This window comes from Telopea speciosissima, chromosome 6, assembly GCF_018873765.1.
Source record: "Telopea speciosissima isolate NSW1024214 ecotype Mountain lineage chromosome 6, Tspe_v1, whole genome shotgun sequence".
NCBI classification, from domain to species: domain Eukaryota; kingdom Viridiplantae; phylum Streptophyta; class Magnoliopsida; order Proteales; family Proteaceae; genus Telopea; species Telopea speciosissima.
The window spans coordinates 64,732,387-64,874,709 of NC_057921.1; the positions used below are offsets into that span (position 1 = coordinate 64,732,387).

The following is a 142,323-nucleotide window of genomic DNA, read 5'->3' on the forward strand; positions in this document are numbered from 1 at the left end:
CCTTTCTGATTATCCTTATTCTTGGACCTTAGTGCTTCTTGCAAATTGCAATGCCCTGTAAATCCATAAGCTACATTTGCTAGAATCTAGCGCATTATTTGAATTGAAGGAGAAACTAATTCTTTGACCCATATTCCTACTTTGTGTCTCAAGAAAGCTTCATCTAATGCAGGTCCAGTCCAAAAATTTGCTCTGTTTCAATATCTATGGGGTGTGAGCTTTTAATCTTCGGGTATTATTTGTAATGGGTTGCATTATAAGACCCAAAAGTGGGGGTCTCAACTCTCAAGGGCTGTACAAAAATAGATATTTAATTAGTTGTGGAGTCCATTAGATAATGTAGTTTGGCTTTATTTTAGTCATTAAAGAGTTCTATTATGGTTAGTTTTGTGGGGCCCAATTTATCTAGAAGACTTAGGCTTCAACAATTACAATTAATTAAGTATTTTAGAGTAACTTGTTAGTTAAGTTAGTCTAGCTACCTAGGAGTTTTAGATTTAAGAGGCTTTCTTTTGTTTTCTGATAAATATGTAACCACCCCCATGATAATGGTTAAATAGAATAGAATACAGAATTAGAGGGCGGCCCTTGGTGCAACGGTAAGGTTGTTCCATTGCAATCTAGTGGTCACGGGTTCAGAGTCTGGAAACTACAGTCTATGCACGCAGCGGGGTAAGGCTGCGTACATTAGGACCCTCCCCGGGAGCCTTGTGCACTGGGTATGCCCTTTAGAATAGAATGCAGGATTAAGATTTGAATTGTGTAGCCAAGAAGGCTTCTTCTTTCTCTCTCTCTTGTCCCCTATCCTTCTCTTCTCTCTCTTCATTCTCTTCAGGTACTGTTCACAGTCCCATAACAGCCTTTATATCCTCTCTCTTTCTTTCCCCAACGCAGGCTACTGAAACCAGCAAATCAGTAAGTGGTGGAGGGCCGGTAGGGAAGAAGGGAATAGTTGCAGGGGAAGGGGAAAGAGATTGCACAATCACACACTCTCAAAGAGAAAAACTCAAACTTGTATTCAATTCATGCACTTCCATGGATCAACCTGACTTCTTTGAGAACCCAGACCAAGATGAACCGATCTCAACCTTGTTCTAGTTTAGTAGGATATTTAGGATTTAATTTATTTGGGAAAGATATGTAATCTTTTATTTTCGGTAGCTATTAGACATATAAGGAAATTTCCAATTTGAGTTTTATTTAGTTTCTATTTTTAGTCTTAAGTTTTAGGAAGTAATTAGGAGTCTTTATTTTCTAGGTTTTATAAATAGATGTGTAACCAACGATTGAAGTAGATTGAATAGAATGGAATAGTTGAGTTATGGTTTGAGTAGCCTATGGGCTGTGTGCGAGTGTACTCTTCTTCCCCTCCTTGTGCGTTCCTCTCTACCCTGCAACTTCTTTCCTACCGGCCCTCAACCAATTTGGTATCAGAGCCGAAGGATCCATCTCCTTCCCCATCAATTTCTTTCATTCCCTTCCCTATTATCTCTTCCCTATCATTGTTCTGCGGTACAGTGAAGAAAAAAAAAATCAATTCCCACTACATCCGCCAGCCCTCCATCCCCCCCCCCACCTTCTTCACGCATCTGTTCAATTACCACAAAAAAAAAATCTCCTTCGTTTCCAGCGACAACCCCTACCCTTCAATTCCACTGTGAAACCCTAACCCCACCGCAACCCTCTCCTCACCCCGATTTCAAAAAAAAAAAAAAACCCCTGCATTATCATCCCATCCCTTCAATCCCTAGCGGCACCCTCCCCACTGTCTTCTTCCATCCCCCTCCTGTGAATCTATCGAATGACCCCTCCTTCCAGGATTCAACCAAGTGAAAAAGAGAGAGAGAGAGAGAGAGCACATAAAAAGAGATAGCGAGAAGCATCAAACAAAAAAATAAAAAGAAGAGTGAAAGCATATCTGATTTCGAACTTGCCTTCTGTCCACCGCCGCTGTGAAGTCACCTGTCGAACTCCCCAATCGCTGTCCAAGTTGAAGACAACGTCCTGATCGATCTCGCATTCAAACCCCATTCCATTCACTGCACTGACGAAGTCTGGTCTGACTCAAACTCCTTGTCGAAGTCCTTCCGCCATTTTTTTTCCGCAGCAGTCGCATGAGGAAGAACCCTTCTACGCAGCCAAAACCCTTTGGTTCTCCCTGTCCATGTCAAACACGGTAACCCACAGGCCTTAGTCACGAGTCTCCTTTTGTGTAGTTACTTTATTTTCTTAATTTCCTAAACTATCCTCCCCTTTTAGTCTAATTCTGGCGCACCCATTATTTTCAATTTGTTCCAAGCTAGCTCTTAGCCTTTAATTTTTGTTACTCTCCATATCCCTTCTTTAGGTTGCCTTAGTAACCCTTCTAGATTTCTTTAATTACAATTCTGCCATCGTCTTATTTGCTTCTGTTTATTTACCTATAAACCCACTGCATCATGGAAGTTGATCAACACGATTTACTCCTTAGCGATGGGTTTTGTAAATTGCAAACAAAACTTTCTAATTTGATGACAGGTTTTCGGGAGCTTGCCAATATTAGCAACTTCTATGATAAGATGTCAAACATGATACAATAGTCAGAAGGCGGATCCAATGTGGAAGAAAATGTGGACAACGAAAGAGACGATCAAACTGAAGTACACCGTCCGATCAGGATTGAAGTTGAAGAATTGATCGACAGTCCGATTTCAGTTGTGAAACCCCACGATCAGATTTCCATTGAAGAGATGTCGTTTGCTATCGACCGTCAGAAGACCGTGACGGTTGATCATGAGATGCGCTGGATCATCACCCCATCAAAGCCGATGTTTGTGGATGCTGATCGAGTGGTGCTGATTCTCTCGTTTTGCAAAACTTGTGGGCGAGTTTTTCTCAACACTAGGGGAATTGATGCAGGTGCACTCCCATGGATCGACCTGATCCTGTTTGAGAACCCATACCAAGATTAACCGGGTCCCAACCTTGTTCTAGTTCAGTAGGATATTTAGGATTTATTTTATTTGGGAAAGATATGTAATCTTTTATTTCGGTAGCTATTAGACATGTAGGGAAATTTTCAATTTGAGTTTTATTTAGTTTCTATTTTTAGTCTAAGTTTTAGGAAGTAATTAGGATTCTTTATTTTCTAGGTTTTATAAATAGATGTGTAACTAACGATTGAAGCAGATTGAATAGAATGGAATAGTTGACTTATGGTTTGAGTAGCCTATGGGCTGTGTGCAAGTGCACTCCTCTCCCTCCCATCTTCTTGTGCATTTATCTCTCCCCTGCAACTTCTTTCCTATTGGCCCTCCACCAGTAAGCTTTTTTCAATCCTGGTTTATTAGGAAATAGTTTAGATCTAGGCATGTGAAGCTGCTGATCTGATCTCTGATTCCTTGACTGGAATCTAAGATTGGCTGGCTGCATCATCATACCTTTAATTTCCATAATTCTTGGTTAGTTGGGGATGTTTTATATGTGGAGGCCTTTGGACATGGATACTTGGGATCCTGGTTTTATCTTCTTTCTTCCCTATCATCTTTTGCTTTTGTTCTGTAGGTACTCTTAAATTGACTTCCCATTCTTGAGTATCATATCATCTGCTGTCAGATAGATTGTATCATCCCTCATGAGTATCAGAAGTTGTAAACTGCAGTAATGTTCAAGCTGATTTGTGCTGGAGTTTGTAGCTCTGAATATTGAAATCATATTATAAATTTTTTTTGTGATAGTGGAGCTGTTTCTTTAGCATTTCAGCTGTTGTTGGCTTGTTATTTTTGTGACACTAGCGGTACATTCTGTTGTTCATGTTATATTGGATTTAAAGGGCATGAATGTAGTTCCATCAGTCTAAGATTCTAGCTGTCTCAATTGGAATTTGAAAAGTTGGTTGGGATATTTGTAGTATGTACATATGTGTAAAGTTTTTCTAGAAACTTATAGCCAGCAGTAATTTCAAATAAATTAGGTGATTTTAGCAGTTGAATAGTTATCAGAAAGTTTCTTGTGACTAGGTTGTTTAAGATCATATTGATATGACTACCCAAAAAAGGGTAAATGTCCACATGCTAATAAAAAATTTTGAACTTTAAGATAGAGATTTCCATGGTTGAGATTTAAGAGTTTAGAGAACAAAGACTACCTCGAAAACAAATTTAATGTTTTTAAATTTGTTTCTTGGTGATTGAGGAATTTGAATGAAGAAGATGATGCATCAAGAATGGCTGCAGGGTCCTTGCTGTGGTAGAGAGAGAGCTTTGGCAACTAAAAGCAAGAATAACCCCATTATGAGTAGTGTAGAGGAAAGAAAGATGTCCTGTTTTCTGTGTGTATGTAATTATGCCTTCCACTGGATCTCAGTACACTGCATGTTCTGAGATTTGTAAGATTCTATTCTCGTGTGTTCTGTCAAAGTAGGAGCTCTAATTTAGCTTAATGGAGACGTACCTTATTCATATATATTGTGCCTCTTGGTTGTTAACAACTTTGGATGTAGTATTTTTGTTATTCAACACCGAACATATCCCACCCTGGATGTATACTATTAGTGTGCCCATACATGTGCTTGGGTTTTTGTTTTGTTGGTTGGCATGGTATCCTTTTGTGAGCAATCAATGCTTGAATTTACTGACTATTATTTTTGGTATTTTTCCTTTTTTAATGCAGTATTTTGGCTACTATTTGTTCTCAACCTTTCAACCTTATTGTCTTTCAGATGAAAGTAGCACAGAGAGGCTGAGTTCCCTTCTTAAACAACCTGTTTTCACATTTTAGTGTTGCTGTTGGATCTTACTCTTCCCTGGCATTTGTTGGAAGAGCACGAGGTTTCATTTGTGATAATTTGGAGCTCACCCCTATTTCCCATACTATGGTTGACCTCATCTCTTTTAACAGCAGTAACGAGAATATATTGATCCAGAAAACCAGCTGTGTTGATCGTACATACCTGGATTGCATCCGATCCAGTTGCTTGATTTATAAATTGCCATGTTTGTTTTCATGAAACTAGAAGTATCCTAGTTTGGTGACTAATTCGGTAACCCAGCCACAATTGCCAGGATACTAGGAAATTGGCCATGGTGAATGTTGGTGATGTTAACTTCTCAACTATCAAAGAAGAAGCACAAGAAAGAAAACTTAGAAAACTTAGTTTTTCACTTGTAATATATAGTGAATCAGTGGTGTTACATGTAGATCCTGTACTCTTTTAATACTACCAACTGGTAGCTAATCTGTGATTGGTTCTTGCCTTCTTGGAAGGTTAATCAGTTGTAACTTATGTCATGCATCATTAGAATTAATATTGTAAACACATTGAATTGCAGTTCCCAATTTGTGCAATGTGTACAGGTGATATGATCCGGAATATGTACCAGAGTTTCTTGGAAAAAATTCCAAGAAAAAGATGTCTAACAAGTAACTGATGTGGTACACTCCATTCAGTGAACTGCACACTAGGTGTTTGGATGATATGTAATTTGAATATTACTCTTTCCAGAATCTGTGGATGGTATAGAGCATCCTGTTGGGCTTTGATGCAGGTCATCTCTTCCCTGGATATAGGCAGTTTCTGGTCGATTGGTTTGCACAGCCCCCTAATGTTATGATCATATATGGTTTACAAGGGAATCAATTATAAGTCACTGGAACCAGGTTTCTGTGATTTGTAGACAACTGCGCCGGAGTGTGGAAGTAATTTAACCACGCCAAAATGGAACAATATATCAAGCAGTGGTCGGGCACTTAAGGGTATGTTTTTGCCTACATTTGCCTTAAAAGAGCGTTCCACAATAATATTTGCAGGCTTCTAGCTCCACTCACCAGAAAAACATTCCTTTTTCGGTTGCCTCACAATAATCTTGACAGCATAAATTGCTTAGCATGAAACTTCATTCTGCGAATGCCGGCTTGCCCACCGAAGCCCTAGATGAGACTGACCAGTAGAGGGTGGATCATAGCCGTGTATGGTAGCATCGCTGAAGGCAGAGTCACCCCATTCATTGTGGCCGCAAGCATCCCTCTGTGTTCTCTTTTAGGATTATGAAAGGGAACGCATGAAGAGGGAATAAAGCAGTGTAAAGGAACTGATACCTGGGTATCAGCTTGAACAAGATATGATGTTTCCCCCTAGTTTTTTGTAGCCAGCACTGGTTCAATGAAATCCTAGCATTCACTCGTTAAGAGAAGTTAACCAGGTTTAATTTGCTATGTTCTTAACTCTTGTCATGGCTCAAGAAAGATAAACCATGGGTCCTTAAACCTAGCAGATTGATTGGATTTGGTTTGCTTTATTAACTCATGTTTTGTGAATTGATTTTTGGCAACATCAAGATTCCAGCATACATCACGGTAGGTTTTGTAAACTACTTCTAATGTTGTACACTATGAATCAAACCCGAAAATAAGCCAAGTGAAAATCCCAACAAAAATGTGTATCTGAAATTAGGGAAGAACTGAGAATGCTGCTCGGTCATGTGCTTCCTTCACAAGCACAGGGCCAATGAGAGGGCATACAGAAAAATCCAATAAAAACAGTGGGGAGTGTCAACCTGGAAAAAGGGACGTACACACCACCACTTATATTGACATCATACCCACCATGCCAATAAGAAGGAAGGGATAGAAGAGACGGAGGAAAGAGACCTTAAGGGTCAGTACACACTGACAGTATGTACTTACTTTTCCCTTAAAGTTCTCTTAAAACTTTTACATTTCAGCTTACATAAGAAAATTATCTATCTCCAATTCCCTATAGCTTGGCAGTGCAACAGTGTTAGTGTAAATGTCTGACACGTAGCAACTTGGATATCTAACGGTTCAAGCTCATTGACTACGTTGAACCCAGTACTTAGTAGGTAAAAAAAAAAATGGACGGAGTACTCTCTGGCATTGGGAAGTAAAAGAGTACAAATCAATTAAGAAAACTTTCTTTTTTAATTCATTTCAGGATTTTGTACCCACGTGGTTATTAAAATTGTTTACAGGTCCATGTTACATATATGACTTCTAAGTGAGATGGGATGTCATAGCAAACACCAACAGCTATTGTTATTAGAACAAGCCCATTCAACCTTCACAAGCTCCTTTGAGGGGGATGATCAAGGTGCTCACTGCAATAACTTGATGGCACGACAGAGAGCTCTAATCGCCCTGTCCATTCCTCACCGGGCTTCAAGGTGATCGGTTTCTCAATTACTGCACCATCAACACAAAGCATTTGTTTGTACTCCTCATCTCCAAAATCTACCATGGCTTTGGACTTCTTCTCCCATGGATTCCAAACCACTGCATAATGTAAACCAAATATTTAACAAGGAAAACAATAAAGAAGAGTTGAGAGAAAAAGAAAATTATTTCATTGAAGCTAGTAAATGAAATGAAACAAACAGATGTTAAAATAGGTAGCAAATAAAGAGAATTAGGCTGGAAAGGAGCAGAGTGTATGGTGTGGATCATCCGGCTTGCTCTTTTCTTTTCTTTATTGAAAATCAGGTAATGCAGTATGGGAAAGAAGCATGACTGAATTATTATGATCACAGGTTTGACAATATATATGGATATTTAGAGAAAAGCCAAGCTAGAGCTGCAAGTGGAGTATGACTTTCTGGCATGCAAGTAAATGATCCACTGGTTAGCAGTAGGTATGCCATGGCCCAGGATCTTTTGGGTTTCAATTTCCAACCCCCTTCCCTCCCACCCAAAAAAAAAAAAAAAAAAAAAAGATGAACAAATAAGTACAGAAACAAAAAACCCGAATGTTCAGTACGTGTTACATACAAAGTTCAGACTGCACTAGAGCAGTCCTGAGGGATAACAGTGTCAAAAGGTTTACAGCCACTGAGAGTCAACTTTCCCATATTAGTGCAACAATGTACATTTTTTGACTCAGGAGTCAAGAGGGAAAAACCAATTGTCTGGAATCCAAGTTGCTTTTTGCCTGATCCTAAAAGGTCCTGCTTTCTAAATTTCACTCCAAACAAAAAAAAAAAAAAAATTCTTACCTACGTCTGGAAGTCCTTCCTTCCTTATAACAAATGTCTGCTTCTTTTCATGGTCGAGGACTGCTATTAAATTAGGAGAACTGAGATAAACCCGATCCACCTGCATATAGGAAAACTCTAATGAACTTGAATTCCTTGGTTCAACACAAAAAGAAGTACCTAAATAATGGCACTATTTTAAAGCATAGATGATGAATGAACTTGTAGCTTATTGAAATTATTAAAAGAAATCATGGTTTTTTGATAAATTATAAATTTCTTGACAAATAAATGACAGTAAAAAGAAACATTGTTTGAATTAGAGCAAGTAATGACTTACATATTGAAAAGTTTGACAAGAAAGATGATAGGGAGTGAGGAAATTTATTTCTTTTCACAAATCTTAAGCTCCTGATTTTTCCTAATTCCCCTCCGAAGGAAGAGTTAGATTCATCCATTACTCCCAAGCCTAGGCAAAACATTTAGGTTGGTTACTGTGAGACTGAAAGAAGTTACCTCAGATTCGAAGGTGATTGCATCTCCTTGTTCTGTAAAGCGTTCTCTTTGGCAAAGGTTGTCCAGATAGTCCAGTGTTTCCAAACCTTCTATCCTCACCTCACTGTGAAGATAACTCATATGAATATCTCAAAAACAAATAGAACCTAAATGTAACCACCAACTAATACAATGGTTCAGTCACAGGTTAATGATGTCTGTTCATGATGAGAGAGTGTGAGACAAAGAAACCTGTTGTTCCCATCCTGTTTAGTTGAGATACAACAGAGCACATAAGGAAAGTTCATCCATTTATAAATTCTTAAAAGCTAATAAGTTTAGAATTCATATCCCTCCTAATAATTAGCATTTTATTTGATTATTTTCTATTTTACTTTTATCCTTAGAAAGAATTATCAGAAAAGTCCTCGTTTCTGCCTACAAGTTTGTTAACTTACCAGGTTGATATACAGATGGTTCATTCTTCGGTGACATCACAAGAACAATTATGGTATCTATATTTGTAATTTAACCTGATTGTTGTAACTTCTAAGTTTTCTTCTTCTATCTTTTGGAAGTTCAGGATCTACAAAATAACTTTTCATCAGACAGCTTGGCCAGGTGCAATTTTCACCAGTCCGACAGCTTAGGCCTCTACAATATCAGAACAAAAGATCCAGAAAGCTACGCCCGTTACAGCATGAAACAATTAATATCAGTATAAGATGACACCAATGCACAAGAAATATGAATTTGGATTTTGAAACTTTTTTTTTTATGATAAAAAACCAAAATATATTACAAATCGAAAGAGGAATATACAAAAGTATTGTTTGATTGTTGAGCCATTTTGGCTAGGTTAGAAGTGACCACCGAACAAAAAGGATCCTTCTTTAAACCTAAAGTTCATATCCTGGCCTATAAGATTAATGTCCAAAAGAAGTTTAAGTAATGGCCAGGGCCAAGGATTAGTGGATGGAGATGGAAGAAGATCGGCAATCCGTTGATTTGAGCACCATACTTCTTTCATTTTTGGATTTTGAAACTTGAATCTCAAATATGAGGCTGAAAGAGCAAATGAAGTCTAATAAAAAGAGAATGAATGGTACCTGATGTCAGAAACGGAGAAGTATGTGTGATAAGCAAATGGGAAGCTGAATGGCTTTCCATCGATGTTCCTAATTCGTGATATCATGGTGAGATCTCCATCCACTGTGAGAGACACCCTAAGGCGAAACTCGAAGCTGAAAATCCCAGGGTAACTCCTCTCGTTAGTGACTTTTCATTGTTTTGACAACAAAACGAGGGGGGGGGGGGGGGGGGATAAAACCCCAAACTGCAGTGAACATGCAACATTAAGTGGAAAACAACTAAGAGATCTTTAGCCCAAGAACTTTCAAAATCAGATGACAATAACAGGATCATCTACATTGCCGACTTTTTTGGGGGGTTGGTGGGGGTAGCACTGATTATATTCTTCCATTATCTGATAAACCAATTTCGGCACAGGGGATTCTGGAGATTTTGAAGGAAAGCATAAGGTCTTAGAAAATTACTGATTCTCACTTCAGCAGAGTGAAACAAAATTTGCACATAATTCCACTGAAAGCTGACCAAAATTCAACTAATTGATTATAATAATAAAACAGAACAGTCCAATATTTTTCAAAATTTCCAAACATTTTTAAATTTCAATAAATACCAATAAGTTATATAATAATAATAATAATTATTATTATTTAGAGCCACAAGGTGGTAGTAGTTATTCCATAATATCTAGGTTCATACCTGTGAGGCCAGAATTTCAGATCTTCTTCAGATGGTTTGAGTAGCAAGTCAACTAAAGATTTGCCCTTGGAATCACTGGGGCGCAGAGGTGGAGGATTATCATCAATAGTCCAAATTTTGTTTCTTGCAAATCCCTGCTGCTCTAATGATCCACAGTTTCCAAACTTCAAAATATTGAACTACAGCCTGTTAGTGAGAGCTGATCACTGTTGATAATATGCCTTAATATCCGCAATAATGGTTTGAAATACCTGTGGGAAACAAATAGGGATGCCCCCTCGCATTGCTTTTGGTGGCTTAAAAATGGCCTGCAGTAAATAAAAGAACAAGAAACAAATGGGTATCATTTCTTATGAGATGATGCATATCAACAATCCTTATAAGCAATACTCTATGAGGTTAATTGATCCAGATCCATCCAGTCAAGGGATCATCTCTTTAAGTTCCTATAATTTGAAAGTTAAGGCTAAAGAACCTATTGGGTAGGATTTGAATTGGCCTGTAAAAATTGGACAGCAAAACTGTTGGAGTGGAGAAGAGTAAAAACAAAATCCACATACCTTACTACTAGTGAACAGGAGCTCCTCCCCACGATCATTCCTCCATGAAACAACCTGCCCTCCAAGCAAACTAACCTGGATTGCTGACAGATAATTCATCAAGAAGAAAACCAGAATATGCTATTTCAGCCAAAAATAAATAAACACTTTTACTACTCATGGTACAAGCGAAAATCTACAATAAGTGAATCTAAGTGCTTGCAGTAATAAGAAAGAAAGCAACTTTCTCAACAAAAATTCACAATCCCAACCACTGAAGAAGACAAGGAAATCGTGGGAAAGAGTCTAACCCGAGCATAAGCTCCTCTTGGGGAACGGAGGACAACCTGATCGATTCCATTCCAGTCCTTTGTAACTTCAACCGCATCTCTCTGGTTCCAAACTGCTGCAGAATGACCCATCTCCAAAACACAGAGAGAGAGAGAGAGAGAGAGAGAGAGAGAGAGGAAAAAGAACAAGAGAAGCTCTAACGATTAACGAAATTCCTTGTCTTAGAACTTGGAAGAGGTTCAAGCAGAAGACTTTGAGCGGTAAAGACCGGAGCTATCAATAAAAAGGAAGCTTTGTTCACATTGACAGTTGAAAACATGAACTTCATCCAAAATCTTCCTGTGATAAACCCCTATCATCCCGTGAATCAAAACTAAAAAGCCCACCTACCAGTTCAACTCATATAGCATTCTACACCCGTTATTTGTAATAGCAGGGAGGGGAAAGGGAACAAATCCAAGACCCAACGAAAGATTGAAAATGGAAATTTGTGAACCACCGGCATAGCCAGTAGTTTCACAGGAACCTCACCCGAAATATCAACTAAGTATCTCTCTTTTCTCAAATTTAAATCACGGGAACACAACCCAATGCAGGAATCCCTGAAATCCGAGACACCTTACCGTAAAAAGAAGATAACTCGGTACCCCATAAGAGAAGCAACATCCACAACTACACCACCCCAGGAATTGAAGAAGGGGGGATGGATGACAGAGCACAATCCAAAACACCACTAAAGTAATTCGTCTGAGAAAACCCAGTTCCACCGGTACCCAGAAGCCCTAGATCTCTAAAAATAAGGAGGAAAAGAAAAACAGAGAAAAGAAGGGAAGAAGACTGGAAGTAACTGAATTCTTGAACTAAATTGCCTATCATATATTCAAACACAATTTCCCTCTAAACCCAATTTCTGAAAAGTGGGAACAGTTCGATGTTCTCAAAGAAAGAAAACCAAGAAGGATAAGATGGGGGGAGGGGAGGGGAGGGGAAGGCAACACTTAGCATCATGGTCAGTCAGAGCTCAGCTACATCCTTTAAACTGTTACAGAGAAAAGAATATTAATACCCAAAGGGCTGAGGGGAAAGAAAGAAACGATAACGCAAACATAAATGAGGTGAGCAATGAAGCAATCAGGCAAGGCCTGAGGTCTCTGGTACAAGATTTGATTACAAAATAAACAAAAATGGGGTTTCCCTTGTTTTAATGTCACATTGGGATGCATGCATGCATGCATGCAGGCTGCACAGAGATCTTACATGGAGATACGTGAAGTACGTTTGGAGTTGTACTAACGGTCAAAACTCCGAACTGCTCAGATAATAATGTAATGTATGAGACTATGAGGCATGAGCCCATCCATGTTGGGTGGGGTAAGGAAAAACTGATAATATGATGGGACAGAAAACTACTTTTCATGATTTAGAGTATTACAATGTTACCCGGTCGTCGTGTGTAATGCGTGGCAACCATGCCTACACACTTATCGACTTACCCCCCCCCCCCCATGTAAAAGTGGAATTTTTAAGGCACCCAAGGTGCTTTTTGTGTCTAGGCATGGTTACATGCCAAGGTAATAATCTTTTTCCCTATGATTTAATAACAACATAATTAATAATATCAAAAGTAGAATAATAAATCCTTATACATTTATCATAAGGGAAAAACAATGATACCTAGCCACGTGGCTCTTGCGTTCAAACATAGGAACACATGAAGAAAGTACCACCTTATCCTCATAAAATATGTTGATGCCCTCGTATGTGCTCTCATTGGCCCCCATACTGATGCAAACACTACACAACTAGACATCAAGCTCTTGCCTTTGTCGTAATTATAAACAGAGAAGCATTATTTCTATTTTTGTGTGGTGACTAGCGAGGGACTCTAGGGCATTGTTCGAAGAAATGGAATCTGAACTTTTATGAATTCTGATTTTGTTGAATCGATGAAAAGAATTGAGAGAATTCCAACAAAATCAACTTAAACCGTAGAAAAGTTCGATTTTTTAAAATATGCATCAACAAGAATAAGGAGTCGAATCCGGTTAATTTTAGTCTGATTCAACTAGAATGTCGATCTAATTTTGATTCTTATAAACCTGTGCTATGTGAGGTTGATAATTATAAATTTCAATTTTTCTTGCACAAAAAAACTATGCAGACGGGGTAAATTATAAAGCTCCAAAAGACGAAAGGAAAAGTACAATTTGAATAAGATCATCTAGGGAAAAGTTCTTCCACATGCCCAAATAAAGATTGCAAAGAACGCATTTAGAAATATCATGGATTGCAAACATTCTCCTCACTCACAAGGAAGGAGAAAAAACAACTTCAAAATCAAGGAGGAAACACATAGTATCCATCATAATAGTAGAAGCTTCAATAGGGGGAATAAGAGTCTAACAGACACTTGATAGTTAGAGTGAATACCTGTTAGGGTTTTAAAACATAGAATGGTATCAAATTGTTGTGTTCAAGAACCTTAGAATCGGTCCTCAGATCCGTACCGAATCAGTCAAGGCCGATTCACCTGTCCAATTCTCGATTCTTAAAACCTTGATACCCGTGAAAGACCATCATCAATTGCCATTTTCAATTGAAACCATTTTCTAACTAGAATATCAATTGCCCCCACCCCACACCACCCCCTTCCCAGACAGGGGAGGGTCTGTATAAACCTGCAAAACCTGCTGGGCCTGGGGCCTGCGTGGCTCGTGGTGGGCCATGATAATATCGCTCGTGGCGCATGTTAGAGACTTAGGGTGTACTTGTAGTCTTGCCACGTACCTACCATTCCTATTTTCGACTCTTATGCTTACTAAGCCTAAATTGCGCCTACCTAGTTTGAAATTTGAAACTTGAAACCAGAGACTGTTGATGTGGGTGAACTGTGAAAACCATGGTTTTGAGGTATTGCTATCGCTAGCCACCGATCTCGATATTTTATCACCCCGTATTAGTGAAATGGAACAGAAAATCTGTTCGTTATGAGTAAAGAATTTGGAGTACACATGACATGACATGTTGTTATGTGTCTCTGTAGAATGCGGATCAGAATTAGGGTTTAAAAGAATGGAAATGGGGTGCATTAAGCAGATAATATTCAGGAAGCAGGACAGATGATGGATGGATGGATGGATCGATCATCAAATTTTTAATTTCTTCCTTATCCGAATTCAGTAGAAAACAAAGAGCAGCTCAATTGGATTGGATTTCATAAAAAGCAAAAGGTTTGGGCCGTGGAAAATGTGGCCGCCGTCCACCTCTCACTCTGAAGCGTCAGAACCAGAGAGATTTGAGTCCAGGCCGTCCGTTTTCCGTTGAATTTGAAAAGAGGTGTGTGTGGATAACCTGTGTAACTCTCACTTTCCGCCTTTCTCTCTCGCACGCAAAAATAGAATTTGCCGCTCGGGATTACTTGCTCTTCTGGTCGTGCTTATGAATCATGAAATGTTGAATTCAAGAAAAAAGAGAGGACAGTTCTCGATTCTTCCCCTTGAGTCACATTGGTGAATAGCTGCAAAAGCAAAAGTAGTAATTGTTGGCAGCCTCAGGGTCACGCCCCCATGGCCCCCAATCCCATGAGTCCATGGTTTTAGTAGGTATCGGTATGGGCGAATGGGCGAATGGGCCAATATCAATACCGATCCGGATCGGTCTGTATTGGTCTGGATCGATCATGTTTTCTTTAAAATTTTTTTTTTTTTTTTTTAAAACATTTTTGCCTTTGTCTGTACCAATCCACCGATGTGGGATCGGCCAAGAATCGATATCAATCTCCACCAATATTGATACGAATTGGCCGATCCGATTCCAATTCCTCAAACCATGCATGAGTCACGTTGATGTGGTACTGTGGTGTAGCAAGGGTTGTAAACTCCGAATTTGGATCAGAACCTGCCAAAAAACCACAAAATCAACTTAGGTGTTAAAACCCAGTGATCCAGTCCCAAAAACCCTAGAATCGATCGTTCCAGAATTGCTGGAATCAAGATTTATTAGGGCTGATTCCAATTCAAATCGGCTGGTTGATTCCGTATTTTGAATCACATATTATTCATGATTGATCTTTAATGAAAATTAACTCATGCAGCTAGATCCCCAAATTTATTAAATCCAAAGGCTTTAAAAAAATCATAGATTTTTCCAAAAATAATTTCTATTTCCGATTTCAATTTCTAAGGTTGTCCAAAGTTTTAAAAATCGGAATTGAAATTGTCAATTTGAGTTAGAGTTTGTTGAGCCCAATCTCGATTCCTTAGATCCGAATCAACTGATCAAAGAAGGGTGTCTAGGGTTCATGCTGATTCCAGCTGTATCAGAATCGGAATTCATTGAGACCAATCCCGTTGCTGATTTTCTTACTTGAACCTTAGTTTTGACCCATTTCCATCAATTCAGATCCGATTCAAATTGGACTGAGTGTAGGTTATTCTATATCCGTTGGAAGGGATTATCATGGGACATTTGCTTAAGGCTTAAAATATGGGGTTTATAATCTACTGTTTATCTTGGGAAGATTCTACTCTACTTAAATGATAAAACAATGATTCATTCAGTGTTTACAATTCCGAGATCAGGAATCAGGTCAGTACCAGTTGATTCTGATCCAGATCGAATTGGTTTTGGTCTGGCCCAACTCCAGAATCGGCCAGAATTGAGATTGGCCGGCGGCTGGGGGATATCCCATCCCCAGGAAATGAATAAAAAGACAAAAACTTAAGAACAAAGGAAAGTAAACCATCTATAAATTTCTTATATGTCCAACAGTCTTGTTCTGCCGCATTACATTTTCCAAGCAAATAGAGGAAGATATACAGTACATATGCATAACACGACTGGGACACACTTCTTAAATCAATCTAAAACCTCTTCAATGTACAGTACCAATGGGGACATCCCCAGCATCATCAGGAATCTAATAGACCACAAATTAGTAATTCCTTTTGCCAAGACTCAATTTTCAAGTTTCTTAGCCATGGAGGGCTTCATACTCCACTACTACCTTCGGAATCATGTGTGCACTCACCGCTACGCAATTCATTAATTCATTGCCTGTTAGCCGCTGTCTCTGTCCAAAACTACTTCAGCTACTGTTAGGAGTGATTATAAAAGTTTGAATTCTCATCAAAATTACAGAACTGGGTGGAATTTAATCATAAAAAGGATAGCAGAAACATGGCTAGTTGGTTTCTTTGATCATTCGAAACAAAATAAGCTCAGCCAGCAGCTATGGCATCAGCTCTGGGACTTGATTCTAGGAGTTGATGAAACTTGGTGCTGGAATTGGAGTTTTCATGGGGCTCACTGTCTCTCTGTTCACTTCTAACAGAGCCCAAATTGTTTACCCTGGATAACAAGTTCACAGTACTATCAGGTGGGGCCGTTTCAGATTCCATATTGTTGGGAGCCATATCTTCTGCCACTTCCAGATGGGCATCTTTTAATTTCTCCTGTATAATGAAACCAAGCAAGGTTAAGTTCCATACAAATGCTGCGCGAAGCAAAATTGTGCAGAGGTTGTGTTTAAATCTCTGTAGCCTGGCAGAAAATGGTATCACTAGATCTTCTGAAGTTACCACATCTTGAATCTGGTAAGTGAATCTTTGATCGACGAATATTTACTACATGATATCCATATGAGGAAAATTGGAAGAGGGAAGGTACCATTAACGCAGCATTCTCAAGCCTCAGCTTCTGTGAATTCTCTGTTAGTTGGTTTAATTCTGACCTGAGGGCAATATTCTCTGCACTTAGGGTCTCAACTGTCACGGCTAGCTCTTCAGTCTCAGCCTTGAACCCAAAATAATTTGTCAAATTTAGTTGCCAACTAATACAGACACCATAAGGGTTCAAATAGATCAAAAGGAATAGGATCAAAGGGAGGGTATGCCAGTACCTGCTTTCTCAGCCTTGACCTCCTAGCAGATTCTCTATTAGACTGTTTCCTCCTTTCCCGTTTCAGCTCCCGTTCATCCTAGAAAAGTAAAGACCCAAAAGCAGAAAATATGAATACACCAGCACATCTAGGAAAAATGTTATGTATGTTACAGAAATTTCAATTTGGCATCCACTCCTTCAATACAAACTCAACTTACGTTATTAGATTAATTTAAATAGGTCCAAAATTGTTAATTAGCAATCTCCACTCACTAGAAAAAATTGAATTTAATGAATCAAGTCAATAACAATTGACCCACAAAAGGGCTCCTAAAAAGGTCTCTCTGACACACAAATACATTCATTCAGAATAACCTGCTTGACTGGCAAGTTGAACCAGTCCATACAGCAGAGCAGGGACCAAGATCTTTGCTTCATTTATCTTGTGGAAAGTGATCTGCCCATGGGACCAGATAGGACAACTACTCCTGATGGGAGCAGACTTCATGTCCAGGTTTTGAATCACTGCAAAGATTTGGATTAACAATTGAAAAAACAAAGAAACATCTAAGTCATACCTGAATCCACAGTTCGGATGGTAAACCATCACGAGCAGGCACCACCACACCTGGTGAAGGAGGAACAGTACCAGAGTTGGGTTTCACATTCCCATTGGGGGAGGCAGTAAGCTCCAACCCTGAAATCATTGAAGCCAAAGGATCAGTTCCAACAGATATTCCTTGAACACTAACAGGAGCCATGGCAGCTCCCATAGTACTACCAGGAGTAACATTTGCCTCTCCAACTGGAGCAGGGTCAAATTTCCCATCCTTGCCAGCTTACATAAAGATGGAAAAAATAAACCCCCTCAGAATTTAATGCAGTTAATTACAAAATGAAAGATAATACACCCAAAAAAGGAGGAAAGGGAAGTCTGCCATAATATCAAACAGCTAACCTCTAACAAGGCAACCCCCTTTCCAGACCACCATAAAGTGCAGTAGCATGAAATTTTGGCCATGGATTGGCTTAGAACTTGAAGCAGAGGTTTCAACTCAAAACTCACTCTTTCCAAAGCATACAAAAGCATTTTGTTTTCTGATGATGTAGTAGAGAGGGTTTAAATCCCAAGCTAAAAATATGATGGATATTCTAAAAATTCAAAAACTTTCAGAATAATCCAGATTACTTAAAAAAATACATGGAGTTTTAGTCTCAGTTAAAATAGGAGGCCTCCACAAATAAAAGGGGAAAGTGAGCAATAACTTTTGTCCAGTAGTGACAACTTTGTGATTTGACAGAAGATATAGACTCATGCAGCCAACCACAAGTACTTGTTAGAGTTAACTTGAAATAGATACAGCTAGAAATAATTACAATGAGACATTGTCGGGCCCACAGGTTCATGATATAATAACAATAATACAAGTAGAATGACATGTAAAAGCCATAGGTTCACTGATCAAATCTGGCTGCACCTCAGTTGTACTTCTGACTGTCTTGGCTCATCAGCCAAAAGGCAGGGTCTATAGGTCCTCTAACTATATGGACATGTTGAAATCAATATCTAGTCGTAAGTTAATTTTCAGTCCAATTTGTCAATGCCATGTGCTTAGAAATGATGCTCTAAAAAACTTTGTCAAAAAGTTAACAATGTTTGAAGAACGTGGACTCGTAGAAAAAAAAAGAGGGGGGGGGGGAGTCCCATACATGGTGGACCATATGGTTGACATAGGAAACTATACAGTGGACAATCTAGAAGATTGCCTATCTATTCAAAGATCAGAATAACCAAATGTTCAGTCCACTGGCAGAAATGGACGACAGAGCTGGAAAGCCTTAGGGCTGTACCTCAGTCAGTAATATTTTTCCAGGAAAACAGACAGACAGACAAGTTACCCTTTTGTACAGTATGGTACCTAGGCCATTAAGGTACATGATCCCAACAAGACTACTGTTTGGTAAGGAGAATTTTCATACCTGTGGATGGTGTGCTCTCACAATTTCTTTTCCTATGTGATTTGTCCCCCTAACAGAAGGTGAAGACCAATATTAACATTTCAATTTCTACGATTCAGAAACAAGTTATAGAAGGTACAAAGTAATTTAATGGGTGTTTAGGAAGCCATACTCCTGTATTCCCATCACTTCCATCACTGGAACCTTCTGTACCACTTTCCCCACTATACAGGCATCCAAAAATTAAAGAGTTAGTCTGGTCAGGAAGCAAGGGAGTGGAGAAGCAGCATTAGGTTGAATTTTGACCTAGGAGATCTACTAGGTCAAACATACCAAGTACTGTAGTAATCCAAATCCTCACCAAGTGTAAGGCACAGGGTAGAGGATAAAAAAGTTGTTATATTCACCAGAGAGTAAGAATATCTCAATTCCAAAAGCATATAGATGAATTTTGACCTTGGAGATCTACTAGGTCAAACCCACTAATGCTGCATTAATCCACACTGACACCAATTGCACAGAGCAGAGGATACATAAGTTATTGCATTCCCAAGAGACCAAGAGACCAAGAATATTCCAATTCCTAGAAATAAAGAGCAGCTGAGTGACAAACCTTTGTGACATTCTGTGGATTGCACCACCAAGGGCATTCTCGGCATTGTCATTCCCTATTGAGACTGCCAACCCATCAAATCCTTTCAATTTCTTCATCAAGCCTCGCTCTTTACTGGTTGAAGACTTAGCAGGTGGTTCTACACCGAAAGGAGTTGCAACCTGAATCACACTTGAGATAATTAGATCCAACACACCATCATGTAAGCCATGTTAAACATACAAGACATTCTCATTGTCCTCCATTCATAACGCAAATATTCAGAAAACTGTTCTTCAAAATTAAAATATCATAGTGAGATAGACTAGAGGAGTTTAAAAAAAAAAACAAAGAATTACCATGACTTCACTTACAACAGGTGATGGTGGAATCCCATGCCCATGTGATCCCTGACACAAGAAGTGCTCATGTGCATGAGTTCTTTCAGTCTAATCACATTTTTTAATTATTATATATGTGCATGTGCAAAAGAATATGCGTGTGTGTGTGTGTGTGTGTGTGTGTGAACGCGTGTGATAAATCGATTGCCACCATAGATGTCAACCACTGCTGCCAGATCTGGTCAAGACTAATGGTTCGGCAGTACTAATTGATGCACATGTACATGGTATACAGGATGGACACCATGTTTATTGGCATTTTTATACAGATGTCCACGGGTAAACACATTGTTTTCTTCCAATTCTTCCAATTTATTCAAGAAAGGGATCTCAATTCCCAGTCCACATTCTACATGTCAGCATGAGCAGCTACAACCACCTCACTTTTCCTTATTTTAGGAAGGTGACCAAAGGCTGATATTGCAAATCAAGACAGCAAAGTAAAAAAATAAAACCATCTCTCATCCTAAGTTCAAAATAAGTATAGACTTACATATGGAACTGCAGGATGCGCATAGACACCTCCATGCGAGTAGATTGCATAGGGCACCCCATAAGGCGGCATTAGAGGCTGAGAAAATTGAGATGCCAAGTTGAGAAAAACCCCAAGGTAGATATTCACCCTCCCACCCCCCCCCCCCAACACACACACACAAAAAACCCAAGGTACCATTCCAGTTTGTCACATTGCTCCACAAATTTAAATCAAAATGCAACATATAATAGCTGACAAAGGAGATGAAACAGTTAATTAATTAGGTGACCCACAACCCTAGTTAGTACCTGAGGAGGACCCCACATGTATGGGGGAGGAGCATGACCAGTTGTAACTGCAGAGTTAAAATATGGTGGTGGTAGTGTTACTCCAGGCCCATAATATGCCTGAAAATATAACAAACCAGCTTAACAGTTGATACTTTCATGATAATCTAGTAAGTAAACTTTTTATTTAACTACTTAATCTAGAAAGGGAAAAAAAAAATTTCCCTTCTATTTAACTACTTTATTTTTGGTTACTTATTTAACTAAAAGGTTGAAACTACTGTAATTCAGAATGACAAAGAAGAAGCATGTAAACAACCACTAACCTGGATATTTGCCCATTCAGGACAAGGATGAACATTAGTCTGCTCCTGTCAATGCAAAGGGATTGACTGATATTTAGATATCATTATCAGGTGTTAAACCAAAAAGAGGTGCAAAAATTGTATCTAAATATGTAAATGTTCAAATACTCCAAAATACAATTTAGTCCAATGTCATTAGGCGTTACCTAAAGGATATTATCTTTGTGATATGAGAGTAAAGGCATTTTATTGATTATAGAGGGCTGAATCCAAAATAAACACAAGGTATTTCACATTTTCAAAGTAAGGTCTCTCATTGCAATGACAGAGAGTCCTTTTCTCTCTCTCTCTCTCTCTCTCTCTCTCTCTCTGTTACTTTTATATGCAATTTCTTGCCATTCAAGGTCATTTCAATATACAAAGCCATAAAGATTTATATCAGGAATATTAGGAGTAACTATATATATTCTACTGCATGGTCAATAATATAAGAAGAAAATGGATTATCCTACGACTTTTTGAGCTCACCTGTGCAGGTGAAGATGCTTTTTCAGACTTTGAAGGTGTGTCGGCTTCGTTGTTTCCCATGGTTGAATTTCAAGGCACGAAAAAATATACACTGATTGCTTGAGAGGTGGAAAATCCCGTTATCTTAGCAAGCTACTCTGTTCCTGGTATTGAATATTCAGTCTGCTGATGTGCTGAGTTAACATATAAAGATTCATGCACACAAACACCCACAAATATAAGGGTGATAAAGAACAAAAATAGCTATACAAACTTTGATAGGAAATTCCTAGGGCAAAACTCAGATGGCCATTATGGAAATGATGATATAAATAACCAACATCAGATAGCTTCAAATATGGAAAGAGCTCTGGTAATATTAATGAGAATTTCACAGTACAGTATTCCAGAGCTGTATGTGAAGGATTATACTTAAAATCTGGACCTCTAAATATATACTGCTTGAAAAGATACCAGAATTGTACACAATTGTATAGTATTTGTTCAAAGTTTAGCTGGGCAAGCTGCGACTGTTAGATCATGCAAATAAGTACATAATGGTCTCCTTGTTTAAAATTACCATATGTAGCAAAAGCATCAAAAGAAAGAAAATGATCCCTCGTTAACCACGTAAAATAACATGAAACGATGGCAAACCATCAGCTGCTCCTGCAACTGACCCTTTTCTCAACCAAAAAAAAAAAAAAGAACTAAATAGATAATAGATACAAAGATAAGTAATAACTTCAAAAATTAAATCATATCCTTTTCCTTGACTGGAACTAATAATAGAGAAGTTATCCTCCACCAAATAAAAGGTAAAAGAGTAGTCAAAAATGCCTACTTAAATAATATAGATGCTCTCTTCCAAACATGTAAAGAGCAAACGAAAGAATAAAAAATTTTCAAAAAGCTAAAAAAGATCACTGGCTGATATTGATTATGAAACAACACATACTGTTACAGTTATTAAATGCATATGTCACATAATACAGATGAAATATATCCAATTCGTTTTATTTAATTCCCAGTTTTTATTTTCTGAAGTCTAAGAATTAGTGCAGGCAAGAACCAAAGAGACGGTCAAGGATGGAATTCCACCAAATTTTCATCATCATAATGAAAAGCCCAAAGAGATTTTATAATTAATCCAATGGAATTCTACGATATATCCATGACTTAATCAGCCAAAATCTTTTCTCTGTTCGGGTTAGGGAAGATCAGAGGCAACTCAAACCACCGGCCATTCAATCGAGATAAAACCCTAAACCATACTAACACATCAACTGAAGAAATTCGAAGACCGGAAAGTCTGAAACCCAAAAGCTTGCGCCAGATGGGAAATTAGGGCATTCATAGGGGCATTAAAGACCTTTCGCAACTCAGGGGTCCAAGTGAGGAAATCACGGCCACGAATCGCAGGGCAGCATTAAATCACGTCAACATATATAAAATGACTGAAATACCCTTATACTATTGAAAAATTATTGAAATGTGTTTTTGAAAAGGTACTAAACTTGTTCCCTTCCGACTTCGAGTTCCAACTATGGATTTGATGGTGGTTATCACAGAGTGTTCCATACCCTCCCAAATCCCAATAAGACAGCTACAGAGTTCTAATCATCAACGATTTTCATCAACGAAGAAGCAACTATGCTTCCTGGATTCCCAAATCACCCAACTTTTCTTCCATTTTCTGTTTTGTTCTCCCTGTTTTTTCTTTTTCACCTTACCAGCCTCCTTCCTGTTTTGGTTCGTTTCAAAGATCTTAGTTCCTTGAACCAAAGGCAGAGGAGATAGCATCAATGTTTAAAACGTTTCATCCTTCTGTTGTTTCTTTTTCATTCTATCATGTTTGCTTCCTAAGACGCAAAATTAAGCAAGTAATGTTGTAGTATTCGAAGCAAACCAAAACTCTTATCTGAAAATCAAATAGAAATAACTATACCAAATAAATCACGAGAGAGAGAGAGAGAGAGAGAGAATTTAACCTTCAAGTCATGGATCACCAACACTCAGCGATCCAGATCAATTAAAGATTCGACAGTCTTTTCAGCTCTCAACGACAATTTCATAGATTCAAAAGCAAAATTCGACGTACCTGCAGCTCTGAAAATCCGAAACCTCATAAAATCCTGGAAGAAAATCCACCGGAGCTTCTAACTATCTTTAATGGTAAGTTTTTTTTTCTCTCTCTCTGTGCAAAAGAAAAGAAAAAATCTCTAACCTTAACTTCTGCTCTTCTTCAGCATTCTCTGTATCTACCTCTGCGTATCCTTCTCTCTCAAGAAAATGGTAAAAGAGAAAACCAGTGCGTTTGGGCGCAGGGAAGGGAGAGGGGAGGAAGAAGAAGAAGAAAGGAGGCAACATCCACGTCAGGAAACACGTGTCCATATATCCAATGGTGTATAAACACACGTATATACGGAGCGTACGCTGGTAGTTGAGTTGGCTATCGGTACTCGTGGAGGACATTTATTTATTCCTACGTCACCTCCACCGTACACGTGTGCGTATATTGATCGATTTACGCGTCTTGGGGTTTGTACTTTGAAAGCCAGCTAATCCATCCCTCATCATGTGGGCTTACGTGGTTGTTTCAATTTTTTAAATAAAAAATAAAAAGGAAAAGTTTGAGAAATAAATGAATTAGAATGAACAGGCGCTTTTACGTCCGCGAAGATCCAAACCAGAGTTAGAGTTGTTGAGTCGAGTCAACTAACCAGTGACCAGCGACCACCCACCCTCCCAGGGGGAGGAGTGGACAAATCCTTATTTTGTGATCTATTATGGGAGAAGGTTCTCTAGTGAGCCGCGTAGGGAGTGAACCAATGAGAAGCAACGTACGTAAGGGTCAGAGAGAAAGACTGAGAGGTAGTAGTATACTGGATTGAACTCCTCTCTAGGGATCCGAGCACATCCAGGGGGCATCCAGCCGTTGGGCTGTGTTTCACACATCCTTGGACATGCATCGAGATGTGTGCAGCACAGTCCAACCCTTGGATGCCCCCTGGGCATTGGGCTCCCTGGAGAGGAGTCTGATCCATAGTATATTAAGGGTATTAACCGGTTGGGCCTAATCTATTTTGATTAGACCTAATTAGTCCCCACCAATTTAAAGTTTTGCAATGTTTCTACCCATTTAGGTAGTTAGGCCTCGTAGGCTAAGGTATTGATATGTTTTTATTCTACCATCGGGCTCAAGGAATCGAGCTTTAAACTGATTAATTCACAATATTTGGTTGATACAGTTGGATGATTGTAGACTACTACTTTGCACCAGGAATGTCTAATTACTAATCAGTTGATGCTTGAGTACGACATGTTTAGTAATCAATCGGACCCTTCAACCGATTGATTCAAGTCAAGTCCATCAAATGCAGGCTATATCAGTGTGGACCAACTTTTGACCCCCTCCGGTCAACTTAGAAAAACTTTTCCTTTTTATTATTAATAAAGCTACTTTTGAGTGAGGACATAATGGATTCTTTTTCCCTATTAGTAATATATTTATTGATATTTTGTGATCAATATATCCTAATCAAATTGTCTTATTATTTCGAAACAGTCCCTATTAGTTTATGATAACCCTAAACACTCACATTGTTGTCATCAGAGACTAACTTTGATATTTCCTTCGTCATATTTTCTTATAAAAAATAGAAAAAATTATAAAATGGTTATATTTAGTAATTTAGGACCAGGTTAATATAACAAATTACCTTTGAAATCCATCATTCTTAAGAGCATGTTCTATAGGGAAGAAGAATTATGTTTGGGAGTTTGACTTACGCCAATAATCCCACGAATCTATCTCTCTCCTTCTCATATGAAAAGACATCTATACCCCCTTGTTTTGAGGATGAGTGACATACACATATGGGACAAAAAACTATTTCTCATATTTTATTCTCTTATTCAACTCTATTTTTTTTTTTTTTTTTGGGTAAGATTCAACTCTATCTTATTTCTCATAATTTCTATTTTGGCTTATGTATAGTTGAGTTTCAATTAAAAATTAAAAACCCAACCATGTTTATGTTCTTATGATTCAGCTTTTGGCTAATTCTGTAATTTACATCTTATCCTAAAAACAAGGATGGTTCCCAATTTACCTTAAGGGTTATATGTTTAAAAATTCATGTGCAAACTTACCTCCTCTATCCCCCGGAAAATTATCTCCTCTGGTTCCCTGTCCAATCCTATTCCTCAATTCGTCTAATAGGGGGGTGGTGGATTCCACCTAGACAGAGTGTTCAGGCAGGGGTAGGGTGGTCATAACAAGCTCCCTTGTTAGAAGAACTATGGAATTGGGTTGGGTAGGGAACTGGAGGAGATAAAGATCTTCTCCCCCACCCCCTCAACCAAAAACAAATAATAATAAACCTGTTGAGATTTTGGTGTCTTGACTTTTGATGATGCAACAAGTCTTTCTGTTACCTTAAGGAGTGAAGTGTAAGCTTGAATATGTCAGACTAACTGAAACAACCAATTCAGTCCGAGTCCAGACTGAATCAAATTGAACTCTAACCCGATGGATTTGTTTGGATTCTTACAGAACAGAATCTGTTCAACAGAGAGAAATTGAATCGACTGGACCAACTAAATCCGAACCTGATAAAAATCGGGAAAAAATAAAAAAAATATGTATTTATACTTAATTTCTGAAATTGAATTGAAGTATACAAACTCAATAACAACTTGTTAACCCAACTCAATACAAACCCGAAACCGAATTGAACCGAGACCAAAACCTAACTCTTTTTATTTTATTGGGCCAGCTTCGATTTAGCGGAGTAACAGGTTTTGATGACAGAGGGTAGTAGGTAGTTGACAGAATCACGGATAAGAGAGTGATATTAAATTAGGAGAGGTATCTTGGAGCTGAGGGGCATTTCCGTAAATTGAACACCCATGCGCTGGAGCCTTGTCAGTGTCGTCACCGACCTCTCGGCTCCTCAAACACGCGACACAACAAGTGGGATTCGCACACCATTTCTATTTTGAGGGGAAGGCCCTCCTTTTTTTTGACGAAAGAAGAGCCTACGCAACGCATTTCGTATAAAAGATTGCAATCCCCATCGATCGATGGTTCATCTGAAAAGAGAAAACCACGTGTTAAGACAAGCGTCACTCAAGCGAAGAAAAAAAGCACAACAAAAAGTTACCGATTTGATTGTGGCTTGTGCTGCTGTGACGTAACGGAAAATATGGATCGGACTCAGGCGGGTTCGGGTTTTACCATACAGCAGTAGGCGAGTGTGAATCAGAAAAGAGACAACCACGTTACTTGGCAGATTTGTCGTTGGCTGGATTGGGGGTGGTCCCCACTCCCCACACTGGACTCGGTCATCGCAATTCGCATGCCACCACCACCACTGACAAAGGCAATGGGCCCCGCGAGGTTCCGTAGCAGCTGATGCGTTTCCGAATTCCACGATCCACGTGGCTTGACTTTTATTGATGGGAAGTCACTTTCCTAATGGCCTATTAAACTCCACGTGGGTAACCTACACGTGTCGATTTTCCGTTCGAGACTGCACCCAAGACAAAAGGTATTTTTGAAATAAAAAACAAGTCATTTTAGGGTGGGAGAAGGGAATTGGGCAGAGAAGAGGCCAAAGGGAGACCAGCCCATGTGATATACATTGGGTTGTGGGGAGTGACGTTAGCATTATAAGAGTCCACGTCAGGGAGGAATGTGGACCGTCGGATGCGAAGGTGATGATGGGAGCAACTGGAAGGGTGGGAAAGGACAATCTGTAATGACGTGGTTATTTAAGAAGCAGTCTCGTCTCCGACACAGTATGACGTGGTAAAACAGGAGCGTTTGCACAAAAAAAAAAGGTAAAACAGGAGCATTGTTTTGTGTACTATAAAACGACTCCAACCAGACGTGAACCTCAAGCAAAGTTTTTGCAGAATCCATCCGAGCCCCGGATTTTTTATTTTGGGCCCAGTTTCTCTTTCACCCTCTTTTTTGGTAAAGATCTTTCACCTAATCAAACAGGTCTACGGCGCAGTTGCCCCCAACGGCCTATGCTGCGCAATGATTATCTTACCCCTGTCAAAGTGTCTTGTCCAAATGGGTGTAAGGCAGTTATTGCACATTACCTTGTGTCTGTGCAGCAGCACAGGCCGTTAAGGCAGCCGCACCGTAGAAGATATGGATTCCCTAAATCAATCCATCTTTCTTTCTTTCTTGAAAACAAATCTTATTGCAAACCAGGCAATAAGAGCTCGAGACTTCTTTGTTACAAAGATCACAAAGTCATAGAATGGAAATATATCAAACTGTCTTGTTTGCCATCGAAAAACCTTCTGAGCTAGAGAGTGAGCAACACTATTCACACCACTAGGAATAAAGGAGAAAGAACTGCTTATGAACTTTGAAGCTATATACCGAATGTCATCTACAATTCCAGCCAAAGTAATAACGTTTTTTTTTTGGGTGGTGGGGGGGGGGATCTTATGGCTCAGAGGCCGTGAGAGGGGAGGGGGGGAGGGGGGAATTTTCCTTCAGGATCAGTCTGATGTGATCAGATTTTTCAAACCCTGGTCCCATTCAACCCATAAAGTGAGCGATGAGTGAAGAGATCACTGTAGGTGAAGGAAAGCTGATCCTTTCTTTTTGAATACACTAATAAACCATCCAATCGATGGATTTGGGTCCTTTGTAGCATGACACAGTGTATAGCGCACCATCTGTGCTCGAGCATGCAACCCAATACATAGGCAGGGTGTTGGACGAATTTTTATCGTATGTAGTTCTCTAGTGCCTCTCACAAGAGGGTGGACCCCACCCAGACAGAGTGTTCAGTCAAGTGCCCTGGGTGGGTCCCACCCCCTCTTGTGAGAGGCACTAGGGAACCGCATCGATCAGGAACTGTAGACGATAACAATTCGATGTTGGACTACGTGCCCAAACACACAAGGCCGTTGGATGTACACTACACAGTGTGTCGCGTTACAGAGGAGCCCAACGCTCCAATCGAGAGGAACTATCAAAGTTGACAATTAGCCTCTCCACAGATCAAAAATATTCTGATTCTATACTTCAACAATAAAGACTAAATCAGCACATGGTAGATATGACAGGAGAAGGAAAATATATGGAAATGCTTGTTTACTTATTTTTGTCATTAAAGTAGACAAAATAAAAAACAATGAAACTAACCTCTTGAAAGTTGAAACAAGATCCCATGTTAATTAAATCAAAACATTAAAAAAAAAAGAGTTGAGAAATTTTACTTCTTCCCAATTCCAATTTCTAGGGGTTCCAATCGATTTTGGGCTGAATCCAACCGATTCTGATCTGGCCAATTCCAATTCCGATCAGAATCAATGGAATTTGATCCCATGTCCAACTCCGATTACTTACCACCCTGGATCAACCTTACGGTAGTTTTACAGAACTCACATAAAGATAAAAATATATATATTTGAATCTCAACTAAAATTTTCTTTCTATCACTGGTTTGTAGGTGTAACAAAAGGAAAAAGAATGGCAACTTCTTCCCCCGTTACATAGGGGGAAAGAAAAAGGAAGATGAATTACCTATAAACAGAAAGAGAAAGAATTTGGTGATGCTGGTGTCACAATGAACCATGATATATCAGACAATACAATGACACTCCCTCCCCTGATCCATTAAAATTTGAGAGCAACAGAATCGTTGCCTGAATCCAGATTCATCTTTTGCTGGGATTCTAATGATCACCATCACCACTCCTCTAAAACTCATAAAATGTAGACCCTTCTTCAGATTGGGGTAGTTGGAATATTTTGCTTTGACATCCACTAGACATCTGAGACGGGCTCTGATCTAGAACCCTCAACAGAAAATACCAGGCATCTTGATTCACATTTCCAAGTGAATTTGAACCAGTCAATCAAACTGCTGCACAGATAGAACCTGCAATATGAAAGAAGTATTTCAGTTTCCCTCAAAAATATCCAATTCAAAAGACACCATCACAGATGGAGCAATGGCCAATGACAACTAGGAAACCCTGAAGGAGAGGGGGGGGGGGGGGGAAAGAGAGAGAGAGAGAGAGAACCTGAAGACCATGATGAACAGCAAAACTTCCCCTCATCAATGTGTTTTACGTCAAGACCAATAAGCCATGATCCAACACTGACATCATCATGAGCATATGTACGAAGAATAGACCTGCCAACTCAAAAGAAAAAAAAGTAAATAAATATATAAAATCAATTAAAAAGATGGGCAATTCAGTGCGGATCTGTTAAAAAGAGAAGGAATGCAGGGACTTGATGCACAGAAAAAACAGCACCCTCCCCCTCCAGCCCAAAAAAAAAAGAAATAAAAAGGCATTACCTGTTTATCGAAATAAACTGAGCCAATGCACGAGATATAACATATATCTCACCAGAAGCATGACGGAAGTATCTGTTAGATGCAATCTAATTAATTCTAGGAAAAGTTAAGGCTGCATAAAAGAAAAATGGGAAAAAGGAGAAAATAAAGTCATTCCAAAATCACAAGTTAAGATCCCATCGCTGTATAGACAGAAGTTATGGTCTGCAACTGGTGCTGCTTCATAAGTTATTGCAGCAGCACCATACAAACATGAATCCTGAGATAATTGGACCGATCCTACATCGGAGCTCATATTCAAGTTCAAGTAAATTATGAACCACAGACACTTTCTATTGCTTCAGGAATTGTGATAGTTTTGATGTTATTCTTAGACACTGATTATTGACAAGTGATAATTGTTTCTTTTTTAGAGTACGCTAAGAAACAAATCCAATGCACTATCTCTTACGATTTTCCATCACCGAATTTCCACCAGTCTGGTTCATACCATTTGTGGCTCCTGTAGAAGGCCAACAATGAGAAATTTGAGTATACAACCAAAAGATGAAGGTAAAGGTGTCTCCACAGCTTCTAAACAACATATTGTTAAAATTTTATTATAGCAAACTCACGGCTCAGAGTAAACTTCGCCTGATTTCATGCACCCAATATACACACGAGGCTTGTCCAAATGAGTAGAAAGCATTGCACCCAGGGCATCTGCAAAACCAAAATAAAAGAAAAAAAAATGCTACACTCAAACATCTACAATGCAAACTTTTTAAGCCCTCTGTTTATCAAAGAAGAAGAGTATTGCTCTTCTTATTATCATTCTCCACATATGGCAGTACTGCTGCTACAACAAATGATTTTTAGGACAAGGCAGAAAATTTTACATCTGTTAAGTTCTCTGTTTATTAAAGCTGATGAGATGAGTATTGTTCCTTCTCTATAGTATTTAATAGAAAATGATAACAGAAATTTTATTCATAAGAATCTAAAGTTGACAGTATCTAACATTGAAGCATTAATTACGGGTGAACTGTGAAGTTTAATCCCAGCAGATACAGTAACCCCCCCCCCCCACCCCCAAAAAAAAAAGATGGGGCTCAAGACATTGGTTAAATTCCTTACATTATGTAGCATGTCCATGACAAGACAGTTTCAGATCATTCTCTACTCCATTCTAAAATCCTTTACTTTCTCTATACAACCCTTCTTGCCAAATGGAAAATGAGGCCAATAAGTCATTGTTCCAAGGAGAGAAACCTAAGTTTCTAAACTGTACTGATCCCATACGAAAAGAAATCTGAGTAACTATTCTTTAAGAAGACTGATGATCCTCTAACTTATTGCGAAATTTAAAAAAAAAAAAAAAAAAAGGTTCTGACACAAGAACAGCCAATGCATACTTGTGAAATACACTTAGTATCCCCACTATTTTAGTGTTTCTTTTATGGTCATTAAGTAAAATACCTGTTATCATTTTCTATAGAATTTAATAGAAATACTATAGAAAATGATAACAGGTATTTTAATACAAATAGAGATGTGCAAAAACTGCTACTAGTAGTTTTTATGTCAAAGTACCCATCCATCATTGCGCTTAAGTTGTGAGGGAAGAAATGGATTAGTCAATGAACAAAATGAATTATGTTTCTTTTGTTTGGGGGTGGGGGGATTGAATCTTCAAATATGGAAATCTAGATGAGTTTCTGCACATTTCTATTTGTTTCTTCTTCTCTTTCTTACATTCTTTTTAATGTTATCTGCTCCTGTATTTTCTATTCTTTTGCTTACCAGCATCTTTAACCATTCAAATTTTCTTATCAATTGACTTATTAAAAAAAAATCTCACTAGTTGTCAGCAAATTTTCCTCACCGCCTGCTATCCTAGAATAACTATAAATACTAGAGCTACGTTTACCATTTGGGTCTTAAATAGGGGTGGAAATTTATCAGGCAGGGACTAGCACAGTATAAGGGTCCATATACCAGGCCCTGGTCATGACTCAGGCCTGTCAGGCTCTCTGTAGTAAAAGATAAAATTATATACATTTCATAATGTTGTTAATTTGTAACCTAATCCAGGTTAGCTGGATACTTCTTGCTTATGAAGTGGGAGCTTTTGGATCCAATCATATTATGTTAGAAACAAAATTATAAGTACAAAATAAAAAACAGGCTTGATCAGTCAAGCCCAATCCAGCCCTTACTTGACCAGGCTTTCATCATTTGAGGCCCAGACTGCCCATTGAGACCTAATCTTGAGTTCAGTTTATATTGAATATGGAAATAGGGTTATATATCGAGTTTATAAAAGCATCCTTGCTGACTTAGTTTATAAGTGTTTGGATGGGGGAAAATTGGTTATGTCTTCATAGTGGAATTTTGTGCAGATTTATGACTTCTGCTGAGTTATTAGAGCCAAGAGGGTTCAAGGGTACAAGTCAACGGTCGCCAGTAATCTGAATTCTGCAGTTCTCCTTCAAAAAATTTCTCATTTCTGACTGTTGGAACCTACAGATTTATGATTAATTCCTCCCCCACCCCCCCCAAAAAAAAAAAAAAAAAACAGAATTCCACTGTCTACAACAACATTGAATTGCCACTTCCTATGTGGACATTTTTTCAAAATTCAAGGTACCCTGACAGACTTGAATGCAGTATTCACATTTTGAATGTATAAAACACAAGATTAGTTAAGGTGTAACAATTCATTGCCATGCTTTTAGGAAATAATATCAATACATCAACACAACAACCATTTTTTTTTTCAACAATGATAATTGGACCAAGTTATACATCAAAAGAGAAACAACTTACCAATATTAACATAAACGTCATCATTAACCTTAACATAAAACTCAGCATCCCAGGTATCTACAGAATGAACAAAGAATAATTTTGCCTTCTTTGGAAGCTCTTCAGGTGCCTCAACATGATTATCCTGTAGAAGGGAAAGGACACAATGCTGTCATAAAATGCATGATCTATTTGGTACCAAGCTTCGTCTTTCACAGTCCAGAGGCTTATATTGGATAAAAGTTCAGGATCAGCGTAAGATAGACAAAAGGGGGCCCCAATGGAGCATGTCATGGTAAGACCACTGAATAATTCAGGAAAAGTTAGGTCCATGAATATTTCAGCCTGAACCCAGATCAAATCTGAAAGGTTCGGGAAAATTCACTTTTGTTCGGGGTTCCATGAATATTCATAAAGAATTTGGGAAATGAATAATCAGGTCCATATAATTAGGACTCTTAAAAACAGTTTTCATGAAAATTCAGCCAAAAAATTTTGGACCTATACAACCTCAATAAAATAAAAGGCCAGTTTTTGGTCCTGAATTTTTTAAATTAAAACATTTAACACCCAAAGTCATCCATCCACGAATTTTTTCTGTATTCTGGTTCTTCTTTTTATCCTAAATCTGATCACTTTTCTGAAATCGCAACTCAAAATTTTCTTGTTTCGATTTATTCCCAAGCCCAAATTTTCTGATCTGTGTATTCGGGTAAGACTCTTCAGGGTTGGATCTGTATCAAGCTGTGTTTGTTTTCAAGCTTCTTCTTGACTATCTCAATAAAATTTCACTACTTTAAAAAGCTCTTTTTTCAAGAAACAACAACAACTCAGCCTTATCCCAACTAAATGGGGTCGGCTAAAGCTCCCCCCCCCAAAAAAAGATAATATCAAAGAAAAGGGAAAGTAAGAAAATGATTCCAAAAGTAACAATGTGCCGATTTAGTTTTCTAAAGTATCTCTTGCTTAAAAGTCATTTACCTTTTCAAATTTGGTTTCAGATCAAATTGCACAACATACAAAATTCCAAGTTGCTTAACAAACTGAAATTTTAAAACTGAGCACCATAAGCATTGATTTCAAAGTTAATTGAGCATACCAGAACAATGAAGTCATTGGTCTGCCTATTTTCATTGTCAATACCCCTGTCCAAACTGTCTCCACGATTTGCACTGCAAGTTAATATTTAGACTGAGTAAAAAGCATAGGTCTAACCAATAACATAGAAGTATTCTTCTAGTAGAAAGAAAAGAAACCTTCTCCCTATTACAAATCGAACAACAATGCCCTTCTCATCTTCCAGTTTTTTCAAGGCTGTACCTGCAGTGATATGTTTTAGGCTTAGTACTCTCAAAGCAAATGACTATGAATAGAGATAGTTAAATGCTTCCAAGAACAGGCGAGATATATTCTTAGAATGTATGGATTTCATCTGTCGATAAGCTTAAAAAATGATATGAGCTAATGGGACTTATTGTGCAAATCCACTACAATTGAAAGCCCAATTGGCTCCCACTGGTTGTTGAACATCATGCAGAACCCTGCGCAATTACCTCAATGATATTGCTGCCCTTGGGATTGCTTTTATTCTGGAAGAAAGCGAGAAGTATGTTTGGCTGATGAAGGGGCTCACCGAATGCATGCTTGCATTGGCCGAAGAAAAAGCCCATGAGACAATTTGGGAAGCCTACATATTTTTCCTTACTAGTCTTAGCATGAGATGGGTAAATGATTTTTAAATGGATCCCATGTGTTTCCACATAATCCTTAAACAGAAAATCGCATCTACAGCCTACCAATAGTTCGGATAAGGCTAGTGAGTTATGTGAGATGAAATACAAAATCTATTCAGTTGATTTTGATTCTAGATTTAATTTAGTTGGTCTAAGATTCTTATGATTTTTTTGTGGGGGTGGGGGCGTTGGGGGGCATGGAGCTGAAAGGTGGGTTGGATAAAAGCCAGAACACAAAGATCTTATGAAACTATCCAAGAAACTATGTTCAGAGCCATGAAATAATTGAGTTTGTGAAATTTAGAAAATATAGATGGAAAAAGGATTCATTTAGTTTGTTGTAATAGAAAAAAAAAAAAAAAATCTATTCCTGTACTGTTTTAGTCCCTATTTGGGTGCTCCTAACTTTTCGTTTATTTGGTTTAGTGTTACAGGCAATGCCCAGACCTTGCAAATCCAATGTGATACAGGAAAGTTTTGACAAAAATGTCAGGAGTGTCAGTTTATTAAGATTTTTAACTCTTTAAGTCTTAAAGAGTTCAATTAAAAATCTTTTCAAATCTATCAATAAAAATAAAGAGTCTTTCCAAGCACTTTCTTGGAAAGTCTATGGTTAGTTATAGAAACTTGCTTCTATAAATGTAGAGATTGAGAGGTACTAAACAAAGATCAGGCATGTCAGTACACACATATAAGCTAGTGTAAATTTGGTGCATGATATGCATAACTTTGAACAGAGGACCTCTGTTAAACATATATTGGACATGGAGAGCAAACATAGTTACAAGTAACACTATGAAAATGTGTAGGATAAGGAAGCTTCATCCAAAAAGGTGAGGCTTGCAACCCTAGGCAACAGAGACAACCATAATAGTTATGGCAGGGAGTGTGCCGAGATACAACTTGGTTGGGCACAAAGAAAATCCAACCTATCTAACCAAGTTTTTGTTTGGATTTTGTTGTTTCAGTTGGACTTTCCAAACCTTTCTTGGCCTGGGACCGACTTGAGATATCATGCATGTTGAACCACCTTAAAACTCAAACTGCACATGGGTGTCCACATGTATGCATGTTGATTGCTTGACTTTATAAAAAGTTTTAGTTATCACCATGATTTGAAATAGACACTAGATAATTAACAATTTTAAAATCAATTTGAAGCCAAAACAGGACCAGGTGTACACTGTAAAGTTACTTTAACACAAGCTAACCCAGCAAAGACTCAACTTTGGTAAAAGGTTTCAGACTGTAACTTCAGGTGGTTTGAGGTTAGGGTTTGGGCTGGCCACTTGACCCCCAATCCACCCATGTTTCATGTCTAAAAGGAAGTTCTGACTACTATGCACGCCAAATGTACCATAATGAGAAAATAACGAAAGAAGTTCACAAAGGGGAGGTATTCTACCAGTGTGCATCCATGCCCTCCGGATAGCATCTCTGTTGTTCTTGCGGCCAAACCTCGTAGCTATTCCTATCACAGCTAACATCCGTCTTTTAGAGTGAGTCCCATTTCTCTCTGATACATACTTCGAAACAAAACCTTCCTGTCTGGCTGCAGCCAGCTCCATTTCAAGGGCATATAACTTCTTCTGCTGTTCCCTGACAAAGTAAAAATTTCTTAAAACAATTCAAAACTTCTACAAAGTTTATTTATACAATAACATCTCCAACTTAACCAGGTAAGAAAAAAGATGGAGGCTTTGAATAAATTTTAAATACTGACTCCAAAGTAATCAGCAGAGACAGAACCTATAGTCAGCTTACTTGCAATTAATAATTTTCAGTGTATCATCAACTGATATAGCTGACTGCCCCTGAAATTAGAACACCACTCAGTCAGCTTTAAATATTCCATCGAGGACTGCAAAAAATATGAAATAAAACATAGGTTGTTTAAGAAGAAAAGGACACAAAGTCAAAGCACCTCAGCTCGACCACAACAATGTCCAATTTGATGGGTTATTCATGAAAGGACCACAAGCCAAGTTGGTTACTCCCAATTACCAGAGCAATGAAGCAGTGTGCATATTTTTTTCGACAGTGTGGAAGTTCTAGACCAGATGTTTGGAAATATCTATTTGGTTTGAGATTAATAGTATAAACTAACCAGCAGGTGGCCCATTACACAGTAGCAATCAAATGAAACACATACATGTTGCATATAAATACATTTGCTATAAACAAACTGCTAGACCAAGGGTGACAATCTTACCTGACCAGTTACCCTATCAAGCTCTTTAATTAAGTATACTCTGTTCTCTGCATCCTGCCATAGTCTATCAAATACACTCAAAACAATATTCAGTAGATTGAATTTTATGGGGTAGAGAAAAGTGTTTACGAATGCGGGGGAGAACATAAGAAGAAAGTATATAAACATGTAGGAATTTATTTTCAGAAAATTGCACACGAACTCATGCATCAGAAAACCCTAAAATATAATAAGAGTATAATAGATTTGATTTTTATGGGTTAGAGAAAAGTGTCTACGAATGCGGGGGAGAAGAGAAGAAGAAAATATATAACAATATAGGATTCTATTTTCAGTAAATTACACACGAACTCATTTATCAGAATCCAAAACTTCAAAATATGATAAGAAAATAGCCATGACTAAGGATAAACCCTAACAGAGGAACCAAGGTGAACAGATGACCAAAATGGAAAACAAGTACAGAGATAAAAAGAAGTTCAGAAACTCACCGGCCTGCCACATAAACTGAAGCTATTGTTGCAAACATCGAGAACATTAGAGCCGAAAGCCGAGATCGCAAAACCATGCCAGATAACCGGTTACTCGATCCCCGGCTCTGCATCTTCTAATTCAGTTTGAACAATGGACACGATGGAGAATTAACAGATCCTCAGGTAGTACGCATTTGACTCCGAAACGATCCAAAAGCTTCGAAAATTGAACAGGATCTCCCTCGCTGGGATCTCGAGATTTCTTCGATTCAAATCTGATACAGATACAATGAGAGAGAAGGTGGGTCGACGGAGGAGAGGTTTCAACTTCCGACCATTTTCAATAAAACATAACATTAACAGGTAACAATGCACATGTAACGGACCTTTTCCGGAAAGTATGCTAAAGTACGAAAGTACCCTTACTGTTACTGTATTACCTCAGTATTCCATTTTTTATTTTGTGAGTTCCAATAATGAAATAACGGAAGGGGCAAATCAGGAATAAAAAGATTGTACATGATTTCAGTTTAATCTCAAATTAATTAGGAAGCCACAATAGTAAAAACTTTGAATTAAAATTTTTCTTCAACCGTGGAGGAGAAGATCTCTCCACATTTGATGTGATCTTGTGATTGGTCATATCATTAACGCCTATCTCTTATTGTACAAAATCAAAAATACCCTTCTCATATGTTAATTAAAGGGCTCAGATATCCAGGGTGAGAAGATATTTTCAGTCCAAAACTTTAGGTGAAAAGTTAGAGCCAGCACACATGCATAAGCATTGCCTTGGGTGGGATTTTCGCCTTTCTATGAGTGCTAATACACATAAAATGAGCTAACCATTGAAGACATGACATGTGGCCAGCAAGAATCTCACGAGTAGATCAATGAGTTGTACTGCAGTGTAGAATCATAACTTACCAATAGAGATCCATCCCAACTCGGGCTCTTGGGATCCCAATCCCATATCAAGACTCTCCATGTATATCCCATCTCTTACAAGGAAAGTAGGAAACCACTTGCTTGCAAGAGATGACTTACCAGACAAGGACTTTGATCACTACTTCATACCTCATGGCAGCATGGTATAAATAGGGCTACAATCGGAGAGTATCCCAAAGCTAGTCCATAGGTTGGGGTGTCATATAAATAGTTTTCTACCACATCGGGGGCAGTGCAATACTTTTGTGTATTTTTATAGAGTCACACAAATAACGGGACCAAATAGCATTCTTTTCCCCTAAATACTAATTAAAATGCGCCTACCAAAATTCAAAATGGCTGAAATGTTGATTGTGTTCCCCCTTCCACCCTCAAAATAAGAAAAAAAAAAAACAAACAAGAAGTTGTGTTGAGAAATCAGCTAAATCCAAACAAATAGAAAGAAATCGTTCAATTAAAATTGGGGCTCACATAGGCTATGTATGGTTCGTGGGGACCAGGTAACGGTGTGATCGTCCAATTCGATTGAAGAATGTCTCTTACATGAGGCCCGCTGCTGTTGCCACCATAAACAATGCGGTTGATGGGATTCGACATGGATGAAATCTTATATAGGGTCAGGCTAGGGAAGGTTTTTATTGGAGGTTCTGTTTGCCTCACATGGAAATAATAGGAAAGGAAGTGAAATCATATCAATATTAAAATAAAATTTTTGTAATCTTTATTTAGCATGATTGTGTATTAATTTCAAAACATTTCATATTTGATTATCAAATTTTACTTTATTATTTAATCTAATATTTTTAATTTAAAAAATATATATTTATAGAATTTAATTATTAAATATGATAAGAATTTTAAGTATGTCACACAATCGTGGTTATAGCACTTTTCTTTCTCTTTTTAAAATCAATTTCACTTCCAACCCGATCCAGTGGGAATTTTTTTTTTTTTTGATGGCTCAACTAGAAAGTCGTTTCTAAAAGACCCAACTTATTGGATGCAACAAATATTAGGGAGTAAGTACATTGCAAAGGTTTTTCCTTTTTTCACCGCTGTTAGCACTCTCTTGCCGTCGTGCGTGTCTCCGCCCTTGTGGCGTGCATTTGATCTCCGCCTGTGTGGCGTGACCCTATCTCCGGCCTATGTGCGTGCTTTGAACCTGCCTTTTCCTTCTCCATATCCTTCTTAGCCCCTCCTCCATGACCAACGGCCTCGCCAACGAGGAAGATACCGACGACGACGACGATGCCGACGCCATCGTCGGCATTATCTGTTCTTGCATTCGGTTCAAATCTGTGGGGTGGAGGCTAGCCCCAGCAGCATTTACAATGCCTTTGGCCGCTGACGACAACACCAACTTGCCTTTCGAGCTCTCCTACCCTCCCATCAAAGCTCTCTTCGCCTTGGACAAGGAGTGCTAGAAACCTGACCTGCTGGTCTTCCTCTGTATTTGGTGCATCTCCGATGGCTGCTCTCGCGTGGATCTGAAGTGCCTGCTCATCAACATCAGGACTTGTGCGATCTACGGATCCCTCATCTCCCTCGGCTGGATCATGATGGAGCTCAAGCTCCGCGACAAGGAGGTGACCACGTGGGTGAGTTTTCTCCGGCGCCTTGTCCGGCGTTTTATTCCCTAGATGGTCGTGACCTCTGATATAGAGGTTGGGAGGGAAGCCGGTAATCTCGTGGTGCTTCATTCGCTCTACGCAGCTTCGGTGTTTGACTGTTCCCAGATTGAGGAAGTACAGCATATGCACCCTCAGCCTAAAGTGCCCCCCTCCCCCTCCCTCTGCCTCCATACCCTTTCCGTTCACTTCCCTTCCCTTTTGGCCCTGCTCTCTTCAACACTGCCACTGCCCTCCCACACCCTCTCCACCCTGTTCCCTTCTTGACCTCCACCACCGTGACCTGTACCCCTCTCCTGAAATTCCCAACATTGCAGATTGTCGGGGTTTTTTGCCATTGTTGGCAACTGACCTCTTTTGGTGAGATCCATTCTCTGGATGCTGTCTTTGAGTTTTTAGGCTTGGGTTTCCATCTGATCATGAACGTGGGACAATCGGAAGGTTTTTCTATTCTATTTATTTGTTTTTTTGCAGGTAATACCGATTTTGGCGTCGATGGCACCACGGTGAACGACAACTCGGTTGATCCACCGGCCGTTCAGTCTTCACTACCACCCTCTGTCGTCGGGTGACGCTCCACTCGTCGATCCAGCAGATCCTTGAAGAAATGTTCGAAAGTAGGCTATGGCAGCATTTTTGGTGGTCTTCTTGCCATCAACCGAAATTCCACTTGCCGACCATTCAGACCTTTCCCTATCTGGCGTGTCTGTTTGAATGTAGGCTGTGGCAGTTTGTCGACCCGTGAGGGCAGTGCGGATTGCTTCTTTTCGGCACATATGAGGATCCCTTTCTTGGCACGTTAGTGCATGAGCTTAATTTTAGCTGTGTTTACAGCTTGATCTCTAGGGTAGTGTCTGTGAACCAACCCCTAGTCAGGATGACCCAGTCAGTGGCAACTGAGACCGGGTCAATTTCCACTCCTTGGTTTTGAATACCATATATCCATACCTTGTGTTTATCTTGCTATCTATCAATGTTATGTGTTTTGTTATCTTTTGTTTGGCGTTGGACTCGCATGAATGAATAGCCTTTTTCTCTACCCAAAAAAAAAAAAAGTACACTGCAAGGTCGGAACATATATGTTAGTTTGCAGCCTTAATTAGTACCAAAGTAAAACTTTGAAAATTAAGTAGAGAAATGAAGCTTCCATAGAATTTTAATTAGAGAAAACAAAAAATTAAGGGGAAGTGTTCTTTGTCCAAGAGTGTGGCTCCTACATGTGCCTGGGTGCCAATGGGAGAGCGTGCAATGGGCATCAAGCAGGGCGTCATTTGTGCATTTGATGGGGGTGGGGCGGTCATTTTGCCCCCCATGTGTCTGGGCTTAGGGTGCATGAAAGGTAGAGATCCCACCCCCATGATGCCAACATATATGCATTTTGTACGCAAGGGGCATGCTCCCCAATAGAGAATACCAACCCTTATATATGAGACTTCAGAGAGGGTTTGCCTCAATAGGAGGGGATGGTGATGAATCAACTAATAGGGGTAGTAGGCATTTATTGAAAAGAGAGGGTGTAGGATCCATGGGTGAGATGTGAGAAGGTGTACGTAAGAATTTGTACACTGACATCGTGCACTTCCTCTTTTCCATTAGATTTTAAACATAATATCATGAAAAGAGAAGGGGAAAGGGAGGCAAAAAAGAGCAAACAAGATCCTCAACACAACTATCTATAGCGAGGATGTTTGGGTCCCATAAAATCTCTATGGGAGAAAGTTCTCTTTCCCAGAGTGTGGCCTATGTCAGTACTCCCATGAGACTATCTCTCTCTTTCCCATATGAAAAGACACCTTTGCCCCCTTATTTTAAGGAGGAGAGAGGTAGACCACATGGGAGTGATGACGTATGCCACACTCTCGGACAAAAAACTACTTCCCAATCTCTATATACACATTGGACAATTTCAGGGAAAGATCTTAAAAAGTTAACACTCTCCTACCAAGTTTAAGGTGACAGTGTAAATTACAAACCGAAACCGTTTATTGATCGTTTCAGTCTTGTTTTTAAGAAGTAAAAACGTTAAACCATTGGTTTTGAACCAATTAAAATTGATTAGCACCGATACACTATTGAGCAGATTATACATACTAAACCAATTTTTTTAAAAAAAATGGATTAGTCTTGCATTTTATATACGCTCTCTAGTGTTTTATAATGGAATTTCACCATATAAATTATTTTAAAGGAAAGAAGGCTACCAGGCTATTCTATATACCCTCTCTAGTGTTTTATAGTGGATTTCCACCCTATAAATTATTTTAAGGGAAAAGAAGGCTGTCAGGCTATATGACACCTACGCCCAGACATAGGAAGGGAGAAATGACCGCCCTACCCTATGTGAAGTGAAAATTTTCACCCCTATTGGAGGCCCTTGTATCACGCACCCTGGCAGCAATCCCCCTGCCACTGAACTATTTTTATTTCTACCAACAAAAAAAAAAAGAACAATTTTTATTTCTTAAATCACAATTTGGGCTTAGACCCAACAATATCATATTTATTTATTGGGATTAACAAATTTAATTAGTTTCAATTTTAGATATTGGAACCATTTAATAAACAATATCATGTTAGGAAGAAGATCAGTCAGCCGATTAGCTTCATAGTACATGGATTTAGGGTTCTTACTAAAAAAATATATATGGATTTAGGGTAAAGGTTGGGCACGCCTACGTTGTACCCAACCTAGCATGTGTCTATCTCTCTCTCACCCCACTTTGGAAAACGACCCCCTGCCCTCTCCATCTCACCCTACGCACTGAGCACGGCCACTAGCTTGCCGAAAAATGAACAACGTGCCCAACCATCTCCCATGGATTTAATACGAGGATTCATTTTCTTTGTATTTTTCACAATCTATGATTGGTCAAAAATAATTTTGAGAATATTTCATTGCTTTATTTTTTAGGTGACTTATTAGTATCACAAATGTCTGTTAATTTTTCAATTGTCACAAGGCATCTATACTATGCCAGTTTCGACCATTGCATATAAAGAATATGATCTATATTAGTAAAATGTGAGATTTCAGAATCTAATTCAATCAAATACTGTAGAATTACTGTTCATTCTCCCAGCCTTAAGTGAAAATAGACAATTTAGATTAAATAAATGTAAAGAGGATGGCTCCGATTAAGGATTAATTGTAATTATAATTAGGGTCTGAATTGAACTACCATGTAGCAGATAGTTTTAGTGAGTGCAGTTCCATACGGTCCCCCCTTGTTTTGTCTCGGCATTAATCTAATTTTTTTTTATATTATTAGTTTTAACACATTTAAAATCGAATTAAACTATTTAAAATAAGACAGTCAAATCGTTTAATAAATGGTTTGATTATGATTTAGAAGAGAACAACCGTTTAATAAAACGATTTGATTTGATTTTAAATCATTTAACCATCAGATTTGAACTGTTTACAAACCATTAAACTAATTATATTTAACTCTACTAACCATGTAAAACAACTCTTCACATTTTGGTAAGTGCAATTATGCTATTTAGAACATAAATGTATACAGAAAGAGAACACTACTTGGGCATGTGCGGGGTGCACTGTACTTACGTTGAGATATAGAGGTGGGTGGAATGACTGTCACACCCACAGAAAATTTCACCTTTCCATGGGGTTGTGGTGGTCATTTTGCCACCCCTGTGTCTAGGTGCATGGTAGTACACCGCTCACGCCCATATAGCGGTCTTTATCCCAAATATAAATATGCAATAGGTTAAAGAGTTTAAACCTGGGAAAACATTTAAGAACCGAGCCTATTACCTCAAACCGGTAAAAAAACCGAGACCAAGACGTTTAAAACCGTCAAATCAATTCTGCTTTAAACGTTTTGATTTCGACTTTTGCCTACAATACCTTTCTCGGCCCTTTGGATAAGATCAAGTGTAGTATCTGTTCTAATCAGTTTAATATCCACAGTCAATATCGAAATGGATCGGCTCATACTTCAATCCGGATAGCAAAATTCATGTCAATGATATTATAAACATTTCCTCCCTATCATCAAGGTGTCGTGGTGTAGTTGGTTATCACGTCAGTCTAACACACTGAAGGTCTCCGGTTCGAGTCCGGGCGACGCCAGTTATAACTATTGCGGGGATAGCTCAGTTGGGAGAACGTCAGACAGAAGATCTGAAGGTTGCGTGTTCTATCCACGCTCACCGCATGTTTTGGCTTTGGATGTAACTACATTTCTCTTACTGTGCAGTGGATTTCTATTGTACCGAAGGCATGTTTTTTTGGTAAAGACCAAAGGCATGTTCATGGGGTTCTCTATCCCAAGAAAAGACAACTTTTGGTGGGCTGATTCGTGATACTATGGATTCCCCCATTATTGTTTTTTCAGGTATAGATAGATTAGTCATTTTTATGGAGTTGTACGCTATCTTTTAGGGTATGACTTTATGTATCGAAAAAGGTTTCTATGAAGTGTTCATTCGGTCAAATTCCAAATTGGTTGTAAACATGCTAAATGGAAAGATTAAAGCTCCTTGGGTATCATAGTGGTTTTAGAGCAAAATCCACCATTTAAGTGCTTCTCTTTCTTCGATGGAATATAAACATGTGTGGAATGAGGTGAATCAACCAGTAAATTACATTGCCTAGACGTAAAATCAAAGGTAAAACTATCCGATCCGAATCAGTATCGGTTGACAAAATAGCTGATTCCTATAACCCTAAGTATCAGTGGCGATATTGTGAACCAAGAAAGGTTTGTAATTTCGATATTGGATCGGATCGGGATCGCCCAAGCTCGGGCAAATATGACACCTTTGCCCCTATTGTTTTTTTTTTAAATCCAATTTTTGAAACCTTTTTACTATTGTCTAGATGGGTGGATCAGATCGGTCTCGATCAATACCGATCCAATCAGATATTACGAACCTTGGAACCAAGACCTTGGTAAGGATGTCAATTAGTGCGTCTGGTTATTCGGTTCGATTGCGGTGTGATTTATATTTTGATAAGGTGAAATCAAAACTAAACCGGATAGGAATTAACCAAAATAATAATCATTTTACATATGGTCTGGTTTTATCGGTTTTCGTTTGTTTTCTTTATTTGATTCACAACTGATTTATATGCGGTTTGTGTAGTGTAGATTTTGGGAAACAGTAATGAAGACAATCTTGGTTTTCAAGGCTTTATATTCTCGTATTTTCCCATTCTCTCACGGTCTCCCTCACTCATCATATTTCTCGTGCCTATATGATTAAAAAAAAACAACCCTTCCCATCTTCACCCATCCTTCTTTTGCTTTCCTATTTTTTTGTTTTTTCCAATTTTTTTTTTTCTTCTCTACTCTCACATGATAAACAAGTTATGTTTTTTCTATTAAAAAGTAGGGTTTTGTTAATTCATTTTAACATCATCCATCAATTTCAATTCATACATGAACAAATATATTATTTAGTTAACCCGAAACATTTACTTATTTCATATTTCAATGCATTAATTGTTATTTATTAAATTAATTATTATATTATTAATTAATCCAATTGATGTATGGATTAGTATTCAAGTAAGAGGTACCAGTTTCTTATTCAATTTAAAACCACGGGTTTGCAGTGCAAATCAAAATCGAATAAAAAAGGGAACCTATAAAATCAACACCAGATCAATTTTCTATTGTACGATTCAGTTCAATTTTAAACGATCGGTTTCGATTCCAATATTCAGTTTCCGTTCGATTTTACATGGTCAGTCCCTGGCATTAACCCAATTTTATCCCACAGGACCCGCACCGTAGGCGCAGCTTACCCGCACCCGAATTTACTGTTTGTTCCAGCGAAGCTTGCCATTAATCCCTGACTCTGATAAACTGCCCCTTTTTATGTCTCTGCAATTTTTTTTGGCTTTCCTTCCTCTCCACTCGTACCTGGTCGGAGTCAAGATCTATTACAGGTAAAAGACATTCGGCTCCGTGCCATAGGTGCCCCTGTTCTGATTCGAAGATGAACGACACAGATGTATCGAAACAGATCCAGCAGATGGTGAGATTCATCCGCCAAGAGGCAGAAGAGAAAGCCAACGAGATCACCGTCTCCTCCGAAGAAGTATGCTAATTTCCCTGAAAAAGGGAAATTCTTTTAGTTTGCTTCTTACTGTAATCTATAACTGTAAACTGATTTATGTGAATTGCGATAATATTTCTCTTCTCAACGGATCTGAAGATTCACATATACTGGTCTAGTTTCAGTGCTATAGTTCATTGATTTCAACTTTTTTCCTTATCGATTTCTCGACACTGCGTCATGTTAATGGTATAGAATGGGACATCTGCGATAACGAGTGTTCATTGCTGCAGGAATTCAACATCGAGAAGTTGCAATTGGTTGAAGCTGAAAAAAGGAGGATCAGACAGGAGTATGAGCGCAAAGAGAAGCAAGGAGAAGTTCGGAAGAAAATGTAAGTCTTCAACTCAGATCAATTCAAAATTTGATTCGACTGAAAAAATAATTTTCTAGCATAAGAAAGACCTTCAGATCATTTTAGTAGAGTTACTTGCAGACTACGATCATCGATTTCGACTAGATGCTAAACTGATTTATATGCAGAGGCAGGTTAACCTCTGTAAATCTATGATTCCGATTAGACACGACTCTGTTTGCTCTATTTCGGGATATAATATTAATATGGATCATTTTAATCTGAGTTGTCACTGATGCCTTGTACAAGCCAATTGTATGGAATGGTTCGGAACTTATAAGACATATGCTTACTGTTGGTTCTATCTTTGATTGATGTTAAAAACTTGTCATTTCTAACTGCTACTTTACGAAGTAGCTTTCAAGATGGATCAAATTTGCTCTCCTTTTCTGTTCCTGGCTTATTCTTATCAAGTGTGATCTTGCTTACAGTTGTTCTTCAGTCATATTATATACTTGATCCATTTGCTTAATATTCTCATTTTCTCGTAATTTGTAGTGCAACAAGAACTTTGATCCAGCAGGAAGCCGGGTTGGTTTCTGAAATTATAATATGATTGAGATCAATTCGATTTCTTAAATATTAGGACAAGATACGGAGAATGAATTACATGTAAACTTTAATCCAGGAAGCCGGATTGGTTTCTGCAAATATAAGTGATTGAGATGAATTAGAATGCTTAAGATTAGTAAAAATTATATAGAGAATGGATTAAATTTTTGTTTACCTACAATGTATTGGAGAATGGGATTATGCAAAAAAGTTACAAGTCTTTGTCTTTATACTGATATATTGTCATGTTTTGACTGGAGATCTTTATTATTTATCAATTAAGACTCTTCAAATTTGGTTTCATGCAGTGAATACTCTATGCAGCTCAATGCTTCTCGTATCAAAGTTCTTCAAGCACAGGATGACATGGTTAACTCCATGAAGGAGGCGGCATCAAAGGAGCTCCTGCGTGTGAGCCATGACGAACATGTGTACAAGAATCTTCTGAAAAACCTTATTGTTCAGGTCAGCAAACACCTTGGACATTTGTTGTTCCATATATGCATAAGTTATTTTGCTGGGAATTATAGCCCGTTTCCAATAATTTATTCAAATTCCCCCATCTGCTTCCACCTTATGAGCAGAAGCACACATCCATAGACATATCGCCTTTTTTTTTAGGGATGGGGGTGGGGGGGGGGGGGGGGGCGGGAATTTGAATAGAAGGCATGGGGATTGGAATTTGTGATGTGGTTATTTGAAAATATAAACATGGGAAGAAAAATCTTGCTTATATATTGCCAAGAGGACTTCCCTAAGGATTTAAGAATTCTCTTTTATGATTTCATCAAGAGAAGAAAAAGGGGTGGGGGGTGAACTCTGAATTTTTAAATAAATAATAAATATGTAAAATACAAATAAATAAAAGACAAATTATTCAAAAAGGTCAGTTATTTTTCCAAATGTCACAAGGCATCTATTCTGCCATGTGGACAGATGATATGTCCATTCCGACCGTTGGATTAAGAGGACATGATCTAGATTATCCATGTGTTAATTTCGGAGTCTAATTCAATCAAATACCCCCTTTTATATTTGCACACATCCCATGTATGTCCATTCATGTGTAGCAGTACTCTAGGCATTATTGTGCACTCTCCCAATTTTGAGTGAGGACATATGGTTTAGATTGGAAAAACGTAAAAATGGATGGCTTAGTTTTGTCTTGTGATTTTGGAAACATCACCTTCCATTGTTACATGGATAACTACCTATAAAAAATTTAAATATAAGTAGTAATATTCTTTGTTTTCCCTCTTACAAGTTACAACTAACAAATCTTGATTCTCTGATTTTCAGACAAAACATCAACCTGATTTTTCAATATCCTATTTTGTATTTTAATGAATTCTTCATTGATAAACAATGGGAAAATAATTTAAGAACCTAACTGCCATGTATAGTTTTCAAACAGCATATTTACATAGTCTCAAAACAAATTGCTATATTGTGATAAGAAAATGGTGGAATTGTACTACCCGTTAAAATATTTTTTCTATTTTGTTGTAAAGCTCACAGTTTTTTTTTCTTTCTTCTTTTTTAGTAGATGAATATATTTTTATTTTTGATGCTGTGTTCATATAATTGGAAAAAATGTCTATGAAATGGGTAATAAATATTTCAGGCATGGGCAAATTGGACTTATGGGACTATTTCATGAGTCTTCTGTACAGAAGTGTTAATAATACGGTTTGCTTCTCTTGCAGAGTTTGCTTCGACTGAAAGAGCCTGCTGTCCTATTGCGTTGTCGGAAAGATGATCTAAGTTTGGTTGAAGCTGTTTTACCCTCAGCGAGTCTGGAGTATGCAGAGAAAGCGAGTGTTCATGAACCTGAAATTATTATAGACCGTCATGTCTATTTGCCTCCTGCTCCTACCCATCACCATGCACATGGACCTTTCTGGTAAAGTGTTCAATTTAGCTGGAGCTGGTGAACAGATCCTTGGGAGAATTTCACTTCCAGTTTGTGTATTATTTCTTAATCAGTAATATGCATCTTTTATCATCTTGACCTGCTGCACTTTTCATATGGGGGCTGACAAGGGTCACACAAATCAGTGAAATGCCACCATTATCATGATTGCCATGCCAGCAAACATGTGTGCATCCTCGTGTTAGAGGACCCCACACCCATCTTGTTTATCAAATTTCAACGCGAAATGATCATGCTGTATAAGTTAAAAATTCGAACAGAGCTGTGAAAAAAAGTGCTATTAACCTCTATTTTTACATATTGGAAGTTATAGCACATTTATAATTTTGAACTATGTTTTGCCCCCTTTTACATGCTCATATTGGACTGAAACTTCATTGGTGAGATCCACCCGTATCCATTGAAGAGTGCTACATTTCAAGAAATTGTCCTCATAAAATTGAAGGCAGTTCACTAACTTCTGTGACATATAGAATATTGTAAGTTCTTTGGGGTTGTATCTCAACTATTTTCTTTTCAATAAATAATTGTTCCTTATCAGAAAAGAAAATGTATATTCATTTTACTCATGCCTTTTTGTGGCATCATGAACAAACAGGGTTTGTGATGTCTTTTTGTGTTTTGTACACTTGAAATGAGGAACCTTTTACATCCTTCTGGTCTCCTAATGTTCGCTCTCTTGTATTACAGAATTGGATGCTATAGCCTGTTTTTACACTTGAGTGTAACTCCTTGTACCTTTTTGCCTTCCTTGTAAAACAGCACAACACCACCACTTGCCTAGGCTGTTATCTCCTACATTCCTTAGGTTACCTGGTTAACTAGTTGATTCCAGAGATCTGGCTTCTGCAAGATAAATGCTTGCCCGAAAATATATTGAACCTGAGCTAGCCAAGCCAACTACTTGGGGACCCCAAAATAAACAGAGGGAAAGTTGCATCTTGCTCCATTCTTCTGCAGTTCGATACTTAATTACAGATTTGTTACAGATTACTATTTAAAATAATTTAATGTTCATGAAGGTGGTACTAGCTTGGTCAATAAAGTCGGTGGCATGCTGTTGCCAAGACCTGGGATCACATTCTGCCTTCACCTCAGTACCTTTTTTAAAAAAAAAAAAGCTTAGACATTTCCTATTTTTTAGCAACTAAAGCATGCTTCTGCATTGTGATGGATCATGGATTTTTTATTTTTTTTACAAGCCTGTTCAACTTTGAGTTGATCCTATGTCTTCAAATACTAGGGCTTGGATCACTTCATCATTCTTCTTTTGTGGGTTATGTTCTCTATCTGACATTTAGAAAAATTATTAAAGAAACCAAGAGGGGTGGAAAGAAAGGTCCTGGGCTCTTGGGATGCCATTTTTAATGAACCCTGTTCACTGCTGTGCTCGTAGATTTGAAGTCAGCTTTAGATTGGTGTGCCACCTGTTGGATTCATCGTACTTAAATCAGTTTGGAATGGTTTCTAAATTCTATTTCGCAATATGTGAACCTCTTCCCCTATCTCTCACCCCCTTTCTCCTCTTCGTATTTTCTATATTTATCATACACTTAACTCCAGAATTCAGCATCTATTTGGGAAGTTGAGACTTCTCTATTAGCTCCTTGAATCTTTCTTATTCCAGATATACGCATGGTTACTTGGTAGGTTCCTTGAGTGTTATCATATTACACCCCAAGATTTTTTTTTTTTCAAAATTATTGTCCTCAACTGAGTCCCCTTCGAAAAGTCACCCATGAATTGAATGTGTCGCAATGTGTACCATATGAGATAGGATCAATTGAGTACGATGGATCTGAGGCTGACAACCATCCTATAACTTCTCAGGATCAAATGGACAGCAATTTTATTGTTTCATTGGTTGATTCTAAGGTTAAGCTTTTTCACTTTTATATTGTCTGTGGAACTAATTTATTTTATCAATTGAAGTATAACCAACATGTGGTTTACATGCTTGGATGATTTCGAAAGAGATATACCTTTATGATTTTTTGGTTTCTCTTGAGCTTGACAATTTTGAGACTTATGAATGATTTGTAGTTTGTGTGTAAACGAAATCATGATTCTGATACAAAATAATTTGCCTGGGTTCAGCTCTGGAGGAGTTGTATTAGCTTCTAGAGATGGAAAGATTGTGTGTGAGAACACCCTTGATGCGAGGTTGGATGTGCTATTCCGCAAGAAACTGCCAGAGGTATAATCCCACATGCCAGTTAAGCGTTTATATTCATCTCATTTTGTTGCTGACATATCTGTTGTGGGGGCTTCCTTGCATTGCTCGATTGGAAAATGCTCTGTGCCCGGCTGTGAGAAGATTTATCCATCTTTGTGCTAACCTGATAAAATTTGCAAAAAAAGAAAAGGAAAGAAAAAGTTTCTGATACTTTCTGCCCTATACATTCTGTTTTAAAATGTTGTCAGTACATTAACGTTTAAGACAAAATTATCTTTTATGTTGTCATGTTTTCTACAACTCGGAAAGATGAAAAGAGATTGAATTATCTCTAGTCATCAAAGATACTTCTAACATACCAGTAGAAGCTGAACATATAAAATGAAGCCTTTTAATTGTACATTGAAGAGTTATGGCACCTGGGTGATGTTATGTTGTTTGCAATACTGTGAATATGGATGAGTGATATCAATGTTTGAGATCTAGAAACAGTCAGTGGGGAAGTCATGCCAATCAGTCCTATTGGAAAACTTGCTTGTTTGACCTGATAAACAGCAAATGTCAAAAAAATGAACACGTTGAAAAAGGTGTAATTGTCAGATCTTATGCAGCAGCTTAATGGTCTTTTTTTCTTTTTTCTTTTTTATTTCGTCTTTGCAACGATCCATGTAGCCGACCCTATTTAGTTGGAATAAGGCTTAGTTGTTGTTGTTGTTGGTTTGTTCAACAATTCAACGTCTTTTTCTGTATAGCAGGTTGGGGATCGGCTTGAACCATTTGGAATCTTGTTCCATCCACTACTTATCCAACCATGTGTGATCATTGGACGTGATATTTGTTAGCATGTGTACATGGCTGTTAGCACGTGTGTCAATCCTGTATGTGTTTTTTCCTATTGTAATTAGTATTGGTTTCCTAGTATGTTTCAGATTCCTAGTGCGGTTAGGATTAGATAACTAATAGTTGGGTAAGAAGTCTAAGTAATCTATTTTGTTTCTACTTTGTAACCTCAGTTAATATAAATAAAGTTGCTGGCTAGGATCTACCGCACAGTCCTCCCTCTCTTTTCTTCTTCTTTTGCTCTGTTGTTTGGCTGATCAGGTTCTGATTGAATTACAATATCCAAATCCAGGCATCAGCCCAAAGTATTGTCTAGAGGCACTAGCATGTACTGTTCTATTTGTTGGCATGAGCCCAAAATACTTCATTCCTTTTACATTCGTAGGGGACATTTGTGGGTTCTGTTGATCATTGATTTGATTGCAAGATCGATTTGGAATTTCAATGTCCAGCTCTATCCCATCTAGTCCAAAAGTAGCATAAGTGTACCACATGGCACGAACATATGGTAAGCATCTGGGGTAGGACAATAATATACACTTTGACCTGACATTTTCTGTTTATTCCCCCCTCCCCCCCCCCCCCCCAAAAAAAAAAAAAAGGATGGTTCAGATAGAAGTATGTCAATCAGATGGTTATTATTGCTTGCCTGTGTTTTTTTTTTTTTTAATTATTATTATTGTTTTACTTGTTTATGTCATTACTTTTTACATAACGTAGTTGAGATCAGTAAAATATCTTTCAATCCTCATTAATTAGTTTACAATGTGCACTATTTTTCCATTTCAGTGATGCAGTTGATGCAAATAAATGCCAGCATTTTTGTAGTACTTTATATTCATTCATTTTTATGGCGATACCTCACTAATGTTCATCTTGTGCTCAAGCAGATCCGTAAGTCGCTTTTTGGACAGGATGCAGCATGATTGGTTGGATGTTTTTGTGTCATCACTTGCTCGTTTGAGAATATAATTTTAAGAATTTGCCCATCAATTTAGAAACTCTGTTCTATTTGTTATTGAACTCTTTTCCATTTTCAATTCCTTTGGATCTTTATTTATTTTATTGACAAGATTGTTATTTGCTCCAGTGCCCATTGTGTCTGTTGACGTTTAGAAAACTCAGTTCTTAATAGTTGTAAAATGAAGTAATCTATAACTTAGTTTAAATAGTAACTTTGGATTTGAATCGCCAATTCATCTGGAATGGATTTGCCAACTTGTTTTTTCTGGAGTTGCTCTGCGTTTCTTGGAACTTCACATATTTTTTTGGTAGTGCAAAATCCACATTGTTAAGCTGATTGTGTTTGGGGACTCAACATTGACATCTTTGATGCCTTCTGAACAGAAGGTTTATGGCATATTGAATCCTGAAACCAAATATTTTGCTGAAATAGGAACTTCAAGCTTAAAATATCTCACCATATTGCCTGCCAGATATTCCATTATAAATTGGATTCAGAACTGATCGAATATTATGGATATCTAGCTTCCTATGGTGTTGGTTTACTTTGCTGTTGATGTATTATAATGTTGAAAGCCCAATCGCCATCCTAACAGACACAGAAATTTAGAACAGAGAGTCTGTGATATGCCCAATTACAATGAGAATGAGGTTCTGATTCTGTCCAGCCAGCCAGCCAGCCAGCCAGACAGTGGTGAGACCCTACTCTATTAACAATGTAAATTGTATACATTTTTACTTTTCCCCAACACTAAACAGCTGGAGCTGCGGCTCCAATAATGAAGTATTCCAAACTTTAATTTGCGGTATTGATTGTGCTGAAACCTGCGACTCTCTGAGACCACTTATAATGTAGTAGTTCTCAAATTGATTGCTTGTTAACCCTTTTTTTGCAAAGGGAGATTTATTTGTGTGGGAGAAATCGCTTGGACCTCCCATTTTCAAGTTTTACAAAACTGGACTTCTCAGGGAACCTGCAATGTGAAATTGTGAATCAATAACTCAACAAAGAAGTTGCTGGCCTTACCATTCGCTAGAGTGGACTCTCTCATGTTTGAGACTTGACCAATGAACTCTTGAACATAGTACATAAACTTTTATGTCAAACTTTTAGGATCAACTTCCTCTTTTTTCAAGGTAAACAGATAGCTCACTAGAATAAAGACAGCAGTTCTCTGGTTCAGAGGTTTGATGTGACCGTGAAAAAGTACACAATCGCCTTGGAAATTAATTCCATATTAGGCAGAATTTAGTGAAAATGGATTTGGTCTCATCATCAGTTTGCAGTTTCAGTTTTTATTTTCAGTTCAACTTGCTATAGTTAACTGCTACTATGTTTATGCATTTTTAAAAGGTCCTTTGAAAATGCCAGCTTCAAGAGTCCGTACAAGAGAAGGAAAAGGGTCCGGATGCTTGTTCAGGTAAGACACAGATATGGGCTGCTAGCTGCTTTCTTTCTTTCTTTCTTTTTGTTTTTTTTTATTATCAGCTATGAATCGTTTATAACCACCTAAAAGTACAGTAATAGAAGATGGATCAAACTGGAGCATGGGAGAGCCGCAGTTATTCTGTTTGGGCCGTGCTCTGTTAAGAAGAAGCCGGACATAGGTGCTTGACAAAGATATTGCATCAATAGACAATGCAACAGGCCCAAATATCATAGTTTAAAAACTCGTATTTTGGTCTCGTTTTGATCAGACCAAAACTATTGATTTCCGTGAGTTTTGCTTGGCCATTTGGGAGACAAACTTCCAAAATGATCAAAATTTTCAACTACTAAATCAAAAAAAAAAAAAAAATTCAACTAAAATGATCAAAACTTTGACGAAACAATGCATCTTTGTGCCCGAATCTATGCTGCTTCTGGGTTTCACCTCTTGTTTTCATATCGGGTGTGCCGAAACTAGCAAAATTTTGAACTATGGACTCAATACTCTAGAAAGCCATAAGGACTGAATTTGCAGATTGCACTGTTATTACAGAGGCTCACAGAATACCAACTGCAATGGACTGCACAAAGGTGGTCACCATGAGAGATGGTAAGTTTCAACTATCAGCTTATGTAATGATCAACAAAGAAGGGAAACAAATTTTTTCCTTTGTGCAGTTCATTACATAGGGAAACAATTTTCTTCCTTTCAGTCCAACTAGTTAGATCTTCAAGCCAACTCCTTAAACAAACATCTTAGGCAGAAAAGAGGGGGGGGGGGGGGGGTTGGGATCAAAATTGCAGTTCCAGCCTAGCCTAATGAGCAGGTGGCTAAATATGCAAATAAGGTGTTTATGAAAGTTCATAGACACTAAACAAATAAAAACGTCTCCCTCCACCAATGTGGACTGAAAATACATTTTCTATGGTCCTCCAAGTACTGCATTCTCAATATCTTCTCTACTCAGAGCATAACTAAGTCGCCTCTCCACATCCTTCTCTAGATTTCCAGGTCCACTCTTCAGATACCTGCATCTCAAATCAAACATTATTAATCCGTAATGGCAAGAATTCCACAAGGGAAAGCCAAAGAAGTACTCCTTTATTTTAATTTTCCCCCAATAATGAAAAATGAAAACTAGCAGAATAGAAAACAGAAGTAAATCCAACGCAATGGAGAAAGCAGAAACATTTCTATCAGAAAAGGAAAGGGTGGGGGGGAAGTAGCGAGAAAGAAAAGAAAACTATCATCAGAAATACACGAAATAACCCACAGATCCCACTATACCACTCAGTGCCCACCTGAAAAGGAACAAAAGGAAGCACAACAAAGTTTACTTCGACAAACCTTATATAAAGATCGGTGAGATCAAGAGATGACTGAGCGTGCCAATCAGGTTTTTCCATAAACCAAACTGCTGGGTCTTCTCTGCTCTGATAAAATCCTAAATTCTTCAGCCAAGCCTCTATGCAGGAAAGACTGTGAGAATACAAGGGTTTATTCTTCTCAGGAAGCTTTTTAAGCCATTCTTTTTCTGCAGCTGAGAGCTCTGTCTCAGAGGATTTTGAGAAAACCTGGACTTTCCTTCTGGAATGAGCTAGGGTTTGAGTACACGCAGGGGATTTCCCGAATCGGAAAGGGCGAGAAGTTCTAAACTGAAGAGCATCTGAAGGAATTGAGGAGGGCATCACTGGTGCGATGGTGTGGCTCATAATTTTAGACACAGCAGGCATTTTGGTCTCTGTCCCTCTCTCTTCAACCCCCCACACACTTTTGCTTTTACTGCTTCGATATAGCAGAGTGGAAACGGTGGTAGACTTTCAACCATATCCAGAGGTTACCCGCAAATTTTTGAGGAAGATAACGAGGTCAATCATATGGATTTTTCTGGCGTCGGGCTCCTCTCCAATGACTGCTGCCTAAAGACGCATCCAACGGCTAGGCTGGTTGTGCATGCGTTGGAATGTGCATAGGCACACATCCTGAAATTTAGCTTGTTTCCGGGGAGGAGCCCAGCACGCCAAGGGTACTACCAGCCGTTGGGCTGTGTCGCACACATCCCTAGGCGTGTGCTGAGATGTTTGAGGCACAGCTCCACCATTGGATGTCCCTTGGGCGTGCCTTGGGCTTTGGGTTCCCTGGAGACGATCCTGGCGTGTGCCCAGTCAGTCTAGTTGTTGGATGCTCATTGGGAACTCATTGAGCGCACTCCTCATTGGAGAGGAACCGAACCAATTTCTAGCCTTCACGTTTGGAAAATTACCTCCTCTAGTTCCCCAATTCCTCTAATAGGGGGCCCAGGCAGAGTGTTTAGGCAAGGGTAGGATGGTCCTTCCAACACCCCCTTGTTAGAGGAACTGGGGAACTGGGCAGGGTAGGGAACTGAAGATGATAAAGATCCTCGCGTTATTTGTAGAATTTCGTAAAATTCACCAAATACTATATTTTAATCATTTGGGTTCTAATGGTAGTGGATGATCTCACACCGGTTAGGAAGTAAAAATTTCCATCCATGTTGATGCCTTACATGTGCTCACATTGGCCCCCATGTTGGTGCATGCCATGCAACCAAGCAATGATCTCTTACCTTTTTTTATTAATTTTTCTTTCTTCATAAAAAATGAATAAAAATTTAGTGTGAAAGTGCATATGCAACGTAGGTGGTTCAAATAATCCTTCCCCCAAAAACATTAGGGAAGAAGAACATTACCCGGTCACGTGGACCCTACGTCCCTACACCATTACGCGACTAGGGGGATTTTTCATTTTGCAGGGGGAAGGTGATCATTTATGGGGGTTGTGCCTGGACAGAGGCTACACATGACTGGGCAACGTTCTCTTTCCTAAAATTTTATGTGAGGGCAGGAGGCATAAAAAGACAATGATTGCTAAGCTTCAATAAGGTTGTTGTCCGTCCCAAATATAAACAATACAACATTAGCTAATTTGTGGTATAGATACTATCAATGCCATTTTCTAAAGGGGGAGCGTTCTCTGTGAAGGGAGCATGGCCCATATGCACATGCAAGCTCAAGGGCCAATGAGAGTGTAAACGGAAGCATCATGGGGGCGATGTAGTCATTTTTGCACCCCATTGTGTCTGGGTATGGGTAATATACTCCTCCACATAGAACTTTTCTCCTTTTCTAAAATTGTCATTGTCTCGCACTTTTTTCAAGTATGCATGGGAAATGACAGGTTTTAGTGTCACTCCAAGACAATAAATAAATAATAAATAAATTAAAATATATATATATATATATATATATATATATATATATAACAAGTTAAAAATTATTTAGAGGTGTCAATAAAAAATCTCATTAAATATTAAAAAAAAAGATTTCATACGTGGTATGAGTATATTTTGTTCACATCTTTTTCATATACTAACTAGGGGTGTAAATGAATAGTCGAAATCCGTTTCCGTATCCGTGTCCGTAACCGTTTAGTACTATCCGAATCCATCCGAAGGCTAAACGGATGCGGATACGGATAGGCTATAGCTATCTGAAAAATTATATTTACATGTAAACGGAAAAAATATCCGATCCGTATCAGTGTCCATATCCGTTTAGCACTATCCGAATCCGTCCGATAGCTAATCGGATGCGGATGCGGATGCGGATGCGGATATAGCACTATTCGAGCCGAATCCGATCCGTTTACAGTCCTAATACTAACCATGTGGGTTTGCATTGATAATCTGTCATCTTTGACCATATGGACCCCTCTATTACACAATTGGTATGGAATATGATTAGAGGGGGGGAAAAAATTGATTTGACAAATCCAAACATTGAATAAGAAAGACATGATTTAGATTGTAAGTCAATTTTCACAACAAAGATCAAATTTGATATAAGTAATGAAGATTGGGACTTGGGATCGTTTGTACACATAATCTAACCACGTGGAAGATATTTTGTCCGACACATGACAGTTCTTAATTGGACAGATCAGTAGACCGGTTAACATAAAAAACATAAAACGGGTTGGATTTTGCTCCCCCGCTGTGATCTGTGAAGGGTTTGTGAGTTGGGGAATCTCTGTATCTGTGACCGACTTGTCGTTCTTCGGCTACGTACGTGAGCAATGACGATATCCGATTACAACAGTCGCGTAACTATATACCAAGCAGAACCCAATTGGCTGAATGGTTGGATTTTATTTCTTGGAAGGGGAATGCCTTTACGAATTTCCTTCTCCTTCTTTCCCTGCTTTCTCTCAAATACTATACTTTCTGTTCGAGTCTCAGACAACACTTACTTACAATTGCTACTCTGAGATTGGCTACATTAAAGGTTCACGCTGAACTGGAGTTTCAATTTGAGTTTCACATTTTTTCTGGTATTTTATATCGTCTTCGATCATCTGTATAGTTTCTTTCCTTACTCTTATTATGATTCATGTTCTGTTTTTCATGTTTTAAGCTAGAGAGATTTCTGGGTACCAAAAATCGTTTTTATTGATTAAATTACAAAATAAGAAGCTTCAAACGATTGAAATCATTAATGGGGATAGCTGATATCAGAGTTTATGGAGTGTTTGAGAATTGTAGCACGTGCCAACCTGGGTTTTCATTTGTGTAGTCATATATAAATAAATACAATAACAATACATTTTTATGACAATAATGCCCTTGTGAAGAACACCTGTGAATATTGTATCAGCTTTGTTTTCTGAGATTTTGTACTTGTACTGACCTTAGTTGAGCTCTTAAACAGAAACATCAGCAAGGAAACTTCTGAGAACTACCATTTCTCAAAGCACAGTAAGAAAAGATCTGCCATCTTTAGTCCAATAGAGAGGTATGTAATGAGTTACAAAATCATTATTTGTCAAAACCTCACTAGTTAATATCAGCTTCAGAGAATTTTTCTTCCTTTTGTTTTAATGAATAAAAACCAGTACTTAGGGGGAAAAATAGGAGAAGGTTTCTATTCCTGACCTTTCCTTCAATGTCAATGCAGAGTTTGGAGAGAAAAGAGATACAAAATGATGGAGGATCTCTTCACTGTTTTTTGTGGGGAATCTGATTGTTCATTTGAGGGTGGGAAGCAATGTGGTTCTGTTTTTATGTTCTTTACTTATCCTTCTTCGTGCATCAACAATGCCTTGGCAATTGCCTTCAATATCCTGCTCCTGTTCATGTTGTTATTCAACTTCATTCACAAACCATCTCCAGCATTGCTTCAAACACCTTCCTGCATTCAAGGCCTTTTGCCTTTTCAGATATTCTCTTCAATTTTTAATGGTGGTCTAGGCATGGTTTACTTTACTTATGGGATCTGGATACTGCAAGAGAACTTGAGAAAAGTGCAGACTATTCTACCTCTGCATCAGTGGCTGGTGCTGTTATTTCAAGGCTTTACATGGTTCCTACTTTCTTTCATCATTAGCCTTCGTGGAAAACGACTTCCAAAAGCATTTTTAAGGCTTTGGTCCATTCTTGCGTGCTTGGTTGCAGGAATTCTTTTTTTTTCTTCTCTTTTGGCTGCGAGCGTGGGGAAACAGACATCAGTTAAGATTGTTTTGGATATTTTATTGTTGCCAGGAGCAATCTTATTGCTGCTATGCACTTACAAGGTATACAAATATAAAGAGACTCATGATTCTATTGACAGCGCTGCCCTCTATACACCTTTGAATGGACAGGCCAATGGGAGTGGTAAAACTAATTTGGATAGCATTGTGACTCCTTGTGCTGAAGCTGGAATTATCAGTAAAATGTTATTTTGGTGGTTAAACCCCTTAGTGAGGAAAGGTAAGGAGAAAACCCTTGAAGAGGAAGATATACCCCGCTTACGTGAATTAGACAGAGCAGAAACCTGTTACACCCTCTTCATGGAACAACTGAACAGACACAGACAATCCAATTTGTCTACCCCACCATCAATTTTGTGGACAATAGTCTTCTGCCACTGGAAAGAGATTTTAATTTCTGGGTTCTTTGCATTGCTTAAGATAATCACACTGTCTGCTGGTCCTCTACTTCTTAATGCATTCATTCAGGTTGCTGAAGGAAAAGAAGTCTTCAAATATGAAGGTTATGTATTAGCCATCTCTCTATTCATTGCAAAATGCTTAGAATCGTTGTCACAAAGGCATTGGTACTTCCGCTCTAGAATAATCGGCCTCCAAGTCAGGTCTGTGCTCTCAGCAGCTATTTATCGAAAACAACTTAGACTCTCAAATGCTGCAAAGATGATGCATTCAGCCGGTAATATAATGAACTATGTCACTGTAGATGCTTATCGAGTTGGTGAATTTCCTTACTGGTTTCATCAAACATGGACAACAGGCCTCCAGCTTTGCATTGCATTGGTGATTCTCTTCCATGCTGTGGGACTTGCAACATTTGCAGCCCTAGTTGTAATTGTACTCTTTGTCCTCTGCAATTCTCCCCTGGCCAAACTACAGAACAAATTCCAAGCTAAGCTCATGGCAGCCCAAGATGAGAGGCTGAAGGCTTGTTCTGAGGCTCTTGTGAATATGAAGGTGTTGAAGCTGTATGCATGGGAGACCAGTTTCAAGGATGTTATAGAAAGAATTAGGGCTGAGGAATATGTATGGTTGTCAGCAGTACAGATGAGAAAAGCGTACAACATAATTCTGTCTTGGTCATCCCCCGTATTGGTCTCAGCAGCTACTTTTGGGGCATGTTACTTCCTCGGTATTTCTCTTAATGCTAGTAATGTTTTCACCTTTGTAGCAACTGTACGTCTTCTCCAGAATCCTGTTAGATCAATCCCTGATGTTATTGGAGTGGTCATTCAAGCAAAGGTTTCACTAGAACGAATTGTCAAGTTTCTTGAGGCACCTGAGTTGCAAAATGAAAATATTAGGCAAAAGTATAAAGCTGAGGAGTACAGGCACTCTCTTTCTATCAAGTTAGCCAATCTTTCATGGGAGGAGAATCCATCTAAGCTCACATTAAGAAACATAAATTTAGCAGTTAAACCTGGCGAAAAAGTGGCTATCTGTGGAGAGGTTGGCTCAGGAAAATCAACCCTTTTAGCAGCAATTCTGGGAGAAGTTCCACTTATGGGGGGAACTGTAAGTTCTTCTCACCCTGCTCCAATTTCATTTGAGGAGTAAATATTTCAATTCTGTTAGAACTATTAATGATTATTTGTTGTCTCGGGATAAAACTTCTTGGTGTAGTTTCTGATAGATAAAGTCAAAATCTTAATGTCATAATCTATGCATCAGTCGGGACTCCAGTGTATTGTACTTTCTCGAAAGACTTTTCTTATTAAACATTAGAGAGCACATCCTTTTGTGATGTTATATTAGTTTTTATAATGACACCCATTCCTAGCCAGGTATTGGCACGCAGGACGTCTGGTTTCTTAGGAGAAATTAAATCTGTCATCATTCTTTGGAAATTGTTGAGTGTCATTAAAAAATAGAAAAGAACGTTGTAAAGCTAATATGCATACATGTTTTGTCATATAAGATCATACCCAAAACTTCGTATGGATTTTGGATTCCATATTTGTGTATGCTCTGTTGATTACTTTGGGGACATAGCCAAGATATATACTATATATAGATACGTCTTACGACATCTTTTTACGGTGAGTAGCTATATAATGGTCAATAAAATAATAAAAGCATCCGAGTGCACGAGGCTCCCGTTACAGCAGGTCTGGGAGGGGCAAATGTATGCAGCCTTACCCCTGCTTCACGGAGAGGCTGTTTCCATGTTTCGAACCCGCAGCCTGATGGTTGCAATAGCGCTACTTAACCGTTGTACCAAGGCTCTCCCACTATAATAGTCAATGAAATCTACAGTGAAAATTTTCAGATCTCATTTCAGAAGTGATCATCTCTACAATATCTATTTCAAATGACCTAAAGATTCTGATTATGTTCTGAAGCGAATTATGTCAGCAATCTTTGTTTAGCTATAACTTTTCTTCTTCTTCATTTACAGATTCAAGTTTATGGAAAGGTTGCCTATGTTTCTCAGATGGCATGGATCCAAACAGGAACAATACAAGAGAATATTCTGTTTGGTTCTGCCATGGATAAACAAAGATATCTAGAAGTGCTTGAGAAATGTTCATTGGTAAAGGACCTTGAGATGCTACCCTTTGGTGATCTGACTGAAATAGGAGAAAGAGGAGTTAATTTAAGTGGTGGTCAGAAGCAGCGCATTCAACTCGCACGTGCATTGTATCAGGATGCTGATATTTATCTTTTGGATGATCCATTTAGTGCCGTTGATGCACATACTGCCATGAGCCTATTTAATGTAAACACAACTATTACCTGCATGCAATTTATGCCTTCTTGACTACTGTCTAACATTGAATGTCTAAATTTCTGGTGGCAGGAATATGTGATGGGAGCTCTATTAGGGAAGGCGGTCGTACTTGTAACCCACCAAGTTGATTTCCTTCCTGCATTTGATTCTGTTTTGGTAAGTTAGCGAGCCATTGCCATTTCAGTACTTATCAGTTTTTGGACCATCTTTTTCTTGTGTTGCCAAAAGGATATTAGCCCAAGATATCTCTTTTTTTTTTGGAGAGGGGGAGGGGGGGGGGGGCGGGGCAGCGGAGGAGGGGGTTCTAATTAATCATAAAGATTATCTCCTTATAGCCCTATAACATCAGTAATGAGGGATTGGGTTAGCCATAGAAACAATGGGCCAAGGCCAAAGCTCAAGTAGACTTTGCCAAGATGACTCCTATTGATTTTTTAAACTCAATTTTAAAATGGTTTGACCTATACTAATGTTTGCTTATAGAAATCATCAAATCCCCTGCTACACCCATATACCCAAGAAAACTAGTGGCTACATGTACCTTGTCTAGTTTGTTCCATAAACTCTTGAACGAAATTTAAAAAAAAATGAAAAATTAAAGCAAGGAATGGGGAAAAATAATGACTTCGCTCACCTAGTTTGATAAATTGGTCTTTTAATGCATGTAAGTTTAAGTGGACTTCGTAGGGGTCACTGACCCTATAGAGACAGATACTTAACAAAGATTGGTATTGTATAGAAGAACAAGGAGTGGTTTTATAGCCTCCCCACAAATATGTTGAAAGCATATCTATAATTCTGTGCAATTATTTTAATAAAGTTCTATTTTGTTGGCAGTTAATGTCTGATGGGGAAATCTTACATGATGCTCCTTATTACCAATTATTAGCCTCTACTCGAGAATTTCAGGATCTAGTCAATGCACACAAGGATATTGCGGGTTCTGAAAGGCTAGCTGAGATTACTTCACAGAGGGGTAAAATTACTTCCGCAGAGATTAAGACGACTTACACTGAAAAACAGTTCAAAGCAACAACAAGAGATCAGTTGATTAAACAAGAAGAAAGAGAAACTGGAGATACAGGATTTAATCCTTATCTACAGTATCTAAATCAGAATAAAGGCTTATTGTATTTCACAATTGCAAGTCTTGGTCACATCATATTTGCGGTTGGGCAGATATCTCAGAACTCTTGGATGGCTGCTAATGTTCAGAATCCTCATGTTAGCAAGTTGATGCTGATAACAGTCTACTTCGTGATTGGATGTGGTTCAACATTCTTTTTGCTCTTTAGATCATTTTTCGTAGTTGTTTTGAGCATCCAGTCATCAAAGTCCATATTTTCTCAGTTATTGAACTCTCTTTTCCATGCACCAATGTCTTTTTATGACTCAACTCCCCTGGGAAGGATATTGAGTCGGGTGAGCTTCTCCATCCTAGAACTTAACAATGAATTAAGTATGCTTAAAGAAAATTTTGATAGACTTATATTGCTTTCTTGCGCAGGTCTCTTCTGATTTGAGTATTGTAGACCTTGATGTCCCGTTCAGTTTAATTTCTACTGTTGGAGCTACCACAAATGCTTGTGTGAGTCTTGGAACATTGGCTGTTGTAACTTGGCAAGTTCTATTTGTCTCCCTACCAGTGATTTGCCTGGCACTATGCTTGCAGGTATTACCATAATAAAATTCAAGTTACTGTTGTAAGTAGAATTATCTTTATCAAATTCGCACTCTCCATTGCCTAAGACATAGCCATGAGGTTTTATGATATCAATTCAAGTGAGTCACCAACTACTAGATTTAACTAGGCCATGACATAAATTATGGATGTCTTCTGAGTTTCAAAATTGGCAAAAACTTCTCATCAAGCATCTAATGAACAAAACAACAAACATGATCTTGTGGAGACAACCGCAAACTCATTCAAATGGTCATAATTCAAAGCTACCTGATTTACTGTATTCTCTTGGATGATAATCATAATGAATGGTAAAGAAAACTGCATAGATACGATGATAATGTTCTTATGGTTAGATCAGTTCCAATTGTATTTCCTTTATGGGACCTACCGAATGGTCCCACAAATGCTCTGTGAATTGCAGATGCATCCATATATCGAAATAGATAAATAAAAGAAGAGAAGTTACAAGGATTCATTCTTCCCGTTCTCCTTTCTGGAGTTTTGATTAATCTTTTTTGTTAATTCAATTAGCCCTTCTCAGAAACTAACTTCGCTGGATTTTGGTTATAACCAACAGAAATACTACTTTGCTTCTGCGAAGGAGTTAATGCGAATCAATGGGACAACTAAGTCTTTTGTAGCAAACCATCTAGCAGAATCCGCTGCTGGAGCCATGACAATCAGAGCATTTGAGGATGAGGAGCGATTTATTGCAAAGAATTTCGATGTCATTGATAGAAATGCTAGCCCGTTCTTCCACAATTTTGCAGCAAATGAATGGTTAATCCAACGTTTAGAACTTTTGAGTGCCACTGTTCTTTCCTCCTCAGCACTTGCTATGGTTTTGCTTCCTCCGAGAACTTTTGGCTCAGGTGAGTTCCTATTATTGTCTTGCATCACGGTTATGGTTGTTTTTCTGTTCCTCATTAATCTTCATATCTCAACTAGATTCCTGAATTCGAAATATTGTCCTAGTACGGAGGCACTGAATATGTCTTTAACTCTTTATACATGCAATGTTTTTCTGGTCACCCAAACCAGAATCGTGGGGTACCTCTACGTGTTTTTATTTGTTTGTTATATTATAATTATTTAGTTGTTATTGAGTTCCATTAGAATAGAACTCTATCTAATCACTTTGTAATAGTTGTCAACCACATAAGTTACTTGTAGCTTTAGAACACTCCCATCATTGGAGAGTTCCTTTTTTTAGTTTCCTAGTTGGATAATTTATTACATAGAGTTTGAGATTCTTATTCAACTCTATCTATATGTGTAAAAGCCTAAGGGCTCCCCTTCCCTACGCTTTTTGATGAATAAGAAATTGGCTTTTCCTTTAATGGAGCTGTTTGGGCATGTGTGATATTTATGCACCAACTTGAGGCCTTGAGGGGGAATGTTGAGTTACGTAACTTGATAAGGGTATTTTGGCTATTTTCTTTGTTTTATTTCCTTTATTTCCCTCTCCAGCTATCATAGTCAGCTATGGAGGGTTATATTTGTATTTCTGCCCTATTAATGAAATCTATAAGTAAAGGGGCTGAGTGAAGGCATTATTCACTTAAGCCATTCTCATATTCTCTGTTCAGCTAATAATTTGAATATTAAGAAGCCATGCCTGTAAGACTTATTCTATAGAATGGTAGGATGATAAATCAACTTTTAGGCAAGTGGAAGAACTCTTTGCGTTAATGTTTGAAAACACTTATTTGACTTACTACAGGTTCGCATATGAAATCACCCACTGGACATTTTGGTTACTAATATCTTGATGGCAGGGTTTGTTGGAATGGCACTATCTTATGGTCTTTCTTTGAACATTTCCCTCATTAACTCTATTCAGAACCAGTGTACGCTAGCAAATTACATCATTTCTGTTGAGAGGCTAAACCAGTACATGCATATACCCAGTGAAGCCCCTGAAGTCATAGAAGAGAACCAGCCCCCACCAAGTTGGCCAGCTGTGGGAAAAGTGCAGATCCATGATTTGAAGGTAACTCATCTATAAGAACATGAGTGTGATTTCAGCATAATTCTTCATGACAATAATATATTAATATATTTATATACTCCAAATTATAATCAAGCAGATCAGATATAGGCCCGATACTCCACTTGTTCTTTCTGGGATCAGCTGTACATTTGAAGGAGGACATAAGATTGGTATTGTTGGCCGCACAGGTAGTGGGAAAACGACTTTGATTGGTGCTCTGTTTCGTCTTGTGGAGCCAGCAGATGGAAAGATCATCATAGACAACCTAGACATCTCCATGATAGGGCTTCATGATCTGAGATCACGTATTGGGATCATACCTCAAGATCCTACTCTTTTCAATGGGACTATAAGATACAATTTGGACCCATTATCACAATATACTGACAAGGAAATATGGGAGGTATGACAACTGTTAATGTGCTGTTGCTTTAGAGTTACATTAGCTTTTGAAACCACAAGCAGAGTTTTTTTAATGTTCACCCACTGTGGCTCCAGGAATTTTGTTAACAGTAAGTTAAAATTTCTTACATAATTATTTTTCCCCAAAACTAGAGAGCAGGAGTTACAGTTCCAACAGTGAAGTATTCCAAAACTCTAATTTGTGGTATTGACTGTGCTGAAACCTGTGTGAGACCACATAATGAAGTAGTTCTCAAATTAATTACTTGTTTATCGTATTTGGCAATGGCAGATCGATTTATGTATGGGTGAAATCGTTTGAACCTCCCATTTTCATGTTTACAAAACTGTACTTGGTCAGGAAACCAGCTATGCGAATCAATAATTCAACAAAGAAGTTTCTGGTCAAGCCTGATTGAATTTTTAGTAAAACAGAGTTGTGGCCTTACTATTTGCTAAAGTGGACTCTATTATATTTGAGACTTGACAATGTACTCTTGAACGTAGTACATAAACTTGATAGAAATGTCAAATATTTAAGACGAAGTTCCTCTTTTATCATTGCAGAACGATAACTCATTTGAATATAAACAGCATTTCTCTAGTTTAGAGGTTTGATTTGGCAGTGAAAAAGAACACAATGGCTTTGGAAACTAATGCCCCTTTAGGCAGAATTAGTAGTTATTTGAAAAATGAATTTGATCCCATCATCAGTAGCAGTTTCAGTTCAACTTAACTATAGCTAACTACTTCTATGTTCATGCATTTTTTAAAGGTCCTTCAAAAATGCCAACTTCAAGAGGCTGTACAAGAGAAGGAAAAGGGTCTGGATGCTTTAGGTAAGATCCTTTTCTTTCTTTCTTCCTTCTTTATCAGCTATGAATTGTTCATAACCATATAAAATTACAGTAATGGAAGATGGATCAAACTGGAGCATGGGGCAGCGGCAATTATTCTGTTTAGGCCGTGTTCTGTTAAGGAAAAGCCGGATATTGGTTCTTGATGAAGCCACTGCATCAATTGACACTACAACAGATTCAATACTCCAGAAAACCATAAGGACTGAATTTGCAAATTGCACTGTAATTACAGTGGCCCACAGAATACCAACGGTAATGGATTGCACAATGGTGGTCGCCATAACTGATGGTAAGTTACACAACCTTCAGCCTATGTAATGACCAACATAGAAGAGTACCTACCATATGGAAGGAATGCTATTTGAAATTGTTTAACAGATACAGCCTACCCTATTAGAGATTTTTTTTTCTTTCGCACCACCGTGGGGGGTGAGGGGGTTTAGGGAAGCTGTAATTCACCAATTTCTCAGCATTAGTTAGATCTTCAAGCATCTCCTTCAGATAAACATTTTTTCTAGCAGAAAGCTTAGGCCACCGTCTAGTTCTGGCTGTACAGTCCATGCTAGAGGGGGTTCTCAAATTGCAGTATCAGCCCAGACTAATGAGCAGGTGGGCTAGAAGTGCAAGGATTATGTATATATGTATGTATGTGTGTTAGTTGGTCTGTTTTCTACTTCATATTCCCATGTTGATGCCGATCCCCACATCCCCCCTGGCCGCTTTCCTCTAAGAGAAAAGGGGGATCCTTCAATTTTACCGAGTTTACTCCTTTTTTATTTAAAAAAAAAATACTATTTTTGAGTTTTGTCCAGTTTTATGAAAATAAAAATTACCTAAGAAAGCATGAACCCTAAACCAACCGAGTCAATTAGAAAAAAAGAGAGTTAATTATCAAGTGCTTGGTTGACTGTTCTGAGTGTTGTAAACCTCCTATTTTCTCTTTTTCAGGTAAAGTAGTGGAATATGATGAACCAACAACATTGATGAAGAGAGAAGGATCATTGTTTGGCCAGCTTGTTAAGGAATACTGGTCGCATTTCCACTCAGCAAATCAACATTAGCTAATGAAAGACAATCCAAGTAGAAGAAATTTAAGCAGGTTACTCTGGGCCCAGAGGATGAATGGAAGCTTTACATTTATCTCTTTTCTTTGAATGTATCATGCTGTATTGAAATTTTCTCATCAATTCAAAAAGTCAGAATTTATTACACAACTATGCATTTGACTTCAGGTATAGCGTTCCCAACTCATGTATTTGTGACCTTTAATATTGTCACAAGGAACCTTGAAAGACAAAGGAATGAGAAGGGACAGTCTCCAAAAGGATAAAGAAAAGAGGAGCCCACGTCCATCTAACTCGCCAAATTTTAGCTAGAGAGAAGCACAGTAAGTTGGAGTTTCACAAAATTGCAATTAAACAATAGAATCCAATGGCTCTTCTGTATTGACATGTTGTTATAATGCGAGGAAGGAAGAAGAAAAGAGGGGCCAACAAGCCTAGGCCATCAAGCAGCCCAAGTTGGGGCCCTTGTGTTGGGTTTGGACCGTTTGGTCCACCTAATAGGCCAGGCTTAAGCCCATTATTTGGTCTTTAAAGTAGTCCATGTATGAGGGATAGTCCTGCTTACTATTTTGATAGTTTCTGTTTTATTGTTTGCTACTTTATTAGGTACTGGTTAGTTTGTTTCTATTTTTGTTAAGTAGCTACAAGTTAGATTTTATTTTGTATTAGTTTCTACATTGAGATGTATCTAAAAATTAGGGCTTAAATTAGGCTAGTTTCTATTTTAATGGGTTGCTACTTTGTAAGGGATTTCTTCTCCATGCAAGGGGGATTTGAAGTAAAGAAAAAAGACTGGCTTTGTTCGCCTTTGCTGCGAGAGACAGTGGTGGGGGTATGCCCTATTGGTTGTTGGAAGACTGACCAAGGCCATGGTCATATCCCTTCTTCTTCTTTCATATCTTCATTCTTTTACTACTGGTTTTTATTTTCTCAAATCCTATGCAGGCTATTACTTGGGTATTTTTTTTATTTGTCTTATTACTGTTGGAGGGCTGCTGTAATGGTATTTCACTATGGTAGATGTTGTTAAATCTGAGTTTTCTGGTTTGAAGGAGAAAGCATACAGTTCCTTACTCTGGCCTTTCTTAGCCTCCCTTTGACTGGGATTTTGGGGTATTCTGCCTTGTGGATTAAGGGATATTGTTAGCTTCTAAATCTTTAGTGACTTGCTGTTCTGCATTATCCAGCCATTGGAATGAATGGATTTTTACATATGACGACTAACTCATGGAGTAATGTTTTCGAATATATTCTGGTGAATATGAATAGTTCATTAGGCAAGTGAAGGACTACAATAGAAGATGACAATTCAATGAAAGTGCTGATGACAATGCTAGCAAGTGATCTATTTGTAGATTCTAGTATCCATTGTTTTTGGTAAGATCAGAAAAGGTTCTGTAAAATTGTCTATCATTCATCTATGAGATCAGCTGTAGCAGAAACCATAAGTCAAATCCAAAACTATGGAAAAGGGTGAAACATCTCTATCAGTGTAGGAACAAAGGGAATCAAAACAAGGTTTATTTCGGCAAACCTTATACCGAAAATCCTCTATCCAGGGAAAACTCTGAGAATACAAAGTTTTCTTCTTCTCAGGAAGCTTTTTTAAAGCCATCCTTCTTCAGCAGCTGAGAGCTCTGTTTCAGAGGATTTTGAGTAAACCTTGACTTTCCTTCTGGAAGACCTTGACTTTCCTTCTGGAAGGAGCTAGGTTTGAGGACACACAGGATTTCCTGAAACGGGAAGGGCGAAAAACTTCTAAACTGGAGGGCAGCAGCATAATGTTCTGCCATTTTCAGAGCTTACCCGATAAATTTAGAGGAAGATAATGCGACCACCATATGGGTTTTAAGCTGGTGAATTTCGTATTAAGAATTCGATTTATTAATCAGAAGGAGAGGAGAAGTTACACCAGTGGCATCGAAGCCACAAAGAGCTTGGAACCAAGAATACTACTGTCTTACTCTCAACAGAGCAAGCTTGAAATGAAGTAGAACGAGCATTCCCCGAACATTAGATGCGAGATATGCTTAAAGTCTAGAACGATTGCCGCCATTGGAGAAAGCGAATAAGTTTCAAGGAATATGATGATGGACATTTAAGGGGTGACTGGTCACACAGAATTGCAGTCATTACATGATGTGGAAAGTTTTTTTCTTTTTTTTTGGGTAAATGCCCATAATACCCTTAACAGCACTTCATTCCATATTTACCCTATTTGGGATGAAGTGCTATTACATTTTTACCCCCCATTATGAATGAAACATCACCATCTCAAAACTGAAGAAAACGAAACACAAAGGGAAGAAAATGAACAACCTCCGGCGAAGAACCAAAATCCTCGCCGGATATCGGCCTGTTCTAAGTGCTATCGCCACCTCTCTCTCTTGTTCAGTAATCATTTTTGAGGTTTGAATTTTCTGCTGTTCCCAAATCAACATGTATCTTCTTCTTCAAAAGGGTTGAAGCCCAAGCTTTCCATGTATCTTGGAGCTTCCATAGCTTCAGAATCCAAGCTCTTTTCTCTGTTTTTTTTTTTCTTCCTGATATTATCTCTTCTATCCCTCTGCAACTCTAACAATGCCACCACCCTTAGCTACAAACAACAGAGTGAGAAGCAGGATAAGACTCCTTTGATTTTTTTTTTCAAACCCTAGATTGGCATATTAGGGTTTTAATCGATTCTGTTCAAGGAAGCAGTAGGTCTGATGGTTTCGGTGGCGATGGGGGGAAGGGGTAGCCGTGGTGGGGATTACGGTTTTGGAAGCGGAGGTGATGGTTACAGTGGTGGAGGTGGTGGATACGATGGGAAAAACGGTGGGGGTAGAGGTGGTGGTGGTCGAAGGGGAGGGGGTGGTTACGGCGGCGGTGGTGGTGGTGGTGGATAGTTATATTCTGACCTGTGGATCTGAAGCAGGGTTAAATAGTAACCAGTAGTAATAATAGCACATTCAAGAACTTAAACTTGGGAGTACCAACAGAACAAGACTTGGTTGAATCTTTATCAAGATCAGATTTTTAAAACGGAAATCAACAGAATATCAAATGCTAATTCTGAATATATATTCTGATCTGAAAATCTTAATTCAAAACTCAAGATATCAGAGATTGGATCTTAAACCAAAGAACGGAAACATAAGAATTGTGAGGACAAGGGCAAATTGTCATTTCATTTCAAAACTAACAGTTAATATTCAGGGATACAGAAGTAATTTTTTAAATTTCAGGGGTGGTAGACATAGTTGTTTATAACCACTGATCTGATTGAAAAATAAATTATGGAAGAAAGAACGCCACCCAGCTGTGCAGCGCACGCCGCCCCTGCGTCTAGACATAGGGACGCACTAATGACTATCGCACCCCTAGTAAGATGGCAATGACTAGGGGTCTGATGGTCATTTCACATGCTCCTGTGTCTGGGCTCAGAGGTGGCATGCGCTGTGGGATGGCGTTCGGTCTCTTTCACATAAATTATAGTTCTACTTTAAGCAACCTGTGTTTTATCATATACAGAGTTTATAAAGGGCATGATTCCATGATCCATTAAAATGGCTTGAATCAAAAACAGACAACACCATCCTACCCACCTGCTCTAAAAAGTAGGATACATCATTGCAAAAGTTATCGACTTTTGCTTTTAGAAGAAAAAGGAATCAAAACTACTAATATGGTCAATGGCTCGTTTGAAATATGTTGCTGGGGTAGCTTTGACATTTGATTTTGTTGTTTCTCTCTCTCTCTCTGATCAGACACGGTGAAATCTACAGGGCAATGGGTGAAAAACAGAAATAGAAGAATGAGAGATTCTCTTGTTCTGTCTCTTGTTCTGCAATTGTTCTGTTCTTCTATGAAGATACTCTGGCTTACAAGATAGAGCTTTCTGTTCTTTGTTTTAGGTGTCACTGAATATGAAGAAAAAGTTTACTACCCTTCACCCTAGTGAGTTGTGACTGCGCAATCAAACCCACCTTTTTAATTGCAAGGATACATTGATATGCTTCAAATTCTCCCCCCAAAGAAAATACAATTAAAAGTCAATCTAATTGTGTCAGTTGTAGTATGGGGATTCTTAATGGTCAGTGCCATTGGGAAGAAGGGAGGCAAGGACTGCAAACAGAAAAGCTGCAGAAGTTCTCCCTTCTTCATTTGCAGACCTTGAAGAGAATATCAGTGCCAGGATTCAGAGGAACAGAAATGTTTATGTCAAGTTCATTTGATTGTTATAGCAAGTTGTCGCAATTTGTAACCATTTATTTAATGGAACAAACCTAGAAGTGCTGGTTGCTTCCAAGAGAAAATGAAGGTGCCCTTCATATGGTTGTGATGAAACTTATGTTGGATAAGTTGATCACCAAAGTCCAAATCAATTCAGCGAACACTGTTTCCAAGCTCTCACCCTGAGAAGAGGATTGTTGCACACAAAAGATCTCTTCAGTGGAGGGTCTATATATGACAATGTAATGACATGCATCAAGGATTCACAGAACTTCTACAGCGACTCTACAAATGCCACTGGTTAAGAAGGGAAACTTAAATCCCCTCACAGGAAACCAAGGGGGAGATGAGGAGAAACTGCAGGAGAATTAACTAATCAAATGATAGAATACGTAGAGGATTAACTTCCCGAATAATATTAGAAAACCAAATCTAAAATTTATATTTTCATGCATCTTCATCATGCATATATGCATTCATGTGTGAACAGATCGTGGCAGCGAGGGGAGACACTGATGAACTTCAAACTATTGATTATGCTGAAAACCAGGTAATTCTGCTTACTTGATCAAGTGAAATTCACTTGTTTACTTGCCATATCAATCAGATTATCTATGTCCATTAAAGAACAAGAAAAACACTTCTTACAGAGTTGCAGACATCAAACTCACTTCAAAGAGGTATTGAAGTCATAAAAGCAATGAAACTTTGAAGAGAGTAAAGAAGAATGCTCCAATCAAAACAATGTGGAACTTGATCATCAACGTGGAACTTGATCATCAACCATTTCAATCTGAAATCAGCCCCAAATTACAATTGGTTGTAACTTCCCTTACAAAATTCAAAGAACACTACTAATTCCTTACCACCCTTCCTTACCACCCTAAAACACAAAACACAAAAATAACTTTCCCATTTGTACATGCATACAAAAATCCTCTACCTTACTCTGCCGACCACAAAATAAGCAATAGTCCAAAGACAAGAAAAAAAAAGAAGAAGAAATCAAGTCATGGGGCATAACTATTCTCAAGGATTGGCTGGGTTCTAGTTACTGCTGCAGAAGGCATTTTACTAGATCCGACCCAGATTGTTTTGAAAGACTCACCTTGATCAGCTTTTCTTTCCATTTTCCTGATTTTCTTTGCTTTAGTGTGCCTAACAAGAAGAATAGAAACCACACATATGGAAACTAATCCAACAAATCCACACACAACTACTACCACCCACCACCTCCACAGATTCCACCCCCTCCTTGCTTTCCTCTTGGGCTGTTCAACAACAATGGAGAAATGGCCTTGATTGGGTGTGGAACATACATTGGGGAGGGTCATGTCAGTAAGGAACACTGTCCCATCTACATTGAATGTAACACATTTTGCAGTCCAATTCAACCCTGAAGGCAACAGGAACTGGGGGAAATGGATTGAAATGGGATCCCCAATCACGCTGAGATTGATTGGTGTAATGACACTGGAGCTAAAATTGGAGGCATCATAAGCCCTGAAACCAACCACAGGAGTGACCAATGAATGGCCTGATACCCTGTAGTAATGGGAGGACCAGTTGCCCAGATTTTGGTAGACTATGGCTAATCTCTTGATGTAAGGGGAAGCACTGATTTTGGGTGGCAACTGGAAAGCGCTATAGTTGGCTCCTCTGGTCCAAAAGCTACCGCCCCTGAGCCGGACAACTGAGGCTTCCATGCCTGATAAATTTGCAGGAAGGGTTGCTTTGTACAGAATACCGGAGTGAGATCGGGCAAGAACTCTGGAGGCATATTGTTGAAGAAGATCATCTAAAGAAATGCGAGCAGACTGGTTCTGTAAGCTTTGGGCTATGGATGAAAAGAATAGGGAGAAAATGACGCATATGAAATACAAGCTTCTGCAACCCATGGAACTGGAAAGGAAACTCAATTCCTCCGATTTTGTCAGCCAGCATCTCAATAAATGGATGAGAAGTTAGGTATCAGAAAGTGAAACCCAACATATATAATTAGTCTCCGCAGTTCCCTTCCGTAACATTTATGCCATGAAGAATGCTGCATTCCGGAAGGAACTGCCATAATGAGATCTGTTGCTTTATGTTCCTCTCTGCTTGAGAGGCAGAAATGGGTTCCAACCCATAAAGACAAATTAAACTAATGATGTATTCCAAGAAGAATAATACGATTACGATGCCCTTCCTCCATTAAATCCAACGCCTAATGATTTCATTCCAGAAGGTGGAGAAAGAAGAGAATAAAAAAACCCAACAGAAAACAAAAGAAAGGGTGGCACTCAAGGCCTGAAAAAGAGCCAGAACGGAAAGGATTGAGATTGAATCACCTCGTCAAGGGAAGAAGAAGGGAATCCTGGGCTCGGTTCTCACTGGGCAGGTTAGGTGTCTGACAAGAAGGGAATTCTGCAACAATGGTCGGAAATCATGTGAGAGAAAGAGGATGGGAAAGGGAAAAGCTGGAGATCAGAGCAGAAGAGGTTAATAGTTCCCTTCCCTTCCCTCCCTAGTCCCTCCTACCAAGGGAGAGCAGCCCACGATGATCTGTAAAAAGAAAACGATAATGGGTCTTACTCCTATAATCCTCAATTTCGAGTCCAGTTACCAACGCAATTTGAGGCATCGACTGCGGTAAAATAGGAATTAGGTCCTCCAAAGTCATATAACCTCCTCCGTTAAGATTTTAATGACGTTATAGTTTTCGAAAAGGAAAATCCAGATTGGCAGAAGATCCTCTTTATTTTCAGATTTCTCCATTTTTATTTCTTCTTAATAATGGTGGGTTTGAAGATTTTGGTTGTGTTGGATCAGTTGGAGTGTTTATGGAAAGACGAATCCCTAAAAATGAGAAGGAAATGGTTGGTTAAGTTAGGACAAAAGATGACAAAAGATGACAACGAAGCGCAACCATAAAAGTTTGTTCTTATTTCTAACAGACAAAGCTACAGTTAATGGCGTGAAAACTGAATATGGAAGGAAGGATGATTCCATAACATTTCATTTGTAAAGCTAGTCCTAAACTCTTTAAAAGGGACGAAGTGGGGAGCAGAATCATAAACAAGCTATTACTTTACTCATTGCAGCTAAACTCAATATATGCAATCTAATTATAGGCTAGGTTAGGGGGATCAGGCTCCTCTCCAGGGAGTCCATTGCACAGGGACACATCCAATGGTTGGGCTGCTGCGCACACATCTTGGTGCACCATACATGCTGATTTGATGCACATTGGAATTTGTGTGTGGCAGCCCAGCAGTTGGATGTATCCCTGGACGATGGACGGATCCGGCTCCTCTATAGGGAGTTCAGTGCCCAAGGAGTGCCTAGGGGAGCATTCAAGGGCTAAGTTGTGCTGCACACATCCCGGCGTGCGTCCAATCAACCATCAAGATGTCAGCGGCACAACCCAACGGCTGGATGCCCCTTGGGTGTTGGGCTCCTTGGAGAGGAGTTCAATCCAGTGATGGACTCCCTGGAGAGGAGCCAAATCCAAGCTAGGGTAGGGTAGGGTAGGGTAGGGTAGGGTAGGGGAGGGGAGGGGAGGGGAGGGGAATCTGATATTTCAGTAATCATTGCAGCTAAGGATGCAATGACCTAAAATGATGTGATTCTGATTGAAGGAGCTAATAGAGCTAGGGGCAGGCCTAAAATGACCATAGGAGAAGTGATGAAGAAGAACATGCATAATCTACGTCTTGTACCAAGTATGACCTCGGATAGAGCCTATTAGAGAGCAAAGATCCATGTAGACCCCATTGAGTTGAGATTCTCCTGAAATGCTAGGTTGTGTCTTTTTCTTCTTACTATCTTTCATCTTTCATTTATCATTTATCATTTCTCTTTTCTTTTCCTATTTTGGTTAGAACTCAGTTTTTTTTACTTTGTTTTGTTGAATCCATATAACCGACCACATTAAGTTGGGATAATGCCAAATGTATTGTTGTTGTACTGTAGCTAAGGATGCAAAACTCGGATCCAGGTTCGAATCGGGTCCATTCAATGCCGATTCAATCAGTAAGATTCTGCACTCTAATTCTAGATATGGTTTATGGATTGGTCGGAATCGGATCTGGTCACTGCCAGCCGATTCGATTTGGCCAATTTACTCCCGGCTGCCAGATGGAGGGGGCTGGGAGGATGGGCTTTAGAGGAGGAAGGATAAGGGTAATTTAGGAATTTTAAATTAATATGAGAGATGGTTGATGATTAATAGGGTGGGTGGCGGAATGCAAACGTGGATTTTTTAAGATAGGAAAGCAGCCAATCAGAGAGTCATTTAGTGCCACATGTCGTAGAAAGGAAGCTGGGGAGGTGAGAATGGAGGAGAAAAGAATCGCGGACAGAGAAAAACGAAAAGAAGAAGAAGAGATAGAGAAAGAGAGGTCAACCAGAGAGACTGTGAAGTTGTTCTTGTTGGGAGGCCATGGCAACGACGGCGTACGCAGGCGTATCTACTATGGCGGTAGCGGTGTTGGGTCCGCGTCTTCCCACGACCAGCAAATGTCCACGCTGCTCCGCTCTGCCTTCTCTACCACCTCGCCCTATCGCTCCCGCGTCCTCCATCTCTTTCAAACACTTCTCAGGTGAGCTTCTACCTCTTCAATCTCTCTCTCTTCTGTGAAACAGTTAATCAAATAAGAAGTAGGTTAATGCACAAATAGTTGTAAACCAGAGGGAAAATTTTGGAACATTTTGTTTAATATGCAATTTCTGCTCTAATTTGTACCGAAGAATTCGAAATAGAGATTGATGCCTTAGTCTGGGGCTGCAGAATCCGCAGCCAATTTTATTTGCACTTGGGTTATTTCCTATTTGGATTGAAACCCTGCAACCCTTTATTCTTGTTAGTTAAAGACCTCTGCTCAATAACTTAATTGTATTGATTGGGAAAAGCTTCAGTGTCATTAATCCATATTCCATACCTGTGTGTATCGGAGATACTTTACCATTAGAGGACTACTCGAAGTCAGAGTATAGAAGGAACCAAGCCCATTAACTCCAAGGATTCAACAGAAACTTGTAATTTATAAGTCTCTCTGAGACCAGGTGCATATCCCCATTCCCCATTTTTTTCCCCCCTGAAGTTAGCACTCCAATGTGGTTTGGTTTCACAATTTTTGTACAAGCTCTCTGTTTGTCAAGTAACTTATAGAAGCTTAGGTCAATATGTTTGGTGACTTTGTGTAGTTTCTTAAAGCTAAATTCATTGTGTCTTGGGTGTGCCAAGGCCCTGCTGATCTTTTGATGGCCTTTCAAAAGTAATGTGCTACATTTTTTTGCAATCACTGGCAAAGCTGTTTCCGAACCTCAAGTCCTTGAGTGAGGGTTGGGAGTAAACTTAATTGCTATTTTGAGCTTGTGGAGTTCAAAGGGAGGACAAAGTGCATACACTCTGGAATCTGCAACTCGTAGTCCAAACCCAACCAATCTTGTAGGGGGTTCAGATAACTTTATTAAACATGTTTAATCTTTAAAGAAATATATGCAAACTCAATGGAAAAAATTCTGATTCAGCTTAAGAGATTTAGTATTTTTGGGTCCAACATCTCCTTGATCTAACTATTGCTAAATGTGACACTTCTTCTTACTATTTTTTTTAGTTTCTCAATATTATATCTTTGTCAATCATTTGCTTTATACATTTGGTTACTGTATTTTTAGGAGATTTATCCATGTAGGTTAGTTGTTACTAAGTTTTTCACTTTATTAAAAGAAAAAGAGAATTCTCTATACTAAACTGAATATGCAATAATATGGGTTCTTCTAATAGTTTGTCACTTGCATCGTCTATTTATATCTTGGACATTCAATATGGTCCCAAAAGATATTAATTCTGTAACATTACACTCTACTCATTGTACCTGTACAAATGATTTGTTTTGGTGTTTCTTCGAAACAGAGGCACAGAGGTTTTCTTTGCATCAGATCAGAGCCTCTTCCACAGAAGAGAGCACCATTGAGGTTGGAGAAGTGTTCGAAGACTTGAAAGGAAAGGTGAAAGCCTCCCCAGACCTCTTGAATCTGTGGTATTTAGTTATAAGTAAAGTCCAAATGGTCAGCTGGATCAGTTGCCTACTCACTAAAGTTGGACCTTGTGTTGCCTAAATGTGATACTCACCTCATATTTTTCTCTATTGATTATATTCCACTAGTGAGCTCTAAATCCAAATCCGTGTCTGTTTTTTTTAAATAGTGGGATGCACTCGAAAATAAGTCCACTGTACTTCTCTATGGAGGTGGAGCGATAGTTGCAGTTTGGTTATCTTCAATTGTGGTTGGCGCCATCAACTCAGTTCCTTTGGTATGCTTGAATAATTTCTTTCTTTTATTTCTTAATCTGGAACAGATTAATATGACAGACGGACAATGGTTTTGTACCCTTAGATTGCTTCTCTTAAACTTTTAAGTAACTATTTCTGGCCCTTGTAAACTCTGGAATGGGGTTGTCTTTGTCTTGCCAGCTTCCAAAGATCATGGAGTTAGTAGGGCTTGGATACACTGGATGGTTTGTTTACCGGTACCTTCTTTTCAAGGTAAAATCTGGAAAATACTGTTCCATAGCTTGTTTTGTTAACCAAGATTAAACCATTGTACAATATTATGCATTTTGCTATTTAGATGGTAGCTTCAATAAGAAAATCTTCCATCAACTTGACACATTTAGTGGATTGATTTTGTTATTTATAGCTTCTGACTGACAATACTGTTATGTATTTTAAAACTGTGGATCCTGTCATTATTTAAAAAACTACTAGCTTTTGCAATACTTATTTCCGTTGGATAAGTTTCAAACACCATAGTTTATGGAATTCATGCCATCATAATCAGAAAGCACACACACTTGAAAAGATGGTTTGCTCATTGTAATATTATATTACATTATTTATTATACTAAAGAGTTTATTTATTATATCCAGTCTAGCAGAAAAGAACTAGCTTCAGACATTGAAGCATTCAAGAAGAAGATCGCTGGAACCGAGTAGAGATGCACATTGGATGACAAGTTTATTTTGCATTCAGTTCGACCATTGGTTTTTCTGTGGTTCTTTCCAGAGTTACATACATAAAAGGCACCTGGATCCTGTACTGTACACACTTCTTTTTTCCCCTCTTCTTTTCTTGTATCAACCAACTTGTTCCATGGAATTCAGACATCTATTTCTTTAGAAGTAATCTCAAAGCTTGTTTTCTCAAAAAAAAAAATAAGAAGAAAGAAAAATAGCCGTTATATATGATCCTAATTTCTAGATCATAGTTTCCAACTGAGTTCTTGACTCGTTGTGATTCCAGTATGCTATTCAGAACCAACTTAATCTGCCAAACTAGCCAAGAAAATGAGACAACAAATTGCATTCAGAATGACTTGGAAGAATTGAATTCAACTTCTTCTCAGAATACTGTTAATTTGTTATACTTTGTGGGGTATTGGTCCTCAGCTAGTTTCATGACCATGATTCCACCAAATAGGGCCAGCATTCTTTGGTCAGTCGATGAACATGAACTTGAGATCTGTACTCGGCGCTGATTGGGGTCACACAGGATTCGGAGCGCTGTGGCTTTGGAGACTTCTTTTTTGGTTTAACGTAGAAGTCAGCAAAAGAATTATAAAACTATAGAGGATGTACATTTTTGACTTCTTCTCCAACAAACCCAGCCCAGAAAAATTTTACTTGATGAAAACACATGGGCAGTTGCAGTACCACTGCCGTTACCTGCAGACCACAGTGGTGAGGATGCATGTGTACTGGAATGCAGTAACGGTAACAGTAATATAAAAAAATTCGCAGAAAAAACTCCAACACTCTGATGGTGGCGCAGTTGGCTAATGTGCCCAAGTATCAGAGTTTGAAAGAGTAGATCCTGTAATTTCTGGCTACAAAACCAAGAATTTTCCTTAATTCTAATGGGGATCTGAATTCATTTTTCTGAGCACACTTCTAAATTAGCATCTATCAATCTAGAATAGTGTTGGTAAAAACTAGGGTAAAGCCACGTACATTATGATCCTCCTCAGACCCCACGGTGGTGGGAGCCTCGTACATTGGGTATGTACAAACTTTTCTATCCTAATCGCGCAATTTGTTCAATCTTATATTTTTCTGCATTTCTTCGCAATCCTTTCTGTTTTACACGAAACATTTCTTAATCCTACCTGTTTATTAAAGAAGTGAAACCCCATACGCCAAAAATGCCAATACAATCCACAATATAAAATGTTGCATTTTTCTTATTCCACCTAATTTTAGGTGAAACATTTGGAACCCAAGAGACTACAGATTTACAGAGTAATCTTTACATTTAGACTTTTTTTTTTTTTCTTTCCAATTTCCCTTGTATTTTCATCAATCCAGAATTGCACAAAAAAATATACCATCCATAAAATGCAGTTAACTCAAGCTAAACAAATAGTAGAGTAAGAAACTAATGTAATTAACTCAAGCTTGGATCCATAGTAAGACAAAAGTAATGCACGTTAATTAGGAAAAGATTATTTGAGAAGTATCGCTGCCCACTTCAAGACAGTTTTGTTAGACCTAATCATACAACAGACAAAACTTTTAAGTTTCAGGAATTAAAAGCCATCTTGGCCTTGATTAAAGTTACCATTTTATGATGTGTAAAGATGCCGGAGGTGATGCTAAATGCTTTGAGAATAAGATAATAATAGCAGCATACAGCACATATCTCAGATTTCTTCCTTTAACTACGTCTAGAACAAAGGGCCTAATAGGCACCATCAACCCCTAACTCAAGCATTGCAATCCCTTCCCCAAAATAATAATTTCCCTTTACAATCACAATCTTGCTCAGGTCAAAGAAATGTATCCATCGGACCCACCCACCAACCCATTAGAACATCTGATCACCTGCAGCTTTTTTTTTTTTTCCGTGTGTTCTGCTAGGGCTAAATAAACCAAATCAATCTATTTATCTTAAAGGGGGGGGGGGGGGTGTGTAGTACGTCACTCTGAGTTAGTGCTTGATGGTGAGCTCCGCTCGGAGGTGGAGAATGCCTTTGATGAAGAACAGGCTGTCTTCAGCCATGAAGGATGTCCATGGTATAGCAAATAGGTTCCGGTATCCAACTGCCTTCCCTCCTGTGAAAGTATAGTTACCTTTGTATTTGCTTTGATACTCCTCCGTAGGCTTTGCCCTTGCCGCAAATTCATAGTCAACTGCAAAGCTCACAGATCCCTTCTCCTGCATCCCCAAAAATAGCCCAAAGCAGTGGAACGAGCTTGCCTGGTCCATATTACAGTGAGCTGACAGGAAGAATCCCTGCCCACCCAGGTGAAACGCCTGTGAATAAACCCTCCCTGATGGAAACAGGTTTGCACACTCTTCCCTTTTCAAATCCAAGTACACCACGCACTGCTGCCTTGGCAGCTCAAATTCCACTACCTTAACTGGACGGTACTTATAGGCTCTCTCCACAAAATGACGGCTGCTGGCAGCTGTCTCCTCAGCAGCCAAGGAACGTTGTCGGTGAGGGGCCTCAGCCTTGAAAAAGAGGGCTTCAAGAACAACTTTCGATGCTAGGTCATGATCGAAGTCATTGCAGGTGAGGACCTTCTTCAGCTTTCGGCAGGTCATGTAAGGGAAACGAATGAGGCGGCCCAGGCGTGTGCCCAAGAGCTCCCGTCGCTCCTCCAGCTTGGGGTACTGGGCTCGAGCCCATTTCAGCACAAAATCATAGACTGCATCCTCTGATGCCACCTGGAGATCGTCACTGGACAAAACGGCTTCAATTCCTGCTAGCGGCAAGTTCAACACTTCCTCTTGAAACCTGGTTAGAGAAAAAGTAATATTATGAAACTTCTCTATTACAGATGATTAAACACAGTAAGTCATACTTCAGAAAGAGCAGATAAAGAGGTCAATCTCATGCGAAGAAACTTGCTTCAATTTCATGTAATGCACAACAATTTTGCATCCACATTTGTGCAATTAGTGACCAAAACAGCCAACCCTATGATATGAGCTGTCCTGCGTTGGCTAGAAGGGTTGAATCCCCTGTCAATGCAAGCAATGACTAGGAATCTAAATTTATTGGCATTTAAAAGTCTGTGCTAACTAGAAGCCTAGAACCAGAGTCTAAGGAACACTTAATTCACTCTGTGACAACAACAGGACGCTGCCATTACCTCAGCAGATGCCCATATGGAAAAGACAAGAGACCATTTTCAGCCCTATATTCCCCATTCAGTCAAAAATATTTTATAGGTAACCTAAACAACTTTGGCATCAACGTATGGCACATGCAGAAAGGAAATCATCCACACAAGGCAGCTTTGTTGTCATTCAATTTAAAACTTTCATCTTGAAATTAAATGCTCTAGACGTGTAAAAGAGAGAACCAACATGAATGGGACACAAAGAGAACAGTATCATGGAACATGGTAACTCACTTGGTTATGTCCTTGTATCGTGCAGCAAGGTATTGCTTTGCTGCATCGGTCAAAGGCTGAACCGCTTCAGCCATTAAAACACTGGATGGGAGCTCCAGATAGAGTAATGCTGACTCAGGTGTCATGGGGAGGTTCCGTAATAGACGACTACAGTATCTCATGCATGAAGCCACCTCGAATTTGTCAGCAGCCATCAGCACGTCCAGCAAAGCAGGAGCAGTTGTTGTTGATAGGGTATTGCTATACATAAAATTAAGGAGCTCCATGAGAGCGGCTTCCTCTGTCCAAGTGGAAAAATTGAAATTGTAATAAGCATTCCATGTTCAATTACACATGCCATGTATACTTCAATATGACATTATGGTGACAATACAATATCAAGAACTAGTCCAACAGAAACTTCAAAGGGTTTAAAATGCCACATAAATCAGCCACAGGAAACAAGTATCCCAGATTTCTTAGGAAATGAGCCCATGTTTTCAGACACACAACTAATGTCAATTAACGCCATAAAAGCACGAAGTAATGTTGCCCAGATTGCCATAAGAACTAAGAAAAACATAACAATTACTAAAACAAAAAAATTGAAACAAAGTTTTTCTGTAGCTACCAGAGGCATTGATCCGCAGCGTCACATGTCTTTGTTCTGATTCTCTCATCCCATTTGAGAATAGCTACCCCAAAAAAAAATTATATATATTAGAACAACAGATCAAACAATAATTTAAAAAGGAATAATATTTAAAATTAGATATTTACCTTATAGAAAAAAGGACTTTTTGCAGCTAAAATAGGAGAACTAATATGTATGGTCCGGACTCTCAGAACCGTTGTACAGTCCATGCTCCAAGACAAATCATTGCTGTTTGCATCCTCATCTCCTATGAAAGTAATAAGCTGATTCAATATTTGCACTACACAACTGGAGGCTGATGTGGGATATGAAGAAGGAATCACCATAGAGGCATAGACCAACATCAATTTCAGAAAGTTACAAATTTTTTTTTTGCCAAGTTTAAACATTCATCGCAAGTGTCATCTGATTGATTCCTACATTTTCAATGCCACAACTAAAAATTGCCAGACATTGTGATCAGGCAACCATGTTTACCATGGAGCAAGAAATAAATCCATATATTCATCAACATTCAATGGTTCAAAGTGAATCCAATTGTCCTGCTAATTGTTATGTATTAACAGATAATCTTAGGAGCACGAAGAAGTATATATATATATATAGAGAGAGAGAGAGAGAGAGCATCACTAGCTAAATGAACCGAAAAGACGATAGTAGTAGAGGGTGGACTGCTAAGAAAATTTTGTTAAGTTGAAAGAAATGTTTCTTTTTAACAAAGATCTTAAGGCCTTGCTTTCAATTATCCTGTGTTTCAGCATGTAATGCAATGTACCCATATTGATGCCCATACTTCAATCTAATGAGCAAGCATCCTAAAAGAAAATAAAAAAAATGAGCATAAAAAATAAAACAAATATTTGCATCTAGGACAATGTGCCTTTTCGGGTGTTACTTTTTTTGGGAGGAGAACCAAGTGAAAGCATCTCTTGGTGACATCACCTACTAAGGCCAATGGATATCAATTCTCATAGATCTTTTGATTTTGACATATCTTAGTAACACTGCTAGAAAAGAGAGTTATCACCTGAAGAATTAGCCCTAGTTGGCAACTTGATGGATGCTATTCATATTTTATTATCATTTATGATTTCTTCATTAAATTATCTATATGGTGCTTAGGTTTTTCTCATTTTAATCTTCTACACTTTCCTGCATTGAGTCATCTTTGCACGCAAAGAAGTAGTTTTTCAGCATAGGAATAACGATTTCAAGATAAAACGAGGCTTAAAATGTGTTTTTATAAGTCAATAATATGAACAACACAGTAGCACCAACAACCTGTTATGGTAAAAAAAAAAAATGCAAACGAGAACAAATGTATGAACTCCACTCAAGGACAGTACAACACCTGGAGGTGATTCTTCCATCATTGCCACAACTTCCTCATCTTGATTTTCGTAGGCCACACCATCCTCCGTATCAGGAAGGCCAACATTCAAAATCTGCTCCTCCCGGAACACGGCAAAATCCACAGCTGAAGATAAAGAGCAAAAAGGTACTATGATCACTAAAATCAATTACCACTTGAGCATCACAAAGTTCTACACTATGTATATCTGCATGATACAGCAAGTACGAGAAAGCATAGAAATGAACAGCTATAGTATTTCAAGAATTACGGGAGCAATCAAGAAAAATCATAAATAAGATGCATCGTAGATTCATAAGGTCCAAGTTCTAGGAGTTTTTTTTTACAAATGAGGACTTTATACTGTTAAGATAAACTTGAACTTCTCGTTACATTCTGAAGATGGTGATGATGATAATATCAGCAATAAGAATAAAGATAGTAATACCAAGGCCCTTTAATAACTTACATTCTACAACATAGCAGAGGGATGGATAGCCTATTATCTATATTTCTTTCAACTACCGGTAGACTACAGAACATCATCCCATAAAGCATCTTCCACCAATTCATTCTCAACATGGGCTCTTTGTACAGAAATACTAGTTTCCAATAGATCATAGTCCATAAACCACGATGTTTAAGTGGATACAGACGTTTTACGTACGGACCCCTTTGTACCTTTGCACCAAAAAATTCACAGTATTATATGAACTACATGAACATGGTAGCAGCATCGCAGGCCCCCAAACTTTATTTCTATCTCACTAAACCAGAATGGAACAGTCACAGAAAACTACAAATGCATAATGAATCACATATAGAAGGTTATTGTTTCCCCGGGATTGACAGGCCTTTTTTTTTGCCTTTATTGTGTTAAGCAGCATTTTTTCTTTCTATTTCAATGTATGTATGAAGCTGCACAAAAAGGCTTACCTTGATTTCTTTGACTTAGCATCACCCATGCATAATGTTAAGCCAAAAAGAAACAAAAAGAACAGGGGAGAGAAAAATTTATCTTTGAGGGCCCTACTCTACTTCCATTCATATTTCTTCCCAGAAAATAGCTAATTATCCATTTTCTTATCTTTATCTCTCCCCTTTACCTAGGGAACGTCAAGTTATAATTTGAGATGATACGGCGGCAACATAGAATCTTCACTCAATAAAGTAAAAAAATTCATCCTTGACGAGGTCATGTCCATTCCCGATATCAGAGATTGTTTCTTCTAATGGTGAAGCACATGCAACATACAGGTATAAGAACATTCTATATATATATGAAGCCTATGTAACTTCTAGGTTCTATAGCATTGGACTTGCTAGAAATACTTCTCCAACTGGGCAATTCGAGCAGTTTTTCATCTCATTTCCAATTGATAACCTGATCCTCGAGGTCCAACTGATCTTTACCGTCATATTTTCAATTTCAACGGATTCTCTCAGCATGCGTCTGATTTTTCTGCCATTCAACTCTGTCAGGGGCCATATATTCGGTAACAAAGAACTAAGCAAAATCATATCAACGAAAGAATTGGAAAATTGGAAAAATGGACAAAAGATGTACTTTCAGTTAGCAAGGAGGGTTCCTGGGTCATCAATTTTTCATCAGCCAAGGGAAATGATATGAGCTAAATGGATGACGGTCTGAGAAAATCTTTACTCCAACGAAATATAGAAGGGGAGGGGGGGAGAGAGGGTCCTAGGAAGTGATAGCAAGAAATAGTACTCAATCCCAAAACTTGTTTTATGTTTTAAAGATGAACGAAAGAAAACACTAACCATTTTCCTTTTTGATATCCTCCCTTCTTCGCTTCCGATTACGAGCCCAATCAGCGATAGAATTACAACCTTCTCCGTCAGATTTGTTCTCTGGAAGTCCCGCCATGATCTCGATTCGAAGAACTCGATCAGAGAAATTACTGTCATTAAACGCAAAACCAAAATCGCCATCGGAGCTAGCATGGCCATCAGAAGTGAAATCGGAATCCATTATGGTTCGGGGATCGAATAGATCCGTGCTCGAATCTTTCATACTCCTCACGTCTAAAATTGTCCGAACATCAGCAATCAGAAGCTGAAGAAGAAGAAGAAAATAGAGGAAGAGCAAGAAACAGAAACACTTTCTCTAACCCTAACCCTAAACCTAACTTTGTGTACAGAGATGGAAGAAACGCCTCTGGAAGGTAGAACTTGGAAAAGGAATGTGAGGATCGGATTCACTACATAAAGAAGGGAAATGAGAGAAAGAGAGAAAGAGAGAGAGAGAGAGATAAGTGTCTATCTAACTCCCAAATTTCAACAGCCAAACTGCGAGGGCGACAAGAAGAGAAAACAGACATAGCCGACCTGAACCTTCCACATCTCGTCCTCTCTCCTAAGAGTCCTAACTGCTAATCCGTCCTATCCATTAAATCTATCCATCCATTTCAAATCAATCTACCACCATATTAGTTTTATATGATAGCCCCCATCACTGCTCTTTTTTATTACAAAAATGATTCTTTTTGGTAAAATATTACAAAATACGGTTAAATATATTTGTTTTTGTTTTTTGTTTTTTTTTTGGTTTATTTATTTGATAAATTTGGACCCGAGGTTTTTTTGTTAGATCTCAATTAAATTTGATTTTCCAAATGGCAAAACAAGGTTTCGAAAATTTTGAAAATTTAAGTATCATTATCGATGTCAGTATCAATATCAGTATCAGTAAGGGTGTTAATTAGTTGTCCTTTTCAGTCTGGTATTAAGTAAAACTGAAACCAAATCATTAAGATAAAAAATCGGTTTTGGTTAGTGATGTATATCGGTTGCCATTTTCAATTTGGTATCAGCTTGATAAGGACAAATATGATCGATCCGTATTGGTATCAATTTTAGTAACGATTTGAGTTCAATAATGAATACTAATCCCAGTATGAGAGGATCTCAATCTAAATTTTGACATGTTACGTCTTGTCCTAAACATGTAATGATCATAATTATCATATCACCCTTCCACGTGTTAAAAAACACAGGTGATCTATTTTCCATCAAAGGCATGCTAATTACCTCAAGTTTAAAACTTTAAATTACTTGTTTATTAGACATTTATAAGTTGCCATGTGTGTATCTTGTGATGAGAGAATAAGTAGTGGGTTTCATTGCTTTGATCAAGAAATATAATAGGAAAAATAATTCTTGTGCCATTTTTCTTCGAAGTCGTATTTATTTCATTAATTTGTTTGAATGGTTCATATAAAATATTGGATTGAGTTTCCTTAACCCACGTTTGAAAGAGAATTTCTTAATTCATGTACCTGACATTTTGATTGGATTAAAAAAAAAAAATATTTTGGACCTTCATAAATATGGGATACAAATTAATGATGGCTTTCATTATTCTTAGAGTTTAATCATCCCAACAAATCATTTTGGAAGAAGAGATTTTCTTTTAACCCTTAAGATGGATTTTGCTATTCTTAGATATTAAACGGACGACAGTCTCCCCATGAACTCATTGGTTAACCAAAGAAAAATGATTATAAAGAAAGGGAAAAAGAGTGTTGACAGGTCACACGACCCCCCCTGAATTGATCGCTTTACATGCTTCGAATTTAGAAATCATATTAGCATTCTAATTATACTGCTTCTAGAACCGTTATAGAGTGACCATGCATGAATTGCTCCATAAATTTTTATACAAGTATGCTACTATGTGCAAGTCATTGGGTCGTATTCTTATACATGTAGAATAATAGATTTTGATTTCAGTTTTGAGAGTCATTTAATTAAATTTTGGGAGAGAGTTCTCTGAAGCAGCATGGGGGAACACACGAACGAGGTGAAACAAAATGATATTGTACATTAAAACACAACGAAATCATTTAATTTGCTTTCTTCCTGTAAAGTTCCAAATATGTACAAGATAGATGGAGACGATTCCTGCAAGTAAGAAATGAATCTTTTGGTTATAAATTATGGTGGGCAAAAGAAGAAGATTTGGAAAACGTGTGGATACTGATTCAATAGAAACACAGAAGAAACTTGAAATGAAGACTAATACACGATTTGGAAAGGAGGATTCCTTCAGAAGGAAAAAAGGTTGACTGTTTCCCCTTTGACTTCTCTTACCTGAAAGGAGTCAGATATGGCTGCGTCACTTTTCAAACTGCATGAATTTTGTATTAAGGGAAAAAAAACTCTCTTAGTAAGAAAGTCCTCTACTTCCAAGGAGCACAGTATTTCTGTGCGCCCAACTTTGCCCAGCATACAAGGCGGGCAGAAAGTATCGCCTTACCCCGTTCAGACAGGGCACTTGGGCAAGGGTAAGGCAGTACTTTTCATCGCCTTGTATGTGGGGCAAAGTTGGGCGTACGGAAGTACAACCCGCATTGGAAGTAGAGAAGTCTTTTCCCTTATTTCTATCCCAAAAAATAAAAATGAAAGTCTTATTAATGGTTGTTGGTTGGGTCAATAATGGTGATAGTCACCCACAAGTCTTCTTTTGTTTGTTTGTTATCTACCCAAAAAAAAAAAAAAAAAAAGTCTTCTGTTAACATTTATCGAAATCGAACCGTGTACCCAACTCTTACATTTTTTTTTAACATTAGCTTTAAATATATCTTCTAATAAATACATATTAATACGATCTGACATCCACATGGTTACCTTCAATCCAACAAGTTATGGTATTTGATGTATACGATACAAATTGATCAATTTTATAGATCTATCGGTCTATGTATTAATTTAGTTTCAATATGTACTAGAATAATTCAATGGTTTAATTAATATACTAATTTGTTGACAATTTTAGAGAACTTGCACCATATAATTGAGGGTATCCATATGAAAGTTAAAATGAAATATAAGTTTTAAAGGAATAATAAAGTATTAGTAATTCTGTAATATATAGTTTAAGGCTATCAATTTAGAACCAAAACCTAAAAACAGACCAAATAAGCCATTTAAAACCGAACCAAATTCAACAGAACTTTAGTTAGTTTAATTTTGAAAGTGACATTGTATTCGGTTTGGTTAGATTTAGACTAAAAATCTTTAATTTGAACTGAACTGAATGAAATATAACCCGTGTAACTCAACTAAACTGAACCTAGTCCATTGTAATCCCCGCAATCATGTGTCTTTGTTGAATTGTGTGAAATTATTTATTATGGATTTATTTATCCATTGAATAGTATAAATAGGGTTGAAAAGTAGCATATTTGACATCTTGGAACATTATCTTCATGAGATTGTAATTTCCTTCCAAATACAAAAACAGAATAGGAACCATAAAAACCAAAACCAATTTGATTCGATTTTAGTTAATTTGATGTTATGAGAAATATTCGATTTTGATTCGCTTTGAGTTTGTGCATAGTATATTTTAAATCGAATCGAAAACACAATCGAACTAAGTAACACCCTAATTGTAATTTTTTAACGATTCGAACTCATTGACTATGTTGAGCTCAAACCGTTGAATATCCGAGCTGCCACATGTTGGACATCCACACTAGCATTGCCACACTGCCAAGCTATTGGAAATTGGAGAGGATAATTTTTCTCATCACAATATGTACTTAAGACTTAAGAGATAAATTTAAAAATAAAGTGAAAAAATAGTAAAGAATTATTATTGAAGGGTAATTTGAGTATTTTTAAAATGGCTCACGAAAAAGAGGTGCAGGTTCACATTATTAAGAGAATTAAAAAATAAAAATTCTATACAAGAATTAGGGTGAATATCAATAAAGTGTAGGACATTAACCGACATTTATATTTTTTTGTTTTCATATATACCGACACCCTATTAGGCTATTATATGATAGCGAAGAATCGGGTCCACCATGCACCTGGTCCACAGTTAAAGTCATGGACTCTAACTAAAAGTCATTTATTCGGTATCTTTGGTGATTGGGGGGGGGGGGTTTGATATAATACAATAAGAGGTCATTATTGCAGAGCATTATCATGCTTGATCTTTGTTCAAGTTTCAAAGTGGAGTACACTCAGATTAGTTCCTACTTCTAGATGCCAAAATAATGGTTCTCAGTCTGGTTCTATAGCATTACTCGTGAACCCTAGGGTCTATTTTATATTTTTATTGCATTCCTTTTGGAGCTCTTCCTTGTGTTCTTGTTGGTGGCTCGCTCGTATTATTATGAATTCTGTTCTGAGGTGTGGAAGCAGCAAAAAATGGTGAATTATACCATTTGAAATCTACCAGCTTTTGTCTTGGCCTCTCCATTGATCCACTGGTTTGGGGATTTTCTCCGGAGAAGTAAAAAATCCACAAAGGGTAACCGATTTTCATTAAAGAGTCAAATTTGCAACTGTCCGTCAAAATGGCTTCGTTTAGGTGGCTTCTTCAGCTCCATAAAGATGTACCTCGAGCCGCTCGTTTCTACTCTGAAGGTCTGGATTTCAGCATCAATGTCTGCAGTCTTCGGTGGGCTGAGCTTCAATCTGGCCCTCTCAAATTAGCTCTCGTGCAATCCAATAGGTATGCCCTCTCTCTCTTCCTCCCTCCCCAACTCTCTTTGTGTGCAACTCTGTCTGCGTTTGTACTTTCCTGAAGTTATTTCTTAATTGCTCGTCCTGTTAGTACCAAGATGCGATATGGGAAAGAGGACATTATGGTTAATTTGAATCTATAATTTTAATGCAATACTCTTGAGTTATGTTAGGCTTAAAAGTTTTCATAATTTTATGCTCCTTGTGCTCCATATACTGATTATCCTAAAAGGAAAGGAAGAAAATTGAAATTGGGATATTTTCTGGTGGTTTAGTGTAGATAAATATATCACAGATGGCTTGAAGCTTCCTGCTCTGCTACTTCATCGTAGGTTTTCAGACTAGTCTAATGAACACAGAAATGTCCTTTTGTTTCCCTTGGTAAAATGAAATGGCCATGTCTTCTGAAGCTTTTTGGTATATTCTACTATAGTCCAGATAAAATGCAAATATTCTATTAGTTAACATATGTGTATTTGATTTTATTTTGAATAGCATTTAGTGATGCAGCACAAAAAATTTATATTAGACCTAGGTAGATATACAAGATAAGAAATGGCCCCAAAGAGATCTATCTTCATTTATTGAAAGATTAAAAGGAAAAAAAACCCTAAATAAGCTGTTCAAAATCATTGAAGCCAATGACAAGAAAACACTGGGAAGGAAAGCACATACATATTTATTTGGAGAAGGCATACTTTCTCTGTTTCACTTCTTCAATCTCTAATCTACTGTTAGAGAGTCCCAGACATTTCATATGCTTGATTTGACATGCTAGAAAAGATATTAGATATTGATACAAATTGCTCTTCCTTCTCAAACACAATCGGTTTAAAAAGAAGGCGGCAACAGACAAACTTATATTAATTGGCAGAAACTCTCATTCAACATCACTCTTTTAATGCGCCGCGCGGGGGGTGGGGGTGGAGTGTCACTTTTCTTGTTTGATGAATTTGTTGGTACTGGTCCCTCAAAAGTCGACCAATATAAATATTACTTTCTATCCTAGTATTTTCATGCCTGGATCAGTGCTAACACCAAGTATGGCTTTAAATACAGTTGAATGGTGGAAAAGGATAGGTGTACTCAATTGATCCCTTTGGATGATAATCTTCTGTATTTACCTGATCTGTTAGTTAGGAAAAAATGAAGTGTAAGATTAAGATTTTCCTGAGAAAATATCAGTGTTGGGATGGAAGGAGCAAGAGGAAATTTTGAAGAAAATCCACAGATTATAACTGTTAAGATCTATCGTTTTATGTTTACCATATTCTGGGGGTATTGTAGTCCTGTTTATGTTTCTAGTTATTTCTATTGTCTTAAGGGTATTTTGGGGTAATTGATTGTATTTTACTTATTGCTGAGAATAAATAAGACTCCCCTCTCCATGATTTGATTAATCACAAATCGTGGGAGAGTTTCATACTCTCTATCGATCTCTCTCTTCTCCTTCTCTTTATTCTCTATTTTCTTCTTCTTCTTCTTTGTTCTTTATTGCAGATTAGCCTAGGGCTCTGTTCTGTTACATGGTATCAGAGCACTAAGTCTGATCCACACTCCTTTGTGTTGCGGTTTTGAAGACTTCTCCTTCTCCTTGCTCTCTAGCCGTGGTCCACAGCAACCAAATGCTGTATTCTCTTATCTGAACCCTAGTCATACACTAATGAAGGACTAGGGTTTCCTAATATGCTGAAGACTGATCGTGTTTTGCACCTGCTGCTGTCCAAGATTACTGCAAATTGAAGTGGTGTTTATTTTCATCTGCGAATGCGATTTCTCAAAACCCTATGAAATCGATTCTTTTTTTTCTTCTCCTGGAAATTCTTCTTCACATTGGCTGCTGGTTTGGGAATCTTTATTCTCTTTATTTTGGTGATTATTTACACCAATAATTGGTCACATATTGGGCTGTTTTAGCCTCCTCTGCAGTTGTCGATTTTTGCCCTAATCAGGGTTTTGGCTGGAATCAATTTAGTGTCTTAGTCCCCTTTATTGCTGGCTGTTGCTGCTCTCTATCTATCCCAGGAATTATTTCACAGTTTTTACTTGGTCTCATGGCTGAATCGAAGCCTCCTACGGACAACTTCAATATTCAGATTACTAGCATTAAGTTAAATGGTGCCTCCAACTACCTTCTTTGGTCTCAAGCCTTTGAAGTTTAAGTTACTGCTCGCCGGAAGATATCCTATCTCACTATGACACCACCAGCTTCTACTGATGACAAATATGATGATTGGAAGGCAGAAAATGCCACCCTTTTGTGTTGGCTTTGGAATAGCATGGAACCTTCCATTGCCTCTAATGTTATGTTTCATAAAACTGCCAAGGGAGTTTGGGAAGAATTCAAGGAGAGCTATTCTCAAGATACCAATCTGTCCCGAATTTATGATTTGTATGAGAGGTTTTTCTCTTTCAAGCAAGAAAGAAAGTCTCTTGGCGAATATTACAGTTCATTGAAGGGGATGTGAGAAGAACTCAATGTATACCAGCCTATATCTACTAATGCCTCTGTGATTAAATCCCAACGATCTGAATTTTTGGTTGCTAAATTTCTCTCTGGATTGGACTCTGATCTTCAATCCGTCAAGAGCCAATTACTGGCTGGTGAGAAGATTCCATCTATGAATGAAGCATATTGTCGAATCCAGAGAGTTGTCTCTCCTATGGTGGTGAAATCTGATTCAGCCCCTGTTTCTAAAGATAATTCTGCCCTTTTCACTTCTCCTGGAGGGCGTAGTCGTGGTGGTGGTACCTCTTCTCAAGGTCGTGGTTCTGGATCTGGTCGTGGATGTGGGGCTGGTTCTAGTGGTCGTGGAATTGGTTCTCCCCTTGCTGGTTCGTCTTCTGGTGATAGTGGTTCTCGGTGGTGCTCTCATTCTGGTCGTCCTAACCACACTATTGACAAGTGTTGGCTGAAACATGGCAAACCACAATGGGCACGAGAGCAGTTTGCAAACGCTGTTGTTTCTAATGGAGCGGCTGATTCTGTGCATCCTCCTGACACTACACATGGGTCTTCCACCGATAGTGGTAGTTCCTCCAATGACCTGGTTTCTTAGCGCTTACAACGAGTTCAGCAACTTGAGGCATCTTCATCTACATCTACAGCTGTTCTTGCTCATCCAGGTACATCCACTGCATGTCTTGCCTCCTCACCTTCTCCGTGGGTCATTGACTCCGGTGCCTCCTCCCACATGACTGGTAAGCCCAATTTATTTTCCTCATTTAATCAGTCCGCTGTCCCATCTTGGATTTCTATTGCCGATGGGTCCTTTATACTTGTTACGGGTCATGGGGACATCCCCTTATCTTCAGTTTTTTCTTTATCTGATGTTCTTCATGTACCTAAGCTTCCTCTTAATCTTCTATCTGTTAATCAATTAACTAAGACTTTGAATTGTTCTATAACCTTTAATCCTTCTCATTGTGTCATTCAGGATCTTGTAACAAAGACGACGATTGGTGGCGGGCATGAGAAGGGTGGCCTCTATTATTTTGATTTGGCATCTACTTCTACGGCAGTGGTTGCTACTTCTTCTAGTGTGTCTCCTTTACATTGGCATTATCGGCTAGGACATCCTTCATTATCCAAGCTGCGTTATCTTGTTCCTAGCTGCAAATTTGTCTCCCGCATTGAGTGTGAAGCTTTTGAGCTTGGCAAGCATCATCGTACTGTGTTTCCTTTGAGTCCAAAGTCTAGGAGTACTTCTTTGTTTCAATTAGTTCATTCTGATATTTGGGGTCCTTATAGGGTCAAGAGTCGGTTAGGTTTTTCTTATTTTGTTAGTTTTATTGATGATCATTCTCATATGACATGGCTGTACCTCTTGAAGGATCGATCTGAATTTGTATCTACTTTCAAATAGTTTTATAATGAAATTCGTGTTCATTTGAAAATTTTGCGCACTGACAATGCCCTAGAAATAATCTAACGTGAGGTTTCCGCCTTTTGTTCTGACAATGGCATCCTTCATCAAACTAGTTGCTCTTACACCCCGCAGCAAAATGGTGTGGCAGAGCGCAAAAACCGCCATTTGTTAGACATTACTAGGTCATTGATGTTTCATATGAATGCCCCTAAGTTCTATTGGGCAGATGCGGTATTAACAGCTTGTTTCTTAATTAATCGTATGCCTTCCTCTATTCTTAATAATCAAATTCCTTTTAATATTGTTTTTCTTGACCGGGCTGTTTTCTCTCTTCCTTCTCGTGTCTTTGGTTGCCAATGTTTTGTTCATGTGCTTCGCCCTGGTCTTGATAAACTATCTCCTAGGGCTATCAAGTGTTTGTTCCTTGGCTATTCTAGTACCCAGAAGGGTTACAGGTGTTTCGATCCCGTCTCACGCCAGCAGTTTGTTTCCGCCGATGTTACCTTTTTTGAAAACTCCCCTTATTTTGTTGGATCTTCTGTTGCCCTTGGTCTTGAGTTTGATACTGGTGGGGGCGATAGTGTTGTTGCTGCCCCTGTTCCTCCTATTCCATTAGTTGCAACTCCTGATTCCACTGCCGTTAAGGTCTACACGCGCTGTGCCCAACAGCAGCCGCCATCTTTGCCATCTCAAACTATTGTGGCTGCCCCTCCACCGCCACCAGCTGACTCCTTGCCTGCGGATCCACCTTTAGACACTGATGATCTCCCCATTGCACGGTGAAAAGGTACTCGTACTTGCACTCAACATCCTCTTTACCTGTTGGCTAATTATGTTTCTGTTTCTCATCTTCCACTCCATTATCGTGCTTTTGCTGCTGCTTTACATTCTACTTATCTTCCCACCTCTTATACATTTGCCTTGTCCCACCCTGGGTGGAAACTTGCTATGGATGTGGAAATGGATGCCTTGCTTTCTCGTAAGACCTGGTCATTGGTTGATCTGCCTCCTGGTAAAGATCTTGTTCGGTGTCGCTGTGTGTATACGGTTAAGTACAATCCAGATGGCAGTGTGGAGCGGCTCAAGGCCCGTTTGGTTGCCAAGGGGTTTACACAGACCTATGGGGTCGACTACTTTGAGACCTTCTCTCCTGTTGCGCGGTTAAATTCTGTCCGTATTTTGCTTTCCCTGGCCGTCAATCTTGACTGGCCTATGTTTCAGATGGATGTGAAGAATGCTTTCTTATATGGTGATCTCCAGGAGGAAGTATACATGGAGCAACCTCCTGGTTATGTTGCTCAGGGGGAGGATAGTGTCCAGGTTTGTCGCCTTCATAAGGCAATTTATGGATTGAAACAGTCTCCCCGTGCGTGGTTTGATAAATTCAGCAGTGTTGTGGCTGGTTGTGGGTTTTCTCAGTGCTATTCTGACCACTCTATCTTTGTTAGGCGTCAGGGGTCTAACGTGGTCATCTTAGCAGTCTATGTCGACGACATTATTGTTACCGGTAATGATGCTTCTGGAATTGCACAGGTGAAGACGTATTTACATGATAACTTCCAGATCAAGGATTTGGGTAATCTTAGGTACTTTCTTGGTATTGAGGTTGTTTACAGTTCTCGAAGTCTTAGCTTATCTTAGAGGAAGTATGTCCTTGATTTACTTGATGAGACAGGAATGTTGGGTTGCAAACCTATTGATACTCCTATGGATCCCCATGTTAAGTTTGGTTCTTCTGCTGATGACAAGGAATTTAGTGACCCACATCAGTACTGACGCCTGGTCGGTAAACTTATCTATCTTACAGTTACTCGTCCCGATATTTCCTTTGCTGTGGGTGTTGTTAGTCAGTTCATGCAGACACCTAAGCAAATACATTGGGATGCTGCTTGTCGCATTTTACGCTACCTCAAGAGTGCTCCAGGTAAGGGGCTGGTTTATTGTCGCCATGGTCATACCAGCATTGTTGGGTTTTCTAATGCTGATTGGGCTGGTTCTGATGGCGATAGAAGATCGACTACAGGTTATTGCACTTTCTTTGGAGGTAATTTGGTTACTTGGAAGAGCAAGAAACAGACCACTGTTGCTCGTTCGAGTGCAGAGGCTGAGTACAGAGCTATGGCTCATATGGCTGCAGAATTGATGTGGGTTCGTTCTTTTGCTCATGAGCTTGGTTATTGCAGTAATCAACCCATGGAGATGTACTGTGATAACCAAGCTGCCATCTATATTGCCAACAACTCCGTTTTTCATGAACGAACCAAGCACATTGAAGTTGACTGTCATTTTGTTCGAGATGCTGTTCAGAAGAAGTTGATTACTACCCCTTTTGTTCGTTCCCAGTTTCAGCTTGGAGATATGTTTACGAAGGCTCTATTTCGACCTCAGTTCTTGACTGGTTGTTCCAAGCTGGATCTTGGTGATGTCTACGCTCCAGCTTGAGGGGGAGTGTTAAGATCTATCGTTTTATGTTTACCATATTCTGGGGGTATTTTAGTCCTGTTTATGTTTCTAGTTATTTCTATTGTCTTAAGGGTATTTTGGGGTAATTGATTGTATTTTACTTATTGCTGAGATTATAAATAAGACTCCCCTCTCCACGATTTGATTAATCACAAATCGTGGGAGAGTTTCATACTCTCTATCGATCTCTCTCTTCTCCTTCTCTTTATTCTCTATTTTCTTCTTCTTTGTTCTTTATTGCAGATTAGCCTAGGGCTCTGTTCTGCTACAATAACTAAGTTATAAAGAGTATTTTCCTCTATATATCTTCAAGATGGTCAAACAAATTAGAGGTTGAAGAACTCCTGTGGCTAATATAAGCTGCATGTTGCTTGATCTGATCATGCTTTTAATACCAACCAATGATTCACTTGGAGATAGTTATGCAGTCTATGATTCTCTTGGAGATAGTTATGCAGACGATGATGGGTTTATCTATGATAATCTTTAGCATGGAACTGTTGCCCATGTGAATACATGCTAATTGGAACTTATATATGCACATATATATACTTAAATGATGTTTGAGGCGGTCACTGTTCTTCCATTGCATTTAAGGTTTGAAAAAGTTCTCTCAGTGAAAGCTACTACTTCATATATGCATCTGATGATCATGAATTGAAGCATGTAATGTCGAAGCCAAAATTACTGTTGTAGTGTAAGTACTTTCTCTTTTTAGTTTCCTTGCGTACTTTTTATATTTTTAATGTGATACACTTTAATTGTACAGTAGAAGTATAAGAAGAAACTATCCAGATTCCTTGAGGTACACCCATATGAAATATGAGGGGTGAATGAAATATTGTGTTCTAGATGGGTCTACAGAAGTTACTCAAAGAAAAGGTTGAAGTCAAAGTTGCTTCCATGCTACAGCAAAATGTAGCAGTATTTTTTTAAAAATTATTTTAAATTAGTGAACCTTTTTCCTCTAGTTTTGTTAGGAATTGTTAATGTATCAGTATTTAATATTGTTGATTCTTGTTTCTTAATGTTATAAGTTATTGCACCAAGAACCGTCTTCATGTTGTGTTGTTAGAGTAGCTTAAGTTATTTTCCAACTTGTTGGTTCCTGAATAGCTTAATCTTCTCGTAGCATGATATAGTATCAGTTTGAAGGCCATCTATAATTACAATTATTAATCATTTCTGTGCCAAAATCTCGTTTCTGTGCCAAAATCTCCAACATTGCCAACCTCTCTGAATCTCATCCATACGGCTACAACCCCTCACACAAAAATGCCGGGGGGTTGGGGGGAGAAAGGCTGTGTGGGGAGGTATATTTAAGCGTTTGTTGCTTATCCAGTTTTCCTGTGGCTAGATTTTATTTGATGTTTATATCTTCAAAGGACTTCTATGACAATATGTTATTAAGTCAAGTTAGAGGGAAAGGAGAGGTGAAGACACCAATTTGAAAGGCTTTACAGGAAGGCTGTTTCATTCTATTTAAGGTTCATCATTCTCTAGAGGGCAGAAGATTTGAGATAGTGGGTTCGTGGACGAGAAAATGTCTGTCTGCTAAAGGGACAGCATCCCCCCCATGAGAGCTTCTTTGAAAGCTTGCATCCATATTTTAACATACTTGATTAGATACTCATGGACATTCTATAATAGCTTAATTGAAATTTTCTTTAGACTGATGCTGGTGGTGGGTTGTCTTTTGGACCTGGTAGGTTGGGTTGGGTTAATTGAAAATGATGGTGGCTGGGGAGCCTAGAGGACTTGGTGAGAATATTGGGCATTTTGATGAAGCAATTGCAGATTTGAGGAAGGTGCTCATGAGAGGTTCTCGACAGGTTAGATTCCAAATATGACGCTGAAAGCAGGGAATAACTTGGGAATTTCTGAAATGCAATCCTGGGAAATGTTAATGTTGTTTCACCCAATATATTGATGCAATACTTATAATAGTTATTATATTGAGAATTATATTGAGCATCCTGTCCGATCACTTTAAGTTGCATCATGTCAAGCTCAAAACAAAATTTGTATGGAGTTGTGACCATGTGTTTCTTTAGAATGTTACCACTAGTATCCTTGCTGTACTGCCAGTATTGTATCAAATATAATCATCATTGGCATGTTCCAGCAGCTGACCAAGTGGTATTGTTGAGGTCACTTTGAAGTATTAAGTGCAGAAGTAGGATGTCTGTTTTTTCCTTAATATAATTTCTCTAACTCGTTGAGAGGAGAGAGGGACAATGCCAAACCTAGGGACAACATATTGTGCTGAGTATACTAATTGTGGTGTGAACATTCTAGTGACTTTTGAGTTTGAAGACGAAAATTTCTTGGTTCCTCTTCTCTTTGGCCTTGGGGAACTCAAGGGTCACTAGAAAATCTTAACCTCATCTAGTTATCTCTGCCCTTCACATCTCAAACATAGTCCTTTTGTGGCTGTGTTACTGGTTTGGGATATCTCAGGCACATAAATTGGTAAGAATGAGGGAAATTTATTAGTGCTGACTTGTTTAAATTGGTAAGCCGGAAATTTTGAGTGATAGATCTTGGGTTCAAAAGTGGTTTGCATTTTTGAGTTACTGATCTGGTTAAAAACAAGTTTTCCTGCTGTTGATACTGACATTTTTCTTTTACAACAAGCAAAACTTATGCTAATAATTTCAAAGAAGGGAAAATGGAGGTGGATAAAGGAAAACCCCGGGTCCTCTCAACTGTAGAACTGTATCGTTTTTATTATTCTGACAACTCAACATTTCATGAAATATTGAGCCGTGGTTTACATCAACTCCTTAGTTGCATAGGCCACATTAGCAGCCCTTCAATTATAGCCTGGGCAAATATTTTTTTTATTATTGACTAATTAATTGGACACCTACATAACTAATGTCTTTGACATGGATACAAAGTATATTCTCCCCCTGTCCAAACAAAGTTACACATCAAGTGTTCTGCATTGCGTTGTATTGTCAACATAGCCAAAAAGAACAATGCAAAAGAATTCATTGTTGTAACATAGCTGGAGAGATAATGTTGGCCATTCAATAGTTCCTAGTTTGCCTTGTTTAAATGGTAAGATGTATCAAGTCTTCATTATAAAATAATGATTTCCAAATTTTTATGGCTGATGGTTATTCCTTTCACCTGGGTCCACCACTAACTCCTGCTTCACAGTGAACATGTTTTGCAGAATGGATACTCTTCACTTCTGTCCTTCACTGTAATGGACATTAACAGCTCGGTGACAAAGTTGATGGCATTAGGAGCAGAGTTGGATGGTCCTATAAAATATGAGATTCATGGGAAGGTAAAATCCTCACTGTGACAAGCATTAGGCCACTTTTGTATAAACATTAGTCTCTTCTCATCCAGAGAAACCGACGATCGAAAAGAACATGCTGGGTTTGTCTTGCAGGTTGCAGCTATGAGATGCCTTGATGGTCACATGTTGGGCCTATATGAGCCTGTGTGAGAGCAACAGGGGAAGTGGATACATTCAAACAAGTGACCAAGCTAGGCAAAACTGTTGCTGGATCTACCCAGTAGGGGAGACCTTTCATTTGTGGCATCTCAAAACTTCTTTGAAGACATTGCAAATGCACGACAAACTTCTCCCTTTGTTGGGTTCCCTTCAATTATGATAATGCTCTTTCTTCAAGATAAATCACAGCCGTGTATAATGTGTAGGCTGTTGGCCCTGAAAGCATTCAGGCGAGTTGAGAAAGGTGTAAGCAATTTTGAGAGGATTTATGTGGGAAATTTATTTGTCACATTATAATAAATAGAGTCTATAGAAACATTGAACGACACATGCAGGGGCTTGATTATACATTTGATGCCTCAGGCTAGGAAATTTTCTCAAACCAAGAATCAACTAGATTTGCTGATGGTAACAATCTGAACAATGTGATCTCCTATAGATGGATGTTTGGTGGATCGATCATGGTTAGGATCATGGGACTGGTTTGAGACTAGAAGAGCTCAAATCTTGCTGCCTGCATCAGACACTGTATTAATACTTATTGCAGAGAAGAACAAATCAATCCTGCTCTTCTTTCCCTGCATATAGAGTTCTCATCTTGTTTGTACCTTTGTTGAAATAGTGAGTCAGTTAATTTAACCTTTAAACTTATTCTGTCTATCAAGATATCTTTCTATCTGCATGCCTACATCCAGTAATACAAAATACCTGCTCTACTTGGAGGTGGAGACACATTTTTGCACGAAAGAAAGGCTTCACACTAACCTTGTGAACCGAAACTCGGTTCCTTGATGCAGTTTAACATTCAAGATCATATGTTTTTCCACATCAACCTGATTATAGCTATGGCCTACTGAAGCTTCTGATTAACAAATTCGTTGAAGACAAGAAGGCATGGAATCAAAACCAAGCATCACCTATTTTATTTATCAAAATGTTTCTCTTTGATTGCTACCCCAATTCAATAAAATGGATTTTAGGGAGAATTAGACGGAAATGGATTTCCTCCAGCCGTGGTGGGAGCTGGAGGGTCCAGTCCGCAAAACGACAGCAAAAACACTGAAGGAGAGTCAGATCCGAATTAGGCGAGTCTTCACTGATCCATCCAATCTGGATCGGCATTGGAGGCGATCAATTCCATTACTGATTTTGATTTACTCAAACCTTGCGTGAGATTGATCATAGACCCAAAATCTTGTGAACATATAATGGATCCAAAGGCTGACCCACCTGTTGTGGTTAACTTTCTTTACGAGTCTATAACATTAAGCCGAGACAAGGGTGCTGTGCTTGACAAAGAATGCCAAATTGCTTCTTAACCAGGAAAAGAAACTAACAACAGCAATAGGCTCAAACCACTTTTACCATGGTACCAGTGGCTTCACAGGATTTCTTAAATTGGGGGAATTTCCTTTTAGGGAAAATCTCATAATAGTTGTAGAACTTTCTTTTGTTTTTAACACATTCCAACCATTGCCATTCCAACGCATTGTTTTATGGTGTCAGACGTAAATGTATTTGCTTCTAATCAATCTGGGTTGGATGTAAAATTTTGTAGGGTAAATGCAAGGTTTATACAAATACAAAATGAAAACTTTTTCTAATAATTTTCAGTGATAATTGTACATCATACACACCTAGAGAGGAAGAGAAATCTTAATGGGTATCGATTCGTATATAAGAAAACTCATGTCATTAAATAAGAAGAGAAGAGAGCCTGTGAAGGGGCACGTACATTGTAGACATGTGCCCGCCTTTTTTCCTTTGATAATAACTATATTTTTCCTCACTTTGCCAAACTACATGGATCTTACTACAGAAGTACAACAATGCAACAACTTTGCTTCACTATTCAACTACATGCATTATATAACTGTTTAGTCTTTTTTTTTTTTCTTTCTTTAAATCTATTACACTACTTTTGGTCATTTTACACACATCTACTTGGATCCAGTTCCATTTAGATCCCATGAGCCCTTCCAAATCTGCAAGAGGAATGGAAATTGTCCATAAGGGCAATCATTTGAGAGTAGTGTGGTGAGTTTTGTGTCACTTTTCACAAACTTCAAAGGTCCCCTGTGGTTGCTTTCTTGTCCTTGCTATGCAATCATTTAAACAAAGCAGCCATTTATGTAGATGCAAGATGAGAAAATATGAACAGCTATATATGTATAGTCTGAAGTGAAAACCAAGGTTCATCCACAATCAATGGGTTGACCAATAATATTTGCATCCAGAAGGGTGCTGGCAGTTACATGGTGAGCAGCAGTTTGGGAACTCTCCTTAGAATGTTCTGATTTTCATGGCCACAGAGAAATTAAAAGGTTCTCAAATCAGTGCAAGAGCTTCGTTAATTTGGCTAAAAGAACCAGAAATTCAAAAGCTAAACTACAGTTCAAAGACACCTGTTTATAACTATGTACAACATTCTTAAGAGGCTCCCTCTTTTAAGCTAGGGTTTTAAGGCCCAAACCAGAAAATGCCTCATCATCTGACTCATATTCGAATCTGATTTCGTTAACAGAGACATCTCTGACAGGCAATTCACCTCACTGCAAATCCTCTTAAAATTCTACTACTACTAGAGGACTAGAAAAAAAAAGAAAAAAAGAAGAAAAGAACAGAAAAGAAAAACGGAGCCTCTATCTAATCACCAAGATTTTATGCAGAGGAAATTACAGATGCATTGTGTAATTGAACAAGACCACCATTCCTCAGGCCACATAGCATTAAATGAATGCCTTTGCTATCCATAACTCTAAGAAAAAAAGATCTATAGCAGCTTCAAAAAGAATATCTAAAATAGAAAGGGACCTAAACTTGTGTAATGTGCCAACTCGGATGCCCTCTCTGTAGTTGATCTCACCATTCATCACTTCATAAAATGTGATAATTCATGTAAAAGTAGAAAGTCCTTTGTGTCCAGAAAAAAAAAGTATGGTGACTAAGAATTCTGTTATTAATCAAAGATTGCAGTTTGGTCAGGAAATATACTTGTTTTTTAGCATATTCATGCTGCTGAACATTTAACTGCTTATGGATATAAGGATTTTCCCCAAGCCCCTTAAACTGAAAACCTACAATTTCCCATCAAATTTTGAGATAGTGTCAATGGAAGAAGTCTATGTTTCTCAAATACATATGATGGCATAAACCTGAAATGTGTTTTCAACGTCCCTACCGACCACCTTTTCAAACTTAAGAATAATAATAAGTGAACATATTACAGGAGACATTAACTGGTTTTAATAAATATTAAGTCGAATAATGATGTTTCATTTTATTCCACCCAAGCACTAATGAATAATTATACAAGAAGATTGTCACTATTGCTTTGTCCCATCATTGTTAAATAGGTTCCCGCAAGCAACAACAGCCAAAACTACAGAAACAAGAGTAAAAAATGTACCATGTCTGGTAAGCACAAATTCACTCCATGTTAAGGGCCCAGCGACCCGGGCAAAAACCTGCGAAAATTGTTCCTTCAGTTCCTCAAGCGACCCTGAATTATCTATCACGATGTCCGCTTTCGCCTTTTTCAAATCCAGAGACATTTGGGCGTTGATCCTGTTTCTAGCTTGCTGCTCAGATATTCTGTCTCTAGCCATGAGTCGTTGGAGCTGTGTCGCAGGATCAACCCATACCACAATAATGGGCTTTGACCACCGATCCCTCTTAGCCTCAAACAGCAGAGGAATGTCAAGAACTATGACCTTAGACCCCTTGATCCATAACTTAAAGACCTCCCAGAAGATGCCATAGGAAATGAATGGAGCCAACAACCTACGAGCAGGTAACAGCAACTGAATTGAGAATGACTGCTTATTCTCAAAGCTGCTCTTTCTTCTTTTTTTTTTCCTTATTTGGGGAAGGGGGGGGGGGGGGGGTTGTTACAGTGAAGGCAGAAACATGTTCTCTTCATTGTTCATTACAGTTGTCTTGCTCTTTCAGTGGAACACCATGAGGCATTCTATTTAAGCAAGATCAACAATAACTCTTTTACCAAGTTAAGTCATAGGCATGCTTCTCCATATAAACACATATGGGTAATGAATTGGAAGAGATATGTCAAAGTACTCTCAAAAAGAAGGTAATGATATTATGTCACAGCAATTGGAATCTAATTGTACAAGCTAAGAAGTCAATTGGGGCACCATGGTACAATGGTAGGGTAAAGTGCAGTGAAAAGTTTATTATTGCATACCGATTAAGAAGTTGACGCTTGTCAGGATCAGAGAATACAATTTGCCCTAAATGTGCCCTGTCAACTTCTCCATTCTCTTGTAAAATGTCTTCCCCAAATGCTGCCACAACCCTTTTCCAACCACCAGTACCTTTCTTCAGCACATCCTGTGAACAGACCAGATTTATGATGTCCCCTCAAGTCAGATTTGGATGAATTGTGCATGTGTATTAGTGAGTGAGTGTGCGTGTGTGTGTAGAGAGAGAGAGAGAGAGAGAACAGAATACATACACGAGCTACAAGGTCTGCATCTACAATAGGAATTCCTTTCGCTTTGAACTGATTAGAGACAGTACTCTTCCCTGAAGCAATCCCCCCAGTTAAACCCACAATCCTCATTTTATATTTCCTGGAGGAAGAAGATGGCACCAGTCGTCTAGACGTCAAGTCCCAGGACAGTGGTGGGGCTGGTGTCTTCTCTTCTGACAGGATTTGCTCACCACAAGCAGTAACCCATCTATCTTCTTTGGTCTTCTTCAACTTCCTATTGAATTAACTACAAGAAAAAAAAATTTAAATAATTCGATAAAAGAAGAATGACATTGATCTACATGAGAAAGATTTGAATGACAGGGTGGGAATCTGACTCAAGAAATTGACTCCCTCCTTCCGTGATACAACTTATTCTTGCGTCCCATTCCAAAAATTAACTTTTTCTTTTCCTTAAATTTTTGTTGCAAAGCCATCAATCTCAAAAACCCTAAAAATAAATAAATCAAGGGTCAACTCCCCACCCCAAAAGAGTAAACGAGTAAGTGTCAATGCTTCTCCCCCCTTTTCCTCTCTTTCTCTCTCCTCTCTCCTTTGATCAAGAAACATGGACTTGAGTCTCTAGGCTTCAGAAGGGTCAGCCAAACAGCGAGTAGACTCGAAGCCATAAAACAAAGGTAAACCAGGACACTAATTCACAGATAATTTGAGTATGTTTCAGCTTGATCAATGATGTACCAAATAGAATCTCGTCTCTGGATTTCACAGATCCATCATTGTAACTCTTGCTGGTTTGGGGTATAAAGGTTTAATCCCAATCTTTCAAAGAAGCGGATATAGTCACTGACTTCCTTGCTAATGAAGCCAGGAAGAGACATGGTGTTGAGTTCATCCACATCTTCTCCCTAAGACTTGATGAAAATTCCATTTGATTATTTCAGAGGAAGGGTTGCTGATCATTTAGTTTAGATTTCTTTCTTGTACCCTCCCTCACCCCCCCCCCCCCCCAAAAAAAAAGATTTCAGAACAGAATCTTTTGGGGCCAATGAGAATGGAACCCCTTTTCTCAAGATCCAATTTAGGGGAGAGAGGGGGAAGAGAGGTCCTTTTATCAATAATCCAAACAGCGAGAGAGAGAGACAAAGAAAGAGAGCGAGTGAAGAACCAAGCTGATGCTAAAAATCCTGAAAAAATGGAGAATAGTTAAGGTTTTTGGTTGGTTTAGTTTGAAAATATGAAGTGATGTTCGGAGCAGTTTTAGGAGAAAATTTTAATAGCTATAGAAAATGGCATGTTAGAGTTCAATTAAAGAGGAATAAGTAGAAGAAGAATATAGGAGAAGAAATGAGAGGAAGAAGAAGAGAGATTTTGGGAGAAGAGTGTAAGTGTTTATCGATTACATTCACTTCAAATATTATTGATGCTTTTGAGATACAAATTACACATATACCCTTAATACCCTTAAACCATATAACAATAGACCTATTACTACCTATTTACTATTACACCCTTACAACCATACATCCCAACACTCCCCCTCAAGCTGGGGAATAGATATCATACATGCCCAGCTTGCTTAAGAGAGTGCTGAACTGGAGAGAGTTGATCCTTTGGTGAAGACATCTGACACTTGTTCAATTGTCTTTACAAATGGAGCACAAATGAGGTTGGTGTCAATCTTCTCCTGTCACAATACAAACGCACAAGTCCCATAGTCTCATACCCCAATTCTTAAACCAAGTTTCTCAACCATTGGAGTTCATAGACTCCATGAACCATAGTTCTAAATTGTGCCTCGACACTGGACCTAGCCACCACAAACTGCTTCTTACTCCTCCAATTTACAAAGTTGCCACCAACAAATGTGCAGTAGCCAGATGTGGATCTTCTATCTGAGATGGACCATGCCTAGTCTGCATCTGTGAAGGCAAAATTCTCAAGTGTTGTGTTTAGCGTACAATAGTCCCTTTCCTATGCTAGACTTCCAATATCTGAGAATGCGGTAGACAACATCTGCCCTTAGGGGCATATATGAGCCGACTCATCACCCCAACAACATAAGCAATATCAAGGCAACTCAGGGAGAGACAAATCAGCTTTCCCACTAATCTTGGTACTTCCATGTATCAATCAAGGGCTGTCCGCAATTATCCCCTATCTTGTGATTCCAGTCAATAGGTGAGTTTGCTAGTTTACACCTCAAAAAACCAAATTTCCCGTACCAAGTCCAGTACAAACTTCCCTTGGCAAATATTATCCCTTTTGTTGATCTTGACACCTCGATGCAAAATAAATAAATAAATAAATAATTTCAAGGGGCTGAGATCCTTGATCTCAAATTGATGAGACAGATAGGACTTAAGTTTCTTAATCTCTTCCCCATCATTCCTAGTGACTACAACATCATTCACATGAACAATAAGTGTTGTGATATTGCTACTGTTTCGACATATGAACAAGGTATGATCACCCATTCAGCCTTGCTTTGGGCGTAGCCACTCTTTAGAATAACCTATCTAAACCTCTTAAACCAAGCCTTTGGGGATTGTTTCTGCAATAAAAAGCTTTCTTGAGGCGGCACACTTTCCCATCAGCTGAGGGAACCTTAAAGCTAGGGAGAGGCTACATGTACACTTCCTCTTCTAGATCATCATGGAGGACTGCATTCTTCACATCTAGCTAGTATAGAGGCCAGTTCAGGTTGGCTTCCAACGATAAGAGAACTCTTATTGAGTTGTGTTTGGTCACTGGGGCAAACATCTATTGGTAATCAATTCCATACACTTGGTTGTATCCCTTTACTACCAATTTGGCCTTATACTTCTCAATAGTGCCATCTAATCGATGCTTGATTTAGTAAACCCATCTGCACCCATCGGGACTCTCCCCCTTGGAAGGTCAACCAAATCCCAAGTATGGTTCTTCTCAAGGGCCAACATTTCGTCACTCATAGCTTCCCTCCACTTTGGGTCAGACAAGGCATCATAAACGGTCTTGGGAATACAGGTTGAGGAAAAGGCCACATTGAAGGCAACATCTGTAGGGGAGAGAGCATCATAGGAAACAAACTTGACTATAGGGTTATTACAAGCCCGTGCTCCTTTCCGGACAGCAATAGGGAGATCTAAATCTGAAGGAAGTGGAGGAATATTACTTGACTTAGGGAGGAGAGCATGCTCAGCATAGTTGTCAAGGTAACCCAAGGCATTAGAGGGCTGCCTAAGTGCTTAGGCGACAAGGCACCCACCTAGTTTTAGTATTTATTTTTTATGTATTCATTATATCTAGTATAGAAATGAAATAAATCTCCTTATATGCTACATCAAGAATCAACATTTAAGGCACATCAAGAATCAATATAGAAGCCGTAACAATGCAATATGGTAGAACAATGAGTCAACTACAAACTACATCAGAAACATAATATATAATAAATTAATACCCAATCAAAGAAACCACTTACCATTAAATTGAATATTCATAAAGAAAACATCATAAAATCAATTATTAAATAAGTTGAACAATCAACAATAAATCAGAAACATCATCCACTAGAAACCATATTCCATCATAAATCAGAAATGAGAAGTAACAATTGCTAACAACTAACTAACAATGTTTTTTCTCAAGTTGAATTCAAGAATGAAAAGGGTAATCAAGATCATTCCAATTTCCAGCACTCCCACTCTCAACATGAGGATATATTATCATAGCAAGTAAAATCAGTGAGAAATGTAAACAGACAATTGCAAATTGCCAATCAGCCAATCACATTTGGCAATACCAAATCAACTCAGCCGTTATGGCCAATCTGATCTGATCCCAATCCCTAAATAGGTCTGTATACCATGGAGAGATCTCTTAGCAAAGAAGATGAAATGTATAAATTTCCGCCCAATACTGCGTCAAACATTATTAAGGTCCAATCAGACATATATAGGTCTTAGGCCAATCCTGAGATCAGCCATGGCTGATGCCACTACGATAAGCTTAAAAGTTAAAACCATAGGCCTACGATTCAAACATTTCCATGTGCATCATCCGAAGCCTTAATTTAACCTGTAAGCAAATCCACGGCAGAAAATAATTGCCAAACCTACTTACGTAGCTTGGCCCAAAATCAGGCATTCCAGAATAAAACTTACCTGTGCCGCTGCAAACAGTGTTGCCGGAAAAGGAAAGGGGCACAGCCGGAAAGAGTGCTGCCGTATCCACCGACCACCTAGGGTTTGCAGAGCATGAACTTGAGAGGAGAAGAACGAGAACCTGAGAGGAGAAATAGCTGAATCGAAGTCGATATTTGATAATTCTAAATTCTTTTCTTTTTAAATAAACAAATTGATTCAGTGCATCTCACATGTACTATAATGGCCATGGAATCATTTACTATGAAAATGTCATCTGGGGTCTGAACATCTGGAAGAAGACTGAAACTGTTGCTACACCAGAGCAGTTGAGACCGAGGAGAATGACCATAAGGAAGTAGTTGATGTTGAAAGATGAGGTCTGTGGCCTACCTTCTCTTTATCAAAGTCGATGACCTCCTTCCTAGTTCCTATAAAGAAGCCCATCTGGTAAGCTTCTTCACAGTTTCCCACCTCAATCTTATCCATCATTTCCCAATTGCTCGATCGAGCTCCCTATGACTGATTGGCACTGTTTCTGTGCGTGTGTGACTCGGGTTAAATGAACTCGAAACAACATCTTATTGGCTGGCTTTACGATTTTATTTTGGTTCAAATTCGAAAATAAATCGATATAAACCAGTATCAATCCAATATTGAAAAATCGAAATAAATTAAAATCGTATCAGATTAAAATCAAAACCGATCAAAAATCAAAGTTTCTTATCGGTTTGGTTTTGATCTCACTCATTCTAATACTGAAACCGATTCAGCCCGATAGAAACCAATCCAAACCGACTGTTTGACACCCCTAGCCATTCAAATCCTAAAAGAGAAGCATCAACAGCTAAGGATAAATAATAATTTTGAATCACGATAGAAGTGGCTGAATAAAAGTTATAAGAAAATATTCTGTGCACTGGGGCATAGAGTGTGCTCGATACACCTAAATGACTGATGACCACCTGTGTCTGGGCACAGCCGGCGCTACCATGCTCTCCCGAGCAGAGAACATCGCTCCAAAAATTATATCCAAGTAGAGTCGGGAATTGAATGGGTAAATTAGGCTGGTTAGCATCCACCCCGGTCCAAATCTAGTGGTTGCTGCTTGAATTTTCTTCAACCAACATTGGATCAGTCTGAACCAATTAATCTTAGGTTCAATATATGTTAGAATTAATTAAGAAATCCACTACACTAGTCCCAATACTTTCCACATTAATATATGGTGTTGGGCCTACAGTTGTCTCCATAAATAGATAAATAGATCCATATCCAGTGTGCTCTAACTTCTCCAAACGGGTAGGAAAGGAACCATATATCCATCCAGGGCCCATAGAAGAATGGATATATAACAAACACTAACACACTAGTGTTTAAGTTTAAGGACATCATCCTCTTCTTTTGTTCCCTAATCCCCTCCTTGAAGATTCTGGAATCTGGATCACTACAAAATGGCCAAAATTCTGGACCCCATTTCCATCATACAATAGTTGTTGGTGTTTCTTAAAGATGGTACACCCCATCAATCAGTGCCACACAGTAAAGGTCCCTTGGATTTATACTCAAGTGGTGGAAATGTGGATCTTGAAATAGGCTCCACCCACCCTAAATTGAATTATGAGATTATAAAGCATTCTTATATATCAATCAAAGATTAATAAAGAGAGTGATTAATAAAATTAAAAGAAAGAAAAAAAAAAAAAAAAAAAAAAAGAAGAAGCAAAGCTAAGATGAGTCGGAAAATGTAAAATATTTGGGGAAGTGTTTTCCGCTTGGGAGAGTGGCTCCTACATTTGCATGAGATTCAATCATTGCCTCCTTCTTTTGGTTCAATTATGAGGGGCCAAGAAAGACTTTTTATAGAGAAGAGGAGAGAGACGACACAGAGGTGCAGGCACGGGAGTCACATTCTCGCTCAAGAAACTTTCTTTCTAATTAAGGAAGGAAAATAGTTTTCTGTCTAGGAGTGTGGCCTAAGCCATCTCCTTCTTGTGCTGGCGTAGGCCACACTCTCAGACAAAGTTCTTTTTCTCTAGAAATGGTTCACTGCACCATCACGGAAATATTTTATCAAAAAAAAAAAGGTTATCTTAACCAGAACCACCAGGAAAGGTAAAGTAACACAAGCTCTCTCACTCACATGAAATGATCTTGCTACCATCTTATTTATATAAGAATCAATTCCATCTCAATCCCAGTGTCAATCCACCATCGGGATTGAGATATTGGTATCGAGATCAATATCAGTCTCTGTAGATATTGATTTGACATTAATCCAAATTGGGTCAAAGTCAGATTGGATTAAACAATTTACTTTACCCTTATTTTTTACAATTTTACCCTTGATCTGATACCAATATTCGATTTAAGATATCACTCTCAACTAATACTTATATGATCCGACTAATCCAGCCAATCAGATACTAATACCTCATTCCATGCTCAACTATGATGCTTGCTCAGAGAATCCTCTCCTAATTTTTTTTTTTAATTAAAAAATGATTTTATTAAAGGTATAGTATAGTGGGTGTCGTTTTCTTCAGGGATTCGCACTGAGAAACAGAAGAACAAATGTTGTCAATTCAGTAATGTGTCATGTGACTCATTTCTCACGTTGGAGAGATTTTTGTTTTTAGGGTTTCGTCTTCTACTACACCCACACCTAGCTCAGACCAATGGTCTAGTTTAGGGTTCAGATGGGTTTAATGGTTAAGTATAAGTGAACTACAGAAGCTGGAGAGAATAATACCCTTTATTTAGTCTCTACTCTCCTATTGACGAGAGCAACCTAAGGAGGAGGAGAATACTAAGCAACAAATACTCCATCTGGATTGGCACTTCTGTTCATCATCTTCTCTCCCCTTCTAGTTAGGGTTCTTCAAATCATGTCCAAGCCTCGTCATTACTCCTAAGAGAGCAGAAGAGAACACCAGTTTATTAGTTTATTGGTGAGACGGACTTCTAATTGATTTGATCTCCAGGCCGGTTATGTCACTACCAGTCTTGTCCAAAATAGGGAAAAGACAACTAATTAAAATCACAGAAGAAATTAATACAACATGATTGCACAGAAACAGCAAATCACTGATTAGATCAAGATGACATAATTTAGAGAGAGATTGAGGAGGGGTTACAAGGATGAAAATCTGGAAAAATAACTAGAGAAGAAGGGAGCTCCCTTCAGTCCAAGTACAGGAATCATAAGATTCAATTAATCTCCCGCATCATTCGCTCATTTGCCAAGCATTGTCTCTCCCTTCTTTGTTTGCTTGGTATTTGGGTGAATGAGTCGGCAGCTAATTAAATCTTATTGCCACCCATGAGTGGACTGAAGAAAGCTCTCTATCATATATTACAATCTTATTATACATAAAAAATCATTTCGATATCTTTTTGATCATTAAGTTCGAAGAAAAAAGTTCATCAATTGTTATCTTCCTCGAAACGTAGAATGAGGTGATGAACAAAAATATATAACAGATACATATATAATTGAAGAGTGCAGTAATGAAATAGAATTGGATTTGCAAAATGAATTGGTAAGAGATACGCTCACACAGGGGGGAAGAAGACATTTGAAGAAATTAAGCGACTGGCCATGGAGAGCGAAGAGCGAAGAGCGAATAGAATCCCACCGGGAAGAGATGGAAAGAGGTTTCCTTTCCATTTGCATCACTGGAATTGTTAAGACAATTCATGAATCTATGAATGCAACGATCGATGGCTTTTTATAGCTAAGAAAGTTATAATAGAGTGGCTGAGATCAGACAAATCCTATTTTAATATGATTATTTTTATTATTATTATTGTAAACAATTAAATGAAAAAGGGACTTATTCTCTGCTCGGCCTCTCCAATCTCTTACTTCAGGCCAGGCCTGTATGAGGAAAATACCCTTCACTTCCTTTACCTTATTCCTTATCTTTTATACATCGTTGTATATAATATTAGGGGTCCGTGTTCTTTGTGGGGGAGTCTGGCCGTTGTTTGTGTGGGATCAATGAAAGAGCGTGTGTTGGTATCATGGGGGAGGGGATTTTCGCTTTTCATGGGAGTGAGGACGGTGATCATTTCGCCCCGCCTCTCTGTGTCTGGGCATGAGTGGTGCATCCCCCCACTGAGAACTTTCTTCCATAATATAAGGGAGAGGGTCCTTAATGAAACATGAGAGTAGTTTTGAATCTTGTAGCATTTGAATCAATGAGGCGATGCTTGTGATGAGTTACTTGTCTTTAGGTTTCTTAATGAAACTTGAGAATAGTTTTGACGGTGTCCAAGTCATTCTGGCATGGAGATGCACTCATTGGCTCTTACGTGATACTATTTTCAATCTAAAATCTCGAGCTTCAGGGTGAAGAGATTCTTCCCAAAATCATACACCCAACTGTACGTTGTACATTAACTCTATTGATGTGGGACTAAACTCTTTCAACTAGGTCTGTCACAAAATGGCTCATATGTGTCCACTCCAAGTTCTATAATTGTTAAAAAGAAAAAAATTTAAAAATAAAATAAAAAATTTATGATAAAATTTCTTAGAAAAAATTTTCCTTTACCATACGGTGAAACTTCACCACACCATTTTAGGGTTTACAAACTCCTAGAGGGTTTCAATGTGTTCCCCAAAGTACTCTTCCAATATCCGGCCTCATGTGTGCATCTCAAGATCTACGGTTCACCATTGTTTTAAGAAAAATTCGATCAAAATTATTTTTTGTCACATGCATAAAAAGTAGGCCTTTTAATATGGTACGATAGCATGAACCAAATAGCTATAAAAGGCACAAATTAAGTTTGGTTTCAACTTTGAATATTCGTAACTGAGCAACCTCAAAGACCCTGAACTCAATTTCTCAATATTTTTCCCCACTCTTGTCTCTTCTAAGCTTTAATTAAGAATAATAATGAAAGTAATACCGACCACGATCTTAGGCAACTTAATTTTTTTTTAAATTTTAATTATATTCGTCTTAAGACAAAGAGTAATTAAAATATATGTTAAGCATCTCTCAAGTGGGGATTTAGTCCACTAGGTGAGGTTAAAAACCTTTATATAAAAAGTATAATCTCCAAATCAGAATTAAGTAAGGAAGTTGTGTTAAAGACTTAATTAGAGACTCTTGAGAGTAGAGAAACGACGAAGAGGCAACATTATATGATGGGCTGGGCATTGGGCATTATTGGGCAAAGAAGAAAAATAATTTGGAATGCACAGAGCGGGTATCACATCAGATTTTCCTTCAATGCCACTCATCATCAGTCATCACTGTCCTATGAACCTAAAAAAGCTGCTTGCAAAAAAGGGTACCCCTCGCTCTCTCTCTCTCTCCCTCTCTCCCAATTTCTTTTCTATCGCATCATCAATGTCCAATCACACCTTTATTTTTTCCACTCCATCCATCTCTTGTCCCTTCGTTTTCCACAGAGCCGCTCCTCCTCCAAAGTCCAAATCAATCTCTCTCTCTCTCTCAAAAAGATCACTGCACAAGGTAGGTGAGGATGAGATTTGAGAATTTGAGGGGACGAAAACCAGGTTTGGATTTCAACTTAGCCCATATCTTTTTCTATTGGCCATGGAAGTCCTTTCCAAATTTCTCTCCGCTTATCTTGATTTAAATACGTTTTGAGAAGTGAAAATTTCTAGATATGCTTCGAAAGTTACGCATTTATTTTTTACTGATGATATTTTCATTTTTTGTCGAATCATTTCTGATAATGTTTTAACTATTAAAGTAATTTTGGACCTTTTTTCTGATTTTTCTGAACAAGAGATCAATTTGTCTAAGAGTAGCCATCATTTTAGCAGGAATGTCCCTCTGAATCTTTAACAATCACTGTGCTCTCTTGTAGGAATTAAAGAAATGTCTTCTGATGCTATATATTTGGGGACTAACTTATTTCATGACAGATCTAAAAATAAAGAGTTGGAGGGGGTGCTAGCTAGATGCAAAGAAAACTTGCGGCTTGGAAATCTAAACTTCTTATCTATGCAGGCCGGAGTGTTATCATTCAATTTGTGTTTGCCTCCACCCCTGCTTTTTTGATGAACTGCTTCAGATTTTCCCTGATCTTTTGCCGTAAAATTGATTCTTTATGTCTTAACTTTTGGTTAGGAATTTGTAATAACTCTAAAAGGAAGGGCTCTTTAATTTCATGGGATAGAATGTGCAGACCCAAATGACTTGGGGGTTTTGGATTTCGTAAAGCTGAGCACCACAACACTGCACTTTTGATTAAATTGGGTTGGCAACTTCTCACTGAACCTAATTCGCTGTGGGCTAGGTTACTCAAGGCCAAATATTTCCATAAGCTTTCGTTGTTCGACCCAACAGTAAGAAATAAGAAAGGCTCTTGGGTGTGGAATAGTATTTCACATATTATACCCCACTTGTAAAACCTGGTAATCAAGAGAATTGGTAATGGTTCCTCTACTTTCTTTTGGTATGACAAGTGGGTCCCTACTATGCCAGGTAATCTTGCTACTATCCTCCCGTCACCTATAACCTGTGTTGACAAATCAATGTTGGTTAACTCTTGTTTACATGATAATACTTTGAACTATGACCTGATTGATAATATGGTCCCAGCTTCTATTTCTTCTATCATACAATCCATTGGTATTACTGATTCTGACGATAGATGATGGTGTATTAAGGTTAAAAATGGTATTCTTACTATCAAGCTGGTTGCTCTTGAATTTGTTCCTTGTTGTAATACTGATTGTGTTGTTGCTTGGTGGAAGTTCTTTTGAAAAATTCCTATTCACCCTAAATTTAAATTTTTAGTCTAGCGTATGCTAAATGTAGGAATTCCCACAAAGGATACTCTCTCGAAGTGGATCCAGATTGACTCCACATGCGCTCTTTGTGGATCTGCTGTTGAATCATCATGGTACCTATTCCTTTCTTGTGATTGGGTCAAACACATTTGGGTGGGAGATCCTTTGGGGCTACGAACCAATTCTCTAGCCTTGAATGATTTTAAATCCACTTGCCTGTTCTTTTTCCTCCAGCTCAAGTCAAACAAGTACCACCTTCGTTGGTTTTTCAGTGTGTTTTTTATTACTTGCTATTTTGTCTGGGCTGTTAGAAATAAGGCTGTGATGGGTCAACAGCTACCAGATCCTATGTGGGCTATAAACAATGTTCAAAATCGAGTTTCAGATTTAAACTTACACCCCCCGCCCCCCATTTTTTCTTCCCCAATTGTAATGAATGACTCTACTACTGTTCCTACTTCTCATTGTTCCTTTAAATTACCTTTGCTTACCTTTCCTGTTTTAATCTGTGTAGGATACTTTAGTACTGTACTAACTACAGCTAGGTGGTCATATTTCTTTTTGATAGATGGCAAGTTAAAGTTTTTTAATATAAGAACTCTACCAGTTACGGATGGGTTAGTAATTGTTCTTTTTGCTATTAGGAAGGGGTGCCACCTTGCAGCCGGCATTGGGTTGCAGATTAAAGAGATTTGGGTTGAGAATGACTTGATTACCAAGACTCTTCCATCTCCAACCAAATGCTTATGGCCGTGGTTTCTTTTTAAAGACTTTCTACATATATCTAACATCATTCAAAATGTAAAATATACTGGGTTGGGTGATAAATTGTCTTATGATAGCTAGGAACTTGGCTAAGAACAGTTGTTTACAAAATGTAGCTGCTCCTGTAACTTAGCTTTGGCTTTTTGTTTTCTAATCATCAAAAAAAAAAAAAAAAAAAAACCAGGTCTAGATTTGAATTTAAATATATTAGTTATTACAACTTACTATATCATATTCTATACAGTTTATGGGAAAAGGGTTAATTCAGAAGATCCCAAATGAACCAGAACAAAACTTCGAAAAATTAATCTTTCCATGATGTGATCATGTATTAATAAAAAAGGTAAGAGATTGTTGTTCGGTTGTGTAGTCCTTGCACCAACACAAGGTTTTTTTTTTTTTTATTTTTTTATTTTTTTATTTTTTTAATTTTAAATTTTTTTTTTAATTTTAGAAAATGTGAGGTGGTAAATTTTCAAATCTAGAAGGATATTTTGGAAAATATTAAAACCTAAAGGGGTATTTATGAATCGAAAGGGGGAGAAAATTATTCCAAATTGGTCCCTCCTATTGGAGGCAGCAAGAACATGCCAAATGTTTTCCTTAATTTTGGATGCTCTTGTGTTTGGGGCATAGGAACCATGCACGTGATTAGATAACATTCTTTTTCATAATAAAAATAGGGAAGCAGTTTTCTGTCCAATTCCCATGTGTGTGTGTCTCTCTCTCTCCTCCTAAAAAACAAGGGACAAAAATGTTTTTTCATATGAGGAAGAGAAAGATAGACTCATGGGAGTGCTAGTGTAAGAGACACCCCCAGACAATGATCTTTTTCCCTAAATAATAGATGGGTTGATGTTCTCTGTGCTGCAGCGCAGGCCGCACCCAGACACATGGGCTGGCTATTTGTGGGGCAAGGTGGTCATTTTTGCCCACCCCATATGTCTAGGCACAACCTGCACCCCCGACACAGAGAACATTTTGCCATAATAGTTTTCCTTTCAAATCACATTCCACAATATAGTTCTATTGTGTAGAGGCCAGAGGGCTCTTACAAAGTCTCTCAACCTAGGACTTAGATATGTGTCATACTTCCAACACAGATCTTCTACGACGCACTATCCTCTCCTGCCTATTATTTTGGTTGGAATGTTGTGGATGACATTAACCACCTTTCTTTTCTTGTCTTTTTTTTCTAGAAGATTTGAGGAGTTATTTTATACAAATATTGATTAGGTAATTAGGGTTAAAGGGTTAGGGATATGGAAGACGCTAGATTCAGAGGTGCTTCCCCCTCACAAACAAGTGAATTGAAAGAGGGAGAGGGTCCAAGCCTCTATCCTCTTTGTTGGAATCAAATACCAATGCAGGCAACCAAAGAACCAGACCCAAGAAGCATTGGATCAGGATCGTCTCCAAGGAGCAAGGAACTGCCAGCCGTTGGGTTGTGCTGCACACATCCCTAGGCATGCGCCAAGATGTGTACGGCACAACTCAACCGTTGGATGCCCCCTGGCAGCACTCTGGGAGCACGCCTCCCTAGAGATGAGCTAAATTCAGAAGCATTTCATGTATGGTGATCAGGAGATGCTTTTAGCGAGATGAGGTTCTCATAAAAGAATCTTTGGCCCCCACCCTTACAGCTGTGATCTTCTTTCCTTTTTTTTTGTTCATTATCTTTTCAATATATTTGTCTCTGCAATTAAGTGTTTTTTTTTTTTTTTTTGGTCGTCATCACAAATTATCAGAAATCATTCATGTTGGCCTAGGTTTAAAAACCATAGTTGAAAAATCAGGTTTTCTGACTCGACTCGCTTTTTAGAAAATCTGGTAACTCGGCTTGATCAAACCTGATCAGACCGAGTCATTTTTTTATTTTATTTTTAAATACAATATATATATATATATATATTAATAAAAAATCAGAAAAAAATTAGAATTGGACATTTCATCGTTGCTAATTCTCCTACGTACCCTTCCCCTTCCTAGCTAACTACCCATCATGGTTGGATCTCTGTAGGAACAAATAAGAATATAAGATGGTTGGCCTATCCAAAAACTCTTATAATTGCTACATGGCAGTTTCCAAGTTCATAGTTGAGAGAGAGAGAGAGAGAGAGAGAGAGAGAGAGAGAGAGAGAGATCAAAATTTCAGACCTGTAGTGCTGCTGGGCCCGTTGGGGTTGCAAAAGGTAGTTGAAAGCTTCAGCAAAAGTGAAAAACTGTAACGTTCCACTACGCTAATGTGCTTATGAAAACTAGAAGATAAAAGTTGAAATGAGAATTGGGAAGCTGAAGGGCTGTGGACTATGGAGAAGGGAGTCAAAGAGTCATTTTCTTTTGGTCTTTTACTGTTTTACTTTTACACGTTTGTTACTTTGTTTAAGTTTTAGTATGACTTTATTAATTGTTGCTAATTACATTTATTGATATTTCACTCAACAGTCATCTATTTTATATGTATTTTAAAAATTGACAAGACTCACCTAGTTATCAATGACTCGGGTAAATCCTTCACTGAGTCACGTCATTCTTCACCCTGGTCGAGTCTTCATGACTCTTGATCAAGTTTTTCAAAATTTTGACTCAACTCGGGTGACTCGGCCGAGTCAAAACCTGATTTTCCAAATATGACCTTAAAACCGAGCATTATTTTTGTAAGAAGAAAAGAAAAGAAAAGAACTGAGAATTTATTGATTCATCGATTTTAATTTGAATTTTGTGACTGGCACACCCGGGCCTTGGCTTGGCGGTTTGATAGTATTCGCTTAAAAGTTTTCTCGAGGATTGATCAATAGATCAATTGCTCTCGATGTGTATTGGTGCTTAGCATATGCATCACTTTATTAGTAATGGTATAATTTATATTTTTCAAAAAATAATGTAAATGCATCATTAAATAATTAAAATATTTTTTCTCAAGCTTCTATTCTTATAGTTATACGTATATATTTGAATAGATGACAAGTCCACTTTAATTTAAAAATTACGTTAGAACACAACCTAAAATTTCATTCTCACATTTGACTATTTTTGGAACCTATTAAGGTAATGGATCATCTAAATGGGTACCTAAACCATTCTATAGGTTTTTTTTTTTTTTTGGTAAATATTCTATAGGTTTGAATCTTAGTGATTTCCACATGTTCAATTTTCATAGGATCAAGGCTCAATGTTTAAGTAGGTCCCATGCATCTTTGAGAAAATGTGAAGTAAAATTTAGTGTGAATCAATGATTGCAATGTTTTCTTTTTTATAATTTATTTGGACGGTTGAGAAATGTTTAAATATGGTTTCAAAATGTTTCAAAGAATGAGACTTTTTAGATTAGATGGCAAAAAGTGATTTGATTATAATTCTATTTTTTTCTTTTAAATAATCTTAAAAGTAGAATCTATTCATGTAAGCCAAGCAAAGGAGAAGAGGCACAAGGAAATATCAAAGAAAGAAGAGCTTCTTAATTTTGAAGGTGTGACACATGGCATGTAATTAATCCCTATATACAAGAATTTTGTATTTAAAAACAATTTAACCATGATTACTGGCACATGAGCCACCTTAGGAAAATTGTTGCTCCAAATATACTCGAGAAGCACACACCACTAATGTCTTGTCATCTAACCATTTTTTTTTTTTTTTGGTAAATAAATCTATGCTTGACTTCCCCAGTTTAAAAATGTAAAATAGTGTGCAAACACCAGTCTTAATCTCTCTGTCTATAACCAAAATTGTGATTGTCGTCTATGGATTAATTAGATTATGATCTGATTATGACATGGATTTAGTTTGATTTGGACATTCATATTGGAATGTATCTTGATTTTTATTTTTTGGGTAGAGGATGTACCTAATCATATAAAGTCTAACCCAATATTAATTGTTGTCGATCATCTATCATTAGTCTTCGTCAAGGGAGTCAAAATCACTCAAATGGCAATGTCCTGTTTCTATTCAAATGACACCCATAGATGTCAGAGTGATCTTAAAATCGAATTTTCAATGTCTACAGAATGCCTCTTTTATTGTCCTTATATTGGTGATCTTATCGAAGGTGTTTCATCTTTTTACTACGACTTTCAGGAATAGTTATATTTAGGAAGATGTGTTCTGGATGAAACGAGAGAAGTGTTGGTTGAAATTGAACACAAATAGATGACAATGCGATTGGCAATCCTGGGCATGTGAAGATGGGAGGAATTTTTCGATCATCTTCAGGAGTGTACATTCTATGTTTTTCTTCTCATTATGATATGGATCTCAGTCGATCTTGTGTATGAGTGGAATGTGATTCGAAACTCGTGGTAGATGACATCCTTAATCAATCTCTTCCATAGTGTTTTCAACACAAATGGTTGTTTTATAAAGGCCATTTAGACATGATTTTATGGAGAATTTTCCACTGCTGTAGTGAAAGTGGACATTGTGGCAGACATCTAGCTAAAAGAGCTTCAGTAAGAAGAGATTCGAATACCTAGGATTCACCCCTGATTTTATTTTAGAAGATATTAGGCGGGATGTCCAGGGGACCAAGATATTGTTGATGATGGGTGATTTTAACTCTTTTTTATGTGCTGATGGCAATGCCAAAGGTGGAGAAGGTAGTTAAAGTTTGTGTAAGATATTTTGTTTTTGGCCATCCAAGCATACTATGTATAGTTTCCTTCCTTTTATTCTTATAAATTGTAACCACTGCATTTCCTACCATAAAAGGATCTCTTTGATCTATATTCCAATTTTAGCATCAATGATAGAGTTGTTCACAAGTTCACATAATTCATTACTTTGGAAAGTTTAATATTGAGAATTGATATCAATATTAAACTAATAAACTTAGCATTAAGGATGCCATAGGATCATCATTTATTATCTTTTATTCCATGGTGTAGAATTTTTTATTTGATATCATCTTCCACTATTTTAATTCTTATATTATGTCTCTTTCTCATGGTAGGTTAGTTGAGGGTGATGTGTTACTATATTGTCCTATCTTTTATGTAAAATTTAACTTGAATGAAATTTAATAGTGGTAGCAAAATATATGTTTGAAAATTCAAGACTATAAGAGAGTACACAATAATTGTCTGAATGCCTTAAACATCCATGGACATTCATTGGGATGCATGTTAGTACACGGGGATACTTGATTAAATCAGACTTTAAAATTTGAAATGTGACTAATCCAAACCATATATCATCAATATTTCACGAAACACAATGAAAATAGACTCCTTTGATAAATTTATTGAAAGATCGATACTCAAATAAGTTTTTTCTTTCTTCATCTAACAACGGCAAAACTTATATCAGCAATCAACATAAGATTCAATATAAGTGAACCATGTGTGGAGGAAAGAAGTTTAAGGCAGTGTTTGGTATGTATTCTTGGAATGCATTCCAAGTCTATTTTGCATTTTTTGATGATAAAAATAGTTGTTTTTATTGTCCGAGAATATGAAATTGACCTAGAATGCATTCCAAGAATGCATACCAAACATAGCTTAAGTGACCCACTTCTAAAATTTTACCTCTATTAATAATGAAGATCATGATGACGATAGTCTCAAGATAAATAAATGCAAAGATGGTACTTAATATTGACTCCAATTTTTTGATGCATTTGCTTTTGGGATATATTTTCATTATGCAATGCACTTGACCCCAATAACATTTTATAACCTAGAAAACAAGTTGACTCCTATTACAAAATTGCATTGGTTCTTAAAGAATTAATTAAGAAATGAAACATCACTTTAGATGACTATTTACATGGTAGGATTAATGGGCTATAATGAAATAGCCAAAAGATCCATAATAGAAGTTTAAAAAGTTTAAGATGAAAATGATATTTTGCTTAGAATAGAATTAACTTTAACCTCTGTGACCGAAAATGGCGAACACATATCTATTAGGACAAGGATGTAATTCCAAAAGTGCCATCATCATCATCAGATTAATAAAGTTATGATGGAAAGTGCCGGATCATTATGAAAACTATGAGTATAGATTAGCATTCTTAATTTTTAATTAGGCCGACATGGTACTTTCCCTGTCATGTAAAAACCCAATAAGGCACTAAAGTTTGAGCTTTGTGGTATACAAAGCATTACTAAAAAGGAAAATTTGTAAAAGTTTTTATTGGATAGGGTAGCATAAAAAAATTCACTCACCCCATTAAAGAAATAAACAATTATCATTACATTTTTAAAAAAAAAGTTATGCCAGAACAATTTAAATTGGGATTGAGTTTTTTGTCTGGCTGTGTAGCATACACTAGTGCTTCCCTACGTCTATCTCTCTCCTATGATTTAATGACCATCATAGTGGAAGGGTCAATCTGAGGTCTGGACTTCGAGCCTCTCTTAGTTACCCATTGAGGTTTTTTTTATCCCCTTGTACGAAAGGTGCTAATCATTGTAGTTATTAGAGATTGTAATTCTTCGTCTTTTTAAGGGTAAAAGATTTGCACAACGTCAGTTTAATTTCAAAATTGCATGCTCACCCAGTCACCCATATAAGACTCAGATTACTGTAACACACACCTTGTAAAATATCTCATATACCCCTTATTTTTAATATTTTCCCATAATACCCCTCTTCCAAGGCATGCCGTGTAGCGAACCCTCTCCCTCTTTTTAAAGTATAATTTTGAAGTGTAAATAATCTATGTATTTATGCTTTGAAGGATTATAAGTATTCTATTATAGAAGGTTCAATTTGATTGCCACTAATGCAACATTCTATTAACAAATATACAGATAGAGAACAATTAAAGATAATGGGCTTAAGGGTAAAATATGCATCCCCTTTCATCACAGAGCGCGCGACACAAACAAGACACAGGGAATTCAACTTGGTCTTCTTGTCTTGTGGTTGAAGAACAGGAGTGGGTTTTATATGGTTTTCTATGTATTCTCTCTCTCTCCGTATACTTGAGACTGTGAAGAAAGTGGGACTTACCCTTGCCCGAGCATCTTGTCCTAGCAGGGATCAGGCGGTCTTTTTATGCCTCGTTGTGTCTGATGCTCGTGCAGCCTGGACAGGGTGTTGCACATGATCTTTTTGGGAAGAAAGTAAAGCAAAGAGGAAGAAGAAAAGAATGTTAGAAAAAGCAGAAGATCAAAATTGTTGGTCTCAATAGAATAGTTGAGGATTTAAGGTGCGGTTACAATTCGGCCCAAATTCAGTCTCAGCTTATTGGGTCTGGCTTAGTCTCAATTGGGTTTCTCTCTTTGTCGAAACCCAAGTGTGACATGGGTTGGGTCAAATTATCTGGTGTGCTAATGTAGGAGTCACGTACATGATGGCAAATCCTGTGTTTCATTCTAAAACGAAACACATCAAAATAGATTTTCACTATGTTCGTGAGTTGGTTGCCTTTTGACAGTTGGTATACGTTGTTTGTTACGTCCCTACAGTTGATCAGGTGGCTGATGTACTCACCAAGATTCTGTCTTGTATCCGGTTTAATTTTCTCAGCTCATCGATGGTTCACCCCGGTTGAGCTTGAGGGGGCCTGATAAAGGATGATAAACCATCTTAGGCTTTTGTACACAACCATCTATTTAGATATTAATTCTCTTTAACTAACCTCAATAGGCCATGTGTTTTAGTTAGTTTTTATTCTTTTCTTGCCACTTGTAACAGTTTATAAATATGTATCTTCTCAAACTGATTTAGTTAATAGAAAAACCCATTCCCTTTAATATGTATGGGGCAAGAGAACGCTGCCTGGGCCTCTAGAGCCCTGAATGCGTGCATTGGCCAATGAAAGCGCATTCTACTTTTCAATGAGGACAGGGCAATTCTGTGTTTAGGTGTAGGAGCCACGCTGGTCACGCTACTCACGCTAGCATTTTTTTCCCCCAACCTACAAACAATGCAGCCCAATGGCTGCTGCTGCGTGCGTGTGGATGGCCTACCTGTTGGTGTATGTACGTCAACGACACATTGATTGCAGTTCCTAACACTACAACAATTTCCATGTTGAAGACTACTCTACATCAACAATTCCGCATAAAGGACCTTGGCCGAATAAAGTATTTTCCCGGCTTTGAAGTGGGCCGCTCCAACCAAGGGATTTGTTTAAATCAACGACAATATACCCTGGATATTCTCTCTGATGTTGGATTCACTGTAGCCCGACCGACTGCTTTTTCTATGGAACAACATCTTAAATTGACTACAGCTGATGGTGAATTACTACTAGATGCAGCACCATATCGTCGATTGATTGGACGACTCATTTACCTAACCATCACAAGGCCCAACATTGTGCACTCGATCTGTAACTCTATTAAGTCAATTCATGCATCAACCAAGGCAACCACACTTGGTTGCAGCTAATCGGCTTCTCTGGTATTTGCATGGTTCGGCCAGCCAAGGAATTTTATTATTAGCCTCCAGTTCTTTATCTCTTCAAGCTTATTGTGATTCTGATTGGGTTAGTTTCCGAATGACACGCCGATCTACTATGGGTTATTGCATTTTTCTTGGTTCTAGCCCAATCTCATGGAAGTCCAAGAAACAACACATCGTTTCCCGCTCTTCGGTTGAAGCTGAATACCGCTCTATGGCAGTGACTACCTGCGAACTACTTTGGTTGAAAACTTTATTACACGATTTGGGTGTTTCCACGACACAGTCAATTCCCCTATATATACTGTGACAATCAAGCGGCTCTCCACATAGCTGGTAATCCCGTCTTTCATGAGCGTACAAAACACATAGAGATTGATTGTCACATCGTTCGAGAAAACATTCAAAATGGGCTTCTTTGTACACAACATATCCCTAGTCATTCCCAAATAGCTGATCTCTTCACCAAAGCTCTAGGGAAAGATTTATTTCTACAATACAAGGCCAAGTTGGGGTTCTTGACATTCACAACCCAACTTGAGAGGGAGTATTAGAGATAAAATCTAGGTTGAGATTTTATGATTTTGAATTCTTTTGAATTGATTTGCTTGGTTGTATACATAATAAGATCATAGTAGCTATAGATATGCTTCTTTTGTTAGAATCCCTTGATTTTTTCCTGCAGATAGGGATTGCCTTATTAGCTTCCTTGATTTTATTCATTTGCTTTGTATAAATATACCTCAATGAAATAAGATAATCATCATATTCCAAACCATTTGAATACTTTCTTAACACTACCCCATGCCCAGCTGACTGCATGCATGGGTTGGCCTGCTGGTGACCAAGTGCCTGGCTACGACTGACATGGCAAATTTTCACAGGAGCATGCGGCTTTTTCTTAATTTGTAGGGTTAGACTCCATATTTTTTTTTTGGGGAATTGGAGAGCTTTAATAAACAGGGGGGGGGGGGGGGGGATAGGATTAAAATCCATTTATTCCCAATAATCTTCAAAATTAGATCTAGACCAGTCATTGGTTTCCTTGTCCTTAATACTCTTGTTTAGTTTAAAACATTGTGAATCATCACCAATATAATCTTTTTTCATCTTCTGCATCTTTAGGTGCACTAATAGCTTCATTCAAGTGGATAGAGAAGGATCCGGATCGTCTACTATTGTCTGCCCGTGCTGCGGGTGTGCTTCCTGACACAGGCAAGGGCGCAATGACTGCCCTACCCATTGTACAGGTGAGGTAGGACGGTTATTACACCCCTGTCTGTGTGAAGAAGCACGCCCACAGCACGGGCAGGCCGTAGTAGAAGATCTAAATTGCAATTTGGCTCCTCATTCATGTGTCCTCCAGTATTGCTTACTTAAAGGACAATCTCCTCGCACCATAAAAAAAAGGACAATCTCCCATTGTTTATAGAGAAAATATAAATGAAGAAAATTTATAAAGCAAAAAAAAAAAAAAAAACCCTTAATCGTCAGATGAAAGGACAATATATAATGGCTTGCAATTTATTCTCCATGATAACGGGAAACAAAAACCAATTTGGATGCACCGTGTGTCTGGGAAGCACGGTCCTGCCGGGCAGCTTGGCAGTAGAGGATCTGGATCCAACAAAAACAAAAACAATAAAGTGAAGTGTCTCTCTCTCTCTCTCTCACCTGTGCAACAGGGAGAATACTATTTAGACAGAAAAAAGGAGATCCAAAACCAAGCAACAGATAATCCATCTGGTTATATTTATCGGCTCTTATGTTCATCATCGATCTTGTCTCCGGCCCCTTCTTGGGAAAGTTCTTCAAATCATGTCCAGGGATCACAAGAGATCAAAAATTAGGTGGAGACTTCTTTCTAGTTGATTTCAGGGCTCTTAATTACCAGTTTCTTTCCTTCTCTGCATGCTCTACTTGTTCTATATATCTTCTTCTACAGGGCATAACTATATATTGGTACTATAAACAACAACAACAACATCAGTTAGCAGCAGCAAGAAATCAAGAGAAATTAATTATATTGATACTAATAGTTACTACTCAAAGAGTAGAACCCATCAATAGTTTACAGACCAAAGTGGTGAAAAGCAATCACAAACTTCCACAACAGTACTCCATGGGTCTCTACCTGTCTTGTCCAAAACAAGGAAAATAAAACGAATATTATAACTAGAGAAGGGAGCTCCCTTCAGTCCAAGTACGGGGATCATAAGATTCAACTAATCTCCCGCATCATTCGCTCATTTATCAAGCATTGTCTCTCTCATTTTTTACTTGGCATTTGGGTGAATGAGTCAGTAGCTAATTAAATCTTACTGACACCCATGAGTGGACTGAAGAAAGCTCTCTCTCTCTCGTCATGTATTACAATCTTTCATGTACACGACTATAAAATCAAAGAACCCATCTTGATTAATTAATGATAACCCACACAAAATCTTCCTACCAGGGTGGTCTTGGACCTAGGAGGAAGAAGAGATGAGCAAAAACTAAACATGAAATATATAATCCAAGTGAAAAATGATGAAATTAATGTAGAACTGGATTTGCAAAATGATATGGAAAGAGATGTAAAATCAAAACAAACTAAATCTAGGAGATAAGAGAGATCCGCGCTCTCGGTCACAGGGAGGAGAGAGACATTCGAATATATAGAGCTACTGGCCATGGAGAGAGAGAATCCCACTGAGGACTGGGGAGAGATGGTAAGAGCTTTCTTTGCCATCACTGGAAGTGCCAGCCGATTCATGAATCTGTGAATGCAACGATGGCTTTTTATAGCTAAGAGAGTCGCTGATATCAGACATTAATACATAATAAAATGATATAATGTAAACAGTTTAGATGAAAGGGACTTATTGTCTTATTCTATGTACAGCACCTCCGATCTCTAGCTTCAGGGTTGGAGGAAAATACTCTTCACTTCCTTTACTCATTTATTCTCTGATCCGCATCCCGTTCATGTGTGGATTTTTTTGCTTTATATGTTTTCTTATAAAAAAAATGAAACTTCCACACCCTCTCTGCTTCTTTACAATTCCTAATTGGGGGAGGGGGGTTACCATACGCACAAATTGGTACTCTGGCGTCATGGGAAACCTGTTCCCCTAACACAAGGGAAAAAGTTATTTGGCCAACAAACGACATAAGGGAATGCACCAATGATCGATGTGCGATAAATTGGTATCGTTTATAGGAGCACAACAAGGTCATTTCTGTTACTAGTGAAGCTTTATTTCAACTTAATCCAAAAAGTACTGTTGATTCTTCCTCAATAACAACGGTCTCGCTCGCTCACAAAGTATTATCCAACCTCCAGAATATATTGCTATTACAAAAGCTAGCAAATAAATGATTTGACTTCAAAGTTTTATGGAAGAATTGGGGGTCACGTGTAAGAGAACAACTTACTAAGAAGTGACAATCAGAGTGTTATTCACTTACAAGGAACTCAACCTTTCATTCGAGAGCTTTACAAGATTGATAGCCACAAGAATCCTGCATATATGTTAACAAAAGCAGTTGACAAGGAAAAAATTGGGTATGTACTCAACTTTGACCGATCTTTGTGGATGATTGATCAATGTGTGAGCGATGAGTCATGAGGATTAAAGCTTTTTAGTAAAATACAAATATCAATCTTCAAGTCAGAAATTATTGTTGGTAAAACCTAATCTCAGCTTTAAGCAGTGAACCAAATGCCTATCAAAGGCACAAATTAAGGTCGGTTTCAACTTTGAATATTCGTAACTGAATCACCTCAAAGACCACGAACTCCATTTCTCAATATTTATTCAATCTCCTTCTTCTCTTCTAAGCTCTAAGAATAATGAAATAAGTATTATTGACCACGATCTTATAGGAAACTTATTTCTAGTTTTTAATTTATTGTCGTCAAGTGTTGGGCTAAGGTTGTGTGGGTGAAGCTAGGACATGAGTTATTAAAATAATTAAGCATCTTTGAAGTGGGGGATTATATAGTCCACTAGATGAGGTTAAAACCTTTATAAAAGTATAATCTCCAAATCAGTATTAAGTAGGGAATTAAGAAATGATTAAGCAATTGAGTTGAGAGTTGGGTGATAAAAGACAAGAGAATATATGGGAAAAATGATTGTTTTCCTTGACTTGAATCTATTATACATGGTGGCTTTTATAGCCAGAGGTGTACATGATCAGTTTCTGGATTTAAGCTAATGGAATCCTTAGTCAATGCTGATTGTTAGGAGTTAGGGGTATACAAGATAAGATACAGCTGATTACATGGGATAAGGTTACATCTACAGCTAATATACAGGATTGGATCAAGGGATGTGGTTGCTGAGATCGTGGAAATCAAATAATTTCCAATATTGGGAAACATTGAGAATGTATTATCACAAGCCAACATCAATCTATGATGGTAAGGAAGAAAAATAATTTGGAATGCACTGCGGGTATCACATCGGATTCTCATCCCTCACTTGGATTCATTATCCTATGAACCTAAAAATCTGCTTGCAAAATGGTACCATCCTCCCCCACACCCCATTTCCTTTTGTCCAATGACACCTTTTTTTCTGTGCGCCCCAAACACAGCAAGGCGAAAAAGACCAACTTACTCTTGCTCAGGCAAGGGTAGGGCGATCTTTTCATCATCTTGTTGTATTTGGGGCGCATGATACAGTATGGGCAGCTCGGCAGTAGAGGGATCCGATGGTCCGACCCCTCTTTTCTACATTGTTTAGAGTTAATAGTAATGTAATGTTTTCACACGTAGTGGGCTTAGCATAGTCATTGTATAGGATTAGATTAGTTGAAGGGGGTTGATTGATGGGCCAGTTGGATGTAGTCCAATACAAGTGGTCATATCTTTAATGGCTAATGGACTTCCAATTAACCACCTTAAAGTATAAAGTGATACGTGGGTCTATTATGTAAGGGTATTGATGTAATATCCCTTCATATGTTCTTATATAATCTTACTTGTATTAAAACTCAGACTGTGAGGGGCAATCTAGTAATTAGTTCATCTGACCTAAACCCTAGTTTTCCTATAAATACTAGTTGGAGGCAGCAGCCTGGGTATTCCAAACTTGATATACAGGGTGTAATGCTTTAAGCAACCTATTGCTTATACCCTAAACCCTAACAAATTAGTAACTATGCCTGTTACGGGAGAGGTATTAGTTGTTTTGTATTACAAGGTTGGTTTCTGCTCTCAATTTATAAATTGATAGCAATGCCCATTTGTTGCTAACTCTAACCGATATAGAGAAAAGAACAGACAAGATCAACGAAGCGGAGAATGCCTGGGTGCAAGAAGATCAAATGGAATGAAAGTTCAAATCTGATGAAGAGTGTGAGAGGAAACACTCCAACATCTCTTGTTTGGTACCCACCAAATATGATAGATTGTAGCACAAAATAGTGCTAAATGGGTAATAGTATCCCATATTTGGGATATGACCCACACCCATTCTAGAGGCTTGGACCCCCACTGATTTCCAAGTGATTTCCACATGTTCAATGTTCAAAGGATCAAGGCTCAAAATTTAGTAGGTCCATCTATAAGATAATGTGAAACCAAATTTTATCATGAATCAATGATTGCAACGTTTGTGTTTTTATTTTTTATTTTTTATTTTGGACGGTTGAGAAATGTTTAAATATGGTTTCAAAATGTTTCTAAGAATGATACTTAGATCAGATAGTTAAGTGATTTGATTATATTATCTTTTAGATAATCTTAAAAGTATGATCTATTCATGTAAAATCTCAAATATTTTTTCTTAAGGTTACTGATGCCCTAGATTATAAACAATTTTTTATTAAAAATAATTTAACAATGACAATTCACGCATGAAGCACCCTTAGGAAAATTGTAAATTCATTAAACACGTATTCACCACTAATGGCTTGTCATCTAACCTTTGTTTTTGGTAAATAAGTTTGTGCTTAATTTTGACTTCCCCACTTAAAAATGTAAAAAAATATGAAGACAACCATCTTAATCTGTCTTTTTCTCTAACCAAATTTGAAGTTGTCAATGGATTAATTAGGTCATGATCAAAATATGATTTGGGTTTAGTTTGATTTGAACATTCATATTGGGATGTACATTGAGTTTTTGTTTTAAAGAGGGTAGATCGAGGATGTACCTAATCAAATAAAAGTCCAACCAAATGTTATTTTTGTCATTTATCATTAGAGTCAAAATCACTCAGATGACAATTACAGTGTTTCTATTTAAATATAGGGAGAGCGTTTTCTGTGGGGAAGAGGGAAGTGCAGTGATCACATGTGCACGACAACCAATGAGAGTGCATGTATTGACATATCGAGGGAGAAAGTTCTGCCTTTCATGGGAGCGGATTTCGCCCCCCCCCCCCCTCATTGTGTCTGGGCATGGCCTGCGCCTTAATAGGGTTTGGCAAACGAAGACCCAAAATACCCTCCCAATATCTAGGCCTCATGGACAGGAACAGGTGCCCTGAGAAGACCCAAAATTCAAAACAAATCCAGCTTTCAATTATTTATTGTTTTCACCAATGACAAAATGCAAAACTCTGTTTGGTTTCAAAGACACAAAACATCCGAACCCCCCCCCCCCCCCCCTCTCCCCCTAACTTAATTTATTGGATATAAACAAACTTCTTCTAAACCAAAAGCCTATGCTAAACTCTTTTAAGTTATGTTCCCCAAGGCGAAGTAATCAAAAGTCACATTGCTAATATGCTAAATAGTCCTGAAAGTGAAAGTGGTAGAGTAGAGCCAAACCCTATTCAAGTTCCATAAACTTAGGGCCCCTTATAAACAATAAACCAACTTGGAATGTATGTATAGTTTATTTGTGGTGAGTGTAGGTGTTTTTTGTTTCTTCTTTTTTTCTCTTTTGGAGATCTTTTGCTACATGGCAGAAAAACTTATTCAAACTCCTTTGAATTTCCCTCTCTTTTCATTTTCTCTTCTTTCTTTTGGCAAGGCCAATTTCCTTGAATTGAAGGACCAAGTAGAGATGCAAAAGGGGGCAGGTTCAAACTTCAAACAGTGTCTGGCCTTCACCCTAACTAGTGGGGTGATCTTTATTAGGTTAGTGTTGGATGAGCTAATTTTTAAAACTCCTAAAGGCCTATTATCCTATCTATGTGTGTTGGAAGTTTCTTTCCTTTTGGTTGAGGTAGCTTAGTTGAGGCTGATGTGTTGCCCATATTGTCCTCTCTTTATGTAAGTTTCAACTTTAATGAAAGGATCTTAGTTTCCCTCGAATTTAGCTCGTTTCTAGGGAGCCCAGCACGCCCAAGGTGCTGTCAGCCGTTGGGCTGTGCCGCACACATTCCTAGGTGTGCATCAAGATATGTACGACATAGCTCAACCGTTGGATGCCCCCTGGCAGTACCTTGGCTGTTGAGCTCCCTAGAGACGAGACGATCCTGATCCATTTCCCTCCACCTACGGTGAATGAGATTCCATTCACCAAGGGGCAGGAATGGATATTGGGAGGGTATTTTGGAACATACCAAAACCCTAGGATATGGGTGGAGAAAAACTTTGTCCTCGATGAAATTTTCCACATGAACTCAATATAAGTGACGGAACCCACTTAAAGAAAAGCCAAAAGATCCATAATAGAAGTTAAAAAAAAGGTTAAGATGAAAAGGATATTTTGCATAGAATAGAAATAACTTTAACCTCTGTGATCGAAATGGCGAACACATATCTATTAGGACAAGGATGTAATTCCAACAGTGCCATCATCATCATCAGATTGATAAAGTTATGATGGAAAGTGCCGGATCATTATGAAAACTATGAGCATAGAGATTAGCATTCCTAATTTTTAATTAAGCCGACATGGTACTTTCCCTGTCATGTAAAAACCCAATAAGGCACTAAGTTTGAGCTTTGTGGTAAACAAAGCATTACTAAAAAGGATAATTTGTAAAAGTTTTTGTTGGATAGTGTAGCATCAAAAAATTCACTCATCCCATTAAAGAAATAAACAATTATCACTACATTTTTTTTTTAAAAAGTTATGCAAGAACAATTTAAGTAGGGATTGAGTTTCCTGTCGGGCTGTGTAGCATACACTAGTGCTTCCCTACGTCTATCTCTCTCCTCTGATCTAATGGCCGTCATAATGGAAGGGTCAATCTGAGGTCCGGACTTCGAGCCTCTCTTAGTTACCCATTGAGGGTTTTTTATATTTTCTTGTACCGAAGGTGCTAATCATTGTAGTTATCACAGATTGTAATTTTTCGTCTTTTTAAGAATAAAAGATTTGCACAACACTAGCTTAATTTCAAAATTACATACTCACCCAGTCACCCTCATAAAACTTAGATTACTGTAGCACATACCTTGTAAAATGTCTCATATACCCCTTATTTTTAATATTTTCTCATTATACCCCTCTTCCAAGGCATGCCGTGTAGTGAACCCTCTCCCTTTTTTTGATGTATAATTTTTGAAGTGTACATAATCTATGCATCTATGCTTTGAAGGATTATAAGTATTCTATTATAGCAGGTTCAATTTGATTGCCACTAATGCAACATTCTATTAACAAATATATAGATAGAGAGAACAATTAAAGATGATGGGCTTAAGGCTAAAATGTGCATCCCCTTTCATCACAAAGCACGCGACACAAACAAGACACAGGGATATCAACTTGGTCTTTCTGTCTTGTGGTTTGGAGAACAGGAGTGGGTTTTATATGGTTCTCTCTCTCTCTTCTCTCTCTCTCTCTCTCCGTATACTTGAGACTGTGAAGAAAGTAATGGAAAGAGGAAGAAGGAAAGAATGTTGGAAAAAGCAGAAGATCAAAATTTTTGGTCTCAACAGAATTAGTTGAGCTTATTGGGCCTGGCTTAGGCTCAATTGGGTTTCTCTCTTTGTCGAAACCTAGGTGTGACATGGGTTGGGTCAGCTTATCTGGTGTGCTAATATTGGAGGCACGTACATGACGGTAAATCCTGTGTTTCATTTTAAAATGAAACACATCGAAATAGATTGCCACTTGTAACAATGTATACATATGTAACTTCTCAAACTGATTCAGGTAATAAGAAAAAAAAAATTGGCATGGGTCAATTCTGGATCATCCACGGGGTGTGGGCCCTACACAGCAGAGGTGGGTCCCACAGCCCATGGAGAGTCCAGATCTGTCTCATGGTTCCCGGGTGGGGACCTGATCCGGACTCATAGAGAAACCCATTCCATTCAATATGTATAGGGCAAGAGAATGCTGCTTGGGCATGTAGATCCTGCACGCACGGGATGGTCAATGGAAACGCACGCCCAAACATTGACTTGGGCAAGATTTCTGCCTTTCAATGAGGGCAGGGCGGTTCTATGTTTAGGTGCAGGAGTCACACCGACGAACAAGTACACCAAGTAGCGTTCTTTTCCCCATATATTTTTAAAAAACCTACAAACAATGCAACCCAATGGTTGCTGCTGCGTGCGTGTAGATAGCCTACCCCATGTCCGGCTAGCTGCATGCATGGGTTGGCCTACTGGCGCCCAAGTGCATGGCTGCGGCAAACATGGCAAATTTTCACAAGACCATGCGGCTTTTTCTTAATTTGTAGGGTTAGACTCTTTTTTTTTTTTTTTTTTGGAATTGGAGAGCTTTAATAGCAACACAGATCTTCTACGGCGCGCTGCCCTGTCATGCCTGTGTTGTGCAGACACAAGGCGGCGCGCATTGGTCGCCTTACCCCTGCTCGGGCAAGGCGCTTAGGCAGGGGGTAAGGAGGTCAATGCATGCCACCTTGTGTTTGTGCAGCATGGCAGGATGGGCAGCCCGCGCCATAGAAGATTTGGATCCTTTTAATAGGGGGGGGGGGATAGGGTTAGACTCCATTTATTCCCAATAATCTTCAAAATTAGATCTAGCCCAGTCATTTGTTTCCTTGTCCTTAATACTCTTGTTTAGTTCAAAACATTGCGACTCATCACCAATATAATCTTTTTTCATCTTCTGCATCTTTAGGTGCACTAATAGCTTCATTCAAGTGGACAGAATTTCGCAGATCCGATCGTCTACTGCCGCCTGCCTGTGCTGTGGGCGTGCTTCCTCACACAGGCAGGGGTGTAATGACCGCTCTACCCCATCCGGGCAGTGGGTAGGGTGGTCATTGCGCCCCTGCCTGGGTGAGGAAACACGCCCACAACACGGGCAGGCTACAGTAGAGGATCCAAAGTGCAATTTGGCTCCTCATTGGTGTGCTCCCCCAATATTTCTTACCTAAGGAGAATCTCCCATTGTTTATAGAGAAAATATAAATGAAGAAAATTTATAGAGCAAAAGAAAAAAAACACCTTAATCCTCAGATAAAAGGACAATAATGTCTTGCAAATTTATTCTCCATGATAACCTAGTGGGAAACAAAAACAGCAAAGTGAAGTCTCTCTCTCTCTCTCTCTCTCTCTCACTCTCACCTGTGGCATATGCATGGCACGTACAGTTGCAACAGAGAGAATAGTAGAATACTATTTAGATAAACAAAAAAAAAAAAAAAAAAAGGAGATCGAATACTAAGCAACAGATACTCCATCTGGATATATCGATCGGCTCTTATGTTCATCATCGATCTTGTCTCCGCCCCCTTCTTGAGAACTTTCTTCAAATCATGTCCAAGGCTCTGGCTCTTCTCATATATAGGATCACAAGAGATCGATCAAAAGTTAGGTGAGACTTCCATCTAGTTGATTTCAGGGCGGTCTTGTCTTAATTACCAGTTTCTTTCCTTCTCTGCATGCTCTACTTGTTCTACATTATATATATCTTCTTCGATCTACAGGGCATAACTACCTACTATTGGTACTATAAACAACAACCACATCAGTTAGCAGCAGCAAGAAAATCAAGAGAAATTAATTATAGTATATTGATACTAGTAGTTATTACTCAAAGTATAGAACCCATCAATAGTTTACAGACCCAAATCGTGAAAAGCAATAACAAACTTCTACAACAATACTCCATAGGAGAGCATCCATGGTAGAGAAGGGAGCTCCCTTCAGTCCAAGTACGGGGATCATAAGATTCAACTAATCTCCCGCATCATTCGCTCATTTACCAAGCATTGTCTCTCCCATTTTTTACTTGGCATTTGGGTGAATGAGTCGGCAGCTAATTAAATCTTACCGACACCCATGAGTGGACTGAAGAAAGCTCTCTGTCCTCCTGTATTGCAATCCATCATGTACACGACTATAAAATCAAAGAACCCATCTTGATTAATTAATGATAACCCACACAAAATCTTCCTACCAGGGTGGTCTTGGACCTAGGAGGAAGAAGAGATGAGCAAAAACTAAACATGAAATATATAATCCAAGTGAAAAATGATGAAATTAATGTAGAACTGGATTTGCAAAATGATATGGTAAGAGATGTAAAGTCTAAACAGACTAAATCTAGGAGATAAGAGAGATCCGCGCTCTCGATCACAGGGAGGAGGGAGACATTTGAATATATAGAGCTACTGGCCATGGAGAGAGAGAATCCCACTGGGGACTGGGGAGAGATGGTAAGAGCTTTCTTTGCCATCACTGGAAGTGCCAGCCGATTCATGAATCTGTGAATGCAACGATGGCTTTTTATAGCTAAGAGAGTCGCTGATAGCAGACACTATATAATGTAAACAGTTTAGATGAAAGGGACTTATTGTCTTATTCTATGTACAACACCTCCGATCTCTAGCTTCAGGGTGTTGGAAATTGATTGTATATTCATTCACCTTGATTGTCTCTACCATAATAGTAAAGTATAAATACAGGAGATTACATTGTGATCTTGTAGGATCTTAGAGAATAATACATAATAGAAAATTGGATATTACAAGAGATATTATCACATGTGGGTTGTTGTGGAGGGACAGTGGAGAGGGGAGGGTTATGGATGGAGGGTTGAGGATTATTGGTGGATGGTTGAGGGTTGTGGGTGTAGTAGGCGGTGGGCTGGTTTGTTGGTTGAGGGTAAGGAGAGGGTGATAAGGTAGGGAGAAGGGGTGGTTTTTGATTGTTGTTGGAGGCTTGCTAGCAATAGTAGCATGAAGGAGCCTGATGGTTGGTGCGGTCACATATGGTGCATGGGCTATGTGCATAGGCATTGAAGCGTCCAAAACCACGTCCACGACCTCGGCCTCTAGGGGTGCCACGGCCAGAGGATGGAGATCCAAAGCCGCGGCCTTGCTGGGTGAGATTAGTTGAAGCAACGGCAGATGGATCAATTGTTGCACGTCTTGAGGTGATCAGGGACTCATGACTCATGAGGAGCCCATGAAGTTTAGAGTGAAAAAGTGGCGGCTGGCAGTACATCATGGTAGGAATAACGGATTGATACTCTTCCCATAATGATCTGAAGATATGAATGTTGAAGTCCTCTGTAGGGAGTGGCTTGCCTGTAGCTACCAGTTCATTAGAGAGTTCCTTTGCCGATGAAGGAACTGAGAAATGGTTTCATCATGCTTGTGTATCAGGTTTTGAAGGGCAAAGTTAAGAGCACGTATGCGTGGAGTGTTGGGATTACTGAAGGCTATCGTAAGGGCATCCCAGATCTCTTTGCTACTTACACGGCCCACAACGAGTGGTAGGACATCTTTGTCAAGAGAGGTGATAAGGAGACTTATGATGGCGGCATCTTGAACACGCCATTCTGCTGCTTTCTCAGGGTCATTGGGGCATGGTTTGTCACCGGTAACATAGTCATAAAGGCGTTGTCCAATCAGATAATAGGGGACAACCTGCGTCTTCCAATACATGTAGTTTGTAGAATTTAGCTTAATTGAGAGGAAGTGATGAGCACCCGAGCCAGTTGTGGGGGGGGGGCAATGGAGGATGGGGGAGGGGCGGTGGAACTCACAATAGAGCTGCCTTGGTCGGCCATGGAGTCCAAAACATGGGAGGGGAGAAAAGAAATTTAGTTGGAGAAGGGGAGCTCGTTTGAGCATCTAGCTCTGAATAACATGTTGGAAATTGATTGTATATTCATTCAACTTGATTGTCTCTACCATAATAGTAGAGTATATATACAGGAGATTACATTGTGATCTTGTAGGATCTTAGAGAATAATACATAATAGGAAATTGGAAATTACAAGAGATATTATCACATGTGATAACACTATGTATGGTAAATCTTGGTATCTAAGGAAATGCCACATATGATAACGCTGTGAATGGTAAGTCTTCATATCCAAGGAATTACCACATGTGATATTGCTTAGAACGGCAGGTGCATGCATGGTAGTTGGAGAGAGAAGATCTCTCGGTTGATACAGGGTATGAGGAAAATACTCTTCACTTCCTTTACTCATTCCTTGTTTGATCTGCATGTGCACACCGTTCATGTGTGGATTCTTTTGATTTACGTGTCCTCTTATGAAAAAATAAGGTTCCACACCCTTTCTCCTCTAAAACCCTCTTCTTTACTATTCGTAATGGGGGGTTACCATACGCTCAAATTAGTAATTGGGCGTCATGGGAAACCTACTCTCATAATACAAGGGAGAGTGTTATCTGATCAGCAGACGACATAAGAGAATGCACCAATGATGTGAGATAAATGGTATCATTTATAGGAGGGCAATTAGGTCATTTCTATTACTAGTGAAGCTTGATCTCAGCTTAATCCAAAAAGTATTGTTGATTGTTCTTCAATAGCGGTAGTCTTGCTCACAAAGTATTATCCATCCTCCAGAATATGTTGTTATTACAAAAGTTAGCAAAGAGATGATTTGACTTCAGAGCTTTATGAAAGAGTTGGGGGTAACGTGCAAGAGAACAACATACTAAGAAGTGACAATCAAAGTGTCATTAACTGACAAGAAACTCAACCTTTCATTCGAGAATGAAACATATATATTCAGTTGAGGTATCATTTCTTTTGATTAGTTTTGGAGGATGGAGAACTAAAGCTTTACAAAATTGATAGCAACAAGAATCCAACAAAGGCAGTTAACAAGGAAAAGTTGGGTCTTTGCTCAACTTTGATTGATTGAACCAAATGCCTATCAAAGGCACAAATTAAGTTCGATTTCCCCTTTAAATATTCGTAACTGAATTACCTCAAAAACATTGAACTCCATTTCTCAATTTTTTTTCTCTCTCCCTGATCTTGTCTCTTCTAAGCTCTAAGAATAATGAAATAAGTATTATGGACCACGATCTTAGGCAACTTATTTCTTTAATTAGTTTTTAATTGATGTCGTCAAGTATTGGGCTAAGGTTGTGTGGGTGATGCTAGGACAAGAATTATTAAAATAATTAAGCATCTCTTAAGTGGGGGATTATATAGTCCACTAGATCGATGGGGTTAAAACCTTTATAAAACTATAATCTCTAAATCAGTATTAAGTAGGGAACTAAGAAATGATTAAGCAATTGAGTTGAGAGTTGGGAAACGACGAGAATGTATTATCACAAGCCAACATCAATCTATGATGGTAAGCAAGAAAAAATAATTTGGAATGCACTGCGGGTATCACATCAGTTTCTCATCCCTCACTTGGATTCATTATCCTATGAACCTAAAAATCTGCTTGCAAAATGGTACCATCCTCTCCCCACACCCCATTTCCTTTTGTCCAATCACACCTTTTTTTCTTTGCGCAGCAAGGCGAAAAAGACCAACTTACTCTTGCTCGGGCAGGGGTAGGGCGATCTTTTCGTCATCTTGCTGTGTTTGGGGCACATGACGCAATACGGGCAGCTCGGCAGTAAAGGGATCCGACCCCTCTTTTCTACATCGTTTAGAGTTAATAGTAATGTAATGTTTTCACACGTAGTGGGCTTAGCATAGTCATTGTATAGTATTAGATTAATTGAAGGGTGTTGATTGATGGGCCTAGTTGGATGTAGTCCAATACAAGTGGTCAAACCTTTAATGGCTAATGGACTTCCAATTAACCACCTTAAAGTATAAAGTGATGTGTGGGTCTATTACGTAAGGGTATTGATGTAATATCCTTTCATATGTTCTTATATAATCCTACTTGTATTAAAGCTCAAACTGTGAGGGGCAATCTAGTAATTAGCCCATCTGACCTAAACCTTAGCTTTCCTATAAATACTAGCTGGAGGTAGCAGCCTCGATACTCCAAACTTGATACACAGGGTGTAATGCTTTAAGTAACCTATTGCTTAAACCCTAAACCCTAACATATTAGTAACTATGCTTGTTACGGGAGAGGTTGGTTTCTGCTCTCAATTTATAAATTGATAGCAATGCCCATTTGTTGCTAACTCTAACCGATATAGAGAGAAGAACAGACAAGATCAACGGAGCAGAGAATCCCTGCGTGCAAGAAGATCAAATGGAATGAAAGTCCAAATCTGGTGAAGAGTGTGAGAGGAAACACTCCAACGTCTCTTGTTTCGTACCCACCAAATATGATAGATTGTAACACAAAATGCTAAACGGCTAATAGTATCCCATATTTGGGATATGACCCACACCCATTTTAGAGGCTTGGACCTTAGTGATTTCCACATGTTCAATGTTCAAAGGATCAAGGCTCAATATATATTAGTAGGTCCATCTATGAGATAATGTGAAACCAAATTTTATCATGAATCAATGATTGCAACATTTGTGTGTGTGTGTGTTTTTTTATATAATATTTTGGACGGTTGAGAAATGTTTAAATATGGTTTCAAAATGTTTCTAAGAATGATACTTAGATTAGATAGTTAAGTGATTTGATTATATTATCTTTTAGATAATCTTAAAAGTATGATCAATTCATGTAAAGTCTTAAATATATTTTTTAAGGTGCGACACATGGTATGTTATTGATGCCCTAGATTAAACAATTTCTTAGCTATTAAAAACAATTTAACAATGACTATTGACGCATGAGGCCCCTTAGGAAAATTGTTGCTCAAAATACATTAAACATGTATTATCATCGATCTAACCATTGTTTTTGAAAAATAAGTCTGTGCTTTAGACTTCCCTCCCCACTTAAAAATGTAAAAAAATGTGAAGACACCCATCTTAATCTCTCACTTTCTCTCTAACCAAATTTGTGATTGTTAATGGATTAATTAGGTCATGATCAAAATATGATTTGAGTTTAGTTTTCTCTTCTTCTTTCTTTTGGCAAGCCCAATTTCCTTGAATTGAAGGACCAAGTAGAGATGCAAAAGGGGGCAGGTTCAAACTTCAAACAGTGTCTGGCCTTCACCCTAACTAGTGGTGTGATCTTTATTAGGTTAGTGTTGGCTGAGATATTTTTTAAAACTCCTAAATGCCTATCTTATCTGTGTGTGTGTTGGAAGTATCTTTCCTTTTGGTTGAGGTAGCTTAGTTGAGGCTGATGTGTTGCCCATATTGTCTTCTCTTTATTTAAGTTTCAACTTTAATGAAAGGATCGAGTTTCCCTCCACCCACGGTGAATGAAATTTCATGCACCAAGGGGCGAGAATGAGTATTGGGAGTGTTAAGAAAACAACGCCTAAAATGGAGATTTACAGAAGAAAAACTAAAACAGAGAAGACACACAACACACAAGACCAGAAATTTACGTGGTTCACTCCCAAGATGGGAAGTTACATCCACGGCTGAGAAATAGAACAGAATCCGAGATGACGTACGCCATTTTTTGACAATCCAAGTTCATTTCGAAGCCGAAACGGCTCTCCGAAGATCCCAAATGCACTTTCGGGACCAAAATCTGGCTTCACCAATAACAGGGAGGATATT

The 142,323-nt window shown here is 38.3% G+C and overlaps 10 protein-coding genes, 2 long non-coding RNA genes and 2 other non-coding genes across 20 annotated transcripts; 6 read left to right on the plus strand and 8 right to left on the minus strand.

Annotated features, from left to right (window-relative positions):
- Positions 1-6,968: 6,968 nt before the first annotated feature.
- On the minus strand, positions 6,969-11,218 carry LOC122664095 (putative glucose-6-phosphate 1-epimerase). The gene is made up of 8 exons (XM_043859783.1): positions 11,098-11,218; positions 10,808-10,882; positions 10,499-10,555; positions 10,248-10,411; positions 9,569-9,703; positions 8,481-8,583; positions 7,986-8,085; positions 6,969-7,269 (listed from the first exon to the last, which is right to left on the minus strand). Exons 1-8 carry the CDS (start codon positions 11,206-11,208, stop codon positions 7,058-7,060), a joined length of 957 nt encoding a protein of 318 aa, XP_043715718.1. The 5' UTR covers positions 11,209-11,218; the 3' UTR covers positions 6,969-7,057.
- Positions 11,219-15,809: 4,591 nt separating this feature from the next.
- On the minus strand, positions 15,810-21,739 carry LOC122665025 (G-box-binding factor 3-like). 6 transcript variants are annotated; one of them, XM_043861077.1, is made up of 13 exons: positions 21,505-21,739; positions 20,998-21,036; positions 20,693-20,791; positions 20,403-20,480; positions 19,868-19,918; positions 19,440-19,690; positions 19,278-19,295; positions 19,089-19,140; positions 18,938-18,986; positions 17,536-17,792; positions 16,977-17,054; positions 16,745-16,870; positions 15,810-16,530 (listed from the first exon to the last, which is right to left on the minus strand). In XM_043861077.1, the coding sequence occupies exons 1-13, from the start codon at positions 21,562-21,564 to the stop codon at positions 16,297-16,299; spliced, it is 1,392 nt and encodes a 463-aa protein (XP_043717012.1). In that variant the 5' UTR covers positions 21,565-21,739; the 3' UTR covers positions 15,810-16,296. The 6 variants fall into 6 exon arrangements, with proteins under 6 accessions (XP_043717012.1, XP_043717015.1, XP_043717013.1 ...); XM_043861080.1 differs by having other exon boundaries at positions 19,886-19,918; positions 20,998-21,042; XM_043861078.1 differs by having other exon boundaries at positions 19,883-19,918; positions 20,998-21,042.
- Positions 21,740-29,229: 7,490 nt separating this feature from the next.
- On the minus strand, positions 29,230-37,332 carry LOC122664026 (hydroxyproline O-galactosyltransferase HPGT1). Of its 2 annotated transcripts, none has more exons than XM_043859709.1 (12): positions 37,049-37,332; positions 36,570-36,621; positions 36,110-36,159; positions 35,751-35,944; positions 33,869-33,932; positions 33,712-33,784; positions 32,634-32,757; positions 30,440-30,527; positions 30,277-30,327; positions 29,826-29,897; positions 29,545-29,657; positions 29,230-29,399 (listed from the first exon to the last, which is right to left on the minus strand). In XM_043859709.1, exons 1-12 carry the CDS (start codon positions 37,159-37,161, stop codon positions 29,377-29,379), a joined length of 1,017 nt encoding a protein of 338 aa, XP_043715644.1. In that variant the 5' UTR covers positions 37,162-37,332; the 3' UTR covers positions 29,230-29,376. The 2 variants fall into 2 exon arrangements, with proteins under 2 accessions (XP_043715644.1, XP_043715643.1); XM_043859708.1 differs by having other exon boundaries at positions 36,558-36,621; positions 37,049-37,331.
- LOC122664033 lies at positions 36,557-37,013 on the plus strand. The gene is made up of 2 exons (XR_006333268.1): positions 36,557-36,678; positions 36,854-37,013. It is a non-coding gene; the product is annotated as an uncharacterized LOC122664033 (long non-coding RNA).
- Positions 37,333-43,473: 6,141 nt separating the features above from the next.
- LOC122666346 lies at positions 43,474-43,670 on the plus strand. Its single transcript, XR_006333539.1, has one exon. It is a non-coding gene; the product is annotated as a U2 spliceosomal RNA (small nuclear RNA).
- TRNAV-AAC lies at positions 43,629-43,702 on the plus strand. Its single transcript has one exon. It is a non-coding gene; the product is annotated as a tRNA-Val (tRNA).
- Positions 43,703-45,429: 1,727 nt separating this feature from the next.
- Positions 45,430-52,723, plus strand: LOC122664029 (V-type proton ATPase subunit E-like). Its single transcript, XM_043859711.1, has 6 exons — positions 45,430-45,678; positions 45,930-46,030; positions 46,912-47,068; positions 48,310-48,506; positions 50,634-50,733; positions 52,443-52,723. The coding sequence occupies exons 1-6, from the start codon at positions 45,577-45,579 to the stop codon at positions 52,476-52,478; spliced, it is 693 nt and encodes a 230-aa protein (XP_043715646.1). The 5' UTR covers positions 45,430-45,576; the 3' UTR covers positions 52,479-52,723.
- A 2,108-nt stretch (positions 52,724-54,831) lies between these two features.
- LOC122664031 lies at positions 54,832-55,694 on the minus strand. Its single transcript, XM_043859714.1, has 2 exons — positions 55,293-55,694; positions 54,832-54,973 (listed from the first exon to the last, which is right to left on the minus strand). The coding sequence occupies exons 1-2, from the start codon at positions 55,676-55,678 to the stop codon at positions 54,868-54,870; spliced, it is 492 nt and encodes a 163-aa protein (XP_043715649.1). The 5' UTR covers positions 55,679-55,694; the 3' UTR covers positions 54,832-54,867.
- Positions 55,695-58,310: 2,616 nt separating this feature from the next.
- LOC122664024 (ABC transporter C family member 10-like) lies at positions 58,311-87,990 on the plus strand. Its single transcript, XM_043859706.1, has 15 exons — positions 58,311-58,321; positions 58,673-58,756; positions 58,921-61,004; positions 61,888-62,208; positions 62,290-62,376; positions 63,058-63,642; positions 63,728-63,892; positions 64,482-64,776; positions 65,683-65,897; positions 65,995-66,300; positions 67,075-67,138; positions 67,209-67,448; positions 68,108-68,239; positions 70,964-70,965; positions 87,956-87,990. Exons 3-13 carry the CDS (start codon positions 58,944-58,946, stop codon positions 68,218-68,220), a joined length of 4,452 nt encoding a protein of 1,483 aa, XP_043715641.1. The 5' UTR covers positions 58,311-58,321; positions 58,673-58,756; positions 58,921-58,943; the 3' UTR covers positions 68,221-68,239; positions 70,964-70,965; positions 87,956-87,990.
- Positions 73,201-74,344, minus strand: LOC122664028. The gene has a single exon (XM_043859710.1). It carries the CDS (start codon positions 74,334-74,336, stop codon positions 73,449-73,451), a length of 888 nt encoding a protein of 295 aa, XP_043715645.1. The 5' UTR covers positions 74,337-74,344; the 3' UTR covers positions 73,201-73,448.
- LOC122664030 (protein CURVATURE THYLAKOID 1A, chloroplastic-like) lies at positions 76,791-79,604 on the plus strand. Its single transcript, XM_043859713.1, has 5 exons — positions 76,791-77,021; positions 78,338-78,432; positions 78,632-78,739; positions 78,900-78,971; positions 79,356-79,604. Exons 1-5 carry the CDS (start codon positions 76,862-76,864, stop codon positions 79,419-79,421), a joined length of 501 nt encoding a protein of 166 aa, XP_043715648.1. The 5' UTR covers positions 76,791-76,861; the 3' UTR covers positions 79,422-79,604.
- Positions 80,340-101,173, minus strand: LOC122664032. The gene is made up of 3 exons (XR_006333267.1): positions 101,042-101,173; positions 93,901-93,906; positions 80,340-80,349 (listed from the first exon to the last, which is right to left on the minus strand). It is a non-coding gene; the product is annotated as an uncharacterized LOC122664032 (long non-coding RNA).
- On the minus strand, positions 81,116-86,976 carry LOC122664025 (BTB/POZ domain-containing protein POB1-like). The gene is made up of 6 exons (XM_043859707.1): positions 86,615-86,976; positions 84,833-84,958; positions 83,607-83,728; positions 83,458-83,521; positions 82,848-83,127; positions 81,116-82,225 (listed from the first exon to the last, which is right to left on the minus strand). The coding sequence occupies exons 1-6, from the start codon at positions 86,865-86,867 to the stop codon at positions 81,412-81,414; spliced, it is 1,659 nt and encodes a 552-aa protein (XP_043715642.1). The 5' UTR covers positions 86,868-86,976; the 3' UTR covers positions 81,116-81,411.
- Positions 101,174-104,395: 3,222 nt separating the features above from the next.
- LOC122663829 (dephospho-CoA kinase-like) lies at positions 104,396-105,898 on the minus strand. The gene is made up of 3 exons (XM_043859478.1): positions 105,615-105,898; positions 105,345-105,490; positions 104,396-104,923 (listed from the first exon to the last, which is right to left on the minus strand). The coding sequence occupies exons 1-3, from the start codon at positions 105,720-105,722 to the stop codon at positions 104,467-104,469; spliced, it is 711 nt and encodes a 236-aa protein (XP_043715413.1). The 5' UTR covers positions 105,723-105,898; the 3' UTR covers positions 104,396-104,466.
- Positions 105,899-142,323: the final 36,425 nt, after the last annotated feature.

Excerpts from the sequence above, each read along its gene's own strand:
- LOC122664028 (XM_043859710.1), bottom strand. The coding sequence starts at position 74,336 with ATGGGTTGCAGAAGCTTGTATTTCATATGCGTCATTTTCTCCCTATTC.
- LOC122664095 (XM_043859783.1), bottom strand. The coding sequence starts at position 11,208 with ATGGGTCATTCTGCAGCAGTTTGGAACCAGAGAGATGCGGTTGAAGTT. Across the intron at positions 10,412-10,498 it reads TCCCTATTTGTTTCCCACAG|TTTGGAAACTGTGGATCATT; the intron begins GTATTTCAAACC and ends AATATTTTGAAG. Across the intron at positions 8,584-9,568 it reads TTCTCCGTTTCTGACATCAG|TGAGGTGAGGATAGAAGGTT; the intron begins GTACCATTCATT and ends TTATCTTCACAG.
- LOC122665025 (XM_043861076.1), bottom strand. The coding sequence starts at position 21,564 with ATGGGAAACAACGAAGCCGACACACCTTCAAAGTCTGAAAAAGCATCT. Across the intron at positions 19,919-20,402 it reads CGCATCCTGCAGTTCCATAT|GGATCACATGGGCATGGGAT; the intron begins GTAAGTCTATAC and ends TTCTTGTGTCAG. Across the intron at positions 18,987-19,088 it reads GAAGTGATGGGAATACAGGA|GGGGACAAATCACATAGGAA; the intron begins GTATGGCTTCCT and ends ACCTTCTGTTAG.
- LOC122664030 (XM_043859713.1), top strand. The coding sequence starts at position 76,862 with ATGGCAACGACGGCGTACGCAGGCGTATCTACTATGGCGGTAGCGGTG. Across the intron at positions 77,022-78,337 it reads CTCTTTCAAACACTTCTCAG|AGGCACAGAGGTTTTCTTTG; the intron begins GTGAGCTTCTAC and ends TCTTCGAAACAG. Across the intron at positions 78,740-78,899 it reads CCATCAACTCAGTTCCTTTG|CTTCCAAAGATCATGGAGTT; the intron begins GTATGCTTGAAT and ends TTGTCTTGCCAG.
- LOC122664026 (XM_043859708.1), bottom strand. The coding sequence starts at position 37,161 with ATGCAGAGCCGGGGATCGAGTAACCGGTTATCTGGCATGGTTTTGCGA. Across the intron at positions 33,785-33,868 it reads CGATTTGTAATAGGGAGAAG|TGCAAATCGTGGAGACAGTT; the intron begins GTTTCTTTTCTT and ends ATTAACTTGCAG. Across the intron at positions 30,328-30,439 it reads GGCGAAGTTTACTCTGAGCC|GAGCCACAAATGGTATGAAC; the intron begins GTGAGTTTGCTA and ends GGCCTTCTACAG.
- LOC122664031 (XM_043859714.1), bottom strand. The coding sequence starts at position 55,678 with ATGCCTGCTGTGTCTAAAATTATGAGCCACACCATCGCACCAGTGATG. Across the intron at positions 54,974-55,292 it reads CTCACCGATCTTTATATAAG|GTATCTGAAGAGTGGACCTG; the intron begins GTTTGTCGAAGT and ends TTTGAGATGCAG.
- LOC122664029 (XM_043859711.1), top strand. The coding sequence starts at position 45,577 with ATGAACGACACAGATGTATCGAAACAGATCCAGCAGATGGTGAGATTC. Across the intron at positions 45,679-45,929 it reads TCACCGTCTCCTCCGAAGAA|GAATTCAACATCGAGAAGTT; the intron begins GTATGCTAATTT and ends TCATTGCTGCAG. Across the intron at positions 47,069-48,309 it reads TGAAAAACCTTATTGTTCAG|AGTTTGCTTCGACTGAAAGA; the intron begins GTCAGCAAACAC and ends CTTCTCTTGCAG.
- LOC122664025 (XM_043859707.1), bottom strand. The coding sequence starts at position 86,867 with ATGAAAGATTCGAGCACGGATCTATTCGATCCCCGAACCATAATGGAT. Across the intron at positions 84,959-86,614 it reads GGATATCAAAAAGGAAAATG|CTGTGGATTTTGCCGTGTTC; the intron begins GTTAGTGTTTTC and ends CTTTATCTTCAG. Across the intron at positions 82,226-82,847 it reads CGATACAAGGACATAACCAA|GTTTCAAGAGGAAGTGTTGA; the intron begins GTGAGTTACCAT and ends TTCTCTAACCAG.
- LOC122664024 (XM_043859706.1), top strand. The coding sequence starts at position 58,944 with ATGATGGAGGATCTCTTCACTGTTTTTTGTGGGGAATCTGATTGTTCA. Across the intron at positions 63,643-63,727 it reads TGGGAAGGATATTGAGTCGG|GTCTCTTCTGATTTGAGTAT; the intron begins GTGAGCTTCTCC and ends TTTCTTGCGCAG. Across the intron at positions 64,777-65,682 it reads TCCGAGAACTTTTGGCTCAG|GGTTTGTTGGAATGGCACTA; the intron begins GTGAGTTCCTAT and ends TCTTGATGGCAG.
- LOC122663829 (XM_043859478.1), bottom strand. The coding sequence starts at position 105,722 with ATGAGGATTGTGGGTTTAACTGGGGGGATTGCTTCAGGGAAGAGTACT. Across the intron at positions 105,491-105,614 it reads ATGCAGACCTTGTAGCTCGT|GATGTGCTGAAGAAAGGTAC; the intron begins GTATGTATTCTG and ends GTCTGTTCACAG. Across the intron at positions 104,924-105,344 it reads AAGCGTCAACTTCTTAATCG|GTTGTTGGCTCCATTCATTT; the intron begins GTATGCAATAAT and ends ACCTGCTCGTAG.